General features: G+C 43.0%; 1 protein-coding gene across 4 annotated transcripts; it reads right to left on the bottom strand.

Annotated features, from left to right (window-relative positions):
* Window positions 1-11,442: 11,442 nt before the first annotated feature.
* Window positions 11,443-85,104, bottom strand: Kbtbd12 (kelch repeat and BTB domain containing 12). Of its 4 annotated transcripts, none has more exons than XM_052721243.1 (7): window positions 84,428-85,104; window positions 80,308-80,472; window positions 74,974-76,155; window positions 70,279-70,549; window positions 67,868-68,018; window positions 42,013-42,210; window positions 11,443-14,269 (listed from the first exon to the last, which is right to left on the bottom strand). In XM_052721243.1, exons 3-7 carry the CDS (start codon window positions 76,041-76,043, stop codon window positions 14,076-14,078), a joined length of 1,884 nt encoding a protein of 627 aa, XP_052577203.1. In that variant the 5' UTR covers window positions 76,044-76,155; window positions 80,308-80,472; window positions 84,428-85,104; the 3' UTR covers window positions 11,443-14,075. The 4 variants fall into 4 exon arrangements, with proteins under 4 accessions (XP_052577203.1, XP_052577202.1, XP_052577206.1 ...); XM_052721242.1 differs by having other exon boundaries at window positions 84,288-85,104; XM_052721246.1 differs by lacking the exon at window positions 80,308-80,472.
* Window positions 85,105-144,179: the final 59,075 nt, after the last annotated feature.

The raw sequence follows: 144,179 nt of genomic DNA on the forward strand, positions 1-144,179 counted from the left end.
CCTATCGTTCTCCTCTTCTTGTTCTCTTGCTCTTTCTTCTTTTTCTCCCAGATTTCTCCTTCTATGTATTCTCTCTGCCTACCAGCCCCGCCTATCCTTTCTCCTGCTTTGCTATTGGCTGTTCAGCTCTTTATTACATTGTCAGGTGTTTTAGACAGACAAAGTAACACAGCTTCACAAGAGTTAAACAAATGCAACATAAAAGAATGCAACACATCTTTGCATCATTCAACAAATATTCCACAGCATAAACAAATGTAATAGATCTTAAAATAATATTCTACAATAGAGGAGCAAAGTGCTTTTTTTAATTAATATTTTTATTTTATTTTGAGAGGGATGCTGCGAGAGTGAAGGGTGGATATGGAGAGACTGGGAAATGAGTGGGATTTGGGTTCATGATGTGAAATTCCCAAAGAATCAATAAAACATTATGCTAAAAAATACACATATTTTTATTAATCTTTGAGAATTTTGTATATACATACAATGTATTTTGATTTTATTCACCTATTCCTACCCCTAACTCTTCCTAGATCTATACCCACCCCACCCAACTTTCTGTCCTCAAAAATTTTTTATAGCCCACCAGGTGGAATTTGTGTTGCTCATGTACTCATGGGTGTGGGGTCATCCAGTGGAACACAGTGGACCTACCGGGGCCACAGTCTTAAAGAAAACTGGTTCTTCCTCCCCCCAGAAGACAAGGGTGTAGTTTAAAAAAACTTCTATTTTGTTGAATCTCATTTTTTTTGTTTTGCTTTTGAGATAGGGTCTTATCTAAGTCTGACTGGTCTGGAATTCACTGTGTAGACCATAATAACCTCTGACCTGTGGCAATCCTTTTGCCTCTGTCTCCCAAGTTCTGAGATTACAGATATGTATATATCCCCATGCCCGGACAAAAATTTTATTTTTTAATTTTTACTTTTAAAATTTCATTAAAAAACCTGCAAAGCAAACACACACACACACACACACACACACACACACACACACACACACACACACACCAGAATTAGCCAGACTCAAAGTCTATACAACTTGAACATATATACAGTTAGAATTGGCATTTGAAATGAAAGATGTGAAGCTTCATATGATTTGACCCTTTCAGTATTGAATATACTTTATGATTTAGCCACCACCCAAACCAAAACATCCATGACAGAATTAGAAGTAGACAAATAATTAGCTTTATTTCCTCATTCATAAGTCATGACCACTACTTGCATTTAGTCCTTTCTCATCCACTTTACATTTAGATTTAAATTTTTCCTTTTATTGATTTTTTCCTTTTATTTTCTCACATAATATATCCTGATTATGGTTCCCCTCTCCCTACTCCTCCCAGTTCCTCCACCTTCCCTCTCTGTTCCCCCCTTTCTCCTTTACTCTATATCTATTCTCTGTGGTTCTATGGAATTGTAGCTTGATTATCATTGACTTAACAGCTAATATCCACACATAAGAGAATAAATATTATATTTGTTCTTATGAGTCTGGGTTATCTCACTCATTTCTATCTATTTACTGGTGAATTTCGTGAGTTTTTTTTTAGTGGCTGAGTGATATTCCATTGTGTAAATGTACCACATTTTCTTTATCCATTCTTCTGTTGAGAGACATCTAGGTTGTTTCCAATTTCTGGCTATTACAAATAAAGCAGAAATAAACATAGAGCGAGTGTGTCTATGGTAGGACAAAGTATCCTTTGGGTGTATGTCCAAAAGTGGTGTTGCTGGGTCTTGAGGTAGATCTATTCCCATCTTTCTGAGGAATTGCCACACTGATTTCCATAGTGGCTGTACAAGTTTGCATTCCCACCAGCAGTGGAGGAGTGTTCCCCCTGCCCCACATCCTCACCAGCAAGAGCTGATACTTGTATTTTTGATCTTAGCCATTCTGAGAGGTGTAAGATGAAATCTCAAAGTAGTTTTGATTTGCATTTCCCTGATGGTTAAGGATGTTGAACATTTCCTTAAGTGTTTTCAGCCATTTGAGTTTCTTCTTTTGAGAATCCTCTGTTTAGATCTGAACTCTATTTTTAAATTGAGTTATTTTCTTGATACCTTGTTTTTTAAAGTTCTTTATACATTTTGGACACAAGCCCTCTTTTGGATGTGGAGTTGGTAAAAATCTTTTCCCATTTTTTAGGCTGCCACTTTGTCTAAATGACAGTGTTCTCTGCCATGCAGAAGTTTTTCAGTTTCATGAGGTCCCATTTATTAATTGTTGATCTTAGTGCCTGTGCTAACAGTGTTCTGTTGAGAAAGTCTTTTTCTGTGCCGGTGAGTTCAAGGCTATTCCCACTTTCTGTTCTATCAAGTTCAGTGTATCTGGTTTTACGTTGAGGTCGTTGGTCCATTTGAAGTTGAGTTTTGTGTAGAGTAGTAAGTATGAATCTATTTGCATCTTCTACACACAGCCATCTAGTTTGACCAGCACCATTTGCTGAAGATGCTGACTTTCCCCAGTGTGTTTCTGACATCTTTATAAAGACAGCTTTCTGTTTTATAAAACACCACTAGATTGATGTCTGGGTCTTAAATTTGAATCCATTGACTGATGTGCTTATTTTTGTGACAATATCATACTGTTTTTATTACTACAGCTCTGTAGTAGAATTTGAGGTCAGGGATGGTGCTACTTCTAGCAGTTACTTTATTATTCAGGATTGTTTTAGCTGTCCTGGTTTTTTTGTTTTGTTTTGTTTTGTTTTGTGTATGTGTATGTGTTTATATGAAGGTGAAAATTGTCCTTTCAAGATCTGCAAAGAATTGTGTTGGAATTTTGATGGGGATTGCACTGAATCTATAGATTGCTTTTGGTAGGATGGTCATGTTTACTATGTTCATCCTACCAATCCATGAGCATGGGAGATCTTTCCATCTTCTGATAGCTTCTTCAGTTTCTTTCTTCAATGTCTTAATGTTTTTATCATACAAGACTTTTACTTGCTTGGTTAGAGTTACCCCAAGATATTTTATATTATTTGAAGCTATTGTGAAAGATATTGATTCCCTGATATCTTTCTCAGTCTATTTGTCATTTGTATATAGGAGGACTACTGATTTTTTGAGTTAATTTTGTATCCAGCTACTTTGCAGAGTTTATCAGCTATAGGAGTTTCCTGGTGGAACTTTTCAGGTCACTTATGTATACTATCACATCATCTACAAATAACAATACTTTGACTTCTTCCTTACAATTTGTATCCCCTTGATCTCCTTCAGTTGTTTTATTGCTCTAAGACTTCAAATACTATATTGAATATGTATGGAGAGACTGGACAGCCTTGTCTTGTTCCTGATTTTAGTGGAATTGCTTTGAGTTTTTCTCCATTTAATTTGATATTGGCTATCACCTTGCTTTAAATTGCATTTATTATGTTTAGTTATATCACTTGTATCCCTAATCTCTCAAGGGCTTTTATCATGAAGAGGTGCTGGATTTTTTTCAAAGGCATTTTCTGCATCTAATGAAATGATGATGATGTGATTTTTGTCTTTCAGTTTGTTTATATGGTGGATTACATTTATCAAGTTGCATATGTTGAACCACCCCCGCATCTCTGGGATGAAGCTTACTTGATCATGGTGGGTGATCTTTTTGATGTGTTCTTGGATTCGGTTCACAAGTATTTTATTGAGAATTTTTACATTTATGTTCATAAAGGAAAGTGGTCTGTAGTTCTTTTTTTGTTGGGTCCTTTTGTGGTTTAGAAATCAAGGTGACTGTGGTCTTGTAATACAAATTGGGCAATGTCCCTTCTGTTTCTGTTTTGTGGAATAATTTGAGGAGTATTGGCATTCTCTTCTTTGAAAATCTGGTATAATTGTGTGCTAAAACCATCTGGCCCTGAGCTTTTTTTGGGATGGGAGATATTTAATAACTCCTTCTATTTCACTAGGGGTTATAGGTCTGTTTAAATTGCTTATCTGATCTTGATTTACCTTTGGTAAGTGGTATGTGTCAAGAAAATTATCCATTTCTTTTAGATTTCCCAATTTGTTAGAGTACAGGTTTTTAAAGTATGTCTTTATGATTCTCTGGATGTCCTTGATGTCTGTTGATGTCCCCCTTTCATCCCTAATTTTATTAATTTGGATATTCTCTGCCTTTTAGTTAATTTAGATCAGTCATACTGATTTTCTCAAAGAACCAGCTCTTTGTTCCATTGATTCTTTGTATTTTGTTGTTGTTATTTCTATTTTATTGATTTCAGCCCTCAGTTTGATTATTTCTTTTTTCTTTTTTTTTTTTTTTTTTTTTTTGAGCTGAGGATGGAACCCAGGGCCTTGTGCTTGCTAGGCAAGTGCTCTACCACTGAGCTAAATCCCCAACCCCTATTTCTTTTTTTTTTTTTTTTGGTTTTTCGAGACAGGGTTTCTCTGTGTAGCTTTGCGCCTTTCCTGGAACTCGCTTTGGAGACCAGGCTGGCCTCGAACTCACAAAGATCCGCCTGGCTCTGCCTCCCGAGTGCTGGGATTAAAGGCGTGCGCCACCACCGCCCGGCTTCCAACCCCTATTTCTTGACACCTACTCCTTTTGGGTGTGATTTCTTCTCTTTGTTCCAGAGCTTTCAGGTGTGCTGATAAGTTACTAGTATGAGATCTCTCCAGATTTTTTATGTAGCACTTAGTGCTATGAATTTGCCTCTTAGAACCACCTTTATTGTGTCTTATATGTTGTGTATTCATTTTCATTCAATTCTAGGAAGTCTTTACTCTTTCTTTCTTTCTTACTTTTTTTTTTTTAAGATTTATTTATTTATTATGTGCATAGTGTTCTGCCTGCATGTATGCCTGCAGCCAGAAGAGGGCACCAGATCTCATTACAGATGTTTATGAGCCACCATGTGGTTTCTGGGAATTGAACTCAGGACCTCTGGAAGAGCAGCCAGTGCTCTTAACCTCTGAGCCATCTCTCCAGCCCTCTTTCTTACTTTTTTTTTTTTTTTTTGAGACAGGGTTTCTCTGTGTAGTTTTGGTGCCTGTCCTGGATCCTGCTCTGTAGACCAGTCTGGCCTTGAACTCACAGAGATCCGCCTGGTTTTGCCTCCCGAGTGCTGGGATTAAAGGCCTGCGCCACCACCACTTGGCTCTAATTTCTTTCTTGACTCATTTTTTCATTTAGTAGTGAGTTGTTCAGTTTCCATGAGTTTGTAAGCTTTCTATTGTTTCTGTTGTTGTTGAGATCCAGCTTTAATCCATGGTGGTCAGGATATAGGGTGCTATTTCAATTTTCTTGTATCTTCTGATACTTGTTTTGTTTTACCTGAGTATGTGGTCAATTTTGGAGAAAGTTCCATAAGGTACTGAGAAGAAGGTATATTCTTTTGTGTTCAGTGAAATGTTCTGTAAATATCTGCTAGGTCCATTTGGCTAATAACATCTGTTAGTTCCAGCAATTCTGTTTAGTTTTGTCTGGATGATCTGTCCATTGGCCAGAGTGGGGTATTGAAGTCTCACACTATCAATGTATGAGGGTCAGTATGTGATTTAAGCTATAATAGTGTTTCTTATGTAAACATGGGTGCTCTTGTGTTTGGTGCATAGATGTTAAGAATTGCACTGTCCTCTTGGTGGACTTTTTCCTTTGATGAGTATGTGGTGTCCTTCCCTATCCTCATTAGTTTTGGTTTGAAGCTTATTTTGTCAGATATTAAAATGGCTACATCAGCTTGGTTCTTAGGTCCATTTACTTAGAATATCTTTTCCTATCCTCTTATCCTGAGATGATGTCCCTCCTGATGTTAAGGTGTGTTTCTTTGGTGCAGCAGAAGAATGGATCCTGTTTTTACATCCATTTTGTTAGTCTATGTCTTTTTATTGGGAATTGAGACCACTGGTCTTGAGAGATATCAATGAGCAGTGTTTGTTGATTCCTGTTATTTTGTTGTGTAGTGTTATGTGTGCTCCCCCTCTTTTGAATTGCTGGTCATGGATTATTTATTCCTTGTGTTTTCTTGGATGTGGTTTACCTCTTTAAGTGAAATTTTCCTTTGGGAAGGCTGGATTTGTAGATAGACATTGCTTCAATTTGGTTTTATCATGGAATGTCTTATTTTCCCCATCTATTGTGATTGAAAGTTTGCTAGGTATAGTTGTCTGGGATGACATCTGTGGTCTCTTAAGAGTCTGTAGAACATCTGGCCAGGCCCTTCTGCCTTTTAGAGTCTCCACTGAGAAGTTAGGTGTAATTGTAATAGGTCGGCCTTTATGTGTTACTTGGTCTTTTTCCCTTGCAGTTCTTAATATTCTTTCTTTGTTCTGTATGTTTATACTATTTTGATTATTATTATGCGCTAAGGGAAATTCTTTTCTGGTGTTCTGTATGCTTCTTGTACTTTGATATGCATTTCCTTCTTTAGGTTAGGAAATTTTTGTTCTATGATTTTGTTGAAAGTATTTTCTGTGCCTTTGAAATGGATTCTGCTTCCTATATTCCTATTATTCTTAGATTTGGTCTTTTCATAGTGTCCCAGATTTCCTGGATATTTTGTACCAGGAGTATTTTAGATTTAACATTTTCTTTGACTGAGGTATAAATTTCTTCTCTCGTGTCTTCAATGCCTGATTCTCTTTTTCACCTCTTGTATTCTGTTGGTGAGGCTTGTCTCTGAGGTTCCTGTTTGAGTTCCTAAATTTTTCATTCCCAGATTTCCCTTAGTTTGGTTTTTTGTTATTGATTCTAATTTCACTTTCAGGTCTTGAACTGTTTTATTCATTTCCTTCCATTGTTTGTTTATGTTTTCACAGATTTCTTTAGGGGATTTATTCATTTCCTCTTTAAGGACCTCTATCATACCCATAAAGGCTGTTTTAATGGCTGTGTTTTGTGCTTCAGCTATGTTGCAATTCCAGGGCCTAGTGTGGTGGGTTTCTGGGCTCTAGTGGAGACACACTGTCCTGGTTGTTTGTTGTGGATTACTACTTAAAGATGCATTAAATTCATTTATGCTGTGGGATATTTGTTTAATGATGCAAAGATGTGTTGCATCCTTTTATGTTGCATCTGTTTAACTCTGTGAAGCTGTGTTACTTTGCCTTTTGATTGGTCTAATAAAGAGCTGAACAGCCAATAGCTAGGCAAGGGAGGGGCAGGCGGGGCTGGCGGGCAGAGAGAATAAATAAAAAAAGAAGGGAGGATCGAAAAAGGAGGAGAGGAGGATGCTAGGGGCCAGCCACCCAGCCACCCAGCCACCCAGCCACCCAGCCGTCCAGCCACCCAGCCACCCAGCCACCCAGCCACCCAGCCACCCAGCCACCAATGGAGTAAGAAGTAGAGAAAGACATATAGAATAGAGAAAGGTAAAAGCCCAGAGGCAAAAGGTAGATAAAATAGTTTAAGAAAAGCTAGCTAGAAATAAGCCAAGGTAAGGCTGGGCATTCATAAGTAAGAATAAGTTTCTGCGTGTTTATTTGGGAGCTGGATGGCAGGCCCCCAAAGAGTCAAAGGAGAAAAAAAAAAACACCCAACTACAATTGTTATGTCTTGTATAGTACTAGAGGGACCAGCCTTAATATTATACATCCCAGGGGCTCAGGAGAGAGAACTACTAACGGCGAGGACTATTTTCAGGAAATAGAATTTCAGCACACCGAGCTCTATAGTCCACTTGCTTTAATTCCTCTGGCATAACATCCTTTATACACAGCTTCAGTTTTGTTCTCATGTCTAGCTCCTTTCTTGCCTGATTGCTCTCTATATTTATCTACTGCTTCCTCTAAGTTCTCTCTTAATTCTCTCATCTTAACTCTGCCTCATCTAGGTCCTTTTCAGCTTGTTCTTACCCAGCTAGTACTTTCCCATCTGGCTCTTCCTCATCTTCCATCTCACTCCTCTAGTACTCTCCTCTAGCCCTTCAACCTAGTTCTTTCCCATCTCAGTTTGTTCCTCTCAAGTTCTTACCCATCTAGTTCTTCCATACTCTTTTCTCTTCTCTGTCTTCTGTGCCCTGGAAGTCCTGGTATATAAAGCCAGGCTTCCAGGGTCAAACGGAGGGGTGATAAGAATCACATTGAGAGGCAATAACTGTTAATTATCATTTGCAACCCCAAAGGGAAGTGACCAATGGGGAAATGAATTAACTAAAGACTGAATTTGAGTAATATCTAAGAAGAGGGACTCTTATGTGCTCAACTATAGTCTTAAATGTGATTAGTAGAAAATGTTAAGAATCTATAAGTTGCTACGTCAATGGGAGAAAATAAAACTGTCTTCTTTTTTCCTGTGGTTCCTATCTGTCCAAGCTATCTGCCGTTTTTCTGCAGGGTGGGGGAAAGTGTGCTCAGTCGCTAGGCAACCCATGTACAGCTAGATGCCTTTGGTGATAGTTAAAGGGAGATCTGGCACTAGAGGTAAGGTTTGGGAAAGGAGGAAGTAAGGCTTAATTGGCACATCCGCCAGGCCTTCTCAAACAGGTAGCCTGGATGCTTAAGTCTGTTCTTAGAGAGTACAGAGGTATCTCTGATAAGGTACTCTTCTCCACCTGGGGATGGACCTGGCCGGATGCTGCCAATGATGATAATTACAAGGAGGCTTGAACTGGGGTTCTGGCTGAGCATAGCTGTCAGCGCAGAAGGTTATCTAAATATTCCTAGAAGTGGTTAGGTAAGGAGTTAGCAGTCTATAAAGTTAGTAAGGCTGTAAGAAAGGAGGGTCTGAGCTGAATTGTGTAAAGCTATTACTTAACATCCACCTGACCTAGGTGGTGTCTCCTTGTGAAATTTATCTTAAATCAGGAGACTTGCATGTGGACTGTTATTACTGCTAGTCCTTGAAAGTGGCCAAGGGAGATATCTGATTCCAGAGAAATCCTTTCCTGAGGCAGTTCTCCAAATACCTGGAATGTGTATGTCCAGAGAGTGATCAGTCCACACTGTTAGCCCTTCTTAGGGAAAAGTCAATTGGGAAAACTATGAAGGCACACATGATTTTCATAACAGAAGACAGCTGATATATAACAAACCAAGTAACAACAAAAGCTCCTTGGAATTTGGCTTCCTCTGGAGGAATTCCCTGATCCCTCCAGATAGTGACTTTGCCATAACCAGCTGAGTTCTTATGATATATTCCTGCGGCCCGCAGCAGTTATGGATTGTGTTTTTATGCTGGTGTCTAGGCATTTGGGTTCGGGATGATTGTAGTTCCAGGTGCTGTTATCTGGTCTTGTCTTTGTTGGGTGTTTTGTCCCTTGGTTTCTGTCACTTTCTTTCATTCTTAGGAGGGTGTGGTGGCTGTATGTTGCCTGGTAGAGACTTCTTACGGGAGTTTGATAGGTGTGGCCTCTGGGGGTTCAGGGTAAAATGTTTTTCTAGGTATTTGGAGCTGACAATTATGAAAGGGGATGGGCTGGTGGGGGAGGGGAGGAGGCTGAAGGTGTCCACAGGAGGGAAGAAAGCAGAGTGTTCCACCAGGCTCTGCTTAGTTCCCTGGGAATCAGGGGAGACCACAACAAGTAGTCTGCTGCAGAGCTAGGGGTGAGACTGGGGATTGGATTTGGAGCCGAGAGTGAAGACATGAAGCTCACATTACTTGTTCTGCTGGCCTACTTGATTCTCTGGCAGGCTTGGCTGGTGGGTTTCCAGGGAATGCCTGTTGCAGCTGGGGGCTGGAATAAAGTAATGAGTTACGGGGAGGAAGATTGAAGGGGAAGATATGTGTGATCCATCCAACATGGGGGGAGGGGAAGGAGGAGGCCATAGTTGATCTGCTACAGAGCTGAAGATGAGACTTGACTGGATTTAGAGGAGAGGACTGGGAAGTGAAGATCTGCAGTTAGCCTATTGGCTTCCCTGACTGGAGTCCCCACTCTGTTTTCCAATTGGCCATTTTCAACAGGAGTGTCTCTGCCTCTTGGGGTCTTATTGTAGGTCCCATATAACAGACTCATGAAGTCTGATGAGGTAGTAACTGGCTCCAGCAGGTGGAGTCTCTCCAGCAAGTGTCTGGACTGGACAGCTGCATTTGCTCAGCCCCATCCTCAGGTATAATAGGTATGACTTAACTCTTGAGTGCCCAATCAAGGACCAGAGTCAACTGCCCAACTAGGCTCTCCTACCTTTGGAACCCCTACTTCCTGCTTACGATGCCCTCCTCCCTGGTGCCACTCACTATTAAAAGGCCTTGGGATGGTTCACAATGGGATGTGAGATGCTGGTTAACAAACTTGGAAAAGACCCAGAGGCAGGGCTGGCTTTGGGGATGATTTAATTTGGTTATTCTGCAATGCCATCATGACCCGTCTCTCTCTGCCCACTTTTCCCTTCTGCTATATGGGTTTTATTTATGGTGGCTCCTCATTGGGTGTGAAGTAGCCCCCAGCAAGCTCCAGGCATCCCTGCTCCTAGAGGCCCTCTGGGGAGTAGTGGTGACCTCTTGCTGTGTCTTCACAGGCAAACAAGGTCCTAGGACACATGCTGCATGTGTATTGATACCTCTGTCATTGTCCTGTTTCCTGACCAGAGAAAGAGAAGGTGGGGGAATCAGATATTTACATGTTTTGTGTGGATCATTGTATGGGTAACATAAAGAATTTTGGGTATGATAGGCAGAAAAATTATTCCCTTGCCACATCACATCTGTGCCAGAACCTGCATATATTTTGTTATATGGCAGAGACTAAGGTCATCACTGGCCTGAAGGTTGCCAATTAGTTGACCTCTACAAGAAGTCCCCTGAATTGTCCAGGCAGGACAATTTAATCATAGTTCTGAAAAGTGGAATCGGGAGACAGAGAAGATGCAGGCGTGGCCACGCGGTTGTTGGTTCTGGAGATGGAGGAAAGGGCTTCAGAACAAGATAGCCCAGCAGATTCTGGAGGAAGAAACAGAAAGGGTCTCCAGAAGAGTCACAGCCCCACCACCATGGATTTTAGCTCGTTGAGATTCACAAGGGCTCTTGAGTTCCAGAACTGTAAGGGGATAAGTCTGTGCTGGTTTAAGCCTCTGAATCCATGGTAACTTGTTCCACTGAGGTTGTATAGTACCACGGGAATGTGGGCTCTTGGCATTTTTGCCTACTGAGATGAGTTTGGCTTTTGCTCCTCATGAGATGAGACTTTATAGCTTGGAGTGGTGGTGCTTGCCTGTAAGCCCAGCACTCAGGAGGCAGAGGCAGGAGAATTGCAAAATTGAAGCCAGTTTGGGCCATAGTAAGACTGTCTCAAGAGGGTGGGGAAGGGGGTTGTGTTTGCGCATCTGCTTTGTGTAGAATGAGGAGCTGTGAAGAGAAGGGCCAGAGCTTGCACTGCCCGGAAGCAGGCCACCTGCTGCCCCTTGCCCATCTCTCCACCTGCCTCTGTCCTGGATGTTCACTCTCTGACATGGCATTCCCCGCTCTGAGAACACCACTTTTACCAGGCACTGGGACTCTTGTTCAACCGAAACCTACACTCACCCACAATGTGAAAACCAAAATGCAGGCAATCGTTTATTAGCAAAAATGTATTTTATAAGTCTGCAGTCAGAGCATTTCTTCATTATAAAGTCAGCCTGAGAACAATGCTGCCTCTTGCTGAGCACAAACTGAGTCAGTGAGGCTGACAGCTGCAGTCCTTTATCAGCCCAGCATCCAAATTACTTCCCCATTGTGTTTCCTCGCTCAGCGTCCAGCAATCCTGCGTCACAAAGATAAGAAGCCCCAGTAGTAGACATTTTATAAGGGGCCTTCTGCGGTGTCAGAAGACCTTCAATGACAGTGAAGGGGTAACAGGAAGGTCTGTCCAAATGGAATCTCTAACAATAGTTCTCCAGGAGGGCAGAGCGGATTGGTTTGAATCACAAATAGGAAAATCAGTGGAGAGGCCCCGAGCTGAAAGTGAGCACTAAAGCCAGCAAGCTGTCCTCTGGGTTCTGAGTGTAGAACAAAAGGAGTTCATGCCAGACATCTGAGATCCTGGATGCACCTGCCAGGAGTAAACCTGAGAATATTCCCAGCTCCTGCCTCTCCTCCAGCTCTGGGACTGTCTGCTCCAGGGAGACCAGCCACTTTCCTGTGTCCTCGCCCAGCATTCCCTGGAAAGTTCTCTTCTCATACTCCCTAGCATTGGCAGCAATGGTGTCCTAGCCCAGGATGGCTCTCACTACCTGATGATGCCCTGGAGGCATCTACTTATGGTCTCAAGAGGCTGCAGACCCAAGGGAGTCCTCACTGCCAAAGGAGCCAAGCACAGGAGACATTGGAACCAACTTAGATGCAGTCACTTTTCTCCCTAAGTCTGAGACTCCCCAAAGCCCTGGGTTCTGTTCTGCACTTTGTCCTGGGAAACCCTGACCATGGCGACAGTAAGAAGGCCAGCCGCTAAAGCCTGCTCATGGCATTTGTGTTTAACCCAGCATTCCACTCAGCATTTTCTCACTCACTACAACCTTGCACACACCAACCCTGCAAAGGATATGGGGTTTTCCTTCCCATTCTGTATAGGAGGAAGGTAAGATTTGGAAAGTTCTGCCCATGGTCCTGGCCAGTGTGTTCAGAAGATAAAGCCACTGCAGCCCATGATCCAGGTGACAGGCAGCTTCTAACATGCCCAGGTGGGTGAGCAGGAACAGGGATTCTGGAAGGGGATCGGGGGTGGGTTGGGGTGGGGTGGCAGAGACCCCTTAGAACCTCTCCCAAGCCTGGCTGCCAATTTGAGGAGCAGCTCTGCTTTGCCTGAGAAAAGGAAACCTCAGATTACTACCCTCCACTAGGGGGCAGAATGAGGACACTGAAACTTGAAGTCCCAGACAGGCTCAGAGAGCTAGCTTAGACATGCTGTCTATTCCGGTCACCCAAAACGCCACCCATGTGTGAGGTACTGCTACAGCGACTTAAGGGGTGACCTCAGAGAGGTAGACATGGTCTCTGTCTCCCAGAGTGTAGCCTTCTGGGGGTACACCTGTGCTGGACCCCCAGAGTTCCCACCTGTCAGAAATAAGTTGCAGTGGCTCCAGTTTGACTGAGCCTGGCTCTCCTGTCAGGGAGAGGTTGGAACCTGGAGAACACACGCTCCATGCAGGGTTTGCTCTTCTCCAGAAGAGCCCAGGGCATCCACCCTGCTTACACAGGAGCTCTGGTGAAGTGATTGGAGAACAGCCACCCGATGGATCTGCTGTGCATCCGGAAACATGAATGGAGGCAAAATAGACGAGTTTCCACTTGTAACTGCACATCACCCCTAATATATCCGGGGGGCGGGGAGCTCACTGTGCCCTGCTTGGGCTGAAGTAGGCTTCAGCTCACCCTCCCAGCCAGGAGAGGGATCTGAAAGAGGCAGCAGGTAGCCAATAGGTGCCTCTTCTCTCCTCACTCAGAGCCTGGGTCCTCATACTTAGACCTGCTGTGTCAGCCAGCCTCGACCTGAGGAAGGTCCTGTAAAGCTGAGAGCTGGGCAGAGGCCTTGGGCAAGTTCAGTCTAGACACTCGGTACTAACCCCAAGGGGCCCCTCTGTGTTCAGGAATGCTCTGCTCACTGTGGCCCATGGCAACAGAGCTGGGTTCCAGGTCCGAACGTTTGGCACACAGTGGACACTGCTGCTGTAGGTCAGGGCAGTTCTAATAGACTAAGCTGGGGCAAAGCTCCAAGAAGATGGCTCCTCTATCCAGGCCCAGACCCACGCTCCTCCTCTTTCGGCACTGGTCACCCAGTTATAACCTTTATTCTCTCAGTGACAAATCCTGTGTGCGAGCAGTGTGACCAGGCTGGACTAGATGTCCCAGACATGCACCAGCTTTCCTACTTTAGGGCCTTTGACTGGCCTCTCCCACAATTTCATCATCAGAAGCACCCGTGGGTCTGCTCGGCAGTGCTCTTGGGTCCCCAGCAGAGCAGGGTGCTGCCCTCCATGCGCTCCCTGTCCCACTCACATGAACCCTCGCCATCCGCTCTGCACTGCCCTATCTACTTCATTAGGCTGGGATGCCCCTAAGGGAAGACCCTGTGCCGCCCACCCCTGTCACTGCTCAGTACATCTTTACACAGGGGCTGCTATGCATGCAGTGAGAAGGTCAGCGCCACACAGTATGCGGGGTCTTGCATTCGGAGGCCTGGCTGCCAGGCCATGGCTCCTCCAGCTGCGAGACCCTCATCTTTGCCCTCTGTGGTCACCACCTTCATCAATCAGATCTGAGGGCGGTGGGATGAGGTCTCGGGGGTTCATCCTAGCTACCAGGCAGACGTCATAGCTGTCATGCATGAGGACGTTGATGGCAACAACATTCCACTGGTTCTCCCAAGGGTCCAGCTCCAAAATTTCTTTGGAGATAACCTCATGGCGATCTGAAAGGCAGCAAAGTAGGAAGAAGAAGAAGAAAAAAAAACGTGAGTGTGTTAAGCTCAGAGGCTGTCACCACTCTATCTAACTGCATCCTCTTTGAGGGCCAAGGGTTAATCAACAAACCACTGAAAAGGTACACAGGGAACATGTGTCCTGATAGTTAAGAATTTAAAGAAGACTGCCATGCAGCTCACATTAAAAAACTGTCTCAGCACAGCTGGAGAGGTGGTCCAGCAGTTAAAAGCACTTGTTGCTCTTGCAGGGGACCTAAGTTCAGTTCCCAGCACCCACACGGGGCAGCTCACAACTACCTGTTCCAGAGGATCCAACATCCTCTTCTGGCCCTCTGGGACACCACACACACACGGTACACATACATATAGGTAGACACTCACACATACACATAAAATGAAAATGATAGAATACGTGCTTGTCTCATGTTGGAAGGATGTTCTGTTGCTGTGGAACTGTCTTGATTTTGGATGCACAAGAGGAAGAAGCACAGCCTGAGTAGTGTGACTTTGACCCAGCCATCGCCTTCCCTGGGCATATAGTTGGACAGATACTGACATTCAGCCAGGATGTGGACAGGAAGCAGACAGCATGAGAACCCCAGGCAACTTGAGAATTTAGTAAAGGGGGCTTGAGAAAGATGTGGGCGGGGTTTTGGAAGACCTGTCCGTAGAGGCCCCAGTGTTTCTGAACTGATAACAGCAGGGGTCCACAATCCTGCAATGGGCGGTCACAGTAACTTCCAGAGCCGTACTTTCTGGAGGGGTCTGCCTGACAGGAGCTTATGCAGGCAGAAGAAGATAGATGCAGCCACACTGGGCAAGTGTGCGGGTGCCGAAGTGCAGGGATAGATGCCCTGTGCTCTGTATGTCGTCGTTCTGCGATGGTCAGCTAGGCGTGGCCAGGAGGAACCGTAGGAGGAAAACAGCCCAGTGTAACGATGTCCCAGAGGCAGGGAACAAGGCACACCATTCAGTGTCGTGGTGAAGACAGTCACGCAGTGGAAGGCAGGCCTGCAGGCACAGGCTAGGCTTCCCATCAGGTGTCTACTACTGTCTAGGTTTTTTGTTTGGTCGACTTTTAATGATTTATCTTTATTTGTGTATATGTGTGTGCATAGCCACAGAGTCTAGACGAAACTCTCAGATCCCCCAAGCTAAAGTTACAGGTAGTTATGAGCTGTCCTGTGGGTGCTGGAAACTGAACTCAGGTCCTCTGCAAGAGCCACGAGTGTTCTTAAGCCCGGATACATCTCTTCATTCCCCTAATATTTTCATATTGATTTTTCTATATTCTTTAATTATGTAAAGATATTTAAAATACCTGTCTTTTATTCCTTTTTTTGGTGAAAATACCAATTTTGCTTCTTCTAAAATGTTTTCATGTAAAATATACGAAATACAAACAAAAATTTACACAACTATCTTATAAATAAAATGTTAATTTTAGAATAGCAAACTTTTTTTAAAGAAAGAAACTACGTTTTTCCTAGAAAAAGGTTCTTTCTAAATACAAGGAAACATCTACAACAGAACTTTAGCCTGATACCAGTTCTGGCCAGCAGGTGGCGATGAAAGCAAAAATTCAAAATGCAGGCTGTCTTGCTTTATTTAGTCATTAATTCGTTCATTCCTTCATTCACTCACTGGTGCTGGGGAGTCCTAGAACCCAGGACCTCACACATGCTAGGCAAGGCTCCATTGAGCTACACCCGCATCCCAAATACTTTTCTAAAAATCAAGTTATTTAATCTCCAAGCATTTGTTTGGTCCCTTGTTCTTCCATTTACTAGTCTACACATCTGCTATAAAGCCTGCACTTGGTTGCCCAGTGGGCCTCAGTGCATGCCTGTCAAGCCACAGCTGGCCTCTGGGGCTGCCTGCCTTTCCTGGAAGGGCAGCCTGCTGGCCATGTGTATCCATGCAGTCATGGCTGATAGCTCCTGGGTGGGTATGGATTCGAGGGTACAGAGAACTGATTTGTAGCCTGGGCACCAAGGACTGGTGCAGAAAGTGAGCTGGGTCAACTGTGTTCATTCTTTCTGAGATTTTAACCTGGAGGGAAGGAGCCAAGTCATGTGTGGCTGAGAATCCATAGGGTCATTACCTAGATTCTACTACTTGGCCCTTTAAGAAAAAGTCACTGACCCCGGTGAACATCAAAGTCAGAAGGTTCAAAATGTATTATGTCTAAGCTAGAGGAAATGGATACAGAAAGCTTGAGGATGAATGCACTTAGGACAAGCCCTGTGGAGCCTCAGCTCTCCAGGGGTGGAGAGTCCAGATAGGCAGGCATATCCCCATTTCTCACTCAGGCCTGCTTGTAGATTGGACCCCGGCTGGAGATCCTCACAGGTGCAGTACTCAAGTGAAGATTGTACTGAACAGAAGGCTGAGGAGCGCCAGGCAGAAGTCAGCAGAGGGAGAAGTGATAGGTCTGAGTGTGGGGCACAGGGTTGAAATCCAGAAAGGCACTGGGCTAGGCTTCTCTGATGTGCTTGGAACATGGAGCTCAGGAACTGCTCTAGTCTGTTCTGAGGCCAGATGGGTTGTGGTTTTCATCCCTGGATCCGTGTGCCCAGGCACCCTTCCAATCCAATGCACAAAGATACCTGAGGACGTATGTGTGGCTTACACTGAAGGAGCTTAACTAATGCAGAAGCAAGAGAGGACAGGTATGTCCGGTGAATCCTCCATTTGGAAAGTGCGTGACTTGGGATAATGTACCACTGCTCTGTGCCTCTTTTTCATTCTTTGTAATGTTCTCAGAGGATGGGCCCAAAAGTCACATGTGATTGCATGTACATCATCTGTGATCTTCAAGAGCAGTGCCTGGCACATGCCAAAAATCGGCTTGACTATGAACACATCGGCCCTCCATGTCCACTGGTTCTGCATCTGTGAACCTGACCATCCCTGGATGTAAAATATGCAAAGAAGGCACCTGCATTTATCTGTGTGAGCATGCAGATGGTTCTCTTGTAAGAACCGTTTGCATCGCTTCTATAATGCACTAGCTCATACACGAACTGTAGAGGCAGTTCTTAGACTGTGGGTCAGGTCTCCACATGTGCCAGTTCTGAAAATTCTGGCAACAGCAAGCATCTTATAAATGCCCAAGGACTAGCAAATAGTTCAAAATCAAATGCACATTGCATCTGAGACCTTGCTGGCCATGCTCACCTGTGTGGCGCTGTGACCTCCTGACGGTCCTGGTTCTAAACACACAACAGTTGCTCTGCATTCATCAACCATACTACCTAAAACACCTCGGCTCAGATTCAAGCCTGTGTACTGCGTGCTAGGAACTGCAGGGGTTTCTTTTTGCTTTTTTAAAATCTTTTTTTTTTTTTTTTTTTTGGTTTTTTGAGACAGGGTTTCTCTGTGCAGCTTTGCGCCTTTCCTGGAACTCACTTGGTAGCCCAGGCTGGCCTCGAACTCACAGAAATCCGCCTGCCTCTGCCTCCCGAGTGCTGGGATTAAAGGCGTGCGCCACCACCGCCCGGCCGCTTTTTTAAAATCTTATCTTCTATCTTTTCTTTATTTTTTCTTTCCCTTTTCCTTCCTTTCTTTTTTGACATGGTCTCTCTATGTAGCCCCAAGTCCCGGCCGTCCTGGAACTCACTCTGTAGACCAGCTGGTCTCGAACTCACAGAGATCCCCCTGCCTCTGCCTCCAAGTGCTGGGATCGAAGGCGTGTGTCATCATTTGCAGAAACTTCACCGCTTTTACTGCACACAAAACACTTCTACTCCTTTCTAATTTCTAAAGATTTGCTTATTTTATTATTTTATGTGTATTGGGCACCACGCGTGTGCCTGGTGCCTGTGGAGGTTAGAAGAAGGTACCGGATCCCCTGGAACTGAAGTTACGATGATTATGAGCTGCTCGGTGAGTTCTGGAACTCAAACCCAGGCCTTCAGCAAGAGCACAAGTACTCAGTCACTGAACCAATGCTCCAGCCTGAAATCTCTGCTCTTACAGAAACCCAAGTGTTTAATTTGGAACACAAAGACTTTTCCTGTTTTCCTACTGTCTTTCCTCAACATATAATACTCAAATCCATGATGTCTTTGGGTTGTATTGTGTTACACTATCACTATCTGATTTCAAAAATGGCTGTCTATTTGCTGACTTGAATTTCATTAAAAAATAACTAAATGAACTTTGGTTTGGGATTGGGATAAAATTTCCAACAATTTCAGAATGCTTCTGTCACTGTGCTCTATGTGTTTATGCAAAATACCACTCTTGGTACTGATGAAAATGAAATTCGAATTTTAGCTACAAAATGTTGAAGATGCTCTCTGTGGTGGTTAATATTGTCAGCCTATTGACACTGACAGGATCTAGAGTCACCCAGGAGACAAACCTCTGGGCACGTCTGTGAGGGAGTTCCTACACTGGGTTGGTTGAGGTGGGAGAATCTACTCAAAATGCAGTGGCAGCATCCCATGGAAGGGGCCCTGGGTCAAATAAAAAGGAGGAAGGCAGCTGAGCATGGGCTGACTGAGGGACTTGCCCCTGGACCAGGAGTCAAAGCAAACCCTTCTCTCCTTCCTTAGCTGCTTTAGTCAGGCATTTGACCACAGCAACGAGAAAAATACCTAGTACACTCTATGTCCTGTGCATCAATGCTTGGGCAAAACCAGACAAGCACATCCACCTCATAAACAAATTTGCCTTAATCTTTAATGATAGATGGTAAAATTATATGTACACCAAAGAAGTATTTTAAATAGATGTCTTCATGATTTGCTGTCGATGCATTTTGATTTGTGCGCCCTTTTAAGGCACCTGTACCTAGGGTCATGTAAATCTCGGGTGAAGAATGCTGCAAGTGGGAAAGCTTAAGAGGTCCTGATGCAAGGTTTACAGAGGTGTGCAAACTATGCAAACTGTTGTCATCTGAGGACTGGAGCGTATGAGGAGTCTGCAGTCCACCCCCCTCCCCCACGCTAACAGACGGCTGCTGAGAGAAAATCTGAATAAACCCTCCACACTCACTTATCCCCCGCTGATTAAAGGTCACTGTTTGGGGATCACACAGATGAGTGATATGCCTTAGTTTCCCACTGGGTGTACTGTATAGAACACCTATGACGTAGGTGGCTGTAGAACACATCAGCTTAGGTACTTTCCGAGATCTGGTGGTCCCTGATCACCGCTGGAACTGGGCTCACGGACCCAGCAGCTGAAGCACCCAGACTCCTTCAGTTCTACCCCACCCTTGTGCCCTTAAGCACCTGATGGCCTCTAGGCAAGATGATGATTGCTCATTAGTCAATCCCAGAACCCATAATGGCCTGCATCCTCCCTTGTTTGAGGATCAGCTTGATCCTCTTCAGGCTGCTGCCAACTCCTTCTCAGCCTCAAGATGGAGTCCTATGAAAGCTATGCCTGTATTCTTCAAGATGGAGCCCTATGAAAGCTTTGCCTGTATTCTTCAAGATGGAGCCCTATGAGAGCTTTGCCTGTATTCTTCAAGATGGAGCCCTATGAAAGCTTTGCCTGTATTCTTCAAGATGGAGCCCTATGAAAGCTTTGCCTGTATTCCTAATGCACACACCCTTGTCTCATCCCTGCTGCGTCCATGCTAAAAGACAAGCAGAATAGTCATTAGGATTGTTAGTCAGCTTTTATCATTGTTAGTCAGCGATGACAAAATGCCCAAGGCAAATAATTTCTAAAGAATAAAGGTTTATTTTGCTGAGTCTTTGAGGTTTTATCCACTGTTCATTGGCCCCATTATTTTGGGACTGGGTGCTGATGGTGATGCACACTGTAGTAGGGGCACAGGGTGGAGGAAGCTGTTCACTTTATGGCAGCTGGGAATCTGGGAAGGCGGGTCTCACAGACACCTCCAAGGGTACCTGGGAATCTGGGAAGGCGGGTCTCACAGACACCTCCAAGGGTACCTGGGAATCTGGGAAGGCCGGTCTCACAGACACCTCCAAGGGTACCTGGGAATCTGGGAAGGCCGGTCTCACAGACACCTCCAAGGGTACCTGGGAAGGCGGGTCTCACAGACACCTCCAAGGGTACCTGGGGATCTGGGAAGGAGGGTCTCACAGTCACCTCCAAGGGTAACTGGGAAACTGGGAAGGGTGCAACCCAATGACTGAAAGATCTACCATTAGGCCTTATGTATCCTAGAGGTTTAACCACCTCCCAACACCACCAAACCGAAGAGCAAACCTTTGACATACAGCTTACGGGGGATGCTACAGATTCAAGTAATAGGAAAGGACAAAGCAAGAGGTATGGGTCTACAGGGACACACACCCAGAAGAGTCGGAGACACTTGACTTTTCTGCCTTCAACACAGGTGCCCTGACCTTTGCTTTGTACGTTAGTATATTTTCTCCTTTCTATGGTGCTGACATCACATTTTGATGCTTTGTTTCATGAGTTCTTTCATCTTAGCATGTTTCTTGTGTGTGTGCATGTGTGCTTGATACAGCCCTGCGCTGGACTAGTACTGTGTAGCCCAGGTTGGCCTTAAACCTCTTCTGCCCCAGCCTCCCAGGTACTTAGATTATGGGTCCATGCCACCATGCTTGGCTGTCTTCTCTTTTCTCATAGAGAAAGCAGGGCTGCAAGTCCCACAGCCATCTTCTCTTGCTGGCTGATGTCTTCCTTGTTTGTCAGGGTAGCCAGATCTCCACAGGGTTACACGTGCTCCCCACTTTAATGTTACTGGGATGGCTCAGTGGTCACGGCTATCTTGAGATCTGGGGTTTGTCAGGCTTGAGGGTAGAGAATTTCCACACCCCAGTGACCACCCACTTCCCATTTCTCCCTCTGGGGGTATTTCTGATGCTTTTTGTTTACTATCTTGAGATCATCTAAATAATACTTTCAAACTGGAGGGATTTTAGGTTCAAACAACTAACTTAAAAGTTGTCCTGATGAACGAATAATGAGAAGCTGGATGCAGTCTATCTTAGGGTTTCTATGGCTGGAACAAAACTCATGACCAAAAGGAAACTTGGGGAGGAGAGGTTTTATATGGCCCCCACTTCCACAGCACTGTTCATCACTGAAGGAAGTCAGGACAGGAACTCAAACAGGGCAGGAACCTGGAGGCAGGAGCTGGTGCAGAGGCCATGGAGGGGAGCTGCTTATTGCCTTGCTTCCCATGACTTGTTCAGCCTGCTTTCCTATAGAACCCAGAACCACAAACCCAGGTATGGCACCTCCCGCCATGGCCGGGCCCTTTCCCAGTGATCACTAATTAAGAAAATAACTTACAGTCAGATCTTAGGGAGGCATTTTCTCAACTGAGATCTCTTCCTTTCAGTTGTCAAGTTGACTTAAAGCTAGCCAGGACACAGTGGTATAGAGAATGAGGCAGGAGGATCACTGCAGTCTAGAAGTTCAGTACCAGCCTGGGCAGAGCAAGATCTTGCCTTTAAAAAAATAAAACAAGGCCGGGCAGTGGTGGCGCACGCCTTTAATCCCAGCACTTGGGAGGCAGAGCCAGGCGGATCTCTGTGAGTTCGAGGCCAGCCTGGTCTCCAAAGCGAGTTCCAGGAAAGGCGCAAAGCTACACAGAGAAACCCTGTCTCGAAAAACCAAAAAATAAATAAATAAATAAATAAATAAATAAAACAAAAACCAAAAACCCCACAAGACTAAATTCATATAAGGACAAATACTTTCATTTGTGCAAGTTGTCTGAGGTTAATAAAATGACTATTTAACACTAGTAGCTGCATTAACTGTTGAGAAAATCAACTGGTCCTTTGAACAACCATCTAAGAAACATTCACCATTTTCTCCACTCATAGTGAAGGTAAGAGGTTCAGACAAGCTAATTAACTTGCCTACGGTTTTACAGCCCTTGGCAAACACAACTCCACTGTGTAACACTGTTCTGAGGGGGCTAGATAGCATGATCAATAAGTTTAATCACAGAAACACAGAACCCTGTGCCAAATGAATCTAAGTATGCACCCACCTGAACATTTCTAGAGTGTACACATTAACTAACGATGGATTAGGGCAAAAGAAAATCTCAATAGAGCAGAAGTTATAGAAAGTGTGTAGCCGCCCAGAACACAACTAAATTCAGATTTCACTATCAAAGAGCAAACAGCAGGATCAGGATGTGAATAAACACACGAAGAAGCTTCCTGATGCCACCTGGAACCTGGCGTGGAAGGGGCATCACTGATAGCAAGCAACATTGTTGATCGTTACGCGCGCGACAGTAGCATGAGGCGAGTTAATACATCCAGTCAAAGATGGCTGCTGGAGTATGGATGAGTGAAATGGCCTGGTTCTTACACTTCTTTAAAAGCACTACAGACAAAACAAAAAGAGAAGGAAAATAAAACCATATTTAGAGCACAAATAAAAATGACAAACTAAAAAAAAATGACAAACTAGTTGACGTGGCTATTGGAGTGACTGTGAGGGGAATCTTTCTGAAATAAGCACTCTGACACCAGTGAGATGGAAGAGAGGAGATGCCACCAGTGGACCGCAGCCAGGACATCTCCTGAAGGGCTCTGATGAAGGGTCCAGTGTATTCTCATTTTACACTCTAAAACCACAAAGTATTGTGGCCGAGCAAGCAGGATTTTACAGAAGCGCACACGGCAGTCAGCAGGGTGTTAAGGGCAAGGGCCCACTCTTCCAGCTATTCCTCCAGGTCATTCTGGTCCAGGACACAAGTGAAGTCATGCTTGGCAAATAGACAGTACAAGTAGTGCTTTGAGTAAGTCACTAAATAAAAGAATACATCACTAGCTGATAATTGGTCTTTTCTACCTTAGTCTACAAGATGACTGTATTATTCAAGGCCAGCCTGGTCGATTTAGTGGGACCCTATCTCCAAATAAAAAGTGAAAAAAAAGAGGGTTGATGATCAGCTCAGTGGTAGAGGAACTGCCTAGAATGCATGAGGCCCTTGGTTTAATCCTCAGAACAGAAAGGAAGAATTAGTATGATTTTGATTGAATTTATATACTATAATTTCTGATCGAATTGGGAAGGGCTTACAGCAGAGACCCTAATTAGAAGCTAATTAGATATACTTCTCAATCTTGGGAATTGGGGAGGCCTTATTATCTTTGTGAAATCCCAGTGAATATACTAGCTGCATGGAAAGCAGGAAATCACATTGGACTTCTGACCTCAAATCAAGAACTTTCAAAAGTGTGACAGAATCATTTGCACCAAGCTGAAAGCCGTTTCTGAGAGTTTCTCTTATTCTATTTGCAATTCTTTCTCTGTCCCCTGATACGGGTGCTGAATTCACTCCCTTTAGTTTTTCATATCCTCTCACATAATGCCTTCAAGTGTCTCTTCTGAGTGCTCTACAACCACCTAGAAGATTCCGGCTATGGTTCAAATTTCTCCACAGTCTGACATTTCAAAGTGAATGCTGTTTTAACTCAAGACTTGTTTAGAATGTTTACGATTTTCCAGTGGAGGGCTGGAGAGATGGTTCTGCAGTTAAGAGTGTATACTCTTGGGTCCTCAGTCAACTTGGTACAGTTCTTAGTACCAAGTTAGTGCCTCACAATTGCTTGTAATTTAAGCTCCAGGGAATCTGATGCCCTTTTCTTGCCTCTATGGTTATTGTGCACACACACACACACACACACACACACACACACACACACACACACACACACTAAATTTTAAAAAATTAAGCTGATTGCCAGGTGGTAGTGGTGCACGCCTTTAATCCCAGGACTCAGGAGGCAGAGGCAGAGGCAGGTGGATGTCTTTGAGTTCGAGGCCAGCCTGGTCTACAAAGCAAGTTCCAGGACAGCCAAGGCTATCCAGAGAAATCCTGTCTCAGGAAAAAAACATTAAGCTGATAGACATGGTGGTGTACACCTTTAATCCCAGCACTCTGGAGGCAGAGGCAGAGGCAGAGGCAGGCAGATGTCTGAGCTCAAGACCAGCCTGACCTACTTTTCGAGTTTCAGGACAACCAGAGCTACATAGTGAGACCCTGTCTCAAAAAAGGAAAAAAAGCTGAATTATGAGTATGAATATATTGGTGTTTGTCTATCCTTTGACAATAAAAATTTTAAAACAAAATATATTTATATGTGTGTGAAGAGTTGACTCTCTCTCCACCATATGGTTTCCAGGGATTATACCCAGGTTGTCAGTCTTGGTGACAAGGACAAGCTTCTTTAGCCCCTAAGCCATCTAAACAGCTTTTAAATTTTAACTTAATTGCATTGTGGACAGGCATACAGTTTCTATAACTTCTGTTCTGGAAAATACATTGAAATTTTCTTTTGCTTTAATTACGGTTGTTAACATGTATATTCTTCAAGTGTCCAACAGGAATTCATCCTTTATTTGGTCAGTGTAGGGTTCTATATTTTTGTTTGTTTTGAGAGAGGGTGTAGTTCCAGCTGGTCTGGAACTTGGTATGTAGATCTGGCTGACCCAAAATTCACAGAAATCTGAGTGCCTCTGCCTCCCAAGTGCTGGGGTTAGAGGCGTGTGCCCTGCCATAGGTCCTACCTTTCTCTGCATTAAGCTTATTCTAGTCCTTATCTTTGTCACAGTGCTCCACATGGGGCTTTCTGTGCTCAGGGATGCACTCTAACCTGTGCTGGCCAACACAGGCAGGCTTGTGTGATGTCGAGCGCTTTGGATTGTTGTAGTGAGACTGAAGAACTCATTTTTTAGTTTTATTGTTATTAGCTTAAACTAAAAATTACAATAGTCACACGTGGTTATTAACGGTCTTGTTGGACAGCTCAAATCTAAATCTTTTTGCTCTAGTTTCTAGCAACTTGATCTCTGGGTTTCTGAGAAAGGCATCTTCAAGTCCATCCATCTTAATGGAGTTACTCCCGTATTCTGCAGCTTCCAGTGTTCCTGCTTTCCATATTTCAGAGATGAGTTAAGTGCAAAGGGCTTGCTCATCAGGGCTTGGGTGCGGTACGAACAATCTGGCAGGCTGTGGCACAGTGAGGTCTGCTGGGAGGACAGCAGCTCACAGACTGTGGGGCGCTGGGGCCAGAATGCCAGCACCGCCCCTTGATATCACTGTTGTGTCCCCTTCTTAGTGGGGGAAAGGAGAGACCGCCTGGGCCCAACCCTGGGGCTGTGGGACATGGTACAGGAAGAGGGGGCGTTGTACCACCTCAGCAAGAAGAGGAGGGGGCCAGCACGACAGGAGCCTAGCACAGCTCTTATGGGCCTGAAGTGACTGCTCCTTCTCATGGTGACTGTCTTGGGATGCATTTTTTAGCACGGCCACACTCAAGCTCTGGTTTGCTTCTGTTTTACTGGGAAGAGGGTCTCTGTGTTTTCCTTCAGATGAATGCAGGCAGACCTCTTAAAAAAGGCAGTCAGTTTTGGTTGTCTTTACTGGACTCATTCCCCCATCTTCCGTGTGTGTGTGTGTGTGTGTGTGTGTGTGTGTGTGTGTGTGTGTGTGTGTGTGTGTGTTTCCTGGGTTTTTTGTTTGGTTGGTTTTTTTTCTTTTGGAGACAGTGTTTTTCTGTGTAGCCCTGGCTGTTCTGGAACTGGCTTTGTAGACCAGGCTGGCCTCCAATTAGAGATCCGCCTGCCACTGCCTCCTGAGTACCGGGATTAAAGGTGTGCGCCACCACCACCCAGCCCTCGTGTTATTTTTAAAAACCATGTGTGTGTTGCCATTTTTTTCTAGGAGTCTGTTACTTCATTGACATGGAATAAAAATCACCGTATCAATCATAAGAGAAAGATGATAACCAGACGGGCTTCTCTTCAGAAGGAGGGTGCCCTGCACACACCTTCTGTGTGACTCCAGGTTGTCACCATTTCCACCAGCTTGCCTGGGCAGCTTGGTTTGTCCTCTTGGTGTCGCTCTTGCTACTCTTCTAAGCTCAGGGCTCGGGAAACAAGGAACGGGGCTGGCATTTGAGTTGACCTACTTAGGATGAAATATCATCACACTAACAAGGAAAAGGAACAGGAGGCTGAACCCCATGTCAGCTCTTTTCAATCCAGCTAGTCCCCAAAAATAGATGCACCACATACAGCAGCATCATATTCCCTGAAGGAGTCAGCGAGCCGTGACCACACCTCCAGCAGCCAGCGGTTCCAGAACACTGTCTCACAGGAAATGGGCTCAGCTACACCAGGGAGTAGATGAATGTGCACTTGAGTCTTGAGGAATGAAAGTCCGTGTATGTGGCAGACTGCCCTAGGATGCACCCCATGTTTTTTGGGGTGTGCTCTGTGCTCTGGGAGGTACTTCAGTGGAAACACTGGGGACCATTTTCATCTAGATTTACTCTTTAATGCAATCAGAAAACTGGAAACAATATTTGGGGGACTGTACACTGTTTTCCACTGATTTGCCCATCAGTAAAATGCTAACTTGCTGGTTTGTTATTATAGGAATAGTGTTACTATTTAAAACCTTCTTAGATTTATTTTTTAATTATGTGCATGTGTATCTGTCTGTGTGTGGGTATGAACAGTGCCCACGGAGGCCAGAGGAGGATGTCGAGTCCCCTGGAGTTATAAGTGATTGTGAGCTGCCTGACTGGGGTCCTAGGAATTGAACTCAGGTCCTCTGAAAGAGCAGTGCACACTGCTAAGTTCTGAGCCATCCCAGCCCCATAGGAACATTACTGGGGACATGTCACACCAATTTATGTAAGGCACGCCTCACCTTTTCCATGCTTATGTTCCCTTTATTCAGTTCCTTGTTCTGTGTAACTGCTGTCACTGCGGTGACCAAATACCTGACAGGAAGCAATTTAAGGAGGAAGGATTTTTTTTAAGCTTAGGGTTTGAGGGAACATAGTCTGTTATGGTTGTGAAGGCATGGTGGCGGACGGCTTCATGGTGGCGGGATGAGCGGTGGCTTGCTCTGCTCATGTGTAGCAGACCAGGAAAGAGCTGAAAGCAGGTCTGCTCCCCAGAGACCCTCTTCCTCCATCTAGACCCTCCCTCCTAAAAGTTTCGTAGCCTCCCAAAACAGCCCCAGCAGCCAGGGACCAAGTTGTCATATATAGAAGCCTGAGAAAAGCTGTTTACACCAAAACCACAGCATAGGTTTATTTCAATTTCCATCTCACTGTGTGGTGTGCTCTACATTCTGTCCTGTACATGAATGACTCTGAAGAGGGGAAGGGGCCATCTCACTGCCCGTGTTGCTCTGGCCTACTGAGTATGTGAATAAATAGTGAAGAGACCAGGCTACTTTGGCTTGTTCCCAGTCAGGGATTTGACCTGCTCTTCTGGTGGCGAGGAAGCTGCCTGTCCATGAAAGCAACAAATTAACTGACTCTGGCTCAGGAAGACAGAGCGGGCAAGAGGAGCATCAGGACAGGCATGACCAGCAGGTGACAGCCTATTCATGTGGAGGCTCTTCGTGATCCCATAGAGCACACAAGTTAGGGACCACACAGATAGGAACATGTGCCAGCATTCTTGCTTTGACCATGCATTTAATTGGTTAAGGATTTCATCAAATTGAAAGAATACACCTGTAAAATTATTTTTGATCAAGGGACAATTGGTATCCCATTAATGAACTTTAAACACATTCTTAGCTTTTCTAAGTTTATTTATAAGAGTATTGAACATGGTGAGGTTTTGTTTTTGTTTTTTGAGACAGTTTCATACACAGTCCTGGCTGGCTTGAAACTTGCTATGTAGACCAGGCTGGCTTGAATTCACAGTGCTCCACCTGTCCCTGCCTCCTGAGTGCTGTGATGAAAGGCATGTACCCCAATGTCCAGCTTGGACTGTTTCTATTAAGCTGCACAGATGAATTAAAATAGAAAAACAGGCTGGAGGGACGGCTGGGCAGTTACTCTCCCAGAGGACCTGAGTTCGGCTCCTGGCACCAACATGGCAGCTCATGTGGGTCTGTGGTAGCTCCAGGTGGTGTGCTCTTTGCTCTGCTGAGTGCTGTTCCCTGTGAAGTTCCCGAAACTTGCTTCTTTGTTCATGTCCTTAAGGACCACGGCGTTGCTCAGCTTTAGAAATTAAAACTTGAAAGATATTCATGCACAAGTTCTTGTGTCAGCGTTCTTCTCGCTCCGGGGTAGTGACAGGCACATGCACCAGGTTACAGGGTAAGGGTATTTTAGCTTTGCTGTTTTCCAGAGTGGCTGTTTCATTTGCATTCCCACCAGGATGTATGAGTCTGTTTTGTTTAACATTCTCATTAGGTCAAGACCTACTTGTCAAATAAATCTTCACATATTTAGCCTTTCAAATAGTTGGCAGTATCTCGTGGCGACTTTGATTCACATTTTCCCAAGGAAATGGTGTTGCACATCTTATTTCAGGTGTGTTGGTCTACTTTGGTGAAGAGTTTGTGCCAATCTTATATCCATGTACTTATTTCAGGGTTTTGTGTCTTTACTTGTTGGGTGTGAGTTGGTTCTCTCTCACCTATCAGATTCAGGTGGTTGGGCTTGGGAACAAGTGCCACTGAGCTCCCCAATATCAATCCTGAGCACCATCCTTACTTCACTAGCCACATGCTCCTCAAATGTCAATTTTCTGGCCAGGAATTGTGGCGCATGCCTTTAATTCCAGAACTTGAATGGCAGAGGCAGGATGATCTCCGTAAATTCAAGGCTATCCTAGTCTACATATCGAGTTCCAGGCTAGCCATGCTACACGATGAAATCCTGTATCAAAACAAAACAAAGGAAAGGAAAGCAAAAGAATCTGCCACATTTGTTTGGGTCTGTTTATGGATGTTTGATTTTTTTTCTAAATTCATTTTTGTGTCCTTCTTGTCCTGGATAGATTTATATCCACTTGACACAAGTTGGAGTCATCTGAAAAGAAGGAACCTTAATTGAGAAAATGCCTCCATAAAATCCAGCTGTAAGGCATTTTCTTAGTGGTTGATGGGGGAGGGCCCAGCCCATTATGTGTGGTGCTACCCCTAGGCTGGTGGTCCTGGGTTCTACGAGAAAGCAGGCTGAGCAAGCTATGTGGAGCAAGCCAGTAAGCAGCCTCCTCCACGGTCTCTGCCTGTTTGAGTTCCTGTCCTGACTGCCTTCAGAGATGAACAGCAATGCTGAAGTGTAAGCCAAATAAACCCTTTCCTCCCCAACTTGCTTTTTGGTCATGGTGTTTCATTGTAACAAAAGAAACCCCAACTAAGCCACTTCCTGTCAGCAGTCCCAAATTGTGTTAATGACTGGCTTTACACTGAGTTTTCAAATTAAACGATGAACACTCACTTTAATCTTCTGGTTTAAAAATCATTTTGGTTCTTCTAGCTCATTTGTTTAGCTCTTCCCAAACACAGATCCTCAATGTATGTTGTTAGATTTATACACACAACCATCTCCTCAGCACACCTCCCTTTTGCATGTTTGAGACAGGGTCTCATGAGGCCCAGGCTTTCTTGCACACTCTGTGTAGCTGAGGATGATGCTGAACTCCAGATCCTCTTGCCTCCATCCCCCAAGTGTGGGGATTAGAGGTGCACCACTGCTCCCAGTTTCGTCCTTTGGCTTTTACTTTGTTTTGTTTGTTTGAGACAGGGCCTCACTGTGTAGCCCTGGATGTCCTGGAACTCGCCCTGTAGACCAGGCTGGCCTTGAACTCAGAGATCTGCCTGCCTCTGCCTCCGAGTGCTGGGACTGAAGGATTGTGCCACCACCGCCCAGTTCATCTTTTGACTTTGGATCTGGTGCAGTTATGTTTACATGCAGTTTCTTTTCTTGTTTTTGAGGCACGGTCTCATCATGTAGTGCAGGCTAGCTCCAAACTCACAATCCTCTGAACTCACCTTGGGGTGCTGATGTTACAGGGGTGCACCACCACACCCAGTGTCAATCTGACTTTTTTTTTTTTTTTTGGTTCAAAACAGGGTTTCTCTGTGTAGCTTTGCACCTTTCCTGGAACTCACTTGGTAGCCCAGGCTGGCCTCAAACTCACAGAGATCCGCCTGGCTCTGCCTCCCAAGTGCTGGGATTAAAGGCGTGCGCCACCACTGCCCAGCTCAATCTGACTTTTGTAGACAGCATATAGTTAGATGCAGTTTATTTAGTCTTTTAGTTAATTTAATTAGACCACAGACAAGAGAATGGCCAGAAACAATATGTAAGTAAACAGACTCAGTTTCTGGTGAAATTTTATTTATAAAACACAGTGAACTAGATCTACCAGAGGTAGGCTACAGTTTTCAAATCCCTGGTTTTGGCTATTATATTTGTTGTGATATTAACACGCTTGAGTTTAGGTCTAATTAATTAAAAAAATCCTTTTTCCCCCTTTCCCTATCTTTGTTTTTAAACTGTGTGAACATTTTCAATGTCCATTTTTACATTATCTCGAGGTTCTGCAGGGCAGATAGGGAATCAGGAAGCCTTTCCAGTTCCCAGGGAAGGAAGGAAGGATGTGGAAGGAATGGAACTGCGGTGGGAGCGTTGGGTTCCTGGGAAGCCAGCTGCGGCTGACTGTACAAATGCCCTGGTGAGCTGAAAGGAGAGCACCTCAGGCTCGGACTCTGGATGAAATTTAGGCAGCCAGGGATGGGCTGAAATGGAGATGCGGCGGCAGGTCTGCTCCCTAGCATGTTTGCAGAGTTGCCCTGCAACGCTGGGGAGTGAGCAGCTGTCTGTGCTGTAGTGGGGATGTGGGGTCCTGCACCAGAAAACCCCGAGGAACTGAATTTCATGTCTTCTAAGAGCTCAAGGTTTTCACAAAACGCCCAAGTTCCAAGCTCACATGGTTCCTTGAAAAGCAGGATTCACGGGTACCAAGCAAGGGCAAAGGAATCACCTGCCCTCCTAGGGTCACAGTTTTTGGGCATTCTTACAGCTGGAATGGGTGTCTGCCACTAGGTGTCGTCTGCCACCACAGGCTTCATCTCTGGGATGAGTTCTTTCTGCCTCTTCCCTTGCAAAGTGCAGGGTTTATTTGGGGGTTGATGATGTTCTGAAATTAGATGGCGGGGTGGTCACACAAACTTAGTGAATATGCTAAAAAACATACCCCATTGTTTGTTCTTTCGCTTTTAGGGAGTGAATGTTGTATGAATTATATGCACTAATGCTTATTTTAAAGGAAAAAGTAAGAGCTACCACCCTCTCCTCCCTCCTAAGTGGTCAGCTTTGGGGTCTGACACTCAAGAGTTGAGCTGAAGTACCCACAGGGAGAAAGTGTGACGTCACTCCCCTGCCCCCGTCCTTTGGTCCCCAGCCGCCACACACCACTTCTGCCTTTTCCTGGGCTGTTACAACACTGCAGTGAGGACCTCCCACATGAGCTTTTGTGTGGGAATGGAGTTGGAGTCCCTTACGGGTGCACTAGGGGTGAACTGCTAGGTCATGTGGGCCACTGGAGGTTTAACCCTTTAAGGAAGTGCTGGCCATGTTTCACAGCAGCAGCACACTTATGCCCTCACCAGTGGGGTATGAGGATCTGACTTCCCCAGACCTTGCTAACACTTGTTATTATCTAGCCTTTTGTGACAGTCACTCTGGAGGGGATGAAGTGTGACCTCATTGTGGTTTTGATGGTGTCCAGCACTTGGCCATTGGTTTACATACACTGGAGAAAGGTCTATTCAGGTTCTTTGTCATTAGCAAATTGGTGACTCCCTCCCTACACCAAGAACTACAGGCAACTGAGGAATGCTGGGAGGGGGAGTTTTCCCCGAAGAAGAACATACCAACTGGTTAACTGATACCAAATGGTCAGCCCTGAAAACATACAAGTAACATTATACAGAGTGATCGGGGTATTTATGCATTTAGAAAGGGTATACGGGAGGGTTTGGAGGGAGGAAAGGGAGGAGGAAATGATGTGATTATATTATCTCCAAAATTAGAAGAAATAATTTTTAAAACTTGATTTGTCCTTTTGTTATTGAGTCAGATTTCTTTATGCAGTCTAGCTATGTCTCTTATATGTCAGATATATTATTTACAATTTTTCTCTCACTCTGTCGGTTGTCTTTTTTCTTTAAATGCTTTTAGAGTAACTTGCCTATTCATTGTATTTCAAAGCCACAAAGATGCCTACTTGGTAGTTTTACCATTACATCTACATTTTTTAATCCTTTTTGAGTTCATCTTTGGACATGGTGTAAGGAAGGGGTCTAAGTTTCACTCTTTTGCATGTGTCTATCCAATCATTCCTGTACAACTTGATGGCGAGATTCTTTCCCAACTAACCCCCCCCCCCCCCCTGCGCAGCTCTGTCGCAAACCAAGTGACTGTGACAGAAGGGTCACTTCTGAATGCTCAGGGCTTTCCCACTGAGCGGCCAGATCTCCGCAGTCTGGACTCTCATAGCTCTCAAGTGAATATTTTGGTTCTTGTTATATGGTCTCTTGCATTTCCATACACATTTTTTCTTAATTTTTTCATGTAATATATTTTGAGCATGTTTTTTCCTTCCCCCAACTCATTTCAGATCTTCTATCCACTTCCCTGCCCACCAAACCTTATGTTCTCTTTCTTAAAAACAAACAAACAAACAACTCACAAAAACACCAAAATGAAAATCAAATAAACAAAACAAAACAAAAAAACCAATAAGGAAAAAAAAAAAAGCCGAAACAAAACAAAAAGCCCACGGGGGTGGGTGGGTATGTGTGTGACCAAAAAAACCGTGGAGTTCTTCATTTTGTTTTGGCCAACTCCATTAAAATGTAAATCATCTTATTAACCTACTTATTTGGCTTATTATTTAATTTTTTGGATATTTTATTAATTTTTGTGTATGAGTGTTTTTCCTGTATGTATGCCTGTGCACCATGTGTGTGCAGTGCCCGCAGAGACTGGAAAAGGACACTGGATCCAATGGTACTGGAGTTCTAGACAGTTGTTAGCTGCCACATAGATGATGAGAACCAAATCTGTGTCCTCTGCAAGAGCAACCAGTGCTGTTAATAGCCGAGCCACTTCTCCAGCTCTGGGCTATTATTATTACTATTATTAATTATTTTGTGCTTTTTAATGTACAAGTTCTGTGTTTTTTGTTAAATTTATTCCTAAGTATTTCATTTATTTTGATGGCACTATAAATGTAATGCTTTCTTAATTTTAACATTTGGATTGCTTTTTGCAAGAGCATACAAATATGATTTCCTGCACATTAATTTTGCACCTTGCAACCTTTCTGAACTTGCTTCTTAGTACCAGTGATTTAAACAAATTCCCAGAATTTTCTAAACACAAGATCATGTCATATGCAATTAATTACTACTTTGTAATCTGGCTGCTCATGTTTTCCTTTTCCACTTGTCCTGAGCAGAGTCTCCAGCACAATGCTAGTTCTAAGGGCGAAGCTTTTGGTCTTTGCCCATTAAATATGATGTTAGCTGTAGATCTTCCATAGATGTACGTTAGTGGTTCAGTGTGCTGAGTGTTTACGTTATGAGTGGGAGCTGCATTTTGTTGTCTTTTATTTGTCATCTGTTAAGATGATCATCCCGTTTTTTATTTTATTCTACTAATAGGTGTGTTATATCGATCAATTTTCAGAGACTTAGCCAACCTTGAGTGTCTAGGAAAATCCTGCTTGGTCATGATATATAACTCCTTTTGTATGTTGCTGGGTTCAGTTTGCGAGTATTTTGTTGAGGAGTTTTGCACTTGCAGTCTTTGATTACTTTTGGTGTGTCTATATGTGCCTCTGTGCCATGGGTATAGGTATGTGTACACATGAGTGCATATATGGAAGCCTGAGTGGACGTCAAGAGTCTTCCTCAATGGCTCTGCACCTTATTTTTTTTTAAGATTTATTTTTATTTTTTATTTAAAAAATATTTAGTTGTATGGGTGTTTTTCCTGCATGTATTTCTGTGCATCACATGTGTGCCTGGTGTCCAAGGAGACCAGAAAAGGGTGTCAGATCCCCTGGAAGAGGAGTTGCAGATGGTTATGAACTGCCATGTGGGTGCTGGAAACCAAGCCCCAGTCCTCTGACGGAGCGGCCGGTGCTCTCAACTGCTGAGCCTTTCTATAGCTCCTTATTTTTATTTTTAATTATCTGTCTGTCTGTCTGTGTCTGTCTGTATATGTGTATGCAGGTGCCTGTGGAAGCCAGGAGAGGACACCCGATCTTCTGGAGTTGGAGTGATAGGGAGCAGTGAGCAGCTTGATGTGGTTACTGGGAACCACACTCCAGTTTTTTACAAGAGCAGTACATGCTTTTAGCCCTGGAGCCATCTCCAGCCCAACCCTTATGTTTTGAGACAGCATTGCTCTCTGAACTCACTGATTCCGCTAGACTGGCTGGGCAGTGAGTCCCAGGATTCTTCCTAGTGCCGGGATTACAGGAGTATTTCTGGCCTCTAACACAGGTTCTGAGGGATCAAACCCAGGCCCCCAGGCCCACATGGCAAGCACTTTACTGACTGAGTTATCTCCAGCTTCTGAGCTTTGCTTTTTTTTTTTTTTCTTAGTTGGGTAACACTGACTTCACAGAGTAAGTTGAGAATTATCCTTCATTTATGTCCTGTAGGAATGTGTGAGAGACCGGCGTTATAAGCTCTGGCCTTGAAACAATGCTGGCTTTCTCAGCCCATGTTGGAGGTGGAGAAGAAAGCCTCCTGGGAGAGAGTTGGTACTCCATCGAGGACTGTGACAGCTCTGCGCTTTTCTAAGCTAGTTTGCTGCAGACTCCTGGGTGCCCATGAAGACAAGAGACTCCTGAGTCACAGATGAAGGACAGTGTCCTTTGCTGCTGCTGCTGCTGCATGTCAACATTTTAAATGCCAGCTATCTGAGCTCACAATCTCAGAGTGACCTGCAGAGTGCCAGCTAACACCTGTGAGTGCTAGAAAGAAATCCTGGGCTTAGGAACCGTGAGACTTTCCCAAGGGCCAGTGAGCATGTCTGCCCTTCGTTATGGAGGGAGATAATGTGTCTTCTAAGATCATCTGCTATACAAAAAAAAATGCTTAAAAACCGGTCCAGAACAATGGCAGCCTGTGTCTCTGCCCAGAAGACAGGAGAATGCTACAAGCCCCACAGGGACGGGTCTCCAGCAGACTCCTTAGAGCTCCCCTGCCATTCCTCTTTATGCACACTTGATTTGCATATTGTAAGCTTGTTCCAGCTCTCCCAGTTTCACAGTCACATGATAAGGAGGGTCAGAAGACTTTGCCCCTGTAATTCCTTGAAGAAGCTGTCCCTACCCACTGCTCTTCTATCCCACTCAGCAGCTTCTCCCAGCACCGACTCCAGCCCTATAAATAACATTTTATAACACTTCATTCTTGATTTCTCAGATGAAGGCGGGCGTGCTTAAGAAACTCTTTGAGTTTATTCTCTGAAGATTCATGTGCAGGAAACTCTCCAGAGTGGTGGGGCTGGGAGGCGGCGGGGCTCTGAAGAGGTGGGGCTTTGTAGAAGGTGAGCAGATCCTGGGATTGCTCTCCTCAGAGGGGGCTGGTGCAGCTCTCATGGGGCCTCTGACTAGGGCCCCAGATAGGTTGAGTGCAGCCTAGTTGCTCATGCCCATAACTGCAGCACTCAGGAGGCAGAGGCAGAGAGGCTCATTGTAAGTTCAAGGCCAGCCTGGCCCACATAGTGACTTCCAGGCCAATTCAGGCTATGTAGTGAGATCTTGTCTCACAAAGCAAAGACAAGAGTGAGCATAGCTGCTGAGTTGCTCTGGCCTCCTATTTGCCATGTGACCTCTCCCTTCTGCACACACTGCCACCATGACACCATCCACCATGCAGTGACTCAGCTAAGGAGCTCTCTACCAGAGGCCAAACAGTTGGGGTCACTTGAGTATGAGCTTCTCTTCTCCAAAACCGTAAGCTAAATAAGCTTTTTCTTATCGGCACCCAACTTCCAGGATTTTGAGATAGCCACAGAAACAGATAAAGACAATGGCACTGAGAATGCTTAGACTCCCGTGTAGACTTAGTTTCATCTCTCACCCTTAGCCTGCCTGCCTACTTCCTACCTTTCCATTTTTTTTTTGTTAGTTTTGTTTTGTGCTGTGGGATGTCCTGTATGATGTAAATATATGTTGCTATGATTGATTGATAAATACAACGCTGATTGGCCAGTAGCCAGGCAGGAAGTATAGGTGGGACAAAGAGGAGAAGTCTGGGAAGTGGAAGGCTGAGGGAGGAGATGCCAGCCTGCCGTCCAGGGAGCAGCATGTAAAGGCAGCAGGTAAAGCCACGGAACACGTGGCGACATATAGATTAACAGAAATGGGCTGAGTTTAAATGTAAGAGCTAGTCAGTGGTAGGCCTGAGCTAATGGCTGAACAGTTTAATTAATATGAGCTTCTGAGTGATTATTTTTTAAGCAGTTGTGGGATCCATGGGGCTGGGCAGGACTGGAGAAATCTCCAGCTACAGTTCTGTTTTTTGTTCTTTTTTTTTTTTTTTTTTAAGACAGGGTTTCTCTGTGTAGTTTTGCTGCCTGTCCTGGATCTCGCTCACAGAGGAACTCACAGAGATCTGCCTGGCTTTGCCTTCCGAGTGCTGGGATTAAAGGCATACGCTACCACCACCGCCCAGCCCTACCTTCCTATTTTTATAGGACAATAAAGACACAATATATTGGTTAGCTCAACGTTTAGTTCTTCTGTCATCTTGGCTGAGCCACACTGGATATTAAAGGAATAAGACAAGGTGTTTCTCTGATGCTGCTTTACTTTTGTTAGTTCTCACTGCAACACTCTCAGTGTCTAAACCTTAAAAAGTTTGTGATTTAGGGGCTGGGGAGATGGCTCAGCAGTTAAGAATACTTGTTGCTCTTGCAGAGGGACCAGAGTTCATTTCCCAGCACCCATGTTGGATCTGATGCCCTCTTCCCCACAGTGCAGGGATAGCTCTGTTTCGCACCGCTGCTCCCCAGGTCTGCTGTACAACAGTTATTTTTCTGGGGTCTCCCCTCATGCTCTCAGGAGTTTCTTCTTTCTACTCTGTTTAATCCTTTTTCTGGGACCTACTCTTTCTTGGTTTACATATAAAGTTTTGGTGAAACATCTTGATTTTAAAAAGGACACAGAGGAGAAGGCACTCTGAAACACTGAATGTTGGGAGAATGCCCTCAACCTTGACTAATAGCCCAGCAGGTTCAGACTATGCAGGTGGAAAGTAGTTTTCCACAGAAATTCTGAACGCATATGTTTCATTTTCTTTTAGCTTCTGACATCACAGTTGAGAAGTCTGATTCTTGTACTTTGGGTAAAAACTCTTCCTCTCTTTAGAACATTTTGAGATCAAAAGTTTCTCTCTAATGTCATGGTGATGTGCTTTGGCTTGGTCTGTTTTTACCTGCTTCCCAGGGCATTTGGTAGCTTCTGTTGGTCTAGTGACTTCAGTTCTAGGATTTTTATTCATCTACTTTATGGATGACACATTCCTGTCCACTTTCTGTTCTCTATGCCAGAGGTTCTGTTACTCCAAGGCTGGGCCTCCTGGACTTCATTTCTCTCCCTCTGATTTTACAATGATTTCTTTACTCTGCTTTCTGGGAATTTTCATCAACTATCTTTGCTAACATTTCCAGTGTAGATTCAATTTCCACTATATATCTTTATTTCCAGGAAATTTCTTCACTATCCGTTCCCTGTTCCTTCAACACAGCATTTACCTCATCTCTCAGACTGCAGCTTCTCCTGGCATCGTCTTCTGGGCTACTCTGCTTTGTATGTTTTCCTCAAATGTCTAGCTGTTGGCTCATCTTTCAACATGAGGTAGCCAAGTTCCAGCACTTGGGATGCTGATGCAAAAGGATCACAAGTTCAAGGCCAGGGTGGACTACACAGTGAGACCTTGTCAAAATATATATATTTGCACACAGACACCCATATATACATATATATATACATACACACACATATACATATATACATATACATACATACATATACACATGCATGTGTGTGTGTGGGGGTTGATGGGATATCATGGGAAGTTTTTCTGTGAGTCTCATCACAGGAGGACTTGGCTTTGCACAATCATGGTTTCTGTAGGGTAAAACTGTCAGCATTCTAGATGTCAGGGAAGGAAGAAAGCTGGGGATCTCAACTCTGTCTTTCTCTTAATCCCCATCTTTAGTATTGGACCCCGACCTTAGCTCCTGTCCTCACTTCTGTCCCTTCTGGGATGAAGGCTCTGTCTCTCTATGAGATCGGGACAGGTGACCGGGTGGCTTCCTGTCTTTCAGTACTCTTCATGCTTCAGTATCACCCTTACTTCTCCACCCAGAGTCAGCTGCTGTTGCCAGCTCCCAAGGGTGTGTGGGGCTCTGCGGTACCCACTGTTTTCCTTTCTTCTCTCATTCCAGCTTAGTACTAAACTGTCTCAGGTCTTTACCATGTGCTCCTCTGCTTCCCAGTTTCCAACGCTGTGTTGCTTTGTCCTTCCCCTTTTCTTAGACCATGCTGCTATTTCAGGGGGATTTGTGGGGGGAAATAAAGGTGCTCAACTTGCTATTTTTTAACCAAGAACAAATCCCTGTTCATTGTGTGCTAATGTATCTATCTTTCAAATGCTGAAGATCTCAAGAGGGCATTTCAATGAACTTCTACTGAATTCACAATATTAAAAGAGATTGAAAGCTAGGCCTAGTGGCTCATGCCTGCCATTGTAGCACTTGATAGGCTGAGGCGTGACGGTTGTCACAAGTTGGGGTCTAGCCTGGGTAACACCATGAATTCAGGTCACTGTGGGTCACAGAGAGAGATGCTGTCTACACAGGGGAAGGTGGGGAGGGGATTCCTTGATTATGGTTTCCTAGGTAGGTAATGGAACAGTAGGTCCTATCTGTATATTGTCACACAAATAGAGAAAATACAGTCTCTTTAGGTCTGGTGACAACCCCAGATCACAAGAGCATGCTGTCATCTGATTGTTATATTTTGCATAAAATCTCAATGACAATCCATTCAGCAAACCCCAGGCAACCTATCATCTTAGAACTAATGAATTAAAATGGGCTGTGGGAGCTCATGAGGTCCATTCTTTCCCTCCAGCTGAAGCATCATCAGTCTGCTATAGAACCAAGGAGAGTTCAGCATGAGGTGAGTTTATCAGACCTCTGAAAAGCTGGAGGGCATCAGGTTCTCAACTCTACACAAGGGAAGATAGGATCCAGCATAAGGCAAAGCTTTCCGCCTTCTAGTGCCTTAGATACTGGTGACCACCCATTCTCAGAGGACCTGAGGCCAGCTCTTCTTATATCTCTGCCCTTCTTTTCTGGTCAAGAGAAAGTCAACAGTCAGGGGACCAACAAAGCTCACAGACCAAATCAGAGGAGAGCCCAGTGCCTGAACCCTCATCAGGCAATCTTTCAAGGAGTTGCACTTAGATTTCCTATACTATCAGTTTTCCTGCTACTGTGAGAGATTACAACCTCAGGCAAGGCTGATGTTCAAGAAATAAGAGAAACTAACTTAAAAAAAAGACCTCTTTGGGATTGGTGAGATGGTTCAGCAGGGCCAGTCTCTTCCTGCCATGCCTGACAATCTGAGTTCAATCCCCAGGACCCACATGGACAACCAGCTGCCAAAAGTTGCTCTTGGACCTCCACACTCAAGTCACCCCACCCATACACACACTAAATAAATGTAATAAAAAATGTAAAGACCTTTTTGGAAAGTTCTCTAAAGGACAAATGGAGAAAAAGGAAAGTCCTGGGGACTTTCCAGCACACAGCAGTGAAGGGGTGAAGGCAGTCCAGGCCAGCACAAATCTACCCAGTTCTAATAATGATCACATTCACCAGTGCTGCAGAATGGATTCTGGTTCCTCCGTCTACTAAAAAATCTGCTGCAGAGCTACAGAGATGGCTCCGTGGTTTAGAGCACTTGCTCCTCTTTCAAAGGACCTGAGTTCGGTTCCCAGCATCCAGGTTGGGTGGCTCACAACTGCCTGTAACCAGCTCCCAGGGATCTGACACCCTTTTCTGGCTTCCAAGGTCACCAGGTGGCATACACACACATACTTAAATAAAAAATATTTTTAAAAATTTGCTGTAGTAGTGCCGACTTCAGACAGTGCATCATTTTCACCTCAGATACTCAAATATAATCTCTAAGTATTCAGAATATTCTTTTTATTTGGATTTATATAAAATACAATACCATTATTGTCTCTAAAATAACTTATTAATATCATCTAATACTTTGGCCTATTTTTAAATTTCTCACAATATATGAAAAATACCTTTTTATGAAAGGTTTAAATAAAGAACAAAAACTTACTGCATTTAACTTATATATCTTCTAAGTTTCTTTTTTGGTTGTTGTTGAAAATTGTGTGTGTGTGTGTGTGTGTGTGTGTGTGTGTGATTCCTCAGGTACCTTCCACCTTTTGAGAGAGGGTCCCTTACTGGCCTCGAACTTTGCCAAGCAGCCAGACTAACGGGCCAGGGAGCTCCAGCAATCTGCCTGTCTCTGCTTTCCATTTCACAAGCACAAGAATGCTCCATTATGTCCGCAGCATCTCCAGCTTTTTACATGGGTTCTGGGAGACCGAATTCAGGTCCTCATGCTTGGAAGGCAGGTGCTTTACCAACAGAGCCAACTCTCTAACCCACTAAGTCCCCCCCGCCCCTCCTGGAACTCACTCTGTAGACCGGGCTGATCTTGAACTCAGAGATCTGCCTGCCTCTGCTTCCTAAGTCCTGGGATTAAAAGCAATGCACCACCACCGACCAGATGATAGCAACATTACTCTCATCTAAGTTAGGGAAAACGAATTCAAATGTTTACAGCTAAACACAAGTAGCTAGTCATGGTTCAAGCCTTCATAGGGCTTATAACCTAGATTTCTGTGTCTTGTTTATCAAATACCTTTAAACACCTCATAAATACAATAATTGCTACTCAGCATTGTTTTCCTGAGACAGGGTGTCTCTGTGTAGCCCTGGCTGTCCTGGAACTCACTCTGTAGACCAGGCTGGCCTGGAACTCACAGAGATCTGCCTGCCTGCCTCTGCCTCCCTAGTGTTGGGATTAAAGGTGTGTTCCACCACTTCCCAGCAAGTCTCTTCTAACTCACAATGAAAGCTTCATTCTCTAAGTTAGTTACTTAAAACTGTATGCTTACAAAATGAAGGCAAGTCTATTTTAATCTGGCTTCTTTCAAACTTTTAAGTGCTCTGGGGCATGTATCTCATGGGTATGTATTGGCTCAACACTCCAGTTGATGAGGTCAGAATCAGCTAGTCAGTGTACTCTGAAGGCATTCTGCCTTATTTACTGATGCGGTCAATGAGACTTTAGAGACTTTGGCCTCTAGATTTATGCATGCTTAAAAGCCTCCCTGCTTCATGCTGCAGAATGCAATGATGGTATTGGATGTGTATGTTCAGTAATAAGAATATACACTAGGCCTCATTTAGAAATGCATTCAAGCAATTTACTCCAGTTGGTGGTAGTGGGCAGTAGTGGGGTTTTCTGGGTTGGTAGCTAAAAACCTAGCACCCAACACTTCAGGTCATTCCTCTGCTTCCATGTCCCTCCTGTTTGGAAATCTTCCTTTTATTCCTACTAACAGGAATTTGCCTTCCTCTTCTATTTCTTTCCCCTTCATACTCAACTACCATGGGCTGAGTGGCTGCCATGTGCTAGATGTATTAGACTTGAACCCACAGAATCCTCACCATTTTGTAAAGATGAAACCCCAGAGAACCTAGGGAGCTGCTGCAGGCTACTGGGCTTGAAGGCCAGACTCTTGCCAGTGCCTCACTACTCTGAAAAGCAAGCACCGGCCATCAAGTCATACAATGGAGGTAAAAGTCAATGCCAAGAGGTCCGTGCTGTATTCATAGCTAGAGCGGTACCTGCTCCATGAAATCCCCCGCAGACATAGAGCTTGCCATCCACGGCACCTGCGTTAGTGGAATTGGTTCGCAGTGAGAGGAGGGGACTTGGCATAGGTGGGCCTTCCCGCCAGAAGTCCCCATCAGGGTTGTAGATCTCCACCACATCAAGGCATTTCCGAACTTGTCCCTTGTCGCGGCCCACACAGCCAATTCCACCTAAGAGAATGAAGCACAGAAATGGGGTGTTTGGTGTTGTGGAATATTATTTTAAAGTGTGTTGCATTTTTTCCTACTGCTTTTGTTAACAATGCAAAGATGCATTACATTTGTTTGATTAAATAAAATTAACCTGCGAGCAGGAGGCTGAGTCAGCAAGTAGCTGACAGGAAGTGGTAGGGAGGAACCACTTGTAGCGGGGATCCTTAAGAAGGATGGTTGGGTTTTTTGGAAGAAGCAAAGGGAGAAGGTTAGCTACTTGCTATTCAGCCTCTCTGAGCAGGCAGAATTTCATCTCAACTTTTGAATTGTAAGTTCTTTAGAGGGATAGAGATATAGATAAAGTTTCCCTGAAAGAGTTGGTGCCTGAGGGAACAGAATTCCCTCAGGTCGTTGCTGGTAATGGTGGAGTTGCAGTCTCTGATTAGGACAGCAGTTTCTTAAGGGGCAGCCACAGTAAATAATATAAAACAGTTAACAACAGTTTGGGAGCAGAAGCCTCACAGTGGACATCCTCCCCTCCTAGCGTGATTGGCAGCACAGGCTCGCTGGCCTTAACTTTTCTTTGTCACCTATTTCAAAGGTAATTTCTATGTGACAGCAATGTCTTCTGACAGCAATATCTTCTGTGTGTTTCACAGACAAGTTTAATGCCACTATAGTGCAGTATTTCCCGTTACTTAGCATAAAATTCATTCCGAGTAGACCCTGCAATGTTGGTTCATATAATGAGCATTCCCTTTCCAGTAAGAATATTGGTTGAATGGCTCAGACACCCGCCTCATTGAGAGCAATGATTTCACTGACGTAGTCATCCAGGACTGTCTTTTCCATGCCTCATCACTGCAAACTGGCCTCTTGTCTGCATTTGCATGGATACTTTCCCATTTGAAAAGAAGGGCTCTGGTAAATTTCAGGTTTGAGATTAAAGGAAGACCAGAAGAAGTGGGAGGTGAAATGTCCAGGTCTCTCCCTTACTGGACAGCATGGTTTTTTCAGCAGATGCTCACTAAATGCTCACTGTTGCCAAGATAATGTAAGTGACAAGGAGTTCAAAAAGATGGACAAGTCCTGCATCCCTGAATTCTCCACCCCTGCCCCCCGCCCAACTCTTTAGAAATTAGTAGAGTGAAGGCACAGCACAGTGGTGCAGGCTTTTAATCCTAGCACTGGGGAGGCAGAGGCAGGCAGATCTCTGTGAGTTCAAAGCCAGTGTGGTTGACATAGCAAGTTCCAGGCCAGCCAGGGCTACACAGTGAGATACCGTTCCAAACAACAGGAAGTTAACAGAGTGGAAGCGGCATACATGTAAATAGATAGAAAGTAAGGCAGGCATCTCAAAGGCTGCTTCAGAATAGCCAGGTATGGAAATAGGGAGCAGACAGAAAATGTACAGAATTAGGACTTTAAGTCCAATTGTGTAAGATTTTCCAACCCACGTGACCAAAAACATCAGTCTGCATGTGACTTGTTTTTATTCTCTCCTCCTGTGGTGGTTTGAATGAGTTACCCCTCAGAGTCTTGAGTTTTTGAATGCTTGGTCCCTGGCTGGTGGTACTGTTGAGGGAGGTTTAGGAGGAGTGGCCTTGCTGAGGAAGAATGTCATTGGGGATGGGGCATGTCCCTGGGGGTGCGCTTTGAGAGTTCAAAGACCTGTACCATTCTTCAACTTTGCTCTCAGCTTCCTGTTTGTAGTTCAAGATGTGAGCTCTTAGCTTACTGCTCCAGTTGCCATGACAGCCTGCTTTCCCTCCATGGTAATGGACTCATCTCTCTGAAATGGTAAGCCAAAATAAACCCCTCCTTCTGTAAAGTGCCTCGGTCATGGTATTTTATCTTGGCAACAGAAAATTAACTAAGACACCTCCTAAGTCCCAAGACAACAGATTTTAAATGTGAGGGTCATGGTTCCTGACCTACAGGGCCGCTCCTGAGACTGAGGCAGAGTCCCTGGAAGAAGGGAGTCTCGTAGTTGCAATTGTTCTCATCACTACCCCATTCCATTTAGACCCACTGCTGATATTTGTAAACCATGAAAGGACTGTAAAGTGTTGGCCTTGGCTACACCAGCTCTTGGGGAGGATGGTCAACTCAAAACTAAGAAATGCTTATGGCCTTTATGATAGACTCCACTTGCTGAGAAGTTGCTCACAGTCTCCTCCCTTCCTCACCGCTGATTAGACCCCCCTTCACTGAATTAGTCAGGCAGCATCTTCATCACCATCTGCTTCTCTTTGTCTTGTTCTCTGACCCCACCTTCAGCACCAACCACGGGTCCTGACACATCACGTGTCTGGGGTGAATGAATGAGTAAGACATGTTCCTTCCCCATGTTCTCTCTGCCATTCTTTCCACACTGTATTTCCTCTCTGTCTGGGTACTGTAAGCTCATGGAGGGCAAAGGTCACATCCTCCTGACTGGGCCTGCCATACAGTACTAGATGAATTCAGGGATGGGAGCTGTGTGCTTCTCCATAAATGGGTCTTAAGTCAAGTTCTGAAGGTAATAAAAGACTGGAGGGGTCCCCCCCCCCCCCCCCCCCCCCCCCGCTTTGCTGATGTCACCTGGCCAGTTCTCTTAGCGTGAACCCAGAGACTGAGGATATGAACTCAGGAAGCACTTAGCTGCCTTCTCTCTTATCTGCTAAGACACATAATTTAGCCCACTATGAAGCCGAGTCTGAGCTCTGTGTTTTGAAGGAGGGGACACACTGACCTCAGCACAGCTCTGTGTTCAGGGGCAGGCTCACTTTCAGTGTGGCACTGTGGTAGTGGACACTTCTTAGTGTAGAGGAAACGCAACTTCCAACTATTGGACAAGAAGTCACGCAGAAGAGGGTTTATCTGTGAGAGGCAGGAGACAAGCTCTGGTGCTGGCAAAACTTGTGTTGCAACCACGTTAGCCCAGTAAGTGAAGCAAGCAGTCTAGATGGAAGTCAGCAGGAGTCAGGCTGTGGCACCCAGAGCAACAGCCTCTTGATTCTAACTCCACAGTAAGGCCCCTGAGGGAAGCTCTCCAATGTGATGCAAGCGGTGTGAGTGTCATTCTTGATTGTCTAAGATAATGAGAGTGCTTGTCACCTTTGCTCTGCTACCAAGTGCATGTAATCACTACATTCAAAACTAACCTTGTGAAATGTGCCCATTCTCTTTGGTGAGCAGACGTTTCACATGCTCTGCCCCACCCCCGGGTGACCCGAGCTTACTGTGTGCTCTGTTTCTGTCCTGGCTCTGAAGCCTGCACTCATTCTCTGTGTCACTGGGTGTAATTTCACCTCAAGCACACTCCATTAGCAGCAGGCTTAATGAGCTTAGACTGAAGGTGAATCTTGATTAGATAAATAATCAAATAAAGGCCTGATCTTTATTAATAAGTCAGCACCGGCTCTACAAGCACAGTCTTTTGATGAGAGGAAGCCTAGGGTGTGATCTGCAGCTGCAGAATGTCAATAAGTCAGCTCAGTGGCTTTAATCTCTGTGCTGCCAGAATTTCCGAGCATGACATTCCCTCACTCAAAACTGAGCAAGTGAACAGAAATTACCTTCATAGATCATGCCCAAATGCACCCCACATGCAAAATATATACCTAGATTATTCGGGTGTGGGAGGGGGAAGAAAATTACAACTTGCCACTCTTTTTTCATTTTATTCCTACAAAGATAAAGATTCCTTCTTCTGATGTTGGGCTATGATGGGTTCTTTCATTTCTGGTGGTGTGTGGGAGTCAGCTTGTCCTCCCACAGAGAGCCTGGCAGACAGCTGGCTGAAGACTGTCTTGGACTTGCCATCCATTTGCCCATGAATACAGTCCATACCCTTCCGCTACGGGGCAGCCTCAAGGTGGCAGGCTTATTCTACCCTGTTCTGGGCTCGATCCAAAGCAGGAGAAGGATTTCATTAACACTTATGACAAACTCCCAAAGTTGCTTGCATTGCTAAATTAGGCTTGGGGGTGGGGCACTGACTGTGTGTGGTGGCGGCGGCGGTGGGGCACCCACGTGCCATGGTGAAAGCATGTGGACCTTTAGAAACAGATCCTGGTTCACATTCTTGTAGCTCTACTTGAGAGCCAAATGCAGTTGATTAACTTAATTGTTCTAAGCCTCCATCACTCTCACCTGTAAACTAAAGATAATAATGCCAATTGCATAAAATGCGGCAAGGATCAAACTGCTTAGATAATAACCACAGACAGGAGGAAGCAGGAGGAACTCAGAGCACTCGTGGGTATCACCAAGGGAATTTTCTTTTACATATTTCCTCTTGTATACTGCATCGAAGCAACATGGCACACATGTGGCTGGTGCTCAGATGACCATTATTTTCTGTCATGTTCTGTGGGGTTTTAGTACACCAGTGTTCTCTGAAATTGTTGAGAGCTTGTGCCGACTCTCAAGTGAATTTTTATGTGTACAATTGCTGGTTTATTGATATAGGGTCAAATGCTCCTAGACATTTCTTTTCAACCTGGGTAACGGGAATCAGGTCAAGACAGCCAAAAGCTGTGGTATTACATGCCTGTAATCCCAACACCTGGGAAGCTGAGGCAAGAGGATTGCCATGAGTTTGAGCCTAGCCTGGGCTACATAGTAAGTATGAGGCCAGCCCAAATTACTTAGTGAGTATCAATCCAGCCAGGGCTACAGAGTAAGGCTCTGTCTCAAAAAGCCAAAACCCATCAGGCATCAGATGCTCTCTCTGACCCCACAGAGCCACTTACCAGCCATAAGCATTTGAGCTGTAAGAACCGTGGGGAAGAACGTTCTAGAAATCTTCAGCTTCTTCAAGTCAAAGTGGCCCATCTCTGAGCTGCCAGGCTTCTTTCTCCCAGGTAGATCTTAGCCCCTGCCTACTAATGGGATGTTTTTGACAAATTTGCTTCATTCTCATGAAAGCTGTCAGCTCTCTGACCCTCCCCCCAAGTTATTTTAGAATTCTAGGTGTCAAGCCTAAAACCTTAAAAAAAAAATCAACTTGTCACTTTCTAAAGCCTAACACGGGGACTCTTGGGCATTTTCAGTAAAAAGTTCTTACTTCCTCTTACCAAATTCTGGATAATGCTAGGCATTGCTAACCAACAGTGTGCCTTGGGTTCAGAGAACTTGGGTTGGTGGTTCCCACACATTTCTCACCAAGCTGAGAATGTTAACAATCTGCTTTGCATTTTATTTGCTACTCAAGCAGAATACCACAACCCACTATCCCCCCAAAAACAAAAAATCTCAAAAAAAAAAAAAAAAACAGCAGAAAGACCAAGTTTCATATATTAGAGCTTGATTTTGGAGAGAAAAAAGCCACATATTTGAACTGTTTTGTGCCTTCCAAGTTGAAGGTGAATAGACAGTCCTAGAATGACACAACCAAGAAAAATAAGAAAAAGAAAGTAAGAGCACAGAAAGCCCTGGAGCAGAGCCCCTGGTGCCACGTGAGCTGCAGTAAAGTCCCATCCAGTAGACCGTGAGCAACCCTAGCTGTCGTCTCAACCCAGCACTGGGCAGCAGTGTTTCTAGTCACACCTGGGCATTTCAGACCCGAGTTCATCTTTCCTTGTCTCTTCCCATACTGTGCCAGTGTGTACTGCAGGGCCTCCAAAGGCCTGAGGGTTGTTGAGTCCCCAAGGAGAGAACAGCTCAGGATGGGGCTGGAACAGCAACTCTGAGCAAGTTTAGCAGACGACCAGTCTAGACCACAGGTGAGAGGCAACAGCCCCAGATGAATGGCACCACTGTCTTCCATATCTTTCTTAGTCACCAGTTCTGTAGACTGTGTCTATTTTCATATCTACTCCTTCCTCTAAAGGGGCACAAGGCTCTGGATAATCCAGGTCCTGCCCACCTCACATCCCTGGCTTTCTTTTCCCACCCTGCACTAGGTTGAGACAGCTCAACAGTTCCCCACAGAGTCAAGACCTTTCTCTCGGACCTTTTCTCAGGTTGCATTCTCTGACACTCCTTCCCCAGCTTGACATACTCCTGTGCCTTTAAGGCCTAGCTTGCCTATACCCTCCCAAAAAGTCATTCCTGTCTCCTAGCTTGCCTATACCCTCCCAAAAAGTCATTCCTGTCTCCATACAGGATGAGACTTTGTCCCCTAAACGGAAATCAAGGTTCCTAGGAAAATGCTCTCTCTCTCTCTCTCTCTCTCTCTCTCTCTCTCCCTCTCTCTCCCTCTCTCCTCCCTTTCTATTAGATTAGCCTACAAGCACCCTGAGGACAGAACTCCCAGTAGTTTCTTTCTTCACTGAAATTGAGGTGAACAGATGAATGGCAGTTTCCTCACCCTTTTCCCAGGTCACCTGTGTCCTGATGACTAACTGTAGAACGAGGCAAGTTCTAAGCCCCAAAGGACTCAGCACTCAGTACCTGGACAGCTTTAGAAGCACACCACGTGCAAATGAGACTTGGTTCTTCTACTTGGGCTTGCCTGCCTACCAGGATGATTAGCCTCTCCTGACTTGGGTTGAACCACCTAACAGGATACAGACCAACCCCCCACTATTACCTCTACAAAGATCCACCAATCAAATATATCCCAGCTCAAGAGCATAGGAGGCACAAGGCAGAAGTCCTTCAAGGCATGGTGTGCACCTTTGTATTTCCTGAGGTGCCAAGCCTGATGTTTGTCTCTTAAATGGGGCTTGACAGAATTGGAAGAAAGAAGAGCAGAGTGGGAGAGATGGATCAGGAGGTAAAAGTATTAGATTTGTGCACTGGAGGACCCGAGTTTGATTCTCAGAATCTATGTAAGAAGCTGGATTTGTTTCTATAATTTTAGGACTTCTACAGGGAGGTGGGAGGCAGAGACAGGAGGATGTCTGGAAGCTCACAGGCCATCTAGCCTGGAGTGTGCAGTGCAGCAGAAGAAACAAGGAGACCCCAACTCAAAGTGGAAAGCAAGAACCAACTACTAAGAGCTGTTTTCCACATATGTGCAGTGGCATACCTGAGTGCTCGAATGCATACAAACCACACACACACACACACACACACACACACACACACACACACACACACACACACACACACATTAAAAATACTAACACCTGTATTCTACCCTTAGGGATTCTGAATGTATTATTTTTAATGTATTTATTTTACTTTTATGTGTATGAATGTTTTGCCTACATGTAAGTCTGTGCATCACATGTGTGCCTGGTACCTGTAGAGATCAGAGGAGGGCATCAGATCCCCTGGAGCAAGAGTTACAAGCAGTTTGTGAACTGACTGATCTGGGTGTTAAGAACTAAACTCCAGTATTCTTATACCATCTTTCCAGGCCTCAAAACCATTTTAAACTTAAAGCAATCTAAAATTTCCTGTGCCCAGTTCATACTTGTATCAAACATCAGGCAATAAGCAGCGTCTGGTTTTTGTGTTCTGCCCCTAAGACACTCAGAGTCTTCGTGGAGAGCACACACATAACACAGTGTGTTGGAGTTAGGTCCTGATGGACTATCACATCATGATGAAATACAGAACCTCCAGGGCATTAGTGGCAGACTCTGCTGTAGCTAAGTTGCAGTCTAGGAGCCACATGCAAGTCTGGTCTTCTGAGTGCTGTTAAGGACACCTGATGAAAAAGGGTTAACATGATTTTAATGCTTATCTGGAAACAATTTATTACTATGTACAAGCAACAATGAGCCATTCACCCCAGCTGAGAGCCTCTTGGCCACTGAAGCTCTACATGCAGGACTTCTCTCAGAACAAAGAGGCACTAAGGGTAACTTATTTGACCCTCTGGCAACAGGAAAGCACATTTTCAGCCCCCTTCAGCATGAGTTTTAGGAATGTCATTTTAAGCAAGGAAGACTTAAATCTCCTGCAATCAGAGAAGATCATGCCAGGCCGGTGCTCACATCACTTGTCAGGACACTTTGACCAGATAATGGAGTGCACTGTGCTACAGCTATGAGAAGAAGCACTGTACTCATCCGGGTCTCTTCTAAACCAGCCCAGGGCTGGTTAATGCAGCACAAGTTTAGTAAACACTCTGAGTATATGTCACCTACACAGACAATCTCACAATACCTGTGCTCTCAAAGTTCAGCCCGATGACCATTCATTCCAGAACTGCCCAGCAACTCCCTACTTTCAGGATCCCAGCTCCTTTCAGACTTTGGCAGGTAGCTGCCAAGGACAGGAGCCAGGCACACGCCATTTTAAAGCACAGCCTAGGTAATTCACAATACACTTGTATTTTAAAAAAATGTCAAAAGAAAAGACAAAGTCCTGTTACATTGAAGTTTGGTGCTCTTATAAAATAATTCACCACTAAAGTGATCTCTGGAATGCATTTCCAGTAATAACTTGGACCTTTTATGTAACAATTCCCTTCATTACTCTTTAATGGCATTCAAGCTGAGTCAGTTTCAGACAATGCTATTATATTTTCAGCAAGGCAATGAGGCACAGAATGGCTTCCTGAGGAACAACATTGATGGTTTGGGGCATTAGCTGTGTGGGAAGACTTGACATTGACCATCTCCCTCTCTACAAGGAAACAAAAAGCCTCTATTTAAAAAAAATTGCCAAAAGCCCTCTAATCTGACTTTTAAAAAGTAGAACTTTACATGAAGGAAGATTAGGACAGGATATAGACATGGGGAAATTCATGTTGGCAAACAAATGTTTACCAAGTATCTGCCACATAAAGCCAGCCCTTAGGGTAAGGGACAAAGAGGTAAATGAGATAGGGTCTTTACCGTCTAAGTGACAAGAGCAGTAGCAGGGACAGGAGACCCTTGTGCTGTGGAGAACCAGCAGTTCATCTGACCAAGGGGTCACACAAGCTGCTGGGAGGAGATGGATTTCTGCTGGACCCTGAGGACCCTGAGCATCCCAGGAAGGAGGGTAGGGAAACATGTGTCCAGGGGAGGGCCCTGAAGCCTGGGGCTGTTCCCGGGGCTTCCAGGATGCAGCTGGACAAGTAGGGGCTGCACAATGGACAGGATTGCCTTGTGCAGGCTGAAGGCTTCTACAGGTGGCCTCTGCGCCTCACTTTCTACATTCTGTGAAGTTAAAGTGGAGTCTGTTCTCAATTTGACTTTTCAGAATATATACTCGGGGGTATAGCTCAGTGGTAGAGCATTTGACTGCAGAATATATACTTGATAGAAATCCAAACATATATATGAATATGCACCTTCATTTCAGGAGTAAGCACAGATGATTCAAAAGCATAATTAACAGTATGGGATTTTAAAAGGTGCCTGCTTCTTTACTCAGCCCACCATGTGCTTCTGTGCCCAGAGAATCCCAGGGCATCTTAGTAGGAGTTCATAACTACCTTTTTGTTTTGAGAATAGTTTTACTAAGATTTGATCATGTTTTCCCCTCCCCCAGCTCCTCTCAGAGCCTCCCCACCTCCTTACCCATCCAAATTTATGTTCTCTCTCTCTTTCAAAATAAAACCCCACAAAACACAAAAGCAAACATCAGAACAAACAAACAAAAGACCAGGACAAAAGGAGATCGTTTTGTGAGCACAGGGCTTGCCCTGCAGTGTGGTTGGTGTACTCAGTGAGATTTCACTGAAGAGAGCTGTCTGCTTTCCTCTCTCAGTGCTGGGACTCCATCTGGCTTAAACCTGCGCAGGTCTTGTGTGTGCTGCCACAGTCTCAAATGTGTATCTGTCTTGTGTCTGGAAGACTCTGCTCCTTGGAGTCATCTGTCCCTTCTTGCTCTTCTCAGTCTTTCCTCCTCTGCTGCCTGGCTCCCAGGCCCTGAGGGGAGGGAGGGGCTTGATGAAGACATCCCATTCAAGACTGAGTACATCAAAGTCTCACTCTGCAGTGTCCAGTGTGGGTCTTTGTGTTAGCTCTGGTCTACTGCAGGAAGTTCTTCTAGTGAGCACTGACTGGGGCACTGATCTACGGATATACAGCATAAACATGGAGCCTAAAGTGTCCTATTTTTTAGATACTTTACTGGTACGAGCCTGAATTTAATTCACTTTCTACTTTGTTCTTCACAAAATGGGATTTAAAACTTGAAAATAAGGAGCTCACAATTTCTATAGAAATAGGATATATTAGCCTGTTATCTAGATGTCTCTTGTAGGGTAAGCACTTAATGACCGATTAAAGTGAGCTTTCTCCATGCAAATGAAAAAAAAGTTTTTAAACTTCAAAATAAGGCATTTTAAAATACACAGTTGAAGGCAGCGCCCTCATTTGGTCTTTTCCAGATTGGGTCCCAGTGGCTCTTTCTGGCGCTGCACCATCACCACCACAACACTTCCTAAAATCCAGGCATGAGGAAAGCCTCTGGAAGAAAGCCAAAGTGAAAACCAGGCAGTTTCAGCACCTGTATGTTCGGTGGGCATACATTTATTCATAAAGCTCATACAGACTATTTAGATCCGCAGTTCTCAACCTGTGGGTTGCGACCCCTTTGAGGGTCAAATGACCCTTTCATGGGGGGGGTCACCTAAGACCATCAGAAATATCAGATATTTACACTATGATTAATAACAGTAGAAAAATTACTGTTATAAAGTAGCAATGAAAATAATTTTATGGTGGGGGGGGTCACCATAACATCAGGAACTGCATTAGGTTGCAGCATTAGGAAGGCAGAGAACCACTGGTTTAGGTTATTTTACACTTCCCAGGAAGTCACCTATCAGAACCATCAATCATAGCACAGTACAGGGCTGATCACCATCACACTTATTATTCAGCACTTGACAGAATACACTCTCAAGTGTCAGAGTCAAATGACTTAATGAGTATTAGAAAAACAGTCTTGGTAAGTGAGGTGGCCTGGACCCAGAAAGACATATGCAACATATTCTCTCTTCAGTTTGGATTCCAGTTCTGATTCTTTAGGTGTGAGTAGACACAAACCAGGCAAGGGCAAAAGGGACCAACATTGGCAGTGGAGGAGCTCTCATGAGGGGGATAGTAGGGCACAAGGTGCTGTGAAGAAAGAAATTAAAAATGGCAGGGGGCTTTAACTAAGGAAGGGGAAGGGAAGAATACAGAGGGTCGGGAAGGGAGAAGGAATAAACACTAGGGATGTTTGAAAAAGCCATGGGTAAACATATTACCTCATATTTACATAAAAACACACAGTACATAACGATCCCGCCAAGAGCCACAGACTATCTAACAAAATCCCTAGTGCCAAGCATGGGAAACCTCCCTCTGAATTGTTGGTTGGGAGGTCCAAGAGACTCCCAGAACAATACAGGCTATCACTGTTGTCCTTGGTTGCTTTCAGAACTTATCACGAAGATGCCATACACCTAGGGTGCTAGGCTGGGAAGAACGGGACTGGAACTGCCCTGGAAACTCTCTCCCTTAGAACCAGCTCTCAGGGTCTCACAAGGTGCTATGCCAGCTGCCAAGGGAGAAAAGCAGTCAACCGTCCTATGCAGCTTCGATGAACTCTAACAACCATGGCAATATATCCCCAGTGGTGCGACAGTGTCACTCATGGGTCAGGAAGTCAGACTTCCAGACTGGTGCCCAGCACACAGAGGCCAACCTGAAAAAGTAAAATTGTGTCTGTGTACCAGCGCCATGACAGATACCTGAAACTCTGTTTTGTAACATTTGGGATATATATATATATGCTCATGGCCTAATTTCATGTATAGTTTGTAGAGATACACGGTTGTCTGCAGTGCGATCTTGTGCATGTTGTATAGAATGCACAGAGAAGCTTGCATGAGCACTGTGACAGCCACAAAAGATGACAAAACAGTAACTAGTATCAGAGGGAAGGATTGAGGACTGGATTGTGGCTTGGTGGCAGGACACTTGGCTGGCATGAAGTAAGGCCTCAGGTTCCATCCCCAGCCCTGGAGAGAAAACCAAGTCACTTGCCTAGCAGTGTGAGGGAAAAGAACCACCCAGGTCTGGTTATCTGTGGCCTATTCAGGGGTGAATAGTCTCATGATTCCATAGCCATGGACATTACTCATATGCAGAGGACAACCTTTGCTGATCTCTCTCTCTCTCTCTCAAATATATATATATATATATTTATAGTGTGTGCATGCATGTATGTTTTCACACCTGTGTGTGTGTGTGTGTGTGTGTGTGTGTGTGTGATGGCATGTAAAGACCTGAAGTTGATACTAGGTGCCTTCTTTGACTGCCTTCCACTTGGTTATTGAGGCAGGTCCCTGACTGAACACTGAACTCCTCCTAGTCTAGTTATTCAGCGGGCCCAGGCTATCCCTTGTCTCTTCTCCAGAGCGCTGAGATTACTGGAGCTATTGTGCTTGCCTGGCTTGTACATGAATTCTGGGGATCAAACTCAAGCTTGTAGGCAAGTGCTTTATCCACTGAGATGACCCAGCTAGATCCTAGTAGTGACATATTTTTAAAAATTATTTAACTTTGAAATTGAACAAATTTGGACTTGAATCCTAGACTTAATTCCACTATTTGTATAATAAAAATAATCAAAGAGAAGAACTTACTTAAAAATTATGTGTATGTATGTAAGGGTATACACACATGAGTGCAGTGCCAATAGAAGCCAGAGCTATCAGATCCCCTGGGACTGGAGTTACGGGTAGTTGTGAGCCACCTGAAGGGGTTCTGGGAATTCAACTTGGGTCCTCTGTAAACACAGTCTGTACTTTTAACCACTGAGCTATCTCTCCAGCCCTAAGAACTTATTTTGAGAACTGGGGGCTGGAGAGATGGCGCAGAGTGGTTAAGAACACTGGCTGCTCTTCCAAAGGACCCGGGTTCAATTCCCAGCACCCACATGGCAGCTCACAATTGTCTGTAACTCTAATTCCAGGGGATTCAATGCACATAAAAATTAAAATTGAGCCGGGCGGTGGTGGCGCACGCCTTTAATCCCAGCACTCGGGAGGCAGAGCCAGGCGGATCTCTGTGAGTTCGAGGCCAGCCTGGACTACAGAGCGAGTTCCAGGAAAGGCGCAAAGCTACACAGAGAAACCCTGTCTCGAAAAAACCAAAAAAAAAAAAAAAAAAAAAAAAAAAAAAAAAAAAAAATTAAAATTGAAAAAAAAACTATTAAAAAAGAAAGAAACACATAAGGGCCAGGCAGTGGTGGTCACAGCACTTGGGAGGCAAAGGCAGATGGATCTCTGTGAGTTCGAGGCCAGCCTAGTCTACAGAGTGAGATCCAGGACAGGCACCAACACTACACAGAGAAACCCTGTCTTGAAAAACAAAACCAAAAACAAACAAAAAAACTGAGACCAGAAACAATACATTATCGTAAAGGGACTAGCATTTAATAGCTTTTCAATAAATATTACTCTGCAGAGAAGAAATTTTTCACTAAGCAGATGAAAGTATGGTAATTTAAAATAATTTTTTCTTGATAAAAATGTTCTGGGATTTAGCTACTCAAACAGGCTGGAACCATGTATTTGGAAAATGTAGAACCTTTTATTTTCTAGACTCTGAGCCTGAATCAAGCTCTCAAGCCAGATGATCTACTTAAGAGTCTGATGTATCCATGAAATAGACTTTGTCCATGTAATTGTTTGAATAGTTCTGGGAAAGTAATAGGAACAAAATGACTCAGAATTGGCAAATGCAATAAAGATGAAGTAAAAGGATATTGTAAACATAGATTTTAGGGGGATGGAGAGATGGCTCAGTGTTTAAGAGTACTAGCTGTTCTTTCAAAGAGGACCTGGTTCAATTTCCGGTACCATGGTGTCTCACTGTAACTCCAGTTCTAGGGGATCTGATGCCCTTTTTTGCCTCCTCTGGCAATGCACGAATGTGGTGCAGAGACATACATGTAGGCAAAGCTCACATGTACATAAAGTAAAAATTAAAAAGGAAAAATAGATTATAAAAAAAGTAGTGTTAGTCAGGTGGTGGTGGCACACACCTGTAATCCCAGCACTCGAGAGGCAAAGGCATCTCTGTGAGTTCGAGGCCAGCTTGGTCTGCAGAGTGAGTTCCAGGACAGCTAGAGCAGTTCCTCAGAGAAACCTTGTCTTGAAAAACAAAAACAAAAAACAAAAACAATAACAAAAACAAAAAAGCAGTGCTGTGAAATACTCCTTTTGTACACTGTGAAGATATGTTGCTCTCATTGTTAATAAAAAGCTGATTGGCCGATGGCTAGGCAGGATTTTTGGGGCAGAGAGAATGCTGGGGAGAAGGTGGAGTATGAGAGGATAGCATGGGACTCGGAAAAAGCAACATGGGAAGTTCATAGTGATAGGACCAAGCAGACACCATAACAGGCTGCTCAGTCTTCTCTCAGAGATCAGGCTTCAATTTTAGTTTCATGAGACTGAATAAGCAGTTTCTGAGTCACAAACAAAGGGCAGTTAATCAATCTCCAACAACCCCCTCCTATTAGCAAGGATGAGGAGGGCTGATACATGCAGTATTAGGCCAGCCAGCCTCCACAGCCAGCAAATAACCACAGAAGGACAAAGCCTGGGACTTGTCTAGGCCTGCCCCAAAATGGAAAACTGTAGCCCTGACCAGCCCCCAACTAGCCCTAGCCAATTAGAATGTACTAATATGATTGCCACTAGCTTAACCCAATCATATCTAAAATGACCTAATTGCTCTAGGACCTCCCCTTGGCTGTGCTTAAAAGGAGCCCACACGTCCCTATTGGGGTCTTCACCATCTTGCCTTTGTGTGGGATGGCAGGCCCCAGCATGCTAGAATAACAAACACTCTTGCTAATTGTATATGTGGATGGCGGTCTTTTGTGGGACTTCTCTAGGACCCTAACACATAGATGAGGTAAATGAGCCTTGGAACAGCACATAGATTAATAAAAATGGGTTCATTTAAGTTGTAAGAGCTGACTGGAGACAAGCCTAAGCTATTGGCTGAGCATTTATAATTAATAACAAGTCTCTGTGTGGTTATTTGGGAACTGCCTGGTGGGATAGAAAAGTCTGCCCACAAAGTAGACTTTAGCAAACTTGTTTTCTGGGGGTAGATAAAAAAGAAAGTAATACAAAACTTGCTATTTGTAAATGGTTCAAACCTGAAATAAAAGTCTCAGAAAAAAAATACATTGGGAAGGAAAATTGCTGATTTAGAAGCATTTTCAAAGGCTCAGAAAGGTCCCAGAATTGGATGCATGCCCATTAAGGAGTGGTACAATTTGGATCTGGAGTGTCCACCAAAGGCCCATGTCCTAACTGCTTGTCGTTAGTATTGAGAGACTGTTGGGAGGTGGTGGAACCTTGAAGAAATGGAGCTTTGAGGCCTGGGGTTGACCTCAGTTGCAGAGGGCTGCAAGGCCCTGAGTCCACTCCTCAGCTCTGAAAAATAAAAAAAGGAATGAAGCCTTGAAGGAGGAATTTAGGCCATTAGAGGTCTACCATTGGTAGTATTGGTATCCTGGTCTCTGTCCTCCCTCTCTGATTCCTGCTGCCACAAAGAGAATGGACTTCCTCTGCCATGTGCTCCTGCCATGAAGCACTGTGAAGCCACAGGCCTAGCAGCAAGGGGATCAAATAAACCCCTGAAACTGTGAGCCAGAAAATCCTTTCCTCCTTTAGGTTAACCAACTACCTCTGGCAGTTGTCACAGTGATAGAAAGCTGACCAACACAGGGATCTTAAAGTGTGATTCTCCAGATAATCCCTAGAAGCATTTGGTCCATAGGAAAACCACTGTATGTTAAAGACAGCTGCCCATGGCAGACCAGAGAACAAGGGTCTCCTAGAACCATAGTCACTTTTTAGGTACTTAAAAAGATACCTCTCATGGCACTTTTCTCCTTACTAATTACTAAATGATCATGACTGTTCTAACCTAGTAATCTGTTACCTAAAACATTGGTTGTGTGGCTAATTTGGAATGTGGTATAGAGACATTTTATACCAATGTTAGCAATACTGATAAAATACAAAGTGAAATAAAATAAATAATAATAAAAAATAAATAAAATAAAAATACATGAAAAAGTATGCTTGCATTGAGAGGGAGGATAAAATCTCCCTGGAATAGAATGGTGACCACTACAAGACCCAAGGACAAGTATCAGAGGTACCACTGCTTCACAGAGATCACACGCTTTTCTCTATCCCTATGTGGGACTCAGGTCTGTGATGTCCACCATGTCCAGGACTAATTAATTCCCTATAGTCCTTTTAGGGGCTTTGTCCTCTGAGAGGAAGTTAAAGTGGTAAGCCCTCCCTAAGACAGACGAACACCAAGAACAGAGTCCCAAGGTTAATAATCCCAGACACAGGAGTGCTCACCTTTAGTGGTCCTCAAAATTTACCCCTAACTTTGACTGAAACAGTTAATCCCAGGCCTCCCAGGACACAGAAAACCAGGTTAAATTCCTTTGTTCAGGTATTTATGAACAAAAGTGCAGCCTATAATTTTCTGTTGTTATGAAGGTCTATGCCATTGTGGACACTTCATCTGAACCTGGATTAGCACCACAGATAAGTCAGAGCAATTTCTATCCAAGCAAGATGAAAGGCAGATGGACTGTTGAGGAAGCGTGAGGGCGTTGCTGGGACCCGACTTCACATCATTCCACTAGACTGCTCTCCCATCTTTTCTTTGTAACTGTTAACTAGAGCGTTGCACAGTTAGATGTGTTTATCAAGTCTTAAATCTACACAGCCAACTGATCTAAGAAATGTTTCAACAAATACTTTACAGACAAAGGCAGGATGTGCTCATGTTGTTCAACATGCAGACCCACAAGCAAAACCCCATCTGTAAGGAAAATAAGCAACAGTGGTGGGTATCTGGACAGCTCCTGTCAGTCTCCCTGCTGCTTGACTGATGAAAAAATCCAAACAGGGACATACAAAAGGCCCACACTCCCAGGAAAAGGCAAGGGTCCTACAGGCTCAATAGATCAGCTTCAGACTAGCTTCTGATAAGATTAATCAAGCAGCAACAGCCTTCTCCAGTGAACATGCCTCCGGGGCCCTTGGGCGGGCGGGGGGGGGGGGGGGCGCGGGGGGGGCACTCTCCTCTAAAATGCAGTGAGCTGACTCACCCCACTGAGCCTCCTGTAGGCCTGGCCACCTCAGTAATAAACATAAGCCACAGTTCTAAGTGACAGCAATCCATTCCCAACTTGGTAACCAATGTTTACCCCAAATAAGCTCTTATTCACAGAACATCAACAGTTTGCCTTGGACAATAAGAATTACCTTTGATAAGCTAATTATTCCTGCACAAAATAAATATTAAAAGATTGAAAAATTAAAACCATGTGATCACTTCAGTAGATGCACACAAAGCATTTGACAAAGTTCAACATCTACGTGTAATTTAAAAATAAAACTTTCAACATAATTTGCAGAAAGAAATTTCCTTAAATGGGAAAGCTATGTGAAGATCCTAGGGCCAGTACTGTAATCAGCGAGGAAGAAGAGCTTCTCCCAAGAGAACTGGGCTGGGCCGTGGCTGCCGTTCTTCCTACGTCTACACAACAGGGCACCAAAGCACTAGTCAGAGAAAACCAACAAAGAAGGGGCCGGAGAGATGCTCAGCAGCTAAGAACCTGGTGCTCCTCCAGGGCACCCAGCTTTGGTTCCTAGCACCCACATCTGGAGGGTTACAATCATATGTAACTCCAGCTCCAGGAAATCTGATGCCCTGATGCCCTCTTTTGGCCTTTGAGGGCAACTGCACCCAGTCAGGTACACAAACCTACAGGCACACACACATACACACACACACACACACACATAATTAAAAAAAAATTTAAAAGAGAGAAAACAGATGAGAAATGAAATAAGTCATCCACAAATAAATAAATAAAATGATCTCCTTTTGCAGATGACACAATCCTATGTGTAGAAACTCCAAAGAATCCATAAAAACTTTTAGAATTAACAAGTTGAATAAAGTTTTAGGGAACAAAATCAATGTAGAAAAATCAATGTGTTTCTTTGTGCTAAGAACATCTTATCTGAAAAGGCAATTTGATATGTCATAGCATTGAAAAGGATAAAATAGTTAATAAGTTTAACCATGAAACCTACAAAACACAGATGAAAGAAACCAAGGAAGATACAAATAAATGGAAAAAGATTCCATGTTCATACATTAAGAGAATTAATATGTGTACATTACGTGGAGTGACATAAGGATTCAAAGCAATCCTCATTAAAATCCCAACATTGTTCACATAAGTTTTATGGAGCAATAAATTCATATATAAAAATATATAATATAAAATTCATATATAAAGTTCATAATTTCATATGGAACCATAAAAGATCTTGACTTTCCAAATTATCTTGAGAAATAATGAATCTGGCGCACAATTTCCTGATTTCAGATTGCATTGCAAAGCTACAGTGATCAAAACAGTGTGGTTCTGACACAAAAATACACACATAGTCCACAGAACAGAACAGAGATCTCAGAAATAAAGCTGAACATGTGGTTAAATATTTTTTGACAAGGTTCTAGGAATACACAATGGGGGAAAGGAGAGTTTCTTCAACAAATGCTGCTTGGAGTACTGTATGCTTACATGTAAAAAAATTGGACCCTTTTCTTGTACCATACACAAAAATCAACTCAAATGGATCAAAGGCCAAAACATAAGACCTGAAGCCATAAAAATTATAGAAGAGAACACAGGAAAAGGCTGCTTCACATTGGCCTTGAAAATAATATGATGCCCAAACCTGAGGTAATAAAGAAAAAGAAAACAGACTATATCAAACCAAAAAGCTTCTGTATGACAAAAGAAACAACCAATAAAGTTAAAAAAGTATTTTGAAAGCAAATATGTAACAATAAGCTAATATTCAAAACACATAAAGAACTTATATAACCCAGTAGTAAAGAACCTAAACAACCTGCTTAAAAAGAGCAAAAGACATGCTGGAGAGATGGCTCAGGGGTCAAGAGTGCTGACTCTTCTTCCAGAGGACCCGAGTTCAATTCCCCGCACCCACATGGCAGCTCAGACCTGTCTGTAACTCCAGTTTCAGGGGACCCTGACACCCATGGCAAAAACACAAATGCACATAAAAATAAAATAAAATATATTAAAAAAAGAGCAAAAGACCTAAATAAACTTTTTCCCCCACAAGGAGACATACCATGTCCAACAGACACAAGGAAAGGCACTCAGTATGTCAAAACCACAGTGAGGTCTCACCTCACACCTGTTAGGAAGCTTGTTGTCCAAAAGCTAAAAGGTAGGTGTCGGCAGGACGTGGGGAAGCAGGGGCCTTGCACATGGTCTGCAGCAATGACAATTGGTACAGCCTATGGAAGACGGTATTGAGATTCCTAAAAAGTGAAAATACTGGTACATTGAATCCTTCTTCTGGGAAATTCCTCCTCTGGGGGGAATGAAAGTACTTCAGAGCACTATGTGTGTTCTTGTGCTGCAGCCCTTCTCACAATAGCTAAGATATAGACAGACAGCCTAAGTGTCTGTAAATGGGTGACCAGCTAGAAACCAAGTATTATTGAGGTTTAGGAAGGGACCTCTGTGCTAGGAGAAGGCTCCGAGGGCAGAATCTTTGCAGCACAAGCACAAGGACCTGCATTCAAATCCCCAGAATACACATACAGAATGAGTGAAGTGGCAGACCTGTAATTGCGGCGCAGCTACAGGAAGTTGGGGGCAGGTAGAGACAGGAGAACCCCAGGAGCTTGCACCGAGCAGGCCTGGTGAAGACGGCAGAAGAACCCAGAGGCAAGGCCTCCAATCAAGGTGGAAGGCAAGGACCAACACCCAGGGTTGTCCTCTGACCTCACACATGAGGCACGTCCTCTCTCCCTCCTCCACCCCACACGCATTACATATATAAACACAGCATATGCACACATACACAGGGAAAAATAAATAAAAGGAGATCCTGGCATCTGTAACAACATGGGTGAGGCTGGAGGACAGTGCACTAAATGAAATAAGCAAGAAACAGACAAATTCCACAGGACTTTTCACATATGGAATCAGAAAAGGCTGAATAAGTGGCTACCAGAGCTGGAGAGGTGGGGGAAATGGAGAGAGAGAGTGGCCAAAGGGCACAGAACTGCCTCACAACAGAGCACCTCAGCATCTCTCAGTCACTTCATGTATTTACTGAAATTCTGCAGTATTCCTTTTAATAGTTTTTCTTTAAGGATTATGAAATATGTACTTTTTTTGTCTTATTATTTTGAGCCAGAGTCTTATACTGTAGTCCATGCTGTCCTCAACTCAACTTGTAGCAATCCTCCTGCCCCAGCTTTCCAAGTTCAAGGATTACAGGTGTGAGACACAGCCCTCGAAAAAATATGTACTTAATATTTCATAGTCTACTAAGAACCAGAGCTTTACAGGTCCCCCATGTATCCTCTTATGCTTTATAAATCTGTCACATTTTCATGTCTATATACACTGAAAACTGTTAAATATAATACTTTTTACTTTCAATCTGCAAACATGTTTAAGATCTCCAGAGCAGAACATTCCACTTGTCCAGACATTTGCCGTCTCTACTGAGCTCATTCCATCCTGGTGTTCTGGGTTTTCGCTTGGCACCTTTTCCTTCTATCTGACTTCCCTTAGCAGACACATTCCTATTCAGTGTCTTAGCTTTCCTTTGTCTTTGAATACGTTAATTTTCGCCCACTCATGAAGGAGGCTTTCGGAGGAATGCAGAATTCTGGGTTGATGGTTCTCTGTTAGCACTTTTGCTGTGTTTGCCCAACTCCTAGCTTTCCTGGTTTCTGGGCAGAAATCTCTAGTTATCCAGCCTGTGTTCCCCAGTAGACAATTCAGGGATTTTGCCTATTTGGTTTTTTTTTCCCTCTTTGTTTTCTGCTGCTAGTTGGCAATGTGATACGAGCGTGGGTTTTATGGATTTATTCCATTTGGGGTTGGTTCAACTTCTTGAGTCTCTGAATTTACAACTTTAAACAAATTTGGAAGCTCTTAAGGCATTATTAAATGATTCTGAGGGGCCCACATTTTGGTATTTGAGATTTGGGATCCCAGAGACCTAACCAGGAGGCTCTTCAGATTTGAACACTTTCCTCTGTTACCCAGACTCCAGCTTCTACCATGAGTCTTTGCAGTCACTGACTCTTTGCCCTGTCGGTTGCTCTCAGCGTTTGCATCCATCCCCTGAACTTCTTGGTTTGTGGAACACTATTTCCTGTTTAAAGATTTCTATTTTGTTTTCCTTTGTATCTCCTATTTCTTTGCTGAGGTTTTTCTTTTTCTTTCTTTTTTTTTTTTTTTTTTTTTTGGTTTTTCGAGACAGGGTTTCTCTGTGTAGCTTTGCGCCTTTCCTGGAACTCGCTTTGTAGACCAGGCTGGCCTCGAACTCACAGAGATCCGCCTGGCTCTGCCTCCCGAGTGCTGGGATTAAAGGCATGCGCCACCACCACCCGGCTAGAGGTTTTTCTATTTTAGTATTTCAAGAATGTTCATTATATATAAGTACACATATACATATGTATATTTTAGTATTTTAGAGTAACTGCTTTAAGGCCTTTGAAAGATGACTCGTGCCCGGCATGGTGGTGCACACCTTTAATTTCAGGAGGCAGAAGCAGGCAGATCTCTTTCTGTGAGTTGGAGGCCAGCCTGGTCTACAAAGTGAGTTCCAGGACAGCCAGGGCTACACAGAGAAATCCTGTCTCGAAATACTGGGGGAAAAAAAAAGGAAGATGACTCATGTATTTATGTCTTTTCTGTCATTACTGGTGCTTTTTCCAAGTGATTCAAGGTTTTCCAGTTTTTATTTGTTTGTTTTTTGTCTGCTGAATAAGAATGGATTGTACCCTGGGTATTCTGATCATACAGCTCTGGGGCTCATTAAATCCTAGAGATAGCAATGATCGCCTCTCCTCTCTCTCCCTTTCGTGTCTTCTCTCTCCTTCCCCTCCCTCCTTGTGACCCCTTCAACTTTAAACCGGTCAGGTGCAGGATGCCAGGTTCTAGCTGCTGTCGGGCACTGTCATTCTAGCGTCGGTTCGGAGTTCAAGTGAGCCAGTGTTCTTTGATGCTTTCGGTTCAGAGTTCAAGTGAGCCAGTGTTCTTTGATGCTTTCGTGAAGTCCATCACTTGGGTAATCAGCTGAGGCCTGAGCTGTGCTTGCCTGTGATTTTAGTTCTCAGTGTCTGTGGTATGAGAATGTCAAGGCAGGCATCACCTGGGGTGAGCCTCAGAGTCCATGAGGCTGGCATCTCCAGTTTCTCTCTGTACTGGTTCTCTGGCTAGAAACCTGGGTTCTAGTCATCCCATCCAGCCACACTTAGCTGTGACTGGCCTAAATGGCAAGGCAGGAGGAAGGGGAGGAGGGAGAGGGAGAAGACAAGGAGAAAGTGGGGGAGACTCACTCTGAGAATGATGTTTCCTTTCCAGTGATGGAGGCCAAAACTACATGGATCCTCTCAGAGCTGTCTGCACAGTACGGACTTCTGGGTTCCAGCTGACACAGGTCAGGGGACACAGGAGGGGAACCCTGAGAATCACAGCAGCTCCAGTGCTCCTTCCTGATGCACATATGGCAAATGTCTTTTGTTTACATGTTGGCCATGCTCTGCAGCGCTGTTCAGTGGGAAGGCAGGGTGACAATGCTTGTTCTATTTGCCTCAGGTGGAAACTAGATTTGTGGTTAAAAGTCTAACATCAATACAGCTACGTCATCATTTAGTTAGAATTTGCCTGGAATAGACTTGGCAGTCAGGCCCTTAGACACCACAGCCTAATGAGGCCCTGCCTTCTAGTATTTCTATTATTTCATAACAGTGCTACAGGCTGGTGGCTAGGCCTTCAACATAGAAGATTTTGGGGGACAGTGCACATCCTCATGAGAACCATCTGTAATATCAAGGGGCTCAATGGAAGGCTGTTACGCTTACAAAGCAGGTACCTGACATACATCTTACTTAACTCTTATAACTAATCTTACAATAATAAAATATTTACTAGACCAGAGTCAGGTTGAAGCCAAGAATTTAGTTCCCCTCAACTCTGAGGCTGGAGCCTTCCTCACATTAATGTACTGCTGCCTCTCTGGTAAGGAGGAGCCACTGGGGGCTCTTTGGGAGATGCTCTGCAGTCTATCCAGGAGGTGGTGGGTATTAAATCCACTAGAGAGTAAGGAGAGGACCTATTTCCACAGTATTTGGCAGGGATCTCCAAGCACAGTGGGGGTATATGTAGCTACCCTAAAGCAGACAAGGTATCTGTGACTCATCCAAACCAACAACTTCAGGGTTGTGTATGTTTGTCTCAATTCCAATTACACACAGAGCGAACAACTCTGCACCAAGACTACAGAAATGACAACAACGGAGTTTCACTTCACTTCAAAGCTTATATGTAAGTTTAGGGTTAAGCACAAATGCTAGGCCAGGTGACTTGGGGGTGAATTTTACATACAGCAAAGCTTACTGCATGATCATGAATCTGGTTCCGGGTTCTGGGAATCTAGAAGCAAGACTCTAAGTTACTAGTTGGTCTCCCCACTTCCAGCTTCTCCTGGCCTTTGATCTCCCCAAACATCCTTCAATCAAGTTGCTTCTGTGTGGTTTCTCACTGCTCATTATATTTTCATTTCTTTCTTTTTCCTTTCTTTCTTTTTTTTTCTTTTTTCTTTTCTTTTCTTTTTTTTTGAGACAGGGTTTCTCTGTGTAGTCCAGGTTGTCCTGGAACTTCACTCTGTAGACCAGGGTGGTCTCGAACTTACAGATATCCCCCTGCCTCTGCCTCCTGAATGTTAGGATTAAGGGCATGCGCCACCACCACCTGGCAAAGCAACTACATTTTGGTTTGTTTGTCTTGTTTTTTGAGACAGAGTTTCTCTATGTAACCTTAGCTGTCCTGGAATTTGCTCTATAGACCACACTGGCCTCAAACTCATAGAGATCTACTTGCCTCTGCCTCCCCAGTACTGGGATTAAAGGTATGCACCACCAACCGCCCGATTTTACTATGTTTTCTTAATTTTTCATCCATGGCCTTCATAATGTGGTTCCTAGTTGATATGGTTTCAATTTGAAATGACCTCCACAGGCTTGCAGTTTGAAGGCTTGACCCCCAGCTGGTGGTGCTTTTTTCAAGGCTGTGGGGCCTTTAGGAGGCAGGGTCTGTCTTGCTGAAGTAGATTACTTGAGGTGGGACTTGGAAGGTCATATCCACCTCTGGTTCTTGCCACAGTTTTGCTTCCTGGTTTATCCCATGTGAACTACCACTGCCTCCCCCGGCCACAGATCACGCTGATGTCCCTTTTATAGTGGACTGGAATCCCTCTGAAACCCCAAGTCACACTAACCCTTCCCTCCGTTCAGTTGCTCCTGTCGGGTGTTTGGTCACTGGGACACGAAAAGCAAGGGAGCCCTGCGCCTGCACCGCCGTCTTAGCTCCGTCTACACCGGGGCTCTCCTATCCCCACTGCTCCCCACTTTTCCTGGCACCCTCATTCTCACCCCGAGCTGCTGCCGCCACCGCTCGTCCTCCCCAATCTTTCCTGCACCTTCCTGAAGCACAGTCCATACACTCTTTTTCTACCAATGGAAATGCTGTCGGTCTCTTTAAATTCCCCTCTTGTTCACCCAGTGGACATTTGTCCATGCGATGAAGAGTGGGCTTCTCAGGTTGCCTCTAAAGTGCCCTTTCCCACAGCCATCTGAAAAACATTATCATTTTTATTACACATCTAGCCCAGTTGAGTTTCTTTGTTAGGGGGAGCTCTCCTTCTGGTTATAACAAAGAAAGGGATATTTATCTAGAGGAAAACCTTAATTATAATCGTGAGTCTCTTAACTGAGGTAATCATAAATTATGTTGCACAATTGTTCTTAAATAAAACAATTTTAATATTTGAGTATATGAATTGCTCTGCTTCATGCTGTGAAAACAGCCCAAGATAACAGCCTTCATTTCATGGTGGTTTTTTTCATCGTCTCCCTTAGAGGCCTGGCTTGCTTTCACCCCAGAGCTCATCTTTTCTGCCATTTCTTTGCCTCTTATCACCTCCCTGTTCTCCAGTCAACCAGTCATGCAGGTGGGAGGACTAAGACTCGGCAGTCCAGTCAGCCGCAGCATGCCCCGGTCCTCCCATCCTCTGGGGAGGTGGGGGTGACAGGGTGTGATGTCAGGGAGAAAACACATTCTGAAGACTAAGACCTGAAGAAGCAGGAAGACGCAGGGAGTGAGGTGGGAAGGGACCTACCACAGATGTCTGGAATTCTTACCAACTGTTGGAATTTCTAATGAACTGTAGTCTTTCACCAGCCCGAGGGGTAGTACTGATCACACATATTCAAGAGAGGAGGGGGAAATGCATTCATGGAAAAGTTACTTGGTAGTATGTCTTCAGAAATTTGGAGGGTTAGGCAAATTGAAGAGAATTGGCAAAATCTGTGGCATAGTCTACCCTGCTGCGGCTTTCTCTTTCACAACACAACCGCAGTTGGCTGCAAAACTCCACATTTCACCAACTGAAATTGGACAAAGACTTCTACTTCACCAGTCTATGTCCCACAGGACGGATCACTGCTGCTTTTGCATTCCAAGGCCCTTGAAGATGCCACAAAAATAGTTTTGCCCTCAAAGCCAATGCACTTTGACTTAATTGGCTTGGACTCCAGAAAATAAGAAATACCTTTTGGCCAGTTACGCATGTGTATTTGAACTGGGACATAAGAGGAAGGGAAACTTTTGTTTTTCCACGAGTAAACTGTTAAAGTAATGAAAGCGGCTATACCCTGAGCAATCTACTACTTACCCAGAACATAGATCTCACTGTTGACAACGGCTGCACTGAACCGGTACTTAGAGTACTGCATGGGTGCCCGCTCTCTCCATTGATCTTGGCTGGGGTCATATTGCAACAGTTTGTTGCTTAATCGATCAGGCTCTTCATCAGGAAGATCCATCTGTATGAAATATGACAGCGAATGTAACAACAGACCACTTAGAGGCTTTTGTGAGCATGTGAACACAATTAATCAAAGCAGACAGCAGAGGAGATGAATGGAGGTTAACTGTCTCACTCAGACTCAGACTTGCCAAGTCCTGAGACTTGGGGTTGTAAGTACTCTGCCAACATCAGAGGGATTTATATGTGCAATGGACTAACGTGCTGGTTTATAGCAATCAGTGATTTTCACATTTAGACACCAAAAAATGAATCAACCACAAGATCTTAAAAAAAAAAGCAAAGCATGCTCTCTTGAACAGTGTGTAAAGTAAACCCTAACCTCACCAAACTTCATAGTTGTGAATTTTAACAATATTCATGAAGAACTAATTTTAATAATTCAAAACACTTCTACTGTTTTAGTAATTAGAGGATTTTAGACCACAATTATGAGTCATATGTAAATAACCTGATTTCAATTTTCAAGATAACAGGTTTAGCATAAATTACTTGGAGTTTTGCTTACATATTCATTTATGTTATATATTTGTATATTCATTTAACGATTAGATAGTAAAAATTGAATAATTTTATTCTTACATAGATACAAGCAGCTTCTACCCACAAGCTGCAGGTAAAATAATGTTATTTTTATTTATGATATCTGGCACTTTATAACAACTTCAAGTTAAGAATTTATGTGTCCCCTTTTTGGGCCCAAGTTTTCAACAAAGAAATAACTGCCCCCTTAGGAACATTACATGCACTTCATTTTAGTCTAGGCTTTAAAGACAGTGGGAATGATGGCAGTGTGGGCACTCAAAGCCCCGTTTCATGTGCTGTGTCCGAAGCTCAGTGAGATTGCCTCATTACACAATACTCATTCAGAGATGGCAAATTAGTAAATATTTTCTTTATTGCTTACTTTCTTCTGTTTTAGGTATTTAATCTCCATATTAGTAAAGCAAAGCTTCCAAGTTGTTTTGAGGGCTTGTTCCTGCAAATTCACTGTGAAGGTAGTTTTGGAAAATGAAACTACAGATAATGTCAGGTTCTAGCTTCTCACTGTGATGAAATCTGTACCATGTTTGATCTACAGCATGAATAGAAACATAAGAATAAAGTTTTCAAGCTTATGAAGGGAATGCAAAAGCATGAGTTTTATCATGAGGCAAATCTGATAAAATAAGAGAAAATACAGGAAAAATAAATTTACATCACAGGGGCAGCCATGGAATGAGAGTAATCTGTATTGGAAAAACTGGAAGGCAGGAGCACAGGGCAGCTGAGAAGACACCACTGTAAATGCCAAAGGCCCAGGAGGACCCTCAAAAGGACACAGGGCCACTGTGGTCACACTGCTGACCTCTGTATTGGCTTGCCTTCACTTCTCTGGGCTTCAGTAGTATCAACAGATTTCTGTTGATATTGCTGATGTCCAGCAATAACATTTGGTGTTTACAGTCACAACATACTTTCTTGGAAATGATGGTGACACTACAGAATCAATATTCTGGTTTTCCATTTATAGTAAGAACGTGTGTGTGTGTGTGTGTGTGTGTGTGTGTGTGTGTGTGTGTGTGTGTGTGTGTTTGTACTTATGGTGAATGTGGGTGTTCATGTACATGTGCATATGCAGGCCAGATGTTAAGCCCAGGTGTTCCTCAGGAGGATCTACCTTACGTTTTTGAGACAAGGTAGTTCGCCAAGTCTAGAGTTTGCCAATTAGACTAGCCTGGCTAGCTAGCAAGCCCCATGGGTCCTCCTGTCTCTGTTTCCTCAGTGCTGGGATTACAGGCATTTACGTGGGTGCCAGGAATCAAACTCAGGTTCTCATGCTTGCACAAGCATCTTCCCAACTGAAACACTTCCCCAGCCCCTGCAGCAAGAATCCTACATGTAGAAAAGGCTTAGAAGTGTGGCCACTGGTCACACAGCCATCAGACAGCAGACTGGAATGAGGATCCAGTTGTTCCACTTACTTAGATGCTCACTACAGTTACCCCTTGGCACAGGGAGCTTTTCCAATTAGCCAGTAGGGGAATTATGAAGTCCATAGCATACCACGAATACTAAATGCACCCATGTCTATAAATAACACATTTAAAAATCAATTTGCTAAAACTGCTTTGACACTTTCAAGACTTAAGTTTATATTATATGGTCAAAAAAAGCATTTTGTCAAAATGTAAGCCATAATCTTTTAGTACTCAACAGCTGCCACATTTTTCAGCAAAGCCAGACACACAAGGTATGTATGCAAGGAATTTCTTAACCTGAGGGGTCCAGCCTCCGATGACATAGAGTTTCTTGTTCACTGTTACCACAGCATGACAAGCCAGCTGCAGTGGAAGGGGACACACTCGTTTCCAGTTGTCTTGGTCTATGGAGTACTTATCAACACAGTTTGTAATGAGGTACTGGTTTTTAATCTTCATCTGTCCTCCTATGACATAGAGGTCATTATGGATGCTGCCCAGAGCATAGAGCTCTCGAAATTCAGCTGTGCATAACTTTTCCCAAAACTGGTTCCCTCTATCATGATACCTGCAAGTTAACAGAGAGAAAGAGAGAGAGAGAGAGAGAGAGAGAGAGAGAGAGAGAGAGAGAGAGAGAGAGAGAGAGAGAGAGAGAGAGAGAGAGAGAGAGAGAGAGAGAGAGAGAGAGAGAACCAGGATTAGAGTTACCATGGCAACAACTCACCCAAGAAACACATTTAGGTTTTTTTTTTTTTCCAGCACAAAACAATATGACCTGACTCTTCTAATTGGAGGAGAAACAGATAATTAACACAAGACAGTAATATATATTTGCTTCCTTTTCCCCCCAAGGATCAATGAACAAAACATAATATGCTGAAACATATTCTTCATCTCCCTGAAGAATTTTAGGAAAAATAGACATGTAGAAAGAGTATACCTTAACCCAGACTAGTTTTTAACATTTCCTAATTCTGGGAAAGAAAATCAGAAACAGGAAAATCTTTCAGAAAATCAGTTTTAACCTTAACATAAATGAATAAAGAGACAAAGATACAAAATATCCTGAATATTTAAATAAGAAATAGCATTTTAGTACATTAAAGGATTCATGGTTTTAGGCAGAAAATCTAAAAAGTATCCCAATTTAGAATTTCTAGCTGTAAATTGTACATAGGTAGAATTTTTTTTAAAGACAGGGTCTTTCTGTGTAGCTCTGGCTATAGACGAGGCTGGCCTTGGCTATGGGGTAGGCTGCTCTCAGCATCTCAAGTGTTGGGATTAAAGATGTGCATCATCTTGCCTGGCCACTATTTAAGCTATAGTTTTGGTTTAACACTGATCAAGAGCATTGTGTTAAAATCCATCTGTAGTCTCAGTATTTAGCCCAAACTGGCCTAGAACTTGCCATCCTCCTGCCTCTCAAATGGTTGGTTATAGACTTGTGCCACCATGCTTGGCTTGTAAATATATTTTTTCCAATTGTAATTTGAGACATTTGGTATGAGAAAGACAAAAATACATTAAGAGGATAGTGGGATAAAATATCTGAAATTAAATGTCTCAGAAAAATCAAGAAAAGTGTACGTGGAACAAAAACACAAAACCCAGGAACATGGAAAATAAGAAAACAGGTGTTCGGCTTGGAAACAAGATCAAGCCTGGAGCATTTATGTGTGCTTTGTACAGAGTACAGTTTTTAAGGAACACTCTACAGTTAGTCATCTAATCAGAGTCTCTCCCACTTGTTCTGGGCCAGCTCTCACATTCCCCAGAGAACATTCTGCTTCAGGCTTGACAGGGAAGCTGAAAGGCATATTCCTTTCATAGAGGCATGTGTGGCTTGTCACAGTTGAATGCAGAGATTTCTCAAACCTTCCAGTGCCTGTCTTCTATGCAATTCTAAAAAGGAAGTCCGAATTCCTGGAATCACAAGGAATATTTTCACTAATTTTTAATGTATGGATTTTTTTCAAAGATAAGAAAGATCTTACCAATATGCTAAAGTAAAGTTAACTGAGTAAATATATAAATAGAACCAAAAATGGGTTTGGGTTTTCTGAGGCATAGTTTAAGAAAACATGGTAGGATGAAATTGGTACTATGAAGGTTGAGGATGGTTTTCTAAATAACCTGCTAATCTGATTTTTGTTTCAACAGTTAGAACTGTAAATGGGGAGATAAAATGCTTAGATAAAACTATAAAACTTGTGACTAGGAAATAGATATGACATAAAAAAAAAGTAACAGTGACAAGAGCACTCAGTGCCAACAGGTTGATAGTTTAAAGATGGCATTTACATGCTCACTTACTGGGCAGTAGTGGCACATATCTTTGATCCCAACACTCGAGAGGCAGAGGCAGGAGGATCTCCGAGTTCAAGGCCAGCCTGGTCTACAGAGTGAGTTCCAGGATAGCCAGGGCTACACAGAGAAATCCTGTCTCAAAAAACCAAAAAAAAAACCCAAAAATAAATAAATACATGCTCACTTATTTCATATGCCAAAGTGGGAAGATAAAAGAAGATGGAAAGAACCGGCCTACCAGGTTGTTTGTCTATTTCCTACTTTAACTCAAGAAGAAATACACCTGCATGGATGCATGGGCATCTATACTGTACAACACAGGCAATCTGAAGAACAACTGGGTAAAGATTAAATTGATAAGAAGTTATGATATTAAAATTATGGAAGTATTATTATAAAATAATATTGCAGGGACACACCATAGGACATTTGGTTTCCCCTATTTATCACAAAATTGGCACCAAAGTGACCTATAGTGATGCCAGATAAAGAGTCTTGTGAGACAAGGATCTCAGGGAAACAGGACTCTCAGTGCTCTCTAGAGTCCACTGTAGTGACTAATTATGAGGAAGGATGTCTCATTTAAGTGCAAAGCAATGCTTCTGATAACCTGACTACTCGTCTTTCTGACAATTTTACATAAAAGGTAAAGGTGGCAGAAACTAGTAACTTTTACCCTAATTCTGACTAAATTGGAGGAGCTGTTTGGTGCCAGGAACCTGGCTAAGTCTGTGATAGTTAAAAAAGGAAATGATGGGGTATGCAGTTAGACATTGCTGCAGGGAAGGAAGAAGGCTTTTAGAGTGAAGGTGAAAGATGTTTAATGCTCAAAACCGAAACACACACACACACACACACACACACACACACACACACACACACACACACACACCAGGGTTGATGCTTACTAACAATAATTTCTGGTGAGAAACCAGTAGACTATCTTGATGAGGAAGAAAAGAGATATCTGAAGAGCTCAAGGCTCTTTAATTAAGGTCCCAAGATAGAAAGGGTACCAGCATAAAGCATGTGCCATCCAGGAAACAGAACTGCAAGAATCTTATCAGGAAACTCAAAGCCTGTTTTTCCCATAAGGCCTTCATATTTACTTTGCAGTCTACTGATAATTCTAAGAAAGGATGCTGTAGTCTGTGACATGCTTGGCCACCACGGGTGTGGGTCCAGATCATTTATCCAGGATTCTGTAATCCTTCCCCACTAGGGGAGATTAGATACATTCCTTAAACCATGGCTGTGTAAGAGACAGAAAAGGCTCAGAACAGATGTGTAGTGCTAATAACTGATGGAGAAATAGTAGACTTCTAAGTTCCTTCTTTGTTCCATCTTTACCGTCACAAAGAATTACATTATGATTGAAAAATATGAATAAACCCTGATGAGAGGGATCTGAGAAGCGAAGGATCCTGAAGGAAAGTTATACCTCTTAGTACTTATTCTATGTCCATATTTCATACTCATGTAGTTAAACAGTAAGCACTCAGAAAACAGATCATAAAGTAAATGTGTTTTCACAAATAAGATACAGATTTATGTACCTATGTCTAAGCAGGTATCTATGTAACTATGTAACTAAGTATCTATATAACTATGTCTAAGCAGGTATTCCTGTTCCTCTTATTATAATTGAAGGTTCTTCAAAAGTTCTATAATGCTAAAGGTTTAGGAAAGATTCACAAATGGAGGGCACAGAATGAAAACTTTCTGGTTAAGAAAAAGTTCTAGCTGGGCATGTTGTCACATGCTTATAACCTTAGCACTCATGAGAGTGAAGGAAGTAGGAGTTGGAGGTTAGTTTGGGTTACATAACAAGATCCCTTGTTCAGTTGGCATAGTGTTTGCCTAGAATGAGGGAAGCCCTAGGTTCAGCCCCCACACATAAACTGGACATCCCAGCACTTGTGTAGGCAGGATGATCAAGGTCACCCTTAGCTACACAGTGAATTTTAGGTTAACCTAGAATACATAAGACCCCACCCTAAAAAAATTACTTACTACTCTAAATAATAACTAAAAAATAAATTGAAGAGTTTATATAAACAAACTTTTCTTGTTATTATAAGTTATATAATATATATTATACCTGATCATATAGGTAATTAAAGCCAAGAGTGAAAAATACAATTGTATCATAACATAGATATATTTAAGTCTTTAAAAATTCAATTATATCTTGACAATTAATGGAAAAGTCAGGCTGTGGATGGAGCTCAGTGACAGAGCACTTGCCCAGCATGGCCAAAGCCATGAATTTGATCCTTAACATTGTCTAAAAGCAGCCAAACAAAACAATAATAACAAAAAATCAAAGAAAAATAATTTTAAAATATGAATGACTTCATTATAATATTATATATGCTATATTGACATCATGGCTATATAATATGTTCTGTATATTACTCTTTATGAAAGATGTATACTAGAATTTTTACTGTATTTAATTTAAAATGTGACCCCTTCAGCAGTACTTCTTCAAGAGCTAATGTCAAAACAAGATTAAAAAAAAAACATATAAAAACTGCTGAGGAGGTAGAGGCAAGTGGATTTCTGTGAGTTCAAGGCCAGCCTGGCCTATACAGAGAGTTTTAGGCCAGTCATGGCTACATAATGAGACCCTAACTCAACAAAACAAAACAAAAAATACAAAACCTGCTATGAGATACAAACCTATAAATTTCAATATTCTTGCTCTTTTGCCTAGAGAGTCGAGAGGCAGTTGCTTCTCCAGCCACAATTACAGTATTGTTTTCCATGACTACCCCAGTACACACTGTTCCCAAACCCTCCCCATACTTGGGTGATGAAATAAAATAGGTCTTCCGTGACACGGGGTCATAACAAAAACTGGCATCCCCATAGTTACTGTGCCGTGATCTGATTCCAGAAGAATTGTTCCCAATGCAAAGTAGCAGGCTGGTGGTCTCCATGCCATAGCGAAGATTAGGGGAGTGCTGCTGGGGTGTCTTGATGGCTTTGAATGCATTCTGGATTATGTCAATGCAACTACCATCACAAAGGAGCATCGTGTTCCTTCTGAGGGCCTGTCTTAGAAAGGAAGCATTTATAAGTTCCAGTCTGACTTGCTTCAAAAGCTCAACGAGATGCCCTGTGCGCAAGGCTTGGTTATGATTTACCCATCTCAGAACCAAGTCCAGAATGCTCTCTTCTCTGGATATATTCAGATCATCAGACTTAATAAGTGCCAGAAGCTGGTGAGCTTCGATGTCTAGTATTTCTCCATGTAGGCTTACCTCAGCAAAGTGCTGATATAAATACTTCTTTGACTGATCACATAAATCTTCTGCTCCGATTTGTTTTGCAAAATAATAGATTCCTATGCAGTTGGAGGCATCCATGTGGTCCATCATATATTTTTGGCACACACTAAAGACTTCTTCCATCTGCATAAAATAGGCAGCCATTGCTACAGTCTGTACGTTGGCATTATTGATCTCCAGAACTGCACTGTACATGTAGTTTAGTATCACTGAAACACTTTCTGCTGTGATGTCATAGAGTATGACCTCCCTCTGAGTGCACTCGAGTAGTCCACAGGTGAACATAGCCTTGAAATAAGGACTAAATGCAGCGAGGACCAGTCTGTGGCAAGGGAATTTCTCCTCTTCTGCTATGAGCACTACATCAATCATTTCTTCTAATTCTTTCATAGTCTTAATTTTATCTAGTAAATTCAAGCAATGCTGGTGTTTTCCCTTTCCCTCAGTCTGGCACTCCATGATACACTCCTTGAAATTTGTAAGTAAGGTTTCTTTGATTTTAGCTTGATTCCTGAGGGGCTATTTGCATTTCTGATTACTCACAAATCAACAGAGATGCCATGAAACAGTCCTGAGGGTAAGAAAAAAAAGGTTTTGTCTAAGAAAAAAAATTTCTTCATACTTAATGCATAGCAATAATGCTAAGAAGTGTTTATAAATAAATATTATACATTCAGAACAGAGCAATTTAAGACAACTACTTTGTATCTTAAAAAGACTTTGATGTGTAAATCATCAATTATTAACTGCTACTGCAATAATTTCTAATTATCAGTGGGATTTTTTTTTTTTTAGGACTGGAAAAATCTCAGAGTGAAGGAAGAAAGAAGTAAAAAGATAAGCACATTTTGCAATTCCATTTCTAGTTATCAAATGGGCCACCCTGCAGGCTGAGGGTACAGGGGGTATCAGTGAATATCATTTCTAAAGAGATGCAGTGTTGATATAGGTTACACTCAATCCCTCCACAACACACAACCACATGTATAAGGACTAATCCATAGACTATGACCAAGGATACATAGACCCTAAAAGTGAGATGAGCGAAACAAAGTTCACACTCTGATTAAACTTTGGTATGGGAAAAATTATTCAGACTGGTAGGTAATGAAAATTTCATTTCTACTGAGCTTTAAAGCACAAGCCAATGGCTGCTGATCTGAGAATTCATGGTATTTAAAACATAAACCTAAATGTGTCTTCCTTCCTTGCCCAGCTTTTCTTTGTTCCCTATTTCACAGTGGCACAGACTGAATTGCTTCTTGCCTTTAAAAGCCCTAGTCTAATTAAAAGTCTCTAAGCTGGTGGTGTCACCTTCGACTTCCCCAGGCGATGCAAACATGAGGTTGCAAGGAAGTTAATTAGCTACTTTGATTTAAAGAAAGACATTCCCAGAGCCAGGAGCTCTTGTGAGGAGAGGGTCCTAGTCTCTATATCCTTTTCTAGTTCTCACTTGGCTACAAAGCTACAGGCAGTGAGAACAAATAATGATGGCGGCAGAGTTGATGCTTAAGAAAGAAACGTGGAGTTAGAAGGACAGGAATACATTTTCAACTAGAAAGGGTAGTGAGTCCCCAAATTTCTATAGCCTTGTAAAGAATTAGACATTTCATGAAATGTTTTTTCTTTTTGAGTGTTGAATTAAATTTCACTTCAAGAAACAAGTGATATACACATAGCAAGGAGTTATAAATAAAGACCCAAAAAGCACTGTGAGAGCCTGTGACATAACAACCGTCCGAGCTAAGAACCGAAATAGCCATAAAAGTCTACCTGCTGGGCCTTCTGGCATTGCCTTTTTCTGTTTTAACTTCCATAAAGCTTAAAGCTTTCTTGGAGATGGCTTTCTGGTTAAAAGCAAACTCTGATTTATTTTTTTATTTATCTATAAGAGTATCCAATTATGGGCACCTAAGAGATTGTTGTATGTCTGAATTCTCTTATACACACTATGACTAGCCCAAATTACATTATATAGGTGTCCTGATGCATCATCACACCATTTAATACATAAAAGCTATTAGTTGGTGCTAAAAAGAACCCAAGCTGTTTTGTTGCTGTTCAGATCTGAGAACTGAACCTGGAATATCACATGTGCTAGGCAAGCTCTTTACCATGGAGCCACACTCTCTGCCCAGAACATAAGCCTTCTTTTAAGGAAGTACGCTTTTTTCTGTTTTTGTTTTTGAGACAGTGTTTCTCTGTATAGCCCTAGCTGTCCTGGAACTTGCTCTGTGGGCTGGCCTTGAGCTCAGAGATCTGCCTGCCTCTGGCTTTGGAGTGCTGGGATCAAAGGCCTGTGCCACCACCACCTGGCTAAGGAAGTAAATTAAAAAAAAAAAAACATAGTATTTTATTTGTATTGACGTATAAGAATACCTCAAAGCACACCAGTGTCCATGTCAGCAGGCTGTGTACCTTCCAAATGAGATGCCCTTGATCTAATATACCACAGGCAGTTTGGTCAGTTCCTAGAATGCTGATCTTGATAATGTTAGAACTCTGATGCTTGAGACCCAAAGATTATAATCCTATGATTTCACATATTTAAGATAGGAGTAAAACTACCTGATGGACTTTTTGGTGCGATTTTTTGGCTATTGTGATAAAAACAGGAAGTTCAAGCTAAATAAGTAATAAATCTATGTTTGTTTATAAATATGATATAGGTGGTACTTAAAATATTTTTCATTACTTTGATTTTATGTGTATCGGTGCTTTGTTCACATGTATAATTGTGCACTGTGTGTGTGCTACCTATAGAGGCTGGGCAAAAGTTGTCTGATCCTCTGGAACTGGAGTTATAGACAGTTGTAAGCCACCACACTGGGAATCAAACCTGGGTCCTCTGGAAGAGCAGCCAGTCCTCTTAGCTGCTGAGCCATCTGTCCTGGTGATACCTTAATTGATTTTATAGTGGATGAAGCTGGGCTTCCCTTAGTATCCAACCGACCTTCCTGGAAAAAGACTGGTCCCTACATCCCTTACTAATGTTACTGGTTCAAGGACAGGTATGACACCCAAGGGTGGCTATAGCAATGAAATTCAGGTCTTGGCTCCATGGCTGGGAGGTCCATATGTTAGAAACTTGTTGTAGCCATGTCCCTGTGAGCCAGCATCAGGACAAAGCAAACTCAGGGAAGGAGACAGAGTATTTAGAGCAATGGGTTGGAAAATGCATTTTATATCAACAGTTTATGGTTTGGAGGCCGTTTAAGCTGATTTGAATTGGGGAATGCTATTATTTGTAATCTAGAAACCTTGCTTGTATAAATGGCATTTAAGAAATGTTGAGAAACATGGCCCAAGGTAGCTGTAATTATGTCCATCACTGGGTTGTAGTCTTATATTTTCAGATACCATGCTGTCAAATAGAACCTTCAGAATCTCCTTCATAAAACGCACCAATCACAAGCTGGGCATGGTAGCATACACCTTTAATCCAAGCACTTAGGCAGAGTCAGAGAGGCAGGAGGATTTCTATGAGTTCAAGGCCAGCCTGATCTACATGGCCACTTTCAGAGCCAGGACTACATAGTGTTATCTTGTCTCAAGAAAAAAAAAAAAGCACTAATCACATAAGTTACTCTTTTCTATTGGCTTCTCTCGAAATGGCCAAGGCATCAGACATGGAAACAGACTGAAGTGTGAACCCAATTCCACCGGAGCCCAGCGTCTGCACCCTTTGCCCTTCTAGTGCAAGGGCTGGAAACCGAGGGCTGCACGGGAAACATGCCAGGAGGGCAGCCAGGCAGGCCAGCTGGGCTCTGTCACAACCACTCAACTCTGCTCTTATGGCACAAAAGCAGCCACAGAAAAAAACCATAAACAAATGAACATGACTGTGTTCAAGTAAAATGAATTTTGGATGCTGAAATTTGAATTTCACAGATTCAACATGCCCTATTTTCATGTGTCATGAAATATTATTCTTCTTTTGACTTTTAAAAGCTATTTAAAATTACGAAACCTGTTCTTAGCTCATAGACTTTGCAAAAACAAGTGGCAGGTTGCCGACTGCTCCAAAGCTATAAATAAATCTACTCTCAAGACTGTGAGTAGGACACTATCCTGTCTGGGTGACTAATCTCCATTTCTTTTCCTAAATTCAGCTGGAGAGTTTTGAGAATTGGTTGTCTGCTTTGAAAATATCAACTGTTTGTTCATATCTATATCTATATTATTATAGCTACAGTCAATCTCTTGAACAAATGGCGTTTTGGGATGTGGTTCCTCTTTCTCAAACATTGGCTTACACAAATAACAACAAAACCCCTTCAATTTCCTTTAAAAGAGAAACAACAGTTTCAAACACTTGGAAGAATCATTTACTGTGAATGGTTTAAATGGACATATACATTTGCTAAGTACCTATTCTTTCTAATTGCTGTTTATAGACTCCTGAAAGGTATTCTAATTGCTTTGGCTTTACAGATCAAATTAATTTGCTTGTTGAAATCTTGAAAAAAAAAATAGCCTGGATGTTAAATCAGCTACCACACTTTAAAAATACTCTCAGCATTGTCTCCACATTTAAAGAGCATAGAAGGTGTTGGTGTGGCAGACGGAGGTTAAGTCAGCTGCTCACTTTCTTGCTATCATCTTAAAATGATTTAACTTTTCCTAAATCTTGGTTTCTTCATCCAAACAATGGGAATAAATCATATAAATAAAGCAGTTTTTTCAATCTTTAGCCCCTAAATGGACAATAGGTATATTTTACCATCACAGTGACTCAGCAAACAGTACTGTTCTGCAGTTAGGGACTGAACTTGGGCTTGGTTCCAAGGCCTTGGTCTGACTCCTTGTCTGAGGTAATCCAGTAATATGAACATGTTTCATAGCCTCTTTAAATTCTAGTTTCTTCCGCTGGGATTTCTTTTGAGAACTGTGGAGGAATAGTTGGAAGAAACGAATAAAGTTATGCATGTAATTAGCTTTGTAAAATCTACTTGGTAAAGTGAAGGCAGGCCACACCTGTACAAACATTTTTCAAACAAAAATAATTTGAGTGCATACACAAATCACTTGTGGATACAGATACATCTCATAAATGGAGAGAGCTGACAGCAACTTTTTCTCATAATGAGGGCAGAGAGTGCATTCTCCTTTCATCAGCAAAACAAAATTGTATAAATGTTCTCAATGATATCAATGGGGAGTTATTCTCTGCTCCAATTTATAGCAGACTGAACTGATGCATTCATAATAACAGTACTCATAATAATGGAGAAAGATGAGTAGCAAAGATAAATATAAATCACAAGAATAAAGCCTAATTACTCTGCAAATTCAAAATGCAGTTACACCCAAGTCCATTATATTTAGTTTAGAGAAGTGCACTGCTATAAATTTAATGGGGGGCAAAAATGTCAATTTCTTTACATCATAAATGTTTTGCTTTCAGAGACCAGGGGCCTCGAACCAGTCCAGTGATTCTTTGAGATGAACGCCTGCATGTAAAAATGTATGGATAATGGGGTTTACTGCGTGACTCACTGTGTCACACTGCAGCTTCCATGAGGAGCTTTCTCTTTCTCTCCCCTTCTCCCTCTCTTTTTTCTTAAATGTTATTTTGTTTCATTCTGGGGGAGGGAGTTGGGTGGGCCTGGGAGGCATGATGTGAAAGACACAAAGAATAAATAAAAAGAAAGTTAAAAAACTGTTTTGCTTTCACAATGTTTGATTTTATCATCTTTATAGTTGCTACTTTTTCTGAATAATGATTGATACATGACCAAGCTTTCCTTTCTAAGAAAATTCTCCATCTTCAGTAGAAGTTAAAGTAATTAAAATTCATAGCTGCGCTATTTGAAATAGCAAAAACCACCTTTAGCAAAAACCATCATTAGCAAAAACCACCATTAGCAGAAGACTATAACATATTCACTCAAAAGAATATTGCACAGCAGAAAAATTGATAAACATGATCTTCATGTATCAAAAACATGGTTATGAGGCCGGGCGGTGGTGGCGCACGCCTTTAATCCCAGCACTCGGGAGGCAGAGCCAGGTGGATCTCTGTGAGTTCGAGGCCAGCCTGGGCTACCAAGTGAGTCCCAGGAAAGGCGCAAAGCTACACAGAGAAACCCTGTCTCGAAAAACCAAAAAAAAAAAAAAACATGGTTATGAAAAAGACTAGAATACATGTTACATACTACTAATGTGTTTAAAATATACAATATAGTATGCTGTTCTAATAGGGTAGTGTAAATAATATTTTCTGACAACATAAACAGTTGGTGAATTTGGTAAAGTGTACTACAAGAGTTTTTAACATTATCTCTGGATTTTTTCTGTAAATATGGAAACACCAAAATAAAAAGGTTAAAAATTATGTATTTTTAAGAACCTGTCCTGGAGCTGTGCTGGAACATACAGCAATGGAGAGTGGTTGCTCTCATGGGGTGTGGAAGAAAGGGACACCAACAGCGAACAATGACAAGGAGTTTCCACCGTCTAACTGTTGAATCCCCCTAGCTGTAGGGTGAGGACTCAATCCACACTTCATCGTTCTTTAAGCCCTTTTGTATAGCTGGAAAACTGCATGAAGTGTGCTTAAAAGATTGTATTAATATTAATCACTTATGGCTTCTGAAACCCTTAGCCGTGTTATAAATGATGCCTGTACATGATCTGATATGTCATATGCAGAGAAATAATAGACACATTATGAATTTTCATATATTGTAAATTTACATATCAAAGTGTAGGCAGCCCAAGTTATGAGTGATGAGAAAATACAGAAACCTCCTATGTGCCCTGAATGACAACAGCTTTGACATCTTGTGGATATCCCCCTAACCCCCCACTTCCTTGTTAATTTCTTTAACATTGACCTGTGTGATGGAAGTTACTAGGTTCAGAATTGTTATCTGTTTATTTCCCCCATAAAAATGTTTGGAACAGTGAATAGGTTACAACCATGATAGAAATGATCAACATCAAAGCTTTGCTTTTTTTATTTATAAAAAAAAAAACAACCAAACAAAAACCCCAAAAACAAAACAAAAACGGAAGAGCAAAAAGTGACAAGGACAGGGCTCCAAAATCTAGTTTTCCCAAAATTGCCTTCAACAGATTTGGTTTAACAAACCAAGAAATGTCAACATTATGACATCAGAAAATAATGTCCCAGTTCCTATGTTTAAAGCAAAACCCTTTATTAAGAAGGCCTTTTTAAAGTCAGTGATTACCATGGAGAAAATTATTGCCTCACATTAAAAAAAACGATCAAGGGTCTATTTCCACGACCACTCATTCCAGCGGGGCAGGCTCCCAGTAACCGGGCTCCTCCTACCGTTGCCTGTCCCATTTCCCGACTTTCCTTCCTCATAGATGTTCTGTGGAGTCAAAGGGCCAGCAATTCTAATGCATAAATGTAATTCTCTGTGTCAGGAACATCCTTCTTCCCTTGTCCAGCTCTTCAAAATTCAGCTCAGACACCACTTTCTTGAAGTAAAGGGCTTTATGTTTTATTCACTTCTCTATTTTTATTATGTCTATGGTGACATTTGGCATGTGAGAGGTGCTTGGCATGATTTGGTTGATAAATTAATGCTTTTTTAATACTAGATCTTTCCTAATAACTGTATTCCCCCTCCTCTTTGTCTTAAAAATAGTTTTAGAGACAAGGTGTTTCTAGGTAGCCCTGGTTGGCCTCTAATTCACAGAGATCTTGCCTGCCTCTGTCTCCTGTGTGCTGGGATTAAAGGCACGTGCCACCATGTCTGCCCCCCCCCCCCCTTTATATCTTGCACGCATATGTCAGTTTTGGAGACTTTTACTTTGCTTAAGCCATGCTTTTAAACTTTAGTTATTATTCTCTTGACCAAATATAAAATTCACCCCAAAGGTTTTCTTCCCTTGCCTATAAACTTTGTTGCATTATGACATCTACTTCTCACTCCTGCCCTCAAAATTAATCCATAGCCATTATTTGCTCTCTAAGATAGAGGCCTCATTCTTGGGGAAGAGCCAGCAGAAGCTTGCATCAGCTTCAATAAGCGAACTTGAAACATTCCCAAATCTATAGAAAAAAAAAGTAAGATATGGCAACAATGGGCCCTTCATTCCCATGTGACCTGAAAGGCCAGCTGCAGCTCAAGCAGCACATCTGCCCAGCTTTACTAAGACCTAAGGGTCAGCCATTATTCATCTTATGTTGCTATTCACACCTTGTAGATTATTTTACAGCCATTTAAGTTTGCGACCCCTGGTTTATCACGTTATACTCCCTTGCTGTATTTTGTTTCGGCCACCACTAGCTTTCCCCAATCCTACATTTAACAACGTGGTAGGAGATAGCTCTGAAAAGGCATACCACCCTAAATGTACTCCCAGCTTTCCGGCTGGTGTGGTTTCCCTGCTTTGTTTAATACTAATAAATCACCCTCAAACATACACAAGGCATGTAATAACGAGTCACAGAGATGATAAAGACAAATAAGCTTTCTTTTCTCTTTCCTTTGGTGCGCTGACAATGTTTTGCACTCGGCAGTTCTTTATACTTTTCCAAGCGCTTTAATATGCATTATAGCTCATTAGTTCCTCTTAAGAATCATGTGGGGAAAATGCAAGGCAATTATATTCCTGGCTTTAAAGTTAAGAGAGTTGCCCAGGGATACATTCAGCGCTGATTGAATTTAAACGAACCGAACCCTGCATTATTAAGGGGCTCGAGGAAGGCAGGAGAGCCCTTACCTCGATGGCGTTTAGAGTCTAGCTGGGACGGAACGGGTCATTTGGGGAAGGGCATCATCATGGAGAGCACGCAAATGAATCACGCCACAGGGAAGCAGCTGACCCTCGCGGCCGCGTCCCCTCTCTAGGCCCTCACTTACTTGCTGCCGCCCGGCCCCGCTCGTTCCGCCGTGATGGCACCGTGACTGGGCACGCCGCGGGGTCGAGGGCACCACCGCCGGGCCTGGCTGACCACACTGCCCGAAATGGGCCAGTGCGGACGAGCGCTATAAATAGACAGAGCGAGGGGGGTGCGGGGGACAGACGGCGCCCAGCGTGGACAAGGACGGCGCTGGCGGCCGCCCTGAGGTAACAGGTGCTCCGTCTCTGCGCGGGAAGCGGCCCGGCCACGCGCGGCAGTCTGCGCCTGCGCAGGGGGGGGTCTTCCCGCGCCTGTTCCACACCTAGTCCACGGCAGTCCCCCACCCAGCAAGGGCTCTGCGCCTGCGCGGGGTCTTCCCGCGCCGATTCCATACCACAGCCCCCCCAGGTTGCCTCAGGCAAGAACTGTCCAGAGACTTCCCGCGCCAGACCGTGTGCTAGGGACAACGATGGTCTGTCAGGAGCCTAAAGGACATCTTCTAAAAGAGAATTTGGATGTCGGATCTTTTAAGGTGACAGATCTTTCATTTAGTTTTTAAACGTTGCAAACCTCAAGCCCTCTGTGTGATCTCATTGAGAATGGCCTGTGGTGGGGTTGCTGAATAAACACAGGAACCCAGTAAAAATAAAATTCAGACATACAACCTCTATTTTTTTTTAAAGTATAATATGGATATCACATGACTAATTCACATTTAGAAGCAACTCATTGTTTTGGTTTGGTTTTCTATACTTTTATTCATTACAGCTGGCAACCAGACCTGAATCAGCTCCTGATTGGGGGGGGGGGGGGGGTTCCCTTAAGAAGCGGATATGTCCCCTGCTCCTGAGGAAAGACTGAATTCTGTTCTCAGCTGAGGGTACTGCTGGGATAGGAAACTTAACCCCTGAGAAGTGTAACAGAGCCTCTACTTTGTGGATAAAGAAGCAGTATTAAGTCAGCTAGTGTAAAACAAAACAAAACAAAATGGCTTTAGCACGGTATGTTATCTTACATTTAACATTTCACTGCTCTGGAGATCAGAATTGCAAAATGTCTTCCCAATGGGTTGAAATGAAGGTGCCAGTGGGCATGTGTTTCTAGGAGAGAATCTGTCTCCTGGCTGTTTTACGGTTTCTAGAAACGGTTCTGATTCTTTTGGGTGTGATTCCTTCCTCTTAAAAGTCAGGATCAAGCTGGGGGTGGTTGGGCATACCTGTAATTCCAGCACCCAAGAAATGATGGTAGGAGGATCAGGAGTTCAAGGGTAGCTTGGGGCACATGAGACACTGTATAATACCCCCACTTCCCCAAGCTGAGATTATAGAGATGAGTCCTTCTCAGGTTGTATCACTCCGGTGCACATTCTTCTTTTGCCTTAAAAAAAAAACTTTGTGGTAAAATATGTATAATATAAAATTTGCCTTTTATTTGTTTTGTGTTCAATCTAGCACCCCTAAATATGTTAACAATGCTGTGTAACTACTATAATTTGTATGTTGAATATCCCCCAGAAGTTTGCATTTTGAAGGTGTGAGCCCCAGGGTGATGCTATTGGGAGGCGCTATGACCCTTAGGATGTGGGGGCCTGATAACTCCTTAGCTATTTGTAGGATGTCTCTGATGGAGTCATCAGGACCTCAGTTGGTATTTTTACCTCCTGTATGAATCAAGCTGTTTACTCTGCTACTTCCCACCATTACCATCCAGTTTACCTACCAGAGGTCCAAGGCAATGGATTCACCCAGTCTTGCTCTGGAACCTCTCCCACTTGAAATAAAATAACCTTTTTTTCATTCTAAGCTAATCATCTCAGATATTTTACTAAAGTAACTGGTATCTGAGTAACACAGCTGCAATCACCATTTCCATTTCCACCTTTTAAAAATCCTGCCAAACAAAGTACTCATTAGAAAGTAGCTCCCCATTTTTCTCTCCTCACAAGTACCCAGTCATCTCCATCCTATTTTCTGCCTGTATGAACTTACCTATTATACATACTTTATATAAGCAGAAGCATATAATATTTATCCTTTTGTTACTGATTTATTGAACTTAACAATGTCCTCAAGGTTCATATATATTGTATCATGTATGAAAATTTCCTTCTGTTTTAAGAATTGATATTACTCTATGTATTTAATCTACAAACATTGTATTGGGAATGTTTTTGTTCTTTTTTCTTTGTTGAGGGAAGAACTCACTATGCAGTTGCTACTGCCCTCAGACTCATCATCCTCTTGCCTCAGTCTCCCTTAGAACATTGTAGCATTGTTCTCCCATATGTCTGTGTCCTCAAGTGCATATTTTCAGTTACTTGAAGACATTCCTCTCTCTCTATCTCATAAACAACCCTTGATCTGCCAGCTCCATTTAGATCCTTCTACAATTATTTCCATTCTGCTTTTGGTTTTCTTTAGAGAATGTCAGTATGAAGCCAAGGAGTCTTTCTTGGCTGGAATTGAAACCCTCTTTAATTTCCTTGTTGGCTATTTTATTTCACCTTTTATATTTGTTTCAAGAGGAAGTGGGGTTGTGTGAAAAAATCAGAGCTTGGAGTCCAGAGGCCAATTTAGATCCTGTATTTTATCCCTAGGTGACTTTAGTTGATCTCAAAATACTTGTCTGCCAAATGATTAATCAAGTGTTAATATTTAGCCAACATACTGACCCATCAAACAAACACTAAGAGCTCTGTGGTTTGAACTTGTTTGTTGGTTGGCCTCCTGCACCTGAGTCTCACTTGCTGTGTGTGTGTGTGTGTGTGTGTGTGTGTGTGTGTGTGTGTGTGTGTGTGTGTGTGTGTGTTCACATGCAGCTTCAGGTTCAGCATCTGTGGATCCCTATGAGACAGTAGATCTTTTAGCAGTTGCAATCTTCTCTCTCTCCTTCCCTCCCTTTCCCTCGTTTTCCCTTCCTTTCCCTTCCCTTTTCCCTTCCCTTCCCTTTTCACTTCCCTTTTCCCTTCCTTTCCCTTTTCCCTTCCCTTCCCTTCCCTTCTTTCTCTTTTTGGTCCCTGCTGGTTCTTGTCTAAAAGGCACAGAGTATTCTTGTCAATGCCTGGCACACTATGCTCCCACTGCAGAGCCTTGTAGTGTAGCAATTTGTAACACTGACTATATTTCCCCTCAGTGCTAGTCAATTTTCTGTCACCTTAACAAATACCTGAGAAAATCAACTTATAAAGAGAAAAAGGTTCATTTTGGCTCATAGTTTTGTAGATTTCAGTTCATGATCAACGGGCACCATTGCTATTGAGCCTGTGGCAGTATCGGGGAAGAAGCACATGGGTGCTGTGGTGGTTTGAAAGAAAACAGCCCCCAAAAGGAGTGGCACTATTAAGAGGTATGGTTTTGTTGGGGTGGATGCGGCCTTGTTGTGGGAAGTATGTCACTGTGGAGGCAGGCTTTGAGGCCTCATATGCTCAAGCCATGCTTAGTGTGATACTCAGTCTACTTCCTGTTGCCTGCATATTAACTTGTAGCAGCTCCTTCTCCAGCACCATGTCTGTCTGCATGTCACCATGTCCCACAATGATGATAATGGACTGAACCTCTGAACTGTAAGCAAGCCACCCAATTAAATGTTTTCCTTTGTAAGAGTTGCCATAGTCATGGTGTCTCTTCACAGCAATAAACACCCTAACTAAGACAGGTGCAATAAGCAATAAACGACTTGTTTCACGGCCTGGAAGTAAAAGAATGACAGGAAGAGACTGAGATCCTACAAATTACTTTGAGGACATACCCCTAATGATTTGGAGACCTCATCCTCGGCCAGTGGTTCTCAACCTTCCTAATGATATGACCCTTTAATACAATTCCTAGAATTGTGGTGACCCCATCAATAGGATTATTTTCATTGCTTTGCTACTATTATGAATCATAATGTAAATATCTGTGTTTACTGATGGGCTTACGTGACCCCTGTGAAAGAGTCATTTGACCCCAAAGGGGTTGCAACCCACATGTTGAGAACCACTGTTCTAGGCCCTACCTTTGAAAGTTTCCATTACCTGCTAATTGTACCGAGCTGAGGGGCAAGCCTTAGCACATTGAGGACATTCCAGATCTGAACTATAGCACACAGCAACCCTGAAAGCATTCATAGGTCAGAAACACTGTCCACTTCACCTTTGCAGCATTCATGTGCTCTGCTCAGGGAAGGGTCACTGATTCCAATGATTGTAAGACAAAGTGCTTATATGCAAAGTAAGGTGGGCCTGGAGCTGGGCCATCCAGTGTCCTGACCTGGCTCTGTTCTCTGAAGCCTCCTTACTTCCTGCAAGTCACTCAGATTCCTGCACTAGTAAGTAGATAGCAATGAGTCTATTTTACATAAAAAGCTGGTAGGAGGATGAAATAGTCCTGCCAGTGAATGTGCTTAATAAACTATAAAGTCATACCAAGTCATTTTTCCTCTGACAGATGTGTGATATTGAATCGAACTCTTTCCCCAAAGATCTTGAAAATGGGCTTTTGTGCTTTTCCTCCGCTCTTGCTCTTGAGTGTGCTTTCCCTTCCTTATAAATTCTCTGTTTCTGTTTCTGACCATGTGCCCCTGGTGTGGCCTTTGGCCTTGGGATACAAAGAGTCTGGAATCAACTGTCCTCTGAACTCAGATCTGTGACTCAGCACTGTTAAGTACGCTTCTCTGACATACCGGGCTTTTGCACTGTTCTTCTTACCTCCGTGTCTAACTTAAAGGGCATGCATTTCCCCATATCTCCTTCTCCTGGCAGTTGCCAAGATTTTCAGCTTGCCTGTCCTTTTGTTTGTCTCTCAAACTTTAATAAAACTGTCCTTGATCTTCAAAAAGATCTTGAAAATGGAACAGAAAGCGATCTCCTATTCATAATCTGTTTCATCCCACTGAGCTAGATATGGACCATACTTCTTTTGTCGGCATTCCCATTTTAGGAATCTATCACACAGAAGCTCAGAGAACAGTTATTACCAGTTTACTAAGCTGCACTGTTCCGTTTCTGTGAACACAGCCTATTCAGACATCTTTTCCATCCTGAGGGCATTTGAGGCTACATACAAGTTAATCACAAAACCTTCTGGAAATCAAATTTCTCTTGTTTGGGATGATTTCTTTTTTCTCAGCCTTGAAATCCCCAAATCCCAAGTATATGAGTACTAAACTCTGCTTCAGTACAGTTCCAAGTAGTTTCTTGACACAAGCATGATGAGTTGCTATTGTTTGTCGAATTGCTAAGCAGTAATCCAGTGATCCTATATATTGTTTGACATTATAAATCATTAGAACGAGAGCTCCTGAAAATACAGAAAGCGAATTTTTAATACACATTTGCCTGGATGGGAGCTTTTCAGGGCTGCTGAAGTGGCTCTAGGTGTCAGCCACCCAGCCTCCTCCTCTCATCGACCTGCCCCGATATAGGCCACCACTACCTCCAAGAAGTATTGCAGAGAGGATATCAAGCCTTTTTTTGTGAGAGGATACCTCTGTGTACACACGATGATTTACTGTGTATCATACAAGCTTTTAGTTGCACAACAAAACCTAGCTGTCAAGGGGAAGGGATTGGGGGATTTAGTTTATCCTGGATAGCAAATAGTTTTTTCTATTCAGAAGAAGGGAGATACAATATTATATCTTCTAAGTAGGCAACACTGTATACCATGCACACTCTATAACTCAAACATTTATTTTGCTTTTCACAATGTCTTGTACCTCTCCTTTCTAGCTGTTTTTAAGTTTAGTTTGGCATTTGTGCATTTATTTGTGTAACTAATGGCTTCTCTCTCCAAATGCTATGAGGGCAAGGAGTGTGTATGTCTCTGCTTTCATGCCTAACACAGCCTGGTGCAGAGTAGATGCTTGATAAGCTGTGGAGTAAATGAATGTATGTAATTAGGGAGTCCCTCATTATCTCCAGGGTCACTTTGTGTCTTTACCAAAACACACTTCTAGCAGAACACTGATGCTGTCATCTGTGTCCTCAAAGCACTTCAGCTGTCTCCTCACTGGTAAATAGCCTTGGCCGATGGCACTACAGTGTTTCAGGTCTCTATCCTGCTGGATGATGAGCTTCTCCTGGGAAGAGTGGCCCAGCTCATTACTGCATCCCTAGGGATCAGTACATGGCTGGTTCATAGGCTGCTGTGGTTGGATGTTCCCTCTAAAGCTCATTTTATATTTACTTGCCGCTGTGAAGATATTGGGAGGTGGGATCTATAATAGGTGATTAGACCATGAGGGTGCCACCTTCATGGATGGGTCAAGGCCTTTATTGAGGAAGGAAGTTATTTCCAGAATTCTACCCAGTTTTCTCTCTTTGTCTTATTTGTGTTAGCTTTTCTGCCTTGCTATAATGTCCAAACTATGTGGGCCCTTTGATTTTAGAATCCCTAACTTCCAGAACTCAGGGAAATAAGTTTCTCCTCCTTCTTAAGTGTCCATGGGCCTGTGATATTCTGTTCTGGAAGCAGAAGGGTTAAGAAAGGAGCACTCAACTGAACTCATCTGTGTTTGAAACGAATCCTTCTATAAGAACACACTGAGGGTTTTGCTTTCCCATTTTCCCCTCTTGCTCATGCATCTTCTCTTCCAAAACATTCTTTTCGTGTCATGATGCAGCCCTTTCTTTCCACTTACTAATGCTCAGGTGGGAGAGTAAATTTTATGCCATATCACATAGGAAGGCCTGTCTCACCAGTGCAACCATTGGCCCCAGCTTCTGTCTGAACTCCCTCTTCAGCTCTGAGTTTATCCTTGCCAAGTCATTTGACATTGGTATTGGAAGAGCTGTCTGTTTTTCCATTCCTCCAGTCCTTTCACACATTGACTGAACATCCATCCGTGCCAGGTAAGGCTAGATGTTGATCAGCTGTGGACAAAACAGATACAGTTTCTTGGAGGTTATAATCTGGTGAGATAGCAGATGATGGATATGTAACATCTGATTTCCCCTATCTTCTACTTTCATACAGAGCTGTTTGGTTTTTCATAGTTTAGGAAATTGCAAAAATTTTTGTTCTCTTTCCTGCCTCTCTTAACACCTTTGCCTCTATTTCCTCTGTGCTGCTAAGTTTAAAATGTGTGACCTCCTCCTATGGAGGTCATTTCTGATGCTGTCAACCTCTCTATGCTAACTTGCTTTCCATGCTCTTTCCCAACTGTGTTTTCTCCTCCTTGGAAATGCTATGTTCCTTCATTGTCGATGGTTTTATGTCATAGCTTTGCTTGGATGATTTTTTTTTTAAATTTATTTTAATTTATTTTGCAATACAATTCAGTTCTACATATCGGTCACGGATTCCCTTGTTCTCCCCCCTCCCGTCCCCCTCACCTTCCCCCCAACGCCCCCCCCCCCCATTCCCATCTCCTCCAGGGCAAAGCCTTCCCCACAGACTGAGGTCAACCTGGTAGACTCAGTCCAGGTAGGTCTAGTCCCCTCCTCCCAGGCCAAGCCAAACAATCCTGCATAGGCCCCAGGGTTCTACTCTGGTGATGGGATGGCCAAACACCCTAATTGTTGTGCTAGAAACCTCATCCAACTACTGAGGGATCTGGATGCAGAGATCCATGACTAGGCCCTGGGTGGATCTCTGGGAGTCCAATCAACGAGAATGAGGAGGGTTTATATGAGCGAGAATTGTTGAGACCAAGGTTGGATAAAGCACAGGGACAAATAGCCAAATGAATGGAAACACATGAACTATGAACCAATGGCTGAGGGGTCCACACTGGATCAGGCCCTCCGAATGGGTGAGACAGTTGATTGGCTTGATCTGTTTGGGAGGCATCCAGGTAATGGGACCAGATCTTGTGCTCATTGCATGAGTTGGCTGTTTGAAGCTTGGATGATTTAAGAGATTTATTATGCCCTCAAAAAAAATTGTACCCATGGACTGAAGAGACGATTCAGAGGTTAAGAGCACTTGGTGCTTGTGATGGCTAATCTTGGTTGCCGACTTGACTATGTTTGGAAGTAACTGAAACCCAAGCAGCTGGGCACACCTGAGAGAGATTTTCCTTAGTTGCAGTATCTGAGGTGGGAGACCCGTCCTAACTGGATCATTCGAAGTCAGAAGATGCACCATAAATCTGGGCCACACACCTTCTGGTGGCAGCCCACATAAAAGGACATGGAAGAAGGAAGATTTTGCTTTCTCTCTGCCCTCCCTCTCACTGGCAAGTTCATTTATCCTGAGCCCTTCCTTCACTGGAGTTAGAACCTACTTCCTCTGGATTCTAGTGTGGACTGAAAACTGGCAGATCTCTAGGACCTCCCTGGGACTTCAGCATCAGATTGAGACTGCCGAGACATCAAATCTCATGGACTGAACAACTAACAGACCCTTGGCCTTTCCTTCAGGAGACAGCCATTGTTGGACTACTCAGACCACAGCCTATAAGCCACTCTAATAAATCTCTTATATGTATTCATACATATAAGCCTGTAAGCCATTCTAATAAATCATATATATGTTCATTGTTATTAGTTCTGTTTCTTAGAGAGCCCTGACTAACACACTGCTCTTGCAGAGGACCTGGGCTTGGTTTTGTCTAAGTTACTTTTCTATTGCTGTGACAAAACACCATTACCAAGGAAACTTATAGAAGAAAGCATTTATAGGGGCTTACAGCTCCAGAAGTTTAGAGTCTATGATCATCACAGTAGGGAGCATGTCAGTGGGCAAGCAGACAGGCATAGCACTGGAGAAGTAGCTAAGAACTTACATATCATCTACAAGCATGATAGGATGGGAACTGGGAATGTCATGGTCTTTTGAAATCTCAAGGCCTACTCCCAGGAACATACTTCTCCAACAAGGCCACACCTCCTAATCCTTCCCAAATAGTTCCACCAACAGGGAACCAAGCATTCAAATATATGAGCCTGGGGGGTGTTAGCATTCAGACTCACTCTTTGTGGATTCACCCAGTGTCCTGATGTCATCTTATGTAAAATCTTTAAGAAAAAAACCCTCTCTTTTCTTTCTCCTTTTTCTTCCTCTCTCTCTTACTATGGGGTAGTGCACACTTCCTCTCTTCCTTTCTTCCCTTTTCTGTTTCTCTTCCTCCCTGCCCTCCCTTCTCCTTTCCCCCCAGTAAAACTTTCCACACGAATGCCGTGCCTGCACGGTGTGAGTAACTTTCTACCTTGCCACACTGCTGCCTGCTGCTCTGCATGGTGTGTCTCCCTCACCCACCGTGCCCCTGGGCTTCACCCGCCAAGGCCGCCATGTGCTGTTTTTGAACAGTGGGGGCCATTATCATCCAAACCACCACATTCTACTCCCTGGCCCCCATAGGTTTGTAGCCATTTCATAATGCAAAACTCATTAAGTCCAACTTCAAAAGTTCCCATTGTCTTTCACAGTCTCAACACAGTTTTAAAAGTCCAAAGTCTCTTCTGAGACTCAAAGCAATCTCTTAATTATAACCCCTCATAAAATAAAAAAAGCAAATTACATACTTCAAACATACAAAGGCACAGATTGTATATTACCATTCTGAAAGGGAAGAATCTGGGCATGGTGAGGAAATGCTGCACCAAAGCAAACTCCAGATCAGATGTGGCTCCGCATCTGATGTCAAAGGGTTTAGATGGCTCCACCTTTGCTGCCTGCAAAACACTTCTCTCAGGCTGCTGCTTCCACTCCATGTCTGCAGCTCTTCCTGGAAGCTACCCCATGGATCTGCCAACTCCAGCATCTTCTGCATCTCCAACACAATCCAGGTTTCACTTCACAGCTTCACACAATGGCTTCGTAGTGCCTCCATGCAAGGACTCCCCTCCCACATGCCTTGCCTCGGTAGCTTTTAATTATAGATGAAGATTCCACAACCCTTTTACTCATGAAGAACTCTAAAGCCAGAACCATGCTACCAAATTCCTCTGCCTTCTTGGGAATGGAACCTAGTACCCTCTTTGAATTAAATTTGCATAAGCTTTAATTTGTTGTTGCTCTTTAGGAATGGATAGTTCCTTAGGCCTTCTCCACAACCCCCTCCCCCATAAATTGCAGGATTAGCTAGGTAAGGTACTGCTCTAAGGGCACCACTCCCTTCATTTCTCTTTATCTCTTTCAGCACAAACCAAGGTTCCAACATTAAATTATGTGGTGGTCTTTCTCCTCAAACTGTATAATTTGTGATTTCTTTTTGTACCACTTGCTCATTTTTATTATAGACCTGCATAAGATTGATTACTAATAACCATGCAACTGAGTCGATATTAGGCTGTCTTAAAATCTCCACTGCTACTGAAATTAGTCTAAAACTCTACAGTTTGGCCTCAGGCAGATTCTTAGGACAAAAGCACATTTTTTGCAAAATATCACAAGAATGGTCTCTAGCTGAGTTATTAATATTGTTCTCTGAAACCTCTTGAGCTGGGCCTCCCTAGTGCACATTGCTCTCAGCACAACTGTCTTTTAAGCTGCTACTAGGATTTCCCATTAACCCCCATTTAGAGCATTCAACTGCTTTCATAGTCCAAAGTTCCAGAACAGTAATATAGCCAGGCCTATCACAGCAATAACCCACTCCATGGTACCAACTTCTGTCTTAGTTGCTTTTTTACTGCTGTGACAAAGCACCATGTCCAAGGCAACTTATAGAAGAAAGAGTTTATTAGGGGACTTCAGTTTCAGAGGATTAGAGTCCATGACCATAGTGATGGGGAGCATGGCAGCAGGCAGGCAGGTACTGGAACAGTTGTACAAAAAAAAAAAAAAAAAAAAAAAAAAAGATGCAACTGGTAAATCTTCTCATTCAAAAGCAGATATAATTGACAGTGTATCCCAAGTCTTACACTCCCAGCTCTTCATCCCACAGGCATTAATTTCAAGTTTTTGCAGTATTCTAGAAATATACTGTTATGGAGAGTTCACCAGAGATGACCACTCAGACACAATTTATAGGCAATTGAAAGTCTTTATACCAGCTAGCTGGGACTATACCCAAGTGTTCAGGGACCTAGGTGTGCCCTTGAGTGTCCAGAATGTGTGATTTTTAAAGGCAGAAACCGTGTCTTGGCATCTCACTTGGCAGCTGCAGGGAGGCTTGGCAGAAGCAAGCAGTTTAACAGATGCTAAATAAGTGGTTAGTTGGAGGGGGTTCTTCACAAACAGATAGTTTAACAGAAGCTAAGATAAGTTACCTAGGACATCCTCACTTTGGGTTCTGAGAATAGAGCTGGGTAATCTTCCATGGAATTCTCCATCAAGATCAAATTCTAGTTAAACCTCAGTAAAAATAAAAGATAGAACACCTGCACTGTCCCGCCCTGTCACATTCTACTAATTTAATACACAAAGGTCACCAAGATGCTTTCTGTATGGAACTGAGAATGAGGTCAGGAAGATCAGTCGAAAAATATTTGAGGAGTCTAAAGAAACATGTTATGAGAAATGCATGATCAGCAAAGAAATGTGTAGAGGGAGAAATAAGATGCCAAGTATTAGAGAAGAGGTTGGAGAGTGAAAGACAACTGCAAGTTGAGGTTGGAACAGAGCTTCCCCCACCCCCTACTTTATGAGTTTAATGTTGTTTCAGATGATCAAGCCATTTAAAGCAGTTTTCTTGCTGTAGAACAATCCTTTTCTACACTATGAATATGTATTACTCTCATTGGTTAATAAAAATCTGACAGGCTGGTAGCTGGGTAGGAAGTTAGGCAGGAAAGCCCAACTGAGAATGATGGGAAAAAGGAGGCCAGAGTAGGGAGAGATGCCAGCCAGCCGCCGAACAAGCAGGGCATGTAAAAAATGAGGTAACAAGTCATGAGCCACGTGACAAAGCTTAAATAGAAATGTGGGTTAATTTAAGTGTAAGAGTTAGCTAGTAACAAGCCTGAGCTATCATCTGATCATTTATATTCATATTCAGCCTCTGAGTCGGTTATTTGGGACCAGGCAGTTGGGACAGGAAACATCCATAATTTTGTTATAGTGTATATATATTTCTACTCTTTTATAGAGTATTATGTTTATGCAGTTCATTTAAAGATGTAATATATAATTAAAAATACAGATTAATAGTCATCTATATAATAAACTTATAGTCATGTTAGTTAGGTTCTCAGGGTCATACAGAGATATGGCATTCCAACTTGTGGCTGAAATTTCCACATAAAACCTGATAACGCTTAAAAAAAGATTCTAGACACACAAGAATGGAGTCAAGCACAGCTTCTTGTTAGCTGCCTTTTCTCTGGTGGGCTCTGTTTGCTGTTGGTGAGCAGAGGTGTGGCTCTTTTAAGAGATGGCTTTCTGGCTTGATGCTAGCAGCAAAAACAGGCGGCTCTTTTAAGAGGTCCTACTACTAAACACTTATATGGTGTTTATGAGCAGCTGGTGGCATGCTACTGGGTGGCAGGATGGACCTAGAAACTTCCTAGAGTTGGGGCAGTAAACGTCGCTCCCAGATCTAATGGTAAACATACCTCCACCATAAGACTAGACTCTCAGGGGACCAAGGAGGAGGAGCCAACACCAGCATGCCATGAACTAAGTTACACAGTAGTTCTTTTTTGCTCATGCAGAAAGAAAAAGCTACTGATGCACAGTAAGGACAGATTTAGACAAAAAGACTCTCTAAATGTGTCACAGTGTGTTTAAAAAATATGCATAGGCTTGGGAGAGAGAGGAAAAAAATATATACAGTCTTAGATTTAAAAATATAGTTTTAAAATAAAATAAAGTCCTTTAAAAAGGAATAAGGTAATAAAGAAAATAATACATGTAAAGATGGAAAATACACAGAAAGTCTGGGTACTATATGTTATTGTGTTGTCTTTAAATTTTTTAACTACTAATGAACAAATGATAACTGCTAAGGGATATTTGATTATGAAATCTGCTAGATTAAACCAACCTATATATTTTAAAAATATCTTGACTTCAAAATTTAAGTCAAAAGATATGTTACTTTAGGAAAGAAGTTCTGCTTTTATTTCCACAGGAAATGAGAAGTACTGAATTCATTCTGGGTTAAGAAAAATCAGGTTTGATTGAGGAAGACCCCCTGAAAAATCTCTGATGGGAACAAATGGCCGAGATGATCCAATGTTTCAGAGCACCTCTGTTACAGTTTCGTCTGAGTTCTGCATCCAGAACAGCTTTAAGACTGCTGGCTGAGATGATACATTTTCACAGAATACTCTAGTCAGTACTGGACCATAATCCTAAATTTTCTCGGCCCCCCCCCAGATTACTAGCACCCCCAATCAATAGGAAGTAGTCTAGAGAACTATGCCCCTATTCCCCAAAATAAATGATGAATGTTTGTTATCACTTAGGGGGGTTGGTTACAAGTTGTTATGGATAATGGTCAGGAAAAACATTAAACAAAGGTGATTAGATTCAGGGATCTTGTTCTGAAAAGAAAAAGGGGGGATATAGAAATGATAGGATAAAACAGTAGATTACTGAATCTACTTTAATCCAAAAAACAACTATTAATCTGACATTTTATATTATTATAGACTTTGGTTTATTGATACAAGTTTAAAGTTAGTTTTGTTATACTGTATATATATATTTCTACTCTTTTATAGAGTATTATGTTTATGCAGTTCATTTAAAAATATAATATATGCCGGGCGGTGGTGGCGCACGCCTTTAATCCCAGCACTCGGGAGGCAGAGCCAGGTGGATCTCTGTGAGTTCGAGGCCAGCCTGGGCTACCAAGTGAGTTCCAGGAGAGGCGCAAAGCTACACAGAGAAACCCTGTCTCGAAAAACCAAAAAAAAAAAAAAAAAAAAAATATATATATATATATATATATATATATATATATATAATTAAGAAATACAGATTAATAGTCATCTATATAACAAACTTATAGTCATGTTAGTTAGGTTCTCAGAGTCATACAGAGATATATTTCAGATAGATAGGCAATCTTCAAACATTTCAAAGACCTACAAAATATGGCATTTAAAATGTTTTAAGAACTTAGACTTTTCTCAACAGTGAGATATATCTGCTCCTGGCAGTGCCAGTTACTTCAAAGAGGATGATGAGCATTGAAGAAACTACATATGGAGTTTGTTTTCTTTATGACTAGCCATGTGGGCAAAGAAATTGCCCTTGCCTCAGTTGCTGATAGTTACTGTCCAAACTGGACCAGCAGGACACAAAAAAGGTGACTGCTGAACTTTGCCAAGACAAGGTAGGACAGTCTTTCAAAGTTCCCTGCTTCACAGGGAAGTCTGTCAGATATGCTAGGCCTGTAGACCAGAGTTGGATGCCCCAATGTTACAGAGGAACTTTGGGTGACTGTCCAGCCAATGAGATATCCCTGTTACTAAGTAACATTTCACCCTTCTGGGTTCTCTGATGGAGTTGAAGACTATAATTTAAATGGTTAAATTATAATTTTCCTTAGTTATCATAGAAAATAAATTAGATACAAAACTTTAGACTCACCAAGATAAGATAGATAATTATTTTCTCTAATTTTGCCAAATGCAAATGGATTGAATATTATTTCTGTAATTCTTACTAACTGTTTTTATTATATATAGTTTTACTATATTAAGGTTAAAACCTTTTTTAATTAAAAAGGGGGAAATGCTGTGGAACAATCCTTTTCTACACTATGAATATATATTACTCTTATTGGTTAATGAAAAGCTGACAGACTGGCAGCTGGGCAGGAAGTTAGGTGGGAAAGCCAAACTGAGAATGATGGGAAGAAGGAGGGCGGAGTCAGGACAGACATCAACCAGGTGCCAAACAAGCAGGGCATGTAGAAAATAAGGTAACAAGCCATGAGCCATGTGGCAAAGCATAAATAGAAATATAGGTTAATTTAAGTGTAAGAGTTAGCTAGTAACAAGCCTGAGCTATCATGTGATCATTTATATTTATATTCAGCCTCTGAGTCGGTTATTTGGGATCAGGCAGTAGGAACAGGAAACATCCGTTTACATCGTTCTATACACGGTGGTCAGGAACTTTGAGGAGAAAGTGCTTAGAAAAGACTGAAAGTCTTGTGGAAGTCAGATGTAGACGAGGCAAGTCTTATTCTATTCATCAGCTACTTTAAAGGACTGTGCCACATGTTCCCTCTAGCCACAGGAAGGTTGAGAAATATAGTTTAGCTCTACATCCAAGAAGAAAGGATTGAGCAACAGACCAACAGAAAGTGGAAACTTTGTGTGCAGACCAGCCATAGTGGACAGAGGCTGCTAGTTTCTGCAGATGATCTAGAAAATAGGTTTCAAGTTAGAGCATTTAGGAAATTCTGAGCTGCATGTCCCTTTTTGGAGAATCAGAATGTGACTTTAGAGATTCTAGCAAAGCCTGCATCGAAGAGACAAAGCATTTCCTAGCTGTTTCTGACTTTGAGAAAATGGGTTTGCAGATGATGGTCCTGTGGGTCACCCCTGGCAAACACCGAGCATGCCCGAGAGTGCCTCAAGCTCAGGCAAAAATATGTTAGGATAGGAGTTTAAGTTTATTTTTTAAAAAAGAAAAGCAAGTTATTGATGGAAAGGGAGAGACTCCCAGCACTGTAAGGAAAAGGAGATGAAGAACCAAGGCTGAGGAAGTTGGGAAGAACAGCAACCAGCTGATAGGGCAGACATCTTTACTGGGAGATGCAGAGGAATGGACCCCCTTTCTGTAAGGAAGTGTAAGAGCGAAGAAATATAGGGGTTTGTAATGACCCCCTTGGCTCACTGGGCAGGGCTAATGAAAAGACAGTTTCTAGAACAATACTGTGTAGGATCTCTCCAAGTACTAAATGTCTAAACTCCTTTCTATTCTTATAGGAAATGGATGGAATTCTCCCGAATAGGTTTCACAAATTAGCACACAATTAGATTTGTAAATTAGTAAATCCCCATCTCCCAAACCTGATCAAAACAGCGGTAACAGAAAAGGCAGGCCTATCTTGCTCACTGATTGAACTGCAGTCAGCATCCCACTCGCTCACTCTGTGCTTTGCTCCCCTCCCCAACTCTGATTAAGCCTCCCAGCAGGTGGCAGTGCCAGTGATTAGAGGGTTCTGTGAGGCTTGCAGTTTGCATAATGCCCTTTGCTCATTCTCTCCTCGATTCTCATGCCAGCCCAGAGGCTGCTGTGTCTCAGGACCATTCAGCACCCAGGGAGCTGATCACAGAAACCTCATCCTCCGGTTTTGTATTTCTGTATTTCCTCCTTCATAAGCCTCTACTTATTATTTTTCCTCTCCATCCTTAGACGCTAATTTCAGTATTTCCCCTAATTGTACTGTCACAATAGAGTTGAAAGAAGGTAGGGAGGAAGGAATAAAGAAAGGAACTTTGAGATACTGTCTTAGATTCTCTTTCCTTATTAAAGGGTTGAATTGACCTCTTAAATTTATGTGCTGGAATCCTAACTTCTGTGCCTTAGAATGTGGTCTTATTTGAGATGGGGTGCAGAAGGGCATTCAAGTGGACATGGAGTCCTTCTGAGTAGGCTCTGCTTATATGGCTAATGAATGTCAGTATAGAAGGGGGAAGTTGGAGAAAGGCACACACACACAGACTGCCACATGAACATGAAGATGGCCCTCTACAAACCAAGGAGAAGCTTGGGACATAATCCTTTCTTCTTGGCCCTCAGGAGCCAGCTCTGTTGACATCTTGATTTTGAACCTATAACTTCAGAACTGTGAAACAGCAGCTCCTATTGTTTAAGCCCCCGCATCTGAACAGCAGCTTTAAGTAAACAATGACCTGCCAATTTTCTTTGAGGGATGTGATGCAAGCTGCTGCAAAACCCCCTCAGGTGTATTATCTTATTCACAGAATGTTTTCAACAGCAGAGTAAAAACTGCCAAACCCAAGTTCATTCTACCTATAATAATTCCTTTATATTAAAAAAGATAATGAGGTTAGTTTGATGTGACTTGTCTATATTTGGTGTGTGTGTGTGTGTGTGTGTGTGTGTGTGTGTGTGTGTGTGTGTGTGTGTGTTCCTATTGGCCTATAGAGATCCTAACAATGTTTTCTATGTGCATGCAAACCATTTATTTGAAAATACATTCTAGATTTTTTTGGAAGGGTCAATTTTAGGTTCAATGATCTATCTAAAGCAATCCTCACTCACCTTTTTTTTTTTTTTTTCTGAGGCAGGGTTTCTCTGTGTAGTTTTGGTGCCTGTCCTGGATCTCACTCTGTAGACCAGGCTGGCCTCAAACTCACAGAGATCCACCTGGCTCTGCCTCCGGAGCGCTGGGATTAAAGGTGTGCGTCACCACTGCCCAGCCTCACTCACCTTTTATAAATTGTAACATGTAATTCCAGTTTTCTAATATTTGAGAATTGCTATAGTTTAAACATGGTTTGCCCCCACAAAAGAACTCATGTTGAAATGCACTTCTTAAATCCAGCAGTGTTGGGAGGTGGGGGCTAGCGGGATAGCTTTGGGTTGTGGGGATAGAGCCTCATGAACAGATTAATACTGTCTCAGGAGAGTTCTTCTCTTTGGGGTGGATCAGCTGCTTCTAAGACTGCTTGTTACAGAGCCAGGCCACATGGTGCCCACTTGCCTTCTGTGTTATATGATGGCTCTTCCCAAATGCAGCCACTTGATCTTGGACTCTCCAGCATCCAGAACTGGGAGTCAAATAAACTTCTTTTTTTTAAAAAAAAAAAAGTAGGTAGTGTGGTAGTTTGAATGTAATTGGCCCCCATAATCTCATAGGGAGTGGCACTATTAGGAGGTGTGGCTTTGTTGGAGTGGGTATGGCCATGTTGGGGGAAGTGTGTCACTGTGGGGACAGGCTTTGAGGTTTCCTATGCTCAGGATACTGCCCAGTGTTTCCATTGACTTCCTGTTGCCTTCAAGATGTAGGGCACTCAGCTATTCCTCCAGTACCATGTCTACCTTCACGTCACCATGCTAACCACCATGATGATAATGGACTGAACCTCTGAAACTGTAAGCCAGCCCCAATTAAGTGTTTTTCTTTATAAGAGTTGCCATGGTTGGGCTGGAGAGATGGCTCAGAGGTTAAGAGCACTGGTTGTTCCTCCAGAGGTCCTGAGTTCAATTCCCAGCAACCACATGGTGTCTAACAACCATCTGTAATGAGAATTGGTGCCCTCTTCTGGCCTGCAGGCATACATGCAGACAGAACACTGTATACATAATAATGATGATGATGATGATGATGATGATGATGATGATGATAATAATAATAAAAGAGTTGCCATGGTCATGGTGTCTGTTCACAGCAATAGAAACCCTAACTAAGACAGAGAAACTGGACTAAGAACAAATACCAGACACTGTGATGTGACCCTCACTCTAGTCCCTAAATTGCTTAAGCATGTAGTCCTAGGAACAGGAATGGTCTTTTATATATATCCATGGTGTAACCGTCAACATCGGGAAGCTTAACACTGTCATCAAAACTATGATTGTGGCATGCACCTGCACAGCCCCCTATCAGTACAGAGGCACATGCAGTCTATGAAAGAATTGTCCTAGCTCCTAAGAATCCTCCCCAGTCCAGGACTACCATTGCATTTACCTGGCAGTTCTATTTGGTCTCCTTTCATGTGGTGGAATATTTAACTATGTAAAGATGTATTACATTTGTTTATGCTGTGGAATATTACTTTAACCATGTAAAGTTGTGTTACATTTGTTTATGCTGCCTTTGTTAATGATGTAAAGATGTGCTACATTTGTTTGTGCTGCATTTATTTAACTGTGCAAAGATGTGTTGCATTTGTTTCACCTTGCCTGCCTAAGGCACCTGATTGGTCTAATAAAAAGCTGAATGGCTAGGCAGGAGAGAGATAGGTGGGGCTGGCAGGCAGAGAGACTAAATAAGGAGGAAAAGTCTAGGCTTGAGAAGAACGAGAGAAAAGAAGGAGACGAGAATGAGGGAGAAAAAAAAAAGGGAGACACCCAGGGCCAGCCAGGCAGCTGCCAGGCAGACAGACATGGAAGAAGCAGGAAAAGTAGGACATACAGAAAGAAAAGGTAGAAATCCCTGGATAAAGAGAAACAGGTTAAGTTATAAGAGCTAGCAAGAAATGAGCCTAAGCTAAGGGCGAGCATTCATAACTAGTAGTAAGCTTTCGTGCCATGATTTGGGAGCTGGTTGGTGGACATTTCCTTGGCATTCCTTTGCCTGGCCTGACCTTGATGTTTTGTTTGGCGGTTTGAAGTTCAGGCTGGTTATTTTATAGGACTATTCAGCTTGAGTTTGTCTGATATTTACTCCTGCTGAGATTCTGTTTGTACTCTTTTGCCAAGAGTTTCAGTGCTAGGAGCAGAAGCATCTTTCCCAAGGAGGATGCAAAATAAATCTAGCTAACTGCAGTTCTGCCTTCTATTGTTAACCTGCTGGAGCAGGTCCGTCCTGCCCCAGAGCTTTTCACTTCCCTGTTCTTGCACCAGGGAGGCTTTAAAGGTCTTCCTCCAAGCTGTTAGCAGATTTCATCCCAGTTGATGCCAAGGAAGCCTCATCTTCGTGACTTAGTTCTGAAGGCGGCAAAAAGCTTCAGACAAAGGATCCCTGTCTGTGTTTAGATCTTAGTTCTACTACTCATCTGCCTCCTCTTCTTGAATGAGTGTCTCTAAGAGCATTAACCTTGACTAAAATATGATGGATTTAACCAATCAGCTTGCCAGACTACTGAGATCATCTAGGATTACACACAGAGTGACGGGCCTGTGGTACACAGTATGTGCTATACTATCTCTGATTTTCTTTTCCTTCCTTCCTTCTTGCCTGTCCCTGGTGTCACCCAATATTGTGGCACCCACACAGACCTGGCCTGCACAGAAGAATATTCCATCAACCGAGCAGTAGCTACTGATGGTTTCTTACCTAGTCCCTGCCTTGAATGACCCTAGGCAGAAAGTGGCCTTGGCTGAGGTTTTGCTTTCTTCTTGAATGCCTTGAGCATCCAATGACTGATGGTTGAGCTGTCCCTCAATTAGGAGAGCCTAGGCTGCAGTTCAACTCTTCTCTCCAGCTGTTCCTGCTTCCATGACAGGTGTTGATTCCTGTACACACCCAAGAGGCTGCATGCCCTATCATCTTAGACTCAGAGATTGTTTCCTGGGGAGCTGACCTGTGATGCCTGATCACATGTCTTCCTTCAGATGTTTAGGTTGTGTGGTTCACTTAGGTGTAAAAGCTACATTGAAAAATATGTCCAATTATAAGAAGCTACTTCCTGGGCCTGGGCAGACTGCTCAGCCATTAACAGTACTTGCTGCCCTTGCAGAGTTTGGTTCTCAGAACCCACACCAAGCAGCCCACAACCACTTTGTAATCATCTTCAGGGGATCCAATACCCTCTTTAGGCCTTGGTGGGTATACACACACACTTGAGCATGATAACTCACACACACACCACCACCACCACACCACCACCACACCAGATACACATAAGTAAAAATAAAATTCATCTTTTTAAAAAAGAAGGAATCTTTAATACAGAAAAATTGAAAGTAAATTGTATTTGGAATCTTCCTGTTTTGTAAACACCCTCCCACACTTCCAATGGTATGTGTCCGAGTGTGGAGATGTCTTCTATGCAGATGGGATTGATCCTATGCTACATGCTGGACTGTAACTGTGGTGAATGAAGGTGGCCAGTCCTTGATTCCTATCTTAATAGAATCCATTCACAAATGTGACTGCCTAGGGAAACAAAAAAGACTTCCTTATAGCTATTCATGACTGTGTGACCTAGTTATGGTCAGTGGCATGTGAGAGGAAGTGGTGTGTGGTGTGAGCAGCTTCTGGGTCACATCCTTGAGAAAGGGACTTGCCTTCCCCTTAGCAATGTTGTGTTCCTCAAAGTGGCACTTGGGGAGTTGATAGAACCACTGAGAAGTGAAGTCTATTGAAAAGTCTTTGTCACTAGATGTGACCTTGAAGAAGATTGTGGGACCCTACCCCTAACTTTTTCTTTGTTTCCTGGCCATATGATGAATGTTCTTGCCATGTTCTCTTTCAGGAGGCTCAAAACACTAGGGCCAGCCAATCATGGAGCAAAACTATAAATAATCCTTTACTCTTTATAGGTTGATTACCTTGGGCATTTTGTTACAGTAACAGAACTGACAGTACAATCCTTTGTCTTTTCCACTGTTGACAATACTAAAATGCTTTTAGTATAAAATAGCAGAACTAAGTGATTGCCTGATTTATTCATGTTAAAGGTCATATATTAACTTCCTGTATGGGTAGTTGAAGTGTTAGATTTCTTATACAGGGGTTGGGATGACCAAGAATTATACTGTGCTTAGGTTAAGCTTTAGATGTCCATGAGGCACGAGGTGAGAGTTCAAGGGTGCCTTTGGAATATGGGTCTGGTCCTGTGTGGTAAGGGACTTTCTTTCCTTCTCTCACCCCTAAACTTGGAAGTTTTCATGAACAGTTCTGTTTTCCAATTTTCCTTTGGTATTCAAGAGGACATGGGTGCTCCTAGGTATGGTGGAGGAGAAAGTTTATTATAGATATATTGGAGAGCACAGCCAGAGTCTGGAACTTCTGGGAGAGTCTAGTGCTGCAAGCCACAAGAATATATTATAAAAGTCATCTGTATATAATAAAGCTATATCTAGAAAGACCAAGGAATCTTTCTAGAGGGAAGCCATATATCAGAGAATATTTGCTGTTATTCAGCTTCTACTGTATCAGCTGTCTTCTGCTATGAATTTCTTGTGTGCTCATATACTATGAGGCCTTAAAGGCAAATGGTATAAACTTCTCAGACCTACCGCTGATCTGTACTAGATAACACCCCTACAGAGTTTAAGAGACAGGGGGGAAATGTAGATGCATAGCTTTGTTTCTTGTGCTAATGAAGCTCAGACCATCCCTTTCCTTCAGGCCTGGTGGCATTCCAGAGCTTTGACTCACAACAGAAAGTTTTGTTTTGTTTTTTTTTTTGCATATCTAGGTGGAGTGAAAGCTGGGGCAGAATTCCTGGTCCAAGCATAGTTGAGTGGCCGGAGAAGGGAGAATAGGGCAGAGTTTTTGGATGAGTAGGGATTGGGTCAGATCAGGAGGAAAGGAAGGAGGAATAGAAGATGAGGATGAGGTTGAGAGCATAAGAGCTTAGTTATTACTAGGGCTATGAGAGGACAGAAAAAGAAGGAAAAGAGAGGAACTGAGTGTCAGAATGGAACTGAACTTTGTCCTAAAGAAGTAAAGTGGATGGAAAAAAGAGCTCAGTATACTTAGATTCCTTTCCCTCAGATTACCCCATCACTGGCCATAGCATCTTCTCCAGGACTCTGGAGGGATCTTCTCAGGGCAGGCCCCTGGGATAATTCTGATAGTCCAGAGTGGACATGACACTGAGCCATGTGAGGAGACAAGGAGGGGAAAGGAGAGAAGAGAGAGGGGGACCAGGTGCAGCAGACAGGATGCCCAAAAGAGAGTAGACAAAAGGGCCAGGTTACCAAAATGGCTGGATTATATAGGGAAGGGCAGCCCAGGGGTATGCCAGCCAGAAAGGCCCCTAATAGATAGGGCTGAGGGATTGCAGGGAGAACCTGGTGGCCAGGTCTGATTTGATACACTAAATAGGCACCTCAGCCATTTGTCCCAGGTTTGAAACCTAACACCCAGCCTTTTGTTGATAATAAATGATAAGGGACAACTCAGTCTTCTCTATGACTACTTCCTGCTGACATTGGGGTGTTGTTGTTGGGGGGCCGGGCATGAAACTCAGAATGCTGGCCCCATCAGGGAAGAGCAGACTGTTTCACTTGTTGCCCAGGCTCTGCAGGACCATCTGTGGCTAGGGAAGTGCAGGCAACATTTTGAAGCAATTTATAAGGCAGGACCACCTGGGGCTATCTGCTTTGAAGCTGGCCGGGGATGCAGATTTTGAGGGAACACCTGGAGCAGTCTGTAGTTGATTTGAAATCTGCTGGCACAGATAGACTAGGGAGAGAAGGTAAAGTTAAGGAGTTTAAGGGACAATTTTTATCTTGGGTGTACACCTGAAACTTTTAGACCCATGGTCCTCTTAGTTGGGGGAGGGGAGTCCCAAGACCAGGGGACAGAGAGATTCCATCCTCAGGAATAGGCAGGTGGGGAAACAGATTGTTGATTGACAGTACTCATCTGGAATCTATTTGACCTGTGAGAAATGGATCCAAGTCAATTCCCTGAAGCTTACAAGAATTTATTTAAGTTTACAAAAAGAGGTGAAAGTTTTAGATATGTTAGCATTACCACTGTTTGTAATCTGTACTGAAATCCACATTGTAGAAAAGGCAGTAGACTCACGCCGTTGAGTCATAGAAAGAGCTTGGGAACCTGACAAATGATTTAGGGTTAAAAGCATGAACATTCTTTCCTGAGGGTTGGATATACGGATTGGACAGAGATGTTCTTAGCATGACTGAGAAGCGATTTAAATCCATTCTTAGGAAACAACCAAAGGAAATTTAAAATTTTGAGCTTGTGACTATGATAATATTAGCAGTGCTTTACCAGAGCTGGATTAACAGCTTATCAGAACTCTCTTGATTGTTAAAATTCTGAACTTTTGAAGTCTTAGTATGGCAATAGCTATACATACATAGTGAGGGAAAGCATTTCTCATATATATTTTTGTTTTGTTTTGTTTTGGTTTTTCGAGACAGGGTTTCTCTGTAGTTTTGGTGCCTGTCCTGGATCTCGCTCTGTAGACCAGGCTGGCCTTGAACTCACAGAGATCCACTGGCCTCTGCCTCCCAAGTGGTGGGATTAAAGGTGTGTGCCACCACCACTTGGCAACATTTCTTATTTTTTTTTTACATCTATACACTTTAAAACACTTTAAGACCATCACAACTTGTTTATTCTTTTATATCCTCAGATCTTTACAACTTGTATTTATATGCCTTAGAACATTTTCTTAGACCCTCTGAACTTATATAAACCTCAATTTTTTTGTTTGTTTTTCTTGGTTTTTTGAGACAGTGTTTCTCTGTGTAGCTTTGCGCCTTTCCTGGAACTCGCTTTGTAGACCAGGCTAGCCTTGAACTCACAGAGATCGGCCTGCTTCTGTCTCCCAATTTTTTTTCATCTTGTTGTTCTGGTGGAAGCTCCACCTCAGCCCTCCTCCCTCATCTTCCTCTCTCCAAACACTGCTTCATTTCAGAAAGCCCACCAAACATGGCTCCTCCCCCAGGGATGCTCAAGACCACTCCTACAGGGTATTTAAACTGCCCCCCAGAGAACAGACACGTGGTTTTTTTGGTCTCTCTTCTCCGTTTCCTGTGAGGGGGCTGGAAAATCATCTGAGAGCATTTTACCCATTAAACCTGAGCTTTTTCTTAATTCAGTTTGATCCAGTCTGATTTGGATTACTGTGTCAGCAGAGAGGCTTAATATTGAGGCATGGAGGCTTTTCACTAATTATTTACCATGAGACACAGGTGGTTGATTATTGAAAGCAGCCACTGTAAAGCAAGTTCCTTTATATAAAGGAATAATAGAAAGTCACTTTGAAACCTGTTTTGTGAATTTATATCTTTTTAGAGTCTGGTAGCAAGGTAATCTGCCTTTCTCAGCTAGTCTAGGAGAGTGAAGCTTGAGGCCTGATTTTACTTATGAAGAGAAGTGAGAAGGCAGCTGAAGCCTTGGGGAAGGAGCTGATATGCTTGCAGCTGTTAAAGCTACAGTTAGTCAACATCCTCAGAGATTGAGAAGGATAAATTATAGCTGGAAGTATAATTGAGATGGTCTATGTGTCAATTAAAATGACAGACTTCCCCATAACCTGGAGAGGTTACCTCGGGCTCTGGTGGTCTCCATAGTTTTGTTGAGGCAATAGTCGTAGGTCTTCCGCTGTTGGACAGGCCGTGACTATGATAATATTAGCAGTGATATGATGTTGGTAATATTTAACAGCGTTTAATCTTCAGCTGCCACACAGAGCACTGAGCCCTCTGCTGTCAGGTCCAGGTCTGAGGAATTTTTCCAGTAAAGGAACTTGGGAAATCTGACCTTACTTTGACCAGGTAGAGTAGGGCACTTAACCCAAAAGTGTAAGCAGTTTGAGCAGAGCCCTGGCAGCAGGCAAGGCATGGGGCAGTTTGCTCAATGGTTAGCATCACCACAATACAGGTGGAGTGGACATGCCCCATCTGCCTTCTTTGGAGACCATCGGGCTCCATTAGGAAGGGGCATTTGTTTCTGTAACTATTAAACATTTTAAATGCCATATTCAACAAATCTCTGAAGAGTTTGAGGACCATCTATTTATTAAGTGTATCTTATTTACTTGCCTTTAGTCTTAACTTGGAAAACACATACAGGAGACTAAAGAAGGCCCATTACTTAATGAAAAATTTACAAGTTAGTAGCTTATATAAGTTAGGATTTTACAGCTTTATTCCTGTTATGGTCAAGCTTTAAAAATTTGAGTTGAAGATTTAATTGAAGATCCTTTAGCATCAAAATAAATCATAAATGCAGTAAACTTTAGTCCATAAAGAGACTGGGAACTTTACTGATCTTTTTATAATGTACCATTATAGAACATCATAGGTTTTTTTTGTATGACTTAGTTTATTCAAATAGCTAAAGCTTAACAAAGTGAGCAAAGACAAAGAAGCTAGACAAATATTATTGTGAACCTGAGCAGACCTTAGGAATCTTATTTATCAAATATACCTAATTTATCAAACATGTTATTTATCTAAATTTTCTAGAAGCCTGGCGTTGAATAGTTAGCAAAGACATAAGTGTCAATCTCTAAGTTAGCTCTTATTAATCTGAGTAGACTTTTATAACCTTAAAATTTTTCATCATACAAAAGTCCATACCAATCCAAAATATTTTGGAGGCCTTCTGTTGTTTGCTTAGTCTAAAATAGGCACTACGACAATAAACAGAGACCTCATGAGGACTAAGAAGTTTTATAATTGTTGCTTAGTACAAAAATCTATACCAGTCCAAAAAATTTTAGAGACCTGTTGTTTCCTTAGTCTAAAAAGAGATACAATGATCAACTAAGGACTCAGTAGGACTGAGAAGTTTTATAATTGTTGTTTTATGCCATGTGGTCATCTTAAGATGATGAAGTCACATGGCATGTACTCTTTAACCTTAGTAAAGATGGTTGCCAGCCATGTGGCTGCTTACATCTTGATGAGGTCATCAGCCAAGATGGAGGAGAGCCACATGGTTGCTATTTAAAAACATCTATTTTCCTAAATAAGAATTTAATCTAAGTTACATATACAGTATATTCTAAACCAGAGTTGAATCATATTTATACCCATGTATAGATTTTAATTATAAGCCTTTAGTTAAAAGTTTGTTTTTTTTTTTTTTTTTTTTTGGTTTTTCGAGACAGGGTTTCTCTGTGTAGCTTTGCGCCTTTCCTGGATCTCGCGCTGTAGACCAGGCTGGCCTCGAACTCACAGAGATCCGCCTGCCTCTGCCTCCCGAGTGCTGGGATTAAAGGCGTGCGCCACCACCGCCCGGCTAGTTAAAAGTTTTAAGCCAAATTTTGTTACAGGTTTTATAGATTTTAAACCATGCTCGAGGAATTTACAAATTCTGAGATAGAGTTTATAGTCAGAGTGCAGAGAAATCATAGAGATAAAAGATTTTTAAGACTGGGAAGCAGAACCTTAGAGATATGACTTTTTTAAGTATACAGCAGAGCAAGTTTAGATGTAAGAGATTTGGGGATCATTTGTTTGTATAGTTGTTAAAATTTGTGAGAATTGGGGAATCAAGTGTGTCCGTTTCGGGCCATTGGTCTGTGCTGAGGTCAAGCTGTAGAAGTAAAATCTGAGTCCTTGGAGGAAGAGAGAGACGGTTGCAAAAATGGAACGCTAAGTGGTGTGTGTGTGTGTGTGTGTGTGTGTGTGCATGCCTATAAGCTCCGAGAGAGCTAAAAGTGGGAGAAAGCTGCAGGACTGTAGGCTTGGGTGAGAGATAGCCAGGAGAGTGCAAGGGAAAAGAGCCGGTAAGTACAGTAGAGAGGCAGGTGCAGCAAGTGGCATAGACAGGAGGAGGAGAAAAGGGAGATGTCCACGTGGGGTGGAGCAGGCTACAGGAGCCAGAGAGGTGCTCAGGTGGAGGTCCTAGCAGGCCAGATCCCAGAGAGAGAGGAGACAAATGGTTAGAAAGCAGGTAGAGGGAAGCAGCAGCTGAAGAATCAGACTCTAGAATTTGGGATCAAATTTTGTAGGTGGCAGAAGCCAACAGAAGTCGGCAGGAACAAGTGATCTGTACATACCTTAGGAGAGTCAGATCAGCCACTTGGTTGGAGCAGATGAGTTCCTTGGGGGAGAGAACTCATTTATGTCATTGCTGGCTTTTCAATAACAGATGAATGAAAGAAAGAAAGAAAGAAAGAAAGAAAGAAAGAAAGAAAGAAAGAAAGAAAGAAAGAAAGAAAGAAAGAAAGAAAGAAAGAAAGAAAAAGGAAAGGACCATAACTACTCCTAGGTATGGTAGAGGAGAAAGTTTATTGTGGATAAAAAGAGCATAGCCAGAGGCAGGAATATGAGTCCAGAGTGGACATGAGAGTCCAGAGCAGACATGACCCTGAGATGTGTGAAGAGATGGGGGAGGGGAAGGAAGAGGGGAGAGAACGGAACCAGGAGCAGCAGACAGGAGGCTTGAAAGAGAGTAGACAAAAAGGAGCAGGTAACCAAAATGGTTAGATTCTGTTAGCAGTTTAGGGTAGGGGCAGGGTGTGCCAGCCAGGAGTACCCTTTAACAGGTAGGACTGAAGGATGCAGGGAGAACCAGGTCCACTTGGACGTGGTAAGTAGGCACCTCTGCCATTTGTTCCAGGTTTGAAACCTAACAAAACAATGTGTAGCATGAATCTTAAAAGTTCTTATTAATAAGAACAAACCTGAAGCCAGGTATTGGGGTGAATGCTGGAAGGTCAGAGAAGCAGAACAAGCCACAGCTACCTCACCTTGCCAATTCCTCAGCTGATTCTGTTTCCTCAGACTGGATGCCTCTCAGCTGAAAAGTGCTGCTCAAAAGTCTAAAAACTTAACCAGCTCTAGTTCCTGGATTTCACGCCTTATATACCTTTCTGCTTTCTGTCCTCACTTCCTGGGATTAAAGGCTCACTTCTTGGGATTAAAGGCGTGAGTCACCATGCCTGGCTGTTTCCGGTGTGACTTTAAACTCACAGAGATCTGGATGGATCTCTGCCTCCCAAGTGATAGGATTAAAGGCGTGCGTGCCACCATTTTATGACCTCTATATCTAGTGGCTGTTCTGTTCTCTGACCCCAGATAAGTTTATTGGGGTGCACAATATATCAGCCACAGCAATGTGTATGAGTGTTTTGCCTATGTGTGTCTGTGTGCCGTGTGCATGCCTGGTGCCATATGAGTGTGAGGACCTGAACCCTTGTCCTTTGCAAGAGCATCAAGTGCTCTTAACCACTGAGCAGGCACTTCACCAGCCTCTGGTTATTAATTTCTGAAAGCATTCTAGTTTATAAAAATACTATGCTCAAGGACAAAAATTAAGGAAATACAAAACAAAGATGGCCTTGAGAGAACTGTTGTTAATGGCTGGTTCTGCTTCTCTAAGTCAACTTCGCGGTATGATAAATACCGCATTTTTTCTTGTATGGGATTTGTATTTCAATCTTGTTTATACAACTTTTAGACACAGAAATTTAAAATTCTTACCTAAGCAGATTTATCCTTTTTTCCTCCTTAGATTATCTAGGGTCCACAAACTTAGAAAACGATTCCCTCGATACATGCAGGTAAAGTTCAATAAGGTATCACAGTGCACGCGCACATGCATGCGTGTGCGTGCGCGTGCGTGTGCGTGTGCGTGTGCGTGTGCGTGTGTGTGTGTGTGTGTGTGTGTGTGTGTGTGTGTGTGTGTGTGTGTTAAGGTTTTTATTTTACAGCACTGGGTTCTGAACCTAGAGCCTCATTTCTGTTGGTCAGTGCTCTACCCCTGAACCACATGCCCGTCCTTACATTAAAATTTCAATAACCCTGAATAAACCGTGGTGAGAGAGCACCCACTCACTTTTTTATTATTGTCTACTAAGAACTGATGCTGGGCTGGAGAGACGCTCACCAACTGAAGCCCGCATGTGGCAGGATTTTGCATGCTTGCTTTGCTCTTCTTTTCAGATGCCCGCTCTGCACTTCTGTCAGAACTGGTACCCCACTGTCTGCTCGACCCCTTTACTGTGCTCTTTAAAAGCGTTTTGGCATACCTCTACAATCCCAATAGTGAGCTCCAGTCCAGCCTGGGCCACCTAGTGAGACCCCATCTTCAACAAAACAAAAAATGTATTTAAACCTATATTTATTGTTTATTGTGGACTAATCCTAACAATACCGAAAAGCACAACATTAGCCATGGAAACAAAGCTCTTGGCAAGTGTTCTTAGAGAACAGTGGCCTCACTCGTGAACATGCACAGTATCTCCTACAAGGAGTCACACCTCCTTTTCCATCAGGTGATCAAATGTCAACTTACAGATGTTTTTTGATGTCACTAGACATATCATAATTTTTGGCATTTCCGTCATGTCATACAGACAACACAATGATTTATTGGACTGCTTTTCATAGCCAATTTGAAATTTTTTAATTAATTAACTTATTTTCATGTATATTTGTGTTTTGCCTGCGTGTATGTCTGTACCATATGTGTGCCTGATGTCTGCAAAGGCCAAAAGAGGGCAGCAGATCCCCTAAAACTGGAGTTACATATGGTTGTGAGCTGCCATGTGGGTACTGAGAACTAAATGCAGGTTCTCTGAAAGATCAGCCAGTGCTTTTAATTTCTGAGTTGTTATTTTACTGTTATTATCCTTGTAGGTCAGGCTTGTTGATCTTGGGATGATTTTTCTTCTCAGAGATTCCTAGGAATGGGATTTCATAGACAGAAGCCATCCATTCTTTATCTTTCAGACACTGTTTTATTTTCGGCAATTCCTCCTCTTTCCTGCTGTTTTTTCCTCAGTGGTTAATATCGATTCTTGTAAAATGGCCTCTCCTTACCATCTCATTTTTGGGCAAAACCTTTCTGTATCTGAGTTTGCTACATATCTGTATGTGTGCCGTAAACATTTCTTGTATTTGAATGTTGCGTCACAGGTTGCCTTCTATGTTCAAGTCCCCTTGCCTCCTCTTTCCAGGGCAGGAGGGTTCACTGAGTGGTAAAGTATCAGGTACAGCCCTATGCCATCACACACTATGTTGAAAGTTAAATGTTTGCACACTTGACTGCCATGTTTTAGTTAGCTCTGTGCTACTGTAACAAAAGACCTGAGACAATCGTTTTAAAAAGGAAGAAAGGTTTGTTTTGGCCTATTGTCTTGAAGGTTTCAGAATATGGTTAGTTGATTTTATTGAATTTGGGTATGTGGTGAGGTAGCACATTACAGTGGGAGTGTGTGCTGGCCTGGATTGAAAAAAGAAAGAGGAGGAGTCAGTGTCCTCCTGTCTGCTTTAGGAACACAGTCCTTGATGGAAGGCCTCCCACCAGGCTCCACCTCTACTACCATGGGCTGCGGCCAAGCTTTTAACACAAGGACCTTTGCTGGATGTGTATCCAAATCACGGCTTCTCTATGCAGACCGTCACCCAGATGCATGGATGAACTGGCTGCAATAATCACCACACATTGCAGTGACCTGGAGGGCCGAGGAGGCTGGAGGCATTTTTGTTTTTGTTTTTGTTTGTTTGGAAATATATCTAAGTTCGGTGTTGGTACAATTGAGGAAAGGGCAATCATCTGTTGTACCACCACACGGCCTGTCACCACTGGCTCTGGGGTTCCTGCCAGTTTGCCAGCAGGTGAGCTGTGAACTTTACATGTCTGACTTTGTTTCATTATACGTAAATCTCAATGTGGTTGCAGCTGATCTGGCTGTGAGGTGCTCGGCTTCTGAGCAAGAAGAGTTAAAGGGAGTGAGGTCCTGGCAGGCAGGCAGGCAGGCCAAAACCCAGTGTTTCTTTGCAGTGCTAGCTTGGGTCCATCACTAAGTTCTAGAAAAGACCCAGTGTTGTAGGGAATAACGGCACAACTGTGGATTTTTTTTAATAGACTTGTGAGCCTTTGTTCAGCCTAAGAAGTGTTTTCATTGAAATTATTTCTGACCTGTTTAGTGGCTTTCCACCCCCACTCCCTCCTGCCCCTGGCCTGGAGTCTTTCAATCCCTTCAATGAGCTATAACCATGAAAAGGTGACCAACCACTGAGATAGGCCATTTAGGGCCAGGGTGGTGAGATTTAAATGTAACTGTGCAACTGACAGAATGATTCATTACCTTGTAGGTCCTTGGAAAAGATCAGGGTTTCTCAAAGTGTGTTCCATGGGCTGATATGAATCATACAGATGTCCTAGGCACACAGAGTTCTCAGGGTTCCAGGCCAAGTTGGCTTAGGAAATGCTGCATATTAATACCCCCTCTCGGAGCTGTACAATGTACATTAGCATATTAAAAGTTCTGAGCAGTACAGCAGTAAAGAGTCCAGTTTCAATTCTTCCCACTGATTAAGCAAGTTTATTAGTCCCAGGAACAAATTTCTTTTAAGCCAAACAGGTTTCCCTTAACACCAATTTTGGAAAGGACTCAGGACACTTAATGGAATTTTCCCTCTTCTTTGGTCATGGAGTCCCAGCAACCCATTAGACCGTGTGTCAGTACTGAACACAGCAGCTACCTTTTAAAAGAAATGCAATCAAAATCCAATTCCCGTGAGTTTGCTTATTTGTTCAAAATGTCATTGGTGTATTTAGATGTATTAAATACAAGAAATAGCGTGCCTTTCAACTCCCACACGCCATTTGTCAATTTCTGAAAATGACCTTCTGATGCACTCATTGATGGATTTATTCAAACAATAGGGATAAGGCCACTCTTGGGTCTGCTGTTCTGTGCTAAATGGAAAAATGCCGGAGATATTTCAGTGTGGCACTGATAGAAAAGAGAACCGAGAGAATGTGAGAGGTCCATTCATACTGTGTGTCTCTGGACACTCTGTGGGCATAGCTGGTCGGTGTTGTCTCAGTGTTAGGTGGCCAAGGCAGGGCAAGTTCCACCCCAGGCCCTGGAGGCTGTGGTGGCTCAACCGGGAAGCAGGCCATCATTTCATGACAACCTCTAGTATTTTGCTAGGAACACCAACCCAGGCCAAATACAGCAGTGGCCGTCCACAATGGCAGCAGCACTGCTCTTGTAGCATGCCACCTCAGAGCTCAGCTGCTCAACCCTCACCACGCACTGTGGCAGGCTGGCTGCATTAATGCCACCTGGGCTCCTCCTCGGCTCTGCTTCAGGCTGAAGAGGCTCCACTTTCACTGCAGGTTGAAGGGCAGTGGGGGGACACGTCTGCACTACATGTCTCTTCTTGTATCAGTGGAGCAGCCAGGCATGTTATGGTAACAGCAGAAGCAGAGGTGGTGGATCTGGCTACACGAGGACTCTCAGGCCTCTGCTGACATCATTAGCTAAAGCATATCAGAGGATAGAACAGATAAACAACCTGGGTGCAAGGTGCACAGCGACGGTCTGGATGTCCTCCCACTCATGACTCGGGAGCCAGTGACCCAGCTGACCCCTTTGTGTGAAGGGTCCTGTCCAGGAGCCACAGAATGATAGTATTGCCCTCCCGCTTTCATTGGGATGTTTGATAACTCAGCACCAGCTCTGTGAAGAAGTTCACTCTGGCTCTGGCCCACCTGAGAGTGGGCAGCTGATTTTGTCTTTTCGTTTGGGGGCCTTATTCAATGGCTGAGTCATCTCTCCAGCTGGGCAGCTGATTTTGAATAAATGCATAGCAGCCCAGGGATGAAGTTAATTTTATTGTCAGTGTGGTGGAGATGTCCAGATAGCTGGTGGAACCTAGTTTTCTGTTGTTTTTTTGTTGTCTAGGGGGCATCTAGATGGGACCAACATTTGAATTGGCAGACTGGTTTAAGAGGATCGATCCTCTTCACTCAAGCCATGAAAGGGCCACAGAACAAAGAGCAGAGGAAAGGAGATCTCTCTTGCTCTTCCTGAGCAGAGCATCTATCTTCTTCTATGGCTGGACATGACAGCCCTAGTCTTCAGAGCTGATGAGGAATTACGTAACTGGGTTCTCTGGCTTTCAGGCCTTTGGACCAGGATAGAACTGCTCCATCAGTGGCCTATATCTCCAGCTGCAGATGACAGATTGTGGGATTTCTTGAGTACCATCTCAGTGGAGGCCAACTCCCATCAGTACCCATTACTCATTCCTCTGTCTCTCTAACTCTCTGGGTCTTGCCTCCATCTCTGACTCTGTCTTTATCTCTGTCCCTGTTTTTGACTCTATCCTTGTCTTTGTCTCTATTCCTGTCTTTATCCCTCTCTGTATCTCTGTCCCTATCTTTATATCTCTATCCTGTGTCTCTGTCTGTCCCTATTTCTGTCTCTCTCTCTCTTTTGACTCTCTCTTCCTGTCTCTGACTCTTGTCTTTATCTCTGTATCTCTACCTCTTCTATCAGTGAACCCTGGCTAACAGCAGGGTTGGAAGTTTGGTAGATTGTAGTGATTTGAATGAAACTGTCCCCCATAGGCTCAACATTTGAGTATTTGGCCCCCAGGTGGTAGAGCTATTTGGGGAGGTTTAGGAGGTTCAGCCTTGCTGGAGAAAGTGTGTCACTGTCACTTAGACGGTGAGAATAAAGAGCCTCACCTGCTTCCAGTGTGCTCTCTGCTTCATGCTTGCGGTTGAGAACGTGAGCTCTCAGCATCCTGTTCCTGCTGCCATGTCTGCCACTTGCTGCCATGCTTCCCTGCCATGAAGGACTCTTATCCCTAAGGGAACCATAAGCCCAAATAAGCTTTTCTGGAAGTTGCTTGTGGTCATAGTGCTTTATCCCAGCAACAGAAAAGAAAGAAATACACAGAGGAAGTGATCCCCAGCCTTGTGTTGTGCCTCCACCTCTGAAGCTCCATCTCTGTCACTACTGGCTGACAAGATGCGCAATGCCTCTGTATATACCAGAAGACTGTGTCCTGACCACCCTCATCATCTTGAGCCCCTCCTGATGGAGTTTGTCAGAGGATAAACACAACTGGTCAAGAGGTAACTGGATACTTCAGGAAAGGATTAAATGTTGAAAACATTTGATAACAGACCTGAGGCAAAAACAGGAAAAAAGAATAGGAAAGAGTGGAGGGAAGGTTCCTTATCAAATGGCCCTTCTCCTACTCTGGGCCCGGCTCTGTGCCATGCTGGGTCAGGGGACAGTGGTAGATGCAAGGCAGAGACTCACAAAGGCCTGTGTGCCAGGTTGCCTTTCTGGCTGTGGGAAGCCTTGTGCTTCCAGGTGAGCAAGTCCAGACTCGCCTGCTGCTGATCCCAGACATATGGCCTCTGCCTCAACTGACTTCAGTGAGGCCTCTCCAGAGCAGCCACACTGCTGGCCCCATAACCTTTGATGTGATCATCTGACCCACACCAGAGGAGCCGTTGAGCTGGCCCAGGGCCTGTGACAGACAGTAACTGCTCACCCTGTTAAAACACTGAAGCCGGGGGTTCTTTGTGAACAGAGGGAGGTAAGTGCTTCCCCACCCTGCATTTTACAGGTAAGGTTAGTGCTTCGTGCCCTGGCAATGTAAGTGAGCAGAATACACTGTGGATTATGGAGTCTTTAATGCTGGCAATCATTTTGTCTGCAGTTAAGAATGCTTAAGATTAAAAAAGATACGCATTAAGCAAAAGCGGTGTTGACAAATCAAAGTGGGTAGGGAAAGAGAAGGGGATCAGGGAAAGAGACAGGTAATGCTATTGTCTATACTCTGTGAACCAGTGGGGACTGGCAAGAGGAAGAGGTTAGAAGTGTTAAGTAACTGGCTGGATTTAAAGCGATCCCAGTACAAAACGTTGGTCTTCCTGGTAGGAGAACCACAATAAAAGTAAGGGAAACAAGTGATAAAATCATGGTTGTTTGAATAATTACTACATAAAAATGTTACCAGTTAATCTGTGATGTCTACTGTGAGACACATTCTGATGTCAAAGATGTTAAAAGTGAACAAGTTCAAGAATTTTTACAATGCTGCATCTGAAAAAATATAGGACCAAGATCAAATGTGTCACACCAATAAAAATCAATTAATAAATCACGCATTAGAAGAAAAAGGTTTTCAAATGAGTCACGAAGTGAAAAAGAAAAGCTGATAATACAAGGATAGTTGAAGACCCTTCAGCCAAAAATGTGCTTATAAATGTGTGCATACAGGTATGTTGCGTGCATGCTTATGTGCGTGCATATATGTGCCTATGTGTGCCTGTGTGTGTGTGTCTATGCATGCATGTGAGCATGTGTGTGTACATGCATGTCTGCATGAGCATGTGTATACATGTGTACGTACATGTGTGCATGAATGTATGTGTATGCACATATGCATGCATGCATGGTTGCCTGTGCCTTTGTGTACATGTACACATATGTGTGCCTATATGTCATATCTATATGGACGTGCATGTAATCATGCCTGTGTTTGTGTGTGTATGCATGTCTGGTGAGCATGTGAGTACATGTGTGCTTGTGTGTGTACATATGTGTATGCGCCTGAATGTGTGTGTACATCTGTGTGTGCATGTGCATGAGCATAGGGATCATAACCTTAATATCAGGCAAAGTAAAATTCAGATTAAAAATTATTAAACAGAACAAAGTCCAGCACCTTACATTAATAAAGAATGAAATTCATGACAATATACCTCCTATAAATATCTATGTATCCATAAACATAGTAATATCATTAAGCCCTATCAAAGAGATGTAAGGGGAGGTAGAAGAGAAACACTAAGTAGACCTTAGTTCACCCATTTCAACCTAAAGCAGATGAAGTGGACATAGTTATGGTATTAAGTCCACTAAATTGTCATGTCGACTCCATTCAGTATTCTGTAGCCATTATAAATAAAGATGTTATAATTCTAAGGAGAACACATACAACCTATATTGGAGAGTACATCACATTGTGTGACTACATGTGTGATACCATGCAAGGGTGTGTGTGGTGTTTAGAATGAGAAAAGTCCCTCATATCCTCATGTATTCGGACGCTTGCTTCCCAGCTGGTGGTGCTTGAGGAGGTTATAGAGAGAGCAGCCATGCTAGAGGAAAGGGTTTGAGAGCTAAGAGCCTTGCCTCGCCTCCAGTTCACTCTGCTTCATGTTGGTGGATGAGGATGTGATCTCTTTATCTCTTTGCTTCCTGCCTCCACTCCCCTTCCACCGTGACTCTTCTGCCTTTATGGACTCTCTCTCTGGAACCATGAGCTAAAATAAGTTGTCTTGGTCATAGTGTTTTATAACAGCAAAAGAAAAGCAATTAATAAAATGTGTTTAGATGCGCATAAATACTGGAAAAGTCATAAAAGTATAAAAACTTGTTTAAGTAAAAGGAATTGTTAGTCTTTAGGTTTTAGCAAATTATTTTGATGATGTAAGCCCTTTTTAAAAGATGCCAATGAATTCCTTGACATAAATCTGTGTGTTCATTATAGAGCACAACAACCATGGTAATCTGGGCCATGCACAGGTCCATGTAGGGGCGTCTAAGCGTGAAGTGTAGGCGTGTGTGAATTGTGTGTGATTACTCGGTGTTGTTTTCCATTACTGTGACAAAATATCTGAAGTGATCATCTTAAAAGAAGAATAAGTCTCAGTATCTCCTCCTAGGACACAACTCCCCATAAGCTAACTACACCCTGCTAGGCTCCACCTCTTCAAGGTTCTCCCACTTTCCAATAGCACCCCACAGTGTCAGCCAAACCTTCAACATAGACCCTTTGGGAGAACTCCAGGTCTAAACTGCAGCACAGTGCCTGTGGCTTACGTTTGAAAAGATTAGCCGAGTGATGAGAGTTTAGCAGCCCCTGGAGCGTGTATCTGTGGACTTTCTTATGCTTTCAACACTAGCCTCACCATGGGAGAAATACTCCTGTTCTCACATCTAAGTCTTTGGAGCCAAGATAAAAGTATAGATGCAAACTCATCCAATCCTCAGAGAATTACATCCTTCTAAAAGGGAAAACAGGAGGACAAGATAACCAAATCCTGGTAAATCACTGGTTTCAAATAAAAGAGATAAAAGCTGGGGTTGTCTAAAGCACACACCCGTGGCCATACAGCTACCCAGGATCTCCCTTTAGAATAGTGCAATCTACTGCTTTCCAGGAAGAACAATGATAATTTCTTCTACCTCCACAATCCAAATTTCATTAGATTTGGGTCCATGGGCAGTTTAGGATGCCATATTTCATGGGATAGATTTTATATCTGTAGATTTATCTACCAGGAGCCTGTAAGATCTTGTACATACATGGTCTGAATGATGACTTCTGCACCATCACATTGAAACAGTTGCTGACTCTTTTTATCTGTTCTTTCTCAAAGCCACTGGTCCCTTTTTCACAATTGCAGCTGTTTTGCTGACCTTATTTTCTCACTGGGAATGTGCTCTGTCAGCTGTGGAAAACAAAACCAAAATTGCAAAACTTAACAGTTGCATACATCTAAGAATAACAATGCATGCAGCACTTCTTATATTAAAAAATCTTCCATCCACATGTTTCAAAGCCAAAGTGCACCACATTTCCAAAATACTTGTATAAAGCTTGGGGAAACATTAGCAGGCATTCGTGAACTCAGCAAGCAGATGGTCCCCAATCCAGATGTGGAGAGAGGCAATAGTGTTTTCCAAGTTAATCAGATTTTCACAAACAGTAAACATGGTGACTGCAGGTTCTGAGTCAACAAAGGGAGCCAGAGTTGAGTCTGATTGTGACCTAGGAATAGAAGAAGACCATTATAGAGGAAGGTTAAAGACTTGAGTCATACACATGTATTTAAAAACGCCTGTATTGTGTCCAGCATTGCATATGATGGATGGTTAGTTCTGTTATTATGTTAAACCTTCAGTCCAAATGTGACCAGCCACAGCAGGTACCCAGAGTGTCCCTGGGAACTTTGCCTGCCCGCCTACCTGAACTATGGCTTTTTATTTTTATTTTTAACCTCCACTGGAGATTAGAAGGGCTGTATGATTTATTGCCACTTTGAATGCAGGAGACTAATAGTTATAAGGTACCTGTCTGCTGGGAATTGTCATTGCTTCACCTTCATTAGGGAATGCTGTCAATGCAGTTCACACTGGCAGCCCTTCAGGGGTCTCTAACTCCTCCTGCATAATAGAGTGTATAGTTAGAAACAACTTTTATTATACAATAATCTTAGTATTTGGAGATTCCTTTGAGTTCTTTGGGGTTGTTTTGTTTGTTTGTTTTGGTCCAATGGCCGTTTTGTAACTCTCATGTCTGACGTTCAAAATCAATAGAAGAGGAAGATGAATAAAATGTGGCCTCAAATGAGACTGTCTCTCATACCCTGGCTGACGGGGAAAAGGAGGGAGTAGGAGCCTAGCTTGTGGGACCGACTGTTTTTAGAGTAGCTCAAGGGAGATGGCCAGTAACTTATTGTTTTATTTTTTGTATTATTTCTAATTATGTGTAGGTGCATGTGTCTGCATGTGGGTACGTACACAGGCGTGCAGGTGCCTGTGGAAACGAGAGGTGTCAGTTCCCTTGGATCTGAAATTATAGACAGTTGTGAGTCATCTAACATGGGTGCTGGGAATCAAGCTCAGGTCCTCTCCAAGAGTAGTAAATGTGCTTAACTGCAGAGGTATCTCTTCAGCCATGGAAATTTAATTCTTAGTATTGACTGACTTATATTAGATAGACTTGAAAACTCCTACTGCTTGTGTGTGCATTCACACATCCAACAGACTTCCAGAAAGTCACCATAAGCAACGGCTGGTATTGGATTTAACCTCCAACACAAGTAACTAATGAGTGGACAGAACATATGAGGCAATGGGCTTCAGACACTGGGTAGTGAGTAGCTGAAGGCCATGACCTCTGAACCCAGGCAACACTCACCGTAGCCTCCATATCTATCTTGCTTTCTGCTTTGAGACTATCTCTAAACCATCATATAGTAAACTTCATCTAACGAGCCGTAGTCTCCTGGCAGAGGAAACAAATCAGTCTGTGGCTGCTATGACAGGGAAGTTCGTGTGCCAGTGCGTGAGAAAGAAAGCAGAGAACTCATCCTTGACGCTGGGTAAGAGTTCCCTTCCTGTCCTCAGCCAGGCCCTACACTGACCATGGTCCTGAGCATGGTCACACCACAGGCTCCTGGGAAACAGAGTTGGTCAGAGATTTCAGAAGTCACTCAGCCCTGTGTCAGAAACCTAGGTGGACAGGTATGACACACAGTTAAAGACCCAGAAAGGCCACTTGTTAAGTAGGAGTAGGAATCATGCCATAGATTAAGGTTGTGCCCTGTGATGAGAAACACTGAAGAAGACCTGTATGGAAACCAGGCCTCAGTGAATTCGAAGTGATGCAGCAAGCTTGCTGAGCAGAACTCAGCACTCTCCAGAGAATGATGACAAAATCCAGAATCTGTTAGGGTATTGGGGTCCACAAGGGGCCAGCATACATCACAAAATGATTACTATATGGGAAGGAGAAAAACATGTTTATCATCAAAGAAGGAAAACAGGTTTTTTGTTTTGTTTTGTTTTGTAAGGCAGACCCAGAAAAGAGCTAGACATTGGGATCAGCATTGGAGCTTTACAAATGGGCCTGGGGAGATTGTTCAGCTAATAAAGTGCTTGCCATGCCAACAGGAAATCTGATTTTGTTCATCCAGAATCCACATAACAATGCTAGGTGTGAAGGTGTGTGCCTGAGATAGGAGGGTTCCTGCAGCTTGCTGGCCAGCCAGTCTATCCAAATTGATGAGCTTTGAGTTAGTAAGAGTCACTGTCTAAAAAAAAAATGCATGGAGAGCAATTGAGGAAGACACTCCATGTTGGCCTCTGGACTCCACATTCATGTACACACATAAGCAAATAAATGTGAATGAGTGTTTTGCCTGCATGTATGTATGTGCACCACCACATGTGTGCCTGGTGCAACAGAGGTCAGAAGGGCTTATCAGATCCCTTGGAGTTATGGATGGTTATGAGCCACCATGTGGGTGCTGGGAACTGAATGCTGGTCATCAGCAAGTGCTCTCAACCACTGAGCCACCACTCCATCCCCAAGAGGAAATCTTAAATGCAGGCAGAAGATACTACATCCAGGGAAGCCATAAAAAGTAATAAAACCAATACAAATAGTAACAGATGGCCTGGGAGATTCATCAGCACTCAAGCTCGACCTGTGTTAAATCCCTGGAACCCACATAAAAAGCCAGGTGTGGTGGTGTGCACTTTCCTGAGGAGAAGGGAGTTAGACAGGAGAACACCAGAATTCGCAGGCCAGCAAGCCTGCACAGCAGCACAGCAGTACAGCAGCAGAGAGACTCTGCCTCAAATAAGATAGGGGAGAGAGGAGAGCTAACTGAGTGGCACACGTACTGTGGCATGCATCCCCACCCCCCAAAACCAAAGTCGTAACAGAGGCATTATTTTCAGAAAGCTAGAAGAACACTGTTGGAGTATTAGAAGTAAGGTTCATCAGGAATAATGGCTGTCTTAGGATGAAGGAATGACATCTTTAAAGGACTAAGTAAAAAGAAAAAATTAGAAAAATCTATCAAGATTTTTCAAGGAAGATAGGCCTAATTAGTTTTTGCTAACCCTTCAATGCACAAGAAACACTGAAGGAAAATCCTCAGTATTGCTGTGGATTAAATGTTTATGTCCCCTAATATTTGTTGGCTGAACCTGAGTCCTGAGTGTAATGGTATTTTGGGTGGAGGGGGCTGTGGGAACTTGAGGTAGATTAGGTCATGTGGATGGAGCCTTCATTGTTTGATTAATCCTCTTATAAAAGATGAAGATACATGAGAACTCTCTTCACACCCCAAGGAAGGCCATGTAAGGATACAATACAGGAATAAGGGCTTCACCAGAGGCCAAATGAGGCTGGCACATGAACCTTGGACTCTCTGCCTCAGGGACTGTGACACATCGATGCTTTGTCACACCACCCAGCCTGTTATAGTTTCTGGTAGGACCTGAGCTGACCAAGACACAGATGAGGAGAAAAGATTCTCTTTGGGATTCTCTATCTTCTGAAACAGCTGAGGACTCCTAGAAACATAAGTAAGTAGGGAAGAAAGACTGGTTTTTAAAAATTACTTTGAAAAATGACTGGCTAGTTAAAAAAGGAAGAATTGAGGGGTTTGTATATATACAAGTAAAATATACAACATGTCCTGAAGGTTGGTGAGTGATTAGACAGAAACCTACTGTGAAGTCCCTGCACCCACGCTATGTGGGAGTCATTTAAGGCAGACTGTAACAAGCTAAGGAGACATGATCCTCAGAGGGATCACCAGTCACAATATGAGGAGTTAATACTAAAAATACAGTAGAGGAGATAAAAGGGAAAAAAATTAAAATGTCCCGTTCAGAAGGAGTCTGGAAAGCAAGAAAGATAAAATGGTCAGAAGGGACAATAGAAAACAATCCATAGGGTGATAAATTTAAACCCAGCCAAAAAGCAATTAAAAAGAAATGATTTAAGCCCACCAGTGGAAAGGTAAAAGTTGTTTGGATAGAAAAATGAGATCTAACTTTATGATGCACGAAGAGATTCTCCTTAACTATAAGGCTATGCGGAGGTTAAAGAAAAAGAATGGAAAGAAGTAGTGTGGCCGTGACATCTAATGAATCTTTTCTGTCTACTTGGATTTAGAGTAAGCAGGCGACTTATCTCTGGGTTTGTCTGTGAGGGAGTTTCCAGAGGGGTTTCACTAAGGAGGGAAGACTCAGCCTGAATGTGGGTGACACCATCCCGTGGGCTGGGGGCCCAGAATGAAACGAGAAAAAAAAATGAGGAAGCCAGCCGAGCAGCAGCAGCTACCCTTCTCTGCATCCTGACTGTGGTCCAGCTGCCTCAAGCTCTCACCTCCCTGCCTTTCAGCCATGATGGACTGCAAACCACAAGCCAAAAACCCTTTGTGTATGTGTGTGGGGAGGTACGGGGGGGGGGGGAGAGAGAGAGAGAGAGAGAGAGAGAGAGAGAACACTTCTGTCAAGCATTTTGCCTGAGCAACAAGAAAAGTCACTAAAACCACACTGAGAAGACAGTTGCGCTGCTGTGAGAAGACTCTTGCTACATTGAGGCAGCAGATGTGGCTGCATCTTCAAAGACAAAAATAAGGAGGAAAGAGTAATTCTTCTTCCGTTTTTACTGTTCTGAGGGTATAAATCCACAACGCTTTAAGAATATGTGAAGCAAGAACATGCAGTGCTCGAAGAAGAAGCATCAAACCCACACTGCATGATTCCCCTCTCGGTAGCAGAGCTAGCAAATGGAAAGGAGCAAGAATGTATGTGATTTTTTTTTTGTTTTTGTTTTTTTTTGTTTTTCGAGACAGGGTTTCTCTGTGTAGCTTTGCGCCTTTCCTGGAACTCACTTGGTAGTCCAGGCTGGCCTTGAACTCACAGAGATCCGCCTGGCTCTGCCTCCCGAGTGCTGGGATTAAAGGCGTGCGCCACCACCGCCCGGCGAATGTATGTGATTTAAAGCACAGTACCAACCAGTTTGCCCAGATAGACACTTTAAGAACCTTATATCCAGCAAGTATAGAATTACATTCTTTCTAAATGGATACAATTATAAATGAATCACATTTGAGACCATAAATAATTTTAATAAATATTGGCAATCTAATCAGAATATGTTTCTTGATCACATGAAAACTAATCTGGAAATCACCAAAAAAAAAAAAAAAAAAGAAAGAAAGAAAGAAAGAAAAAGAAAAAAAAAGAAAAGAAATAAGACGCTTACCAATATTTGGGAATTAAAGAATACACTTCTGTATCATCTGTGTGTTTAGCTGGGAACTTTGTTTCAGCCCCAGTCCTCCCTCTCTGACCCCACCCTCAGAAAACCCAAGTGGTGGCTCCTCCCCTGGAGCTGCTCAAAGATGACTCCTACAGGGTATTTAAGGCCCCTCCCTGGGAGCATCGTTGTGATTTCTCCTTCCCCCAAGATCTCCCAGGAATGCTTTGCTCATTAACCCTGGACTTTTTTTTTTTTTTTTTTTTTTTTTTTTTTTTTTTTTTTTTGGTTTTTCGAGACAGGGTTTCTCTGTGTAGCTTTGTGCCTTTCCTGGAACTCACTTGGTAGCCCAGGCTGGCCTCGAACTCACAGAGATCCGCCTGGCTCTGCCTCCCGAGTGCTGGGATTAAAGGCGTGCGCCACCACCGCCCGGCAACCCTGGACTTTTAATTTGGCTTGATTTGGCTTCAAAATGCTTATCACTATGGGTTTAAGCAGAGTTTATAAAAGATACAAGAACTTGTTTTCAGTTGAGAGATAATGAAAATATGAGATATATCAAAAATGTCAAGATGCAACAAAAACAGTTCTTGAATTTATAGACTGTAAATACATTAGAAAAGAAGAGCCAGGGATTCGATTACACTTCAAGGAGAAAGAGACTGGAACTCCAGGAATGTTGAAAAAAAAGAGTATAAAAAAGACAAAAGTCAGTGAAAAGAGAAAGAATTAAACAACTGGAGGAACAAAAGCAACAGCTCTTTGACAATATTAATAAAACTGACAACCCTAATGAGGCTGAGGACACTAGGAGGAGAGGGAAGACTGTGTGTGAGAGGAGGAGAAGCAGAGAGGGAGACTGTGTGTGAGGAGGGAGAAGCACAGGGGAAGACTGGAGAGTGAATGACAAATACAAATTGCTACCAATTGAAAAAAGAGTATCACTATAGACAGTACTGAGGACATCTCATGGACTTCTTGGATATGAAAATACTTTGAGAAAACATAACTTTTTGAATCTGACAGAAGTAAAAAAGAAAAATCTGAGTAGCAATTTTTATTAAAGAAATTAAATTTATTCAACTCTTCCCACAAAGAAAACTCCAGACACAGATGGCTTCCTTGGTGAATTCTACCAATCTTTCAAAGAAAAGAAACATATGCCAGGTTTACAGAAACTCATAGATAAAAGAGGAAGACACGCTCCAAGTGCATTTTGTGCTACCACTGTACCTACCCCTGTACCAAAACCTGATGAAAACTTTCAAAAACAAAACAAAGCAAACAACAAAATAAAAAATGAAAGCAACTACTAACAAGAAGGAAGATGGCGAGTAATTTTTGTCTCATGAAAAGAGATGCAAACAATGTAACAAACCTTCAGCAAAACCGTAGCACTGGCTGGGGAGCTGGCTCAGCACTTAATAGTGCTTACTGCTCTTCCAGAGGACCCAGGTGTGCTTCTCAGCATCCACATGGAGGCTCACAACAATCTACAAGTCCAGTCCCAGGGGATCTGGTGCCCCTTTCAGACTTCCATGGGCACTTGCACACTCACAATATACTTAAACACTCTCTCTCTCTCTCTCTACACACACACACACACACACACACACACACACACACACACACACACACACACACAAACACACACACATAAAAATAAAAATTTTAAGAAACAAAACCTAGAACAACATGAAAAAGGATTTTACACCAAGACCATATGAATTTTATTCCAGAAACAAGAATTTTAAAAGTCATTAGCTTTATAACTCAATCTACCCCATTAACAAAATAAGGAAGAATCCAATTGATTATCTACATAGAGAAAGCAGCTGATAAAACTCAACCCATTGACAGCATTCATTCCTTCGAGGCCCTGTCTACAAAGTATCAAAGCCGAGTGTCCTATCCATAGAGCTCACATGCACTAGGAGAGTGAGGTGAGATACAAGAAGACAGATAAATACATAATGTTGCATTGGTGAGTTAGAAGCACTATAAGAAAAGTAAATGGGGTCCAGAGAGACCAGTCACTCAGTTAGGAGCACTGGCTGCACTTGCAGAGGACCCAGATTCAATCCCCAGCACCCACACGATGGCTCCCAGGCCTCTGCAACTCCAGTTCCACGGTATCCAGCTCCTCTTCTGGCCTCTAAGGGCACTGCCCACACACAGTGCATGTCCGTGTCCAGGAAACACTTATATTTTTGTGTATGTGAGTCCAGGCAAACACTCATACTTGAAAATAAATCAGAAAACTTAAAAACAAAGTAAATGAGGGAACTTCAGGGAATCTGACAAGAGGAGACCCTCAGAAGTGACATTTCACCACAGACCTGGTTGATGTGAGTGCCATAGTTTCCTATTGCTGCCAAAATAAATGATACACATTCAGTGGCAGAAAAAGCACAGGTATATGGCCTTGCAAGACTTGCATGGTTCTGACCAGGAGGACATTAGGATTTTAGAGGGCTGTTTGGAACCTTTCATGGGGGATCTATTTACTGCCTCCTTAGGAGACTAGGAGAATTCAGTTCATTGAGATTATGGGGCTCAGGGTTCCATCTCTTACTAGCTTTCAACTGCAGGCCATTCCCAGCTTGAAGGGCTGCCATGTTCCTTGATTCATAACTAATACCGATAACACCTTCATCCTCAGTCAGCAGCAGTGGACTGAGACTGTTGCTCTAAATCCTTCCCAAAACTTCAGTCTCCACTTGGATTTGTTCAGAAAATGTCACTTTTCCTGCCCCTAAGGACACTGGGCCAACTTGGTGATCCAGGATCCTCTCCCTTCATCATATCTACACAGTTCCTTAGCCGTGTAAGGTAGAGTGTCCACAGCCTTGGGGACTAGGACATCTAATGTCTTTCCTCATTTTTGTGGAGGATTATTGTATTGCCCACAATACACTAGGTAGCAGTCATGAAGGAAGCTACTGGCTGTTTGCAGAACATTTGAGAGGAAGGGAAACAAAACACAATGTTGGGAATCTTAAAAGTTCTTATTTATAAAATCAAACCTGAGGCCAGTTATTGGGGTGAATGCTGGAAGATCAGAGAACCAGAACAAGCCACAGCTTCCTCACCTTGCCAGTTCCTCAGCTGATCCTGTTTCCTCAGACTGGAAGCCTCTGAGTCCTCATATCCAAGTGGATCTCAGCTGAACTGCTGCTAGAAGCCTAAAAGCTTAACCAGCCAAATGCTTAACCAGGCCAAATGCTTCTAGTTTCTGGTCCTCACGCTTTATATACCTTTCTGCTTTCTACCATCACTCCCTGGGATTAAAGGCTTGCTTTCTGGGATTAAAGGCATGAGTCACCATGCTTGGCTGTATCCTTGAACACATGAATTTCTGCCTCTGGAATGCTAGGATTAAAGGCGTGTGCTACCACTGCCTATCCTAAGTATCTAGTGGCTTTTCTGTTCTCTGACCCCAGATAAGTTTATTAGGGTACACAATATTTTGGGGAACACAATACCACCACAGGGACCAGAGGTGAGTTGTAGCTCTTTGGGAAGCAGATTATACGTTTGAATATCTCTACTAGGGAAGATTTATTGGTTCAGTCAACCACATTGTTTGTATCTGTTGAGTGTGATGGTCCACCTGGAGCCAGTCATGGGTGACATAGACATTAAAGTGGGTGACACCATTGCATTTCCATGGGATCAGATTAAAGCAGTCACTTAGTGATGTGCATACGTTTCCTGATATCTCTTTTCATGGCTTGAGAGGTCATTTATTTTCAGTGCTGCATAATATTCTATTGAACGGCAATACCAGTTTGTTTTGTTATCCACATATTCAAGAGCATCTTAGTTGCTTCCAAGTTTGGGTGATTACAAATAAAGACTATAGATATCTATAGGTTTGTGTGTGTGTATGTATTTAAGTTTTCGATGAATTGTGTCAGCACCAAGAAATGTGGCTAGTGGGTTGCATGGTAAAAGTGTACTGAGTTCTGTGGCCATGTCATCAGTCATGAGTGACCCTGTTGCTCTATTCCTGATCAGCATTTGGTGGTGTCAGTATTCTGTTATGAGTGTTGGCTATTTCAGTTGTTTTAATGTGGTGCTCTGAGAATACATGTGCTTTTGTTTGCTCCCCATGGTTGTTTGAATAAGTATGCCCCCCCTCCAGGCTAATATGTTTGAATGCTTAGGGAGTGGCATTATTTGAAAGGATTAGCACATGTGGCATTATTGGGTAGATGTGGCCTTGTTGGAGGAAGCATGTCACTGGGGGTGGGCTTTGAAGTTTCAAAAGCCTATGCCAGGTCCAGTGTCTCTCTCTCTTCCTGCTTCTTGTAGATCCAGATGTAGAACTCTCAACTACCTCTCTAGTACCATGTCTGCCTGCATTCCACCATGCTTCCTACCATGACAATAATGGACTAAACCTCTGAAACTGTAAACCAGCCCCAATTAGATGTTTTCATCTATAGGAGTTGCCATGGTCATGGTGTCTCTTCACAGCAATCGAACACTGACTAATACACTCCCCTTACATCCTCTTCAGTTAGATCTGTTCTAAGCCCTTTACAATGGTTAATTTCAGTGATGGTCAGAGTGGATTAAAGAACACTTGGGCGATAGTGAGGCATACCTTTGGGTATGTCTATGAGGGTGTTTCTCGAGAGGATTACCTGAAGGAGGAGGAACTGCTCTGAAGGTGCATGGGACCGTCCCATGGGCTGGGCTCTTGGAATCCTATGAAAGGAAGAGGGAGGCAGTGAGCTGAACACCGGTGTTCCCTTTCTCTGAAAGGACATCTCAGCTGAAATGGGAGTGAACAGCCTCCTGCTCGTGCTGTGGTGCCCTTTTCCCATAAGTTCCTTTGTCTTCTATTTAATTACCGCAACAAGAAACTAACAGGTTCATTTCAAAATTATTTTCTAATTAGTGAGCTTTGAGAGATTTTGGTGTGTTTTAGGTAACAGTCATTTGTCAGATATGTCTTTCGTAACATTTTTTCCAAGTATGTGGCTTCTCTTTCTTTTTAGAGATTTCTTTTTACTTATGTGTATGTGTGTATGTATGTCACATGTGTGTGGATACCCATAGTGCTTTGGGTCCTCTGCAGCTGGAATAACAGGCAGCTATGAGCTGCTCAATGTGGGTGCTGGGAACTGAACTCTTCTGTTGCCTGGCCTCTCTTTTTATTTTACAGTATTTTTTGTAGAGCACAAAAAAAAAATGTTCCTTTTCATAAAACCTAGATTATCTATTCTTTCTTTTGTGAAGCACTTGGTGTTGTATTTAAAAAGTCATCACTAAGCTCAAAGTCATTTAAATTTTCTCCTGTGTTGTTGTCTAAGAATTTTAATTTTGCGTTTTACATGTAGTTTGGTTTTGTTTTTATTCTGTTTTGGATTAATTCTTGTGAAGGATTTATCCAGATGTCAGATTGTCTTTTCTCTGTTATGTTGCTTTGTCTCTGTTAAAGACTAGTTGGCTGTTCTTAGGTAATCCTGAGAGGTTACATCTGGGCGCTCTCTCCTCTGTTATCCACACCGCGTTGTCTTGATTGCTGTGTCTTCTGTGGGTCGTGGAGTCAGTAGCACCACTTCTTCCTTTGTCTCCTTCAGTATCAGTTGCCTCCTTGGTGTCTTTCGTTCCTGAATATGAACTTTAGACTCAGTTTGCAAATATCTACAAAATGACTTGCTGTGTGAGAGGCAAACTTAAATTTTAAGTGTTAATTACTATGCCTAAAAGATCCCTGAACCAAAATGCCTCTGATCTACAAGCCACTTGCCCAAGGTCAGATGGTTCTTGAAATGCTGGAGGCTATTTATGGGAGATAATAAGCCATGTGATTTTCACTCCCCTAAACAAGTTTGTTTCACCCATCTGCACCAGATGTGCTTGATCACATGTGGGTGGGAGGTATACAGGCAGGAAATACACCAGGATGCATGCTTGCCCCTGATTGGACCTGATGGCAAATACAATGAATTATGGGTTTCCCTTCTTAAGCCCTTGCAAAACTTAATTCAGGGCCATTTTTCTAGTAAACCAGGGACAGGTCTGGCTAGGTCGCATTCACCTGGCCAGTATTTAGTTAAGGCTTGCTTTAAATTTGACTTTAAACTGTGGTGGTCTGTAGCTAGAGTTTTCCTGCCTGGCTCACAGTCAGGACAAATCTCTGTCACCCACCAGCCCCACAGCTGCTCAGACCCAACCAAGTAAACACAGAGACTTATATTGCTTACAAACTGTATGGCCATGGCAGGTTTCTTGCTAACTGTTCTTTTATCTTAAATTAATCCATTTCTATACATTTATACCTTACCCCGTGGCTTGTGGCTTACTGGCATCTTCACATGCTGCTTGTCATGGCGGCGGCTGGCAGTGTCTCCTTCTGCCTTCCTGTTCTCTCCATTCTCCTCTCTGTTAGTCCCGCCTATACTTCCTGCCTGGCCACTGGCCAATCAATGTTTTATTTATTGACCAATCAGAGCAATTTGACATACAGACCATCCCACAGCAGTGGTCTTATTCTCAACCAGTGGGATTAACAGCTGGAGTTTTGATTGTGGCTAAATTGAATTTATTGTCACGATCTCGACAGTACTGAGTCTCCCTTTCCCAGCATTGAACATGGAATAGATCTCGATTTATTTAGACCTTTAATGTCTTTGTCAGAGTTTTATAGTTTCCTCACATAGATCTTTCAGATATATTTTCTTAAACTTTTGTCTTATATTTCACTTGGGTTTACTACTAATATGTGTTTTTAGTTTCAAGTTTCAGGTGTTCACTATATGCATGTAGGAAGGCAATTGGCTTTGTCATATGTGACTTTGAGCACTTTTTAGTTCTTAGTTTCCTTTCCTGTTACTATGATCAAATACTCTGACACAAGGAACTTGAGGAAGGAAGGGTGTATTCTAGTTCACAATTAGTCCATCACTGTGATGAAACCAAGTCAACAGGGACTTGAAGCAACAGCACATCACAGCCAATGGGGAGGGAGCAGAGGGAGGCCAATGCATGCATGCTAGCACTCAGCTCCTGTTGCTTTCCTCCATTTTATACAGTCCAGGATCCCCTGCCCAAGGAATGGTCCCACCCACAATTAAGATGGGCCCTCCCATTTTAATGAGCATAATCAAGATAGTCCTTTACAGTCATTCCCAGAACCTAGACAGTCCCTCAGAGGTGTGCTCAGAGGCCCATCTCCCCAGGTGATTCTAGATTCTGTCACATTGACAAGTAACACTGACAACACAAGCTTCCAGTAGTTTTCCTATCAATAATGTGAGATATCCTACATGGACAATTACCCGAAATTAGAGCTTTACATATACCTTCTCAATCTGTATACATTTTACTTGCCTTTCCTGTCTCCTATTAAAAGTTCTAGTACAAGATTAAAGAGAGTGGCGGGAGAAGGAACACCTGAATATGGAAGCATCTAGTTTCCCATCATTGTGTGTGATGTCAGAGCTATGGATTTTATAAATATTTTTCTATCAATAAAGAAGTGCCTTCTATCTCACAAAGATTTTCTTTTAATCATGAATTAGACTTATCATATTCTTTTTCAATATTGATAGGATTGTGTGATTCTTTTTTCTGTTGATTTGATTTTTGCCTCATGGTTTTCTAAACAGACATAGCTTGGACATCCTCACCTCATATAGTTTATAAAGCTCATAGTGTAATACACTGTGGAAGTAGAAAACTTCTAAGGTAACTCTGTGAAGGTAGATGGCATGGGCTGGTGCACACTTTACCAACTGGACTTGCAGCTTCTTGCCTTGAGTCTACTTATTAACTGGATGACCTTCTACCTTGGTTTACCTTGATGAAAAACAGAGGGGTTACTGGACTGTTTGGTTCCAAATCAAAGAAACCATGGTTGTCCCATGATGAAGCCCATGTCTTCATGGATACATTTTCTCTCACAAGAGAAATTATTTGAGTCACCAGTTCTTGTATTAATGTGTCATAGTAAACAATAATAACTGTTTCATAAGGCTGATAACCATACTGATTTACTTTATCCATGAAGTTTCCAGTGTGCCAGATACCTTCTTTCTTTTTTGTTTGTTTGTTTGTTTGAGACAAGTTTTCTCTGTGTAGCCCTGGCTGTTCTGGAACTCACTTTGTAGACCAAGCTGGCCTTGAACTCACAGAGATCTGCCAGCCTCTGCCTCCCGAGTGCTGGGACTAAAGGCTTGCTGGTAGCTCTCTGTCTTAGCTTGCTTTCTACTCATTTTCTCAACTGAGATTTCTCTTCCCTGATAACTCTAGCTTTGTCAAGTTGACAAAAACTAACCAAGACAATTGACCCCTTGTCAACTTGACATACTAATTAATATATTACTATTGAACCACTACATTTACTTCCCTGTTTATCCCCAAGATCGCATGTTAATATGACAATATTAAACATAGTATACCGTTAAAAGTTTCACGATCTTTAAATTTTTCAGCACTTTAAAAGTCCAAGTTCCCTTTAAAAACCCAATGTCTCTTTAAAAGTCCAAAGTCTCTCTACTGTGGACTCCTATAAATAAAAAACAAGCCGGGCAGTGGTGGCGCACGCCTTTAATCCCAGCACTCGGGAGGCAGAGCCAGGCGGATCTCTGTGAGTTCGAGGCCAGCCTGGACTACCAAGTGAGTTCCAGGAAAGGCGCAAAGCTACACAGAGAAACCCTGTCTCGAAAAACCAAAAAAAAAAAAAAAACAAGTTATACACTTTCTGATTGGACAGGGAAAGAACTGGGGCACAGTCACAATCAAATCAAAGCAAAACCAAAGTCCAACAGTATAAATAACACTGTTCTGTCCAGCATCTGGGATTCACTCACAATATTCTGGACTCCAAAGGACTTAGGTGGCTTCGTTTTTCTAGCTCTGCCATTCGCAGCACACATAGCTTGTCTATAGGCTCATACCAGCTCCTCTCTACAATTATTGCTGTCCCTGGCAGTCATCCTATTGCTATGGCATCTCCAATATGCTGGAGTCTCCACAGGTTTCTCCTTCACTGGGGGCCTCCTGGCCGCTCGCAGGGACTCTGACCCTGCCTTATGGTGTCTAGCCTCAGCTTCTCCCCACGACCCCTTCAGTCCTGGGACTGAGGCTGCAGCCAAGACTTCACCTTCACCAATGACCCTTCCTGGCTTTTTGAGGTGCCCAGTCCCAGATGCTCTTTATGATCTCTTCATGCCTTCAAAACCAGTACCACATGAGAGACTCTTACACATGTACCAAGTTTGGCTAGCAGCATGAGATGCAGCCTTGGCACCCTCCAGACCACAGCTTCTGTGCGCCGACTCTGAGGAAATACTTCTGAGACTATTTTCTCAGTGACACTAGACTTTTCTTAATCCCAGCTGATTTCTCAGCCCCAGATAACCAGTATCAATTGTCCCAGTAAAGCAAAGGTTTCACTTCAGTGGTTCTGATTTTTTGTTAATCACAGCTGATTCTTCAAGCCAAGCTGACCAGAAACCACATATGTTCAACTCAAAACATCACATGAACAGTCTTTGAGGAGCTCTTAAACTTCCCTCTGAAACTTTACAAGCCAGGCCTGCACTGCTCCTTTGAGGTGTAATTTCTATCCTGAACTAACACTTCTTCCCTCAGGGCGTCTTCGCTCTCATGAGAAAAGTAGTTTGGTTTCTTTACAGTCCATAGATTTAGTGCTTTTGATCTGTGGACTATGGAATCCCTTAAGTGGCCTTGGCTTTAGCTGCTTGGGGAGTTGAGTTAGACATATAACATCCAAAACCTCATTTCCCCATGGTTTCTCCTCTCTGCCAGTTTTATGGTTAGAAAGGACTCAGTTGCTAAAAGTCCTTGGAGGTGGCTTTTGCATAGGGAAAAGAAGGGAGATCAGCATATTCCAGAAGGGAGATGAGGCAAGACAGGAGAACAGTGTACCAGTGATGTGCACATGCAGATGAGTAACAGCTGGGCCAGGTATTTCAGAGGACAACATGTGCCATAGCTTGGCACTGGAGTGTCCCTCAAAGTCCCTGTGTTGAAGGCTTGGTCACCAGCCTGTGGGAGCATTGGAAGTTGATGAACTTTTAAGAGGTGGTGCCTAGGTAGAGGAAGTGAAGTTATTAAGAATAGGCCCTTGAAGGAATCCTTGGACTTCATCCCCTCAACCCCTTGCTTCCTAGCTGCTATGTATGAGCAGGCCCCTGTCATGCCTCCCATAACAATGGGCTGAGCTGCCACAGGTCCTAAGCGACAGGGACAAGTGACCATGGTCTGAAACTTCTGAAACCATGAGCTGAAAGTGAGGGAGAGGTTAATGATGCATAAGTAACCCAAAGCCAACCTGGGCACCAGGAGCAAAATTCTACTTTGCCAAGAGCCAAGAGAAAAAGAGGGCTGTCCAACACTTGCTGCTGAAAATTATGAGAGAGGAACAGCTCTCAGCAGTCAGGAAGAGGAGACCCAGTGGGCAAGGGAAACCTAAGTGTAAGGGCATCTTCAAGAGTATCTGGCCTGGCAGATGAATTCATCAAAACAAGGAAGCGGAGGAGATGCACATGAAGGTCTCAGGAGTGAGCAACTCTGTCATGTAGACCTCTCCGGAATATGTATAGGGTGGTACAAAGAGCACAAACTTTAGAGCCAAAGGGCTGTAAGTTCAAGTTTTTATAATTTGATGACCTCATTGCCTGATGCAGATAACACTATCTGTGACACAAATAATTTCTCTTCTAAGAGAACATGTATTCCTGAAGACATAGGCTTTTTTTAACTGGGTAACCATGGTATCTTTGATTTGGAATCAAACTGTCCTTTGTTTTTCATTAAAAGTAAGCCAAGATAGAAGGGTCACTCAGCTGGAAAGCAGACTCAAGTCAAGAACCACAAGTCCTGCCAGAAAAGTGTGCACCAGCCCATGATGTCCACCTTCACCGTGTCGCCATAGGAATCTTCCCCTTGGGTCCTCAGGGTCCAGAACTTGTTATGTTACCATGGAACCAGCTACATGAAGTGAAGATGTGTAAAATACATCCAATAAGGTAAAACATAAAGCAACAGACTCATTTACCTGAGGTTTGGAGAGGTTAAGCACGTAGTCTCTATCTCCCCGGCTTGAAAGGTCACAGTACTGGTGTGACAGGGACTCTGGCTTGTCCCACTCCCACCTGGCAGAAATGTAATTAATACTCTTCACCTGCACACTATGGTGACAGCTATAACAAATACTTCCTGACATGGTTTTTGTGTCCCCTTCTGGGAACTTACTTGAATCACATCGTGTAGAGACCACAGTCTGAATGTGTGCTGTATTAGTTACTTCCCACTGCTGTGATAAAACACCATGACCAAGGCAACTTAGAGAAGGAAGGGGTTATTAGGGAAGACAGTTCCAGAGGGATAGGAGTCCGTCCCCATCATGGTGGGGAAGCTTAGCAGCAGGTAGGATGGCAGTTGGGGTAAGTAGGAAGCAGGAGGCAGAGAACATGAACTCCAAATGGTACAAGTCTCTTAACTCCCAAAACCCCGTCTCTAGTCACATACTTTCTCTAACAAGACCACAGCACTCAATGTCCCCAAACAGCATCACCAACTGGGCTCCAAATATTCAAACCTTTGAGCTTTGACACTGTCATTCAAACCACCACAGGTGTGTGCAGTAGCATGTTTCATATTTGCGGGTCATTTTGTTAGAAAGCTCCCAGTAGATACCTAAAACCATGACTGGCACCAAACTACCCAGACATGCTTCCTTCCCCACCTATACACTCATGGTAAAGTTAAATTAGGCACAGTGAGAGTGACATGATAACCTAGCACAGGACAATTATAACAGTATGCTGTGTGTGGATATGATCTCTGCTTCTGCTTCTCCCTGTCTCTCAGTATCATATTGCACTCTATCTGCTCCTCATGATGACTGAGGGGAAAGAAAAAGACAGAGAACAAAACTGTATAGAAGAGGAGAACCACTGTTCTTAGGATGATAAAGCAAGACTTATTTTTTGTGCACAAAACTATGAAAAATATATCAGCTAGATACCATTGGCTGCAGCTAGCAGGAAACCTAATTTGGATTGTTTAAATTAAAAACAGATGTGACATTACCAGGATGATTAGAAGTCTGGTATAAAGGCTGACTCTGGAGTGGGGCTGGCCAGAGGTCCCAGCTTCATCTCTCAGCATCAGAGGAAGAGACAGTCTCTTTCCAAACACTCGCCAGCACTTCCTTTTGTGCTCCATGACTGGCCTGTCACAGCCCAGGAGTCAGGAAGCAGTAATTGTACCCCAGGAGAGAGAGGGTATGGAGTGCCAAAGGAGTACACTGCCACTCATAGGGCCTCCTCGGAGGGCCAAAGAGCTAAGAGCTGATCTGGCCGTGTGAGGTCAGTCTTCTTTGGAGTCCTCAGGCTGGATGTGGAGGGGAAGTTCTGAAGGAACGCCATGGCTGTGGGCAGGGATGAGGGAGTACATGTGCAGAGTTGGTACCATGAGTCCTTTCCCTATGGGGAAATCAGAGTGGAGGATAGACAGACGCCTATAAATCTCCTAGAGATCTTCTTATTCCAAGCTGCACGGTAAACGGTCAATGGTCAATGTTCTTTTTTGTGGACTGGAATAAATTGAAGAGGCTATCTCATGGAGGCTTCAGAATCATTTTAGGTTGAATTCAGTCCTTGCAGCAGGGTATCCATTCATGGTACTGAATGTCATACTGGTTGCTGGGGACATGGAGGCGGGCAGGATGAAGATTCTGGCCTTCCAGGGATCTACAGGCAAGTCAGCAGGACCCTAGTGATATAACACATGTGTGGGATGGTTGTATCAGCTCCTGCACGGGGTGTCCTCCATCTGTCTCTGTTTGTGGGAGGCTCTGAATACAGTGACTCTGGAGACCAGTTGCCCGGGTGCCAAGTTGCAGACCAGAAAGGGGCTTTACCTCTCTGTGTCTTGTTCACTGGTTTCTCTTGCGTGTGTATACACACACACACACACACACACACACACACACACACACATCAGGAATAACACTAGCACCTTCTATGTAAGAATATTGTGGTGACTGAAGGTGTGTATCCATTTGAAACAGTAAGTAACAGTAGTTGCTCATTAAATATTCCTTATTATTGCAGTTATTGCCGTTTTGTTTTTGATAATAGCCACCCTAAAGAGTATGGAGTGGTGTCTTTCTTTCTCACCATGCCATCATGCCTTTGTTACCCATTGAAAACAGTAGCCTAGGTCCAGTGTGTCCCATCACATGGTCCAAGTAGGGTGGGATGTTCCAAAGACCTTATTAAATATTAAGGAAAATAAAATAAAACCTAAAATACAAAAAAAAAAAAACAACATAGAAAGCATTTGGTTCATAACAGATCCTACATTGCACACTTGTAACCCAGGCTCTCTCTCTGTTAGTCTTCTGAAGCTGAGCCACCAGAAAGGCTCTTGATGGGTTCCTACTTCCTTCTCCTGGTCTGTGTCCATGTGGAAAGCATCAGCAAGGGCCCGTGCACTTGGCCTCTTAGCACTGTGTCGCTTGCTGCAGGCCAAAGACATGATTCTAACTTCCCTCCCCTGCCAAAGCCTCTCCACCTGGGATTGTTTCTGAATTGACACAGTTTTCCCTGTTCACGGGGCAAGATTTTCATCGCTTATGCAGCCAATTATGTTACTGTCCAAGAAAGACCTGATCTATGAAACACAAGCCCAGTTAATGATAATATCTACTCCCACAGTGCCCACACAATAGAAATCCTGAGTCCTCAGCTACCAGTTGGCTCAGATATGAGCCTATGGAATTTATTCTTCTAGGTGTTCTCTGCTGTTAGCTTGCCTAGTGTTTTGGTCTCAGACTACCCAAAAGAATGAGTTAGACGGGGGTAGCCGTTCATTTTATCTGTGTGCGCAGGATTGTAGGGGCACTTGAGAAGCCTGTGCTTAGTCTTAAGAGGCTGTAAGCAGTTGGTGGTACTGCTGTGATGTTGGAGTCTCTTGAGTCATGTGTCTGGCATCTTGTCTGAGAAGCGGGGACAGCTGGGTACCTCACCACCTCTCTGTTCTATTCCTGTCATGGGTGATCTCTCCAGCCTGGCATCTCACTGCAGCCAGATGTGTCCTTCTATTCACCTGTGAGACTATTCACTGCTCTTCGGTACTACCACATGGGGGTGAGGGGAAACTGTTCACACTCAGGTTAGTAGTGTGTGACCAAGACTAAAGCCATTTGAAATCAGTGAAGTATCCAGCGTGCAAAGCACAGCTAACCTTTGTAAGTCTACTGTTTTGCTACAGTTAGTCTCTGGGTTGTTTCCTAAAGGCCTATGTGACAAAGGTTTGTTTCCCAGTCCATGGAAGTATTGGGGGCCTAGTGGAAGGAAGGAAGGAAGGTCACTGGCGGCTTGCCTTTGATGGGATATTGGGTCCCTCTTTGTTTCCATGAGGTGAACAGACACACAATCCCACCATATTACAGTGCCAGGGGCCAAAAAGTAATGGGCGCAGTGAGTAAGACTGGAACCAGGAGCCAAAGCAAACCGTGCTTTCTTGTAAGCTGCTGATCTTAGGAGTCTGGGGATTGTGATGGAGAGTGGGATAACAGAGGTTTGGGATATCTGTGTGCTACTCCCTTATCTGTGTTGTCTCCCTTAGGGCTGTGGCCCCCAAGATTTGGGGACAGGCAGTGACCACAATGAAAGTAGGATGCCCTGGCCACCAAGACGGCTTCTGGCTGCCTGAATTTAAGTCCTGATCCAACACATCTAATATAACTCCTTACAAAAATCTGCCCAGCCCTCTCAAGATTCTTCCCTTCCTTTGAAAAACAAAAGTAACAGCGGACTCACTTGTGGCCTTTGTGACAGTATTACCAGTGAGCCTTTAGGGTACAATTTGCCACACAGTGACATCTCCTAAAATATTAGTTATTACCAACGCTCATTCAGGATCTGAGAATTTTTGCCATAAAGCAATGGAGATTTTATTGACAAGATTTTAGCCTGATGTGCTCAACTCTCAGCAAACATTGATGCTAGGATACATGAGTAGACATAAATAGAGAGGAGAATAAAAATGTTCGGATTGGTTTGACACAAAGACAGTTCTCCTTTAGCAATTACAAGGCTATAAAAAGCATGAGAGCAGTGCTCATCGCAACCCAGTTCCAGACAGCGTGGTCTGAGGGTAAACCGCAGTATGGACAAGCACTGAGTGCCGCAGAGCTCCTTCCACCAAAGTCTCAGGGACAAATGCATCGTTTTTTCCAGTGGGAGACTTTGCCAGGCAGGAGTGGTCTTCTGGCAGGAGTGTTTAAAAGCAGAATTGCCAAGATTAGAACAAAAGCCACCATCTTACCATTTTAAGGCGATATCAAGGTTGAGCTTTGCAGCTGTTGTCCTGTCTGAAAGGAAATACAGGCCCCTTGCTAGGAAAGAAATGGAACATAATTATGTTATCATGAGCTGGGGGTGGGGGGGTTAGCAAAGAAAATTTGTCATGCAAAGGATGATGGATGCTGTTTTGTCAATCGAAACTGCTGGAATGCAGCAGTATCACCAGGCAGCATAATTAGTCTTTTTCTTCTCTTCCAATCTGGCAAGCGGAAATGCAGCAAGACACCACATCCTTTGGCTTTGTATTTTCTCTCCACATAATCATGCCAGGTTTACAGAGTGGATCATAGAGTCATCAATTATGAAGACTAAGCAGATACTCCATTTTGAAGCAAAAAGCTCTTATTCTATTGAGTAACAATTTTCTTCTGATGAAGTACATTTTGCAAATTACATAGAGGTCTTCTTCTAGGGTCATCTGCATGGTGGCCAGCTTTCTGTCCTCAGGTATGAGGCTTCCTGGTGGTGTGGGTTTTGCTTACATTGAGTCAGTGTTAATCATGTTGTAAATCATGATTTATGTTGTAGTTAGAAGCCTCAACTCAAAGCATTAATCAAGGAGACTCAATCTGATGATGATTGTTCTTCTGCAAACAGTGTGGTCTGGTGGCAAGTATCAGATGATCTTCACAGAGGCAGAAGGCGGAGCCTGTTTCATGTAGGAATTTAATCTCATAGAGTTTCAAGTTAATAAGTTTATAACTAGATTAGGAATTAGAGTGTTGATTTAAATATTTTAATTTAGACAAATTATTTGGAGCATTTGCTTTTAATTTTAAGTAATAAGGAATTAAACATTGCTAACTTAATAATCATCCATAGATGGAGAATATATTTGCATGCCACAGTTAAAAAACAATTTTCCCAAGTAGTTGTATCTAAACTGTTTTATTTAATGGAAAGGACAAAGACATGAAGTGCCTCTGTGCTTCAAATGCTACTTAGATGCATTGGCAGATGAAAGACTGAAGTGTGAGGAAAAGTTCAGTGGCCCAGGGACAGCCGAGGCCACCTGGCCTGGGCAGTGGTAATAAATCTGAAGTAGTGTGACATTCTAACTGGACAGAGAGGAAAGATGCCTGAGTGACAGGAGTTGAAGCAAATCTTTGGGTGTAAGAGTGGACACGTTGTTTGTGTAAGACTGCAGCAGGCCGACTAATCCCTTGTCTTGCTACCGTTTTCTTCACTAAGTTATCATTGCACTTGAGTTGTGATCTAGAACTCAAAGGCTCTGAGCATCCTATGATTTTTATCAACACAGTATTTACTGGAGGCCCTCCTGTTGTGCTAGGTACTTATCTATCTGTTTAGAACTACAGGCTTGAAAAAATCAAATCATCATTGTTGACCACTTTTAACTTTTCCACATTTCATGTGTAGAACGTACTTTGCATATAAAAATTTGCTTCAAGAACTTAAAGAGCTGAAGAAATGGAGCATTGACCATGATTGTAAATGGAAAGACTCTGCTCTCTTCAAATTGAGCCATAGATTTAGGACCCCACCAAAACCCCCAGAAAACTGCTGTGGCAAAAATTGCTGAATGACTTCTGTAACTTACATGACATGGAAAGATCACAGGTCCCCAAAACAACCTTGAAAAAGTAGAGCTGTAGAGTCACACGGTCTGATTCCAGGAACTACTATGAGGCTAAAGTAA

The sequence above is a fragment of the Peromyscus californicus genome, unplaced genomic scaffold, assembly GCF_007827085.1.
Source record: "Peromyscus californicus insignis strain IS unplaced genomic scaffold, ASM782708v3 Scaffold_6__1_contigs__length_162567912, whole genome shotgun sequence".
NCBI classification, from domain to species: domain Eukaryota; kingdom Metazoa; phylum Chordata; class Mammalia; order Rodentia; family Cricetidae; genus Peromyscus; species Peromyscus californicus.

Excerpts from the sequence above, each read along its gene's own strand:
- Kbtbd12 (XM_052721246.1), bottom strand. The coding sequence starts at position 76,043 with ATGGAGTGCCAGACTGAGGGAAAGGGAAAACACCAGCATTGCTTGAAT. Across the intron at positions 70,550-74,973 it reads AAGAATATTGAAATTTATAG|GTATCATGATAGAGGGAACC; the intron begins GTTTGTATCTCA and ends GTTAACTTGCAG. Across the intron at positions 42,211-67,867 it reads CAGTGAGATCTATGTTCTGG|GTGGAATTGGCTGTGTGGGC; the intron begins GTAAGTAGTAGA and ends TCATTCTCTTAG.